Raw genomic sequence first — 127,089 nt, forward strand, 5'->3', positions numbered from 1 at the left:
CGAAATAGCTTATGTCTTTACACCTTACGTAATTGTAATATCCGTCTAGGCGCACTCGCCTACAAATGATTTAATTAAAGTATAGGTACCCGAGAGAAGAATGTATATATAGATCATAAATAATAATAGATCAGATGTAATAATGATGCAGTGACAAAGAAGTATGTACCGGAAACAAACTAGATTATCTACAATAATATGGCTATGATATGAAAACCGAAGAATTATTCATTTCGAAATAGGATTCTATTCGACACGCGCTCGATCTATTCCATAACATTAATATTCATAATTATTCCAACAACTTTTCATTTGCTCTCTCGATCTTGAATTTTCGTAGGCATGGAATCGAAACGCTGTTTTAGCTAGTCGCAAGTGAAGTATCTACGTTGGGTAGAGAGGCAGAATTGTTTTTCGAAAGGTGTTCAAATGGAAAAAAATTCGAAGTAACTGTAATACATCACGGATGCGCTAAGTTTGATTGAGATGGAATGGGATGCTCCGTATATGAGACAGTATTTAACGCAATGTCGTGATTTAAAGACCTAAAAGGGTGATTGTCGGCGATTTTTTTTTTTTTTTGATGGGGAGAGATGCAACGAAGCTTCTTAAAACTTCAAATGTATTTTAACACACATTTGAAAGGTAGGACCAAAGATTTTTATCATCTAACTGTCGCAGAACGGCAGCGTTATTAGCTGACCCGAAATGAAGAATATATCTTTAGTCAACGGCTGACCATCGAAGGGCCTAGTCGCTTGAGTCTGGATTCGGCAGAAAAGATAAGGTGCGTAGGTATGTCTTGACTCAAAAACTAAACTCATCATACATCATATCATATCATCATACATCATCATACATCATATATAGTATTAAAGTTCGAAACCAAAGTTTCGATGTGCGGATCTTCGAATGTTCAATAAGTGACGTCACTCAAAATTTTTTTTCTCCTGACGTCATCGATCTATGTACACGAAAATCAGCTCGCCGAATTCCTCAGTCTGGGAACAACCGCGCAGTAGAGAAGACGAATGAGAATCACGCTCCGCAGATTTCGAGTACCGAGTTCTCTACTTCCGTGGGTCCCGCACTTCGGGTCTGCTTCATGGTCCAACTCGAGTTCCAGGACAAGCGCTCCGCGGTTTCTATGCTCCAGGTTCGCTACCTGGTGAAACTCGACTTTCAGGTCAAGCGCTCCGTAGTTTCTATGCTCCAGGTCCGCTACCTGGTGAAACTCGACTTCCAGGACAAGCGCTCCGTAGTTCTGGCTGTCCTGGTCCTTGACCTGGTGACTTTTGACCTTCAGGACTACTTTTCCGTAGTTCTGGCTGTCCAGGTCCTCCACCTGGTGGATTTTGACATCCAGGAAAAGCGCTCCGTGGTCCAGGTTCTTGAACTGGTGACTTTTTACCCAGCGCTGCGTAGTTTCTGCACTCCAGGTTCGGTTCCTGTTGAAACTAGACTTCTAGGGCAAGCGCTCCGTAGTTTCTGCGGTCCAGGTCCACTACCCGGCGACACTCGACTTCAAGAAGAGGACGAGGAGGACGAGGCGGTGGAGGAAGACATGGAGATCAAAGAGGACGAGGTGGACGAGGAGGATTTTTCGCGCGAGCCCAACTTTAATAGCTATCAATCTGCTAATGAAATTTCTATAATTTTTTATAATTTTCTCATATTCTCCTTGGTCAAATCTGTCGATAAAAAAATTATACTGATCCTTGCACAATATTTTTGATGTGTTCTAATACTTAAAATATTTATCAGTATTCAAGGTGTAACCCGAGGTGGTTGGCGTTGGTCGTCGGAGGTGGTTGGCGGTGGTTGAAGGTGATCGAGGTGGACGGGGATTTTGAGGATTTGTGCACTGTGAGTATAACATTTGTATAATATTTAAGGGGAGAAATCCCTTTAGAATTTTCAAAAAATCGATTTTTTTTTACATATTTCGAAAGTATAATACCCAAAGAATGTACTGACCAAAGGAAAACCCGAAATAATCAATATTTGCGGAGTTATCGCATATAGTGTAGAGCGGAGCGACAGCGTGCGGTCAGGTAGCGAGTCGGGCGCTCGGACCATTAGAGGCGGAGCAACCTTCACATCACAATGCTCCCTTATCTACCTTTTTTTTTGACCAGGCGGATGTTTCGAGAAATTTTATAGAGGGGACATTATGGATATATCCATATTGCGTGAAACGGTAGGTATACGGAACGAAACGTCGCCCGAAAAACAGATTCAGTTTCGTTTGAAATTTTGTCACGAACGGCTGAGTTTACCAAAGTAAAATGCCAAACTATCCGAAAGGAACGCGAGGCAATATAGCCCGAAAATGTGGTTTTCGAGGAAGAAGAAGGTCTGCTGTACGCGCCTGGCATCGCTGATTAATCGGTAAGTCACTACAATCACTAGTTTTCACATGTTGAAACTTTGAACGCGATTATCTCGAACAACATTTTAAAAAACTACTCGTGTTGTAGCTCCAAAAGTTATCGACCGATTTCGATGAAGTTTTGGGAAATCACACTCAGTGATATTATCGGAAGGATGTACCTAAAGTTCGAAAGGTAGCGCGTAAATAAATACCTTTTTAGGGGTCGAGTATGTCGAAAAAAAGGTCGAAAATTCGACCCTTAGAATAAAAAGGCTCCCAAATTTTCAATTTTGAACTTTGTCATCATTTTTTAGGTACATCCTTCCCCTTAATATGTCAATAAACGAATAACGATAGTTAAATCTTTTTCAGATCAACAGCAAGAGAGTGACAACTGCAGCACTTTTCGATGTCACGGAAAACAGGCGTCCCAAGACCCTTCATAACGCCGCCATTTTGTGTATGATCGCAACAAAAAAAATTGTTTCTCACCTTGAAGGCCTCAATAAAATTATGTGAAAATTTGAAAATTATAAGATGATTTTTTCCCCTCTAAAAAAATTACCGAAAAATACCTATTTTTCACGCTTCCAAAGGGATATCTCCACTTAAGTCGAATCTGAAACCAAAAATTTTCGGCTCCAAAAATGAAAAAAAACGTAAGGCTAACCCCTTTGCATTTTTGGCGAAAATCTTGGCGATTTCGAAAAGTGCTGGAATCAAATCTTTCAGGCACTATTCCGACGTAATTTTGCGAGAAAAATCGATGGGGCACAGACCCAATACGCTGCGATCAACGCATCGAAAGTTACAGCCGAAAAACGAAAACCTGAATTTTCGACATTTTTCAACAGGTGCTTTTTCCTTCGTCATTTCTCTGCTGTTGATGCCACGCTCTTTTCGCTGCGTTTTCTGAGTTCCTAGGGGTTCAATTGGTCGGGCAAAAGTCATACGAATTAATTATGAGAGGAAAAATTTTTTGGTAAAAAAAAAAGGAAGGTTAACCCCTTTGTATTTTTGGCGAAAATTTTCGCGATTCTAAAAAGTGCTGGAATCAAATCTTTCAGGCACTATTTCGACGTAATTTTGCGAGAAAAATCGATTGGGCATAGACCCAATACGCTGCGATCAACGCATCGGAAGTTACAGCCAAAAAACGAAAACCTGAATTTTCGACATTTTTCAGCAGGTGCTTTTTCCTTCGTCATTTCTCTGCTGTTGATCCCACGCTCTTTTCGCTGCGTTTTCTGAGTTCCTAGGGGTTCAATTGGTCGGGCGAGAGTCATACGAATCAATTCTGAGAGGAAAAATTTTTTGGTAAAAAAAAAAAGGAAGGTTAACCCCTTCGTATTTTTGGCGAAAATTCTCGCGATTCTGAAAAGTGCTGGAATCAAATCTTTCAGGCACTATTCCGACGTAATTTTGCGAGAAAAATCGATTGGGCACAGTCCCAATACGCTGCGATCAACGCTTTGGAAGTTACAGCCCAAAAACGAAAACCTGAATTTCCGACATTTTTCAGCAGGTGCTTTTTCCTTCGTCATTTCTCTGCTGTTGATCCCACGCTCTTTTCGCTGCGTTTTCTGAGTTCCTTGGGCTCCAATTGGTCTGGCAAGAGTCATACGAATCAATTCTGAGAGGAAAAATTTTTTGATAAAAAAAAAAGGAAGGTTAACCCCTTTGTATTTTCGGCGAAAATTTTCGCGATTCTGAAAAGTGCTGGAATCAAATCTTTCAGGCACTATTTCGACGTAATTTTGCGAGAAAAATCGATTGGGCACAGACCCAATACGCTGCGATCAACGCATCGTAAGTTACAGCCAAAAAACGAAAACCTGAATTTTCGACATTTTTCAGCAGGTGCTTTTTCCTTCGTCATTTCTCTGCTGTTGATCCCACGCTCTTTTCGCTGCGTTTTCTGAGTTCCTAGGGGTCCAATTGGTCGGGCAAGAGTCATACGAATCAATTCTGAGAGGAAAAATTTTTTGGTAAAAAAAAAAGGAAGGTTAACCCCTTCGTATTTTTGGCGAAAATTTTCGCGATTCTGAAAAGTGCTGGAATCAAATCTTTCAGGCACTATTCCGACGTAATTTTGCGAGAAAAATCGATTGGGCACAGTCCCAATACGCTGCGATCAACGCTTTGGAAGTTACAGCCAAAAAACGAAAACCTGAATTTCCGACATTTTTCAGCAGGTGCTTTTTCCTTCGTCATTTCTCTGCTGTTGATCCCACGCTCTTTTCGCTGCGTTTTCTGAGTTCCTAGGGGTTCAATTGATCGGGCAAGAGTCATACGAATCAATTCTGAGAGGAAAAATTTTTTGGTAAAAAAAAAAGGAAGGTTAACCCCTTTGTATTTTTGGCGAAAATTTTCGCGATTCTAAAAAGTGCTGGAATCAAATCTTTCAGGCACTATTTCGACGTAATTTTGCGAGAAAAATCGATTGGGCACAGACCCAATACGCTGCGATCAACGCATCGGAAGTTACAGCCAAAAAACGAAAACCTGAATTTTCGACATTTTTCAGCAGGTGCTTTTTCCTTCGTCATTTCTCTGCTGTTGATCCCACGCTCTTTTCGCTGCGTTTTCTGAGTTCCTAGGGGTTCAATTGGTCAAGCAAGAGTCATACGAATCAATTATGAGAGGAAAAATTTTTTGGTAAAAAAAAAAGGAAGGTTAACCCCTTTGTATTTTTGGCGAAAATTTTCGCGATTCTGAAAAGTGCTGGAATCAAATCTTTCAGGCACTATTTCGACGTAATTTTGCGAGAAAAATCGATTGGGCACAGTCCCAATACGCTGCGATCAACGCTTTGGAAGTTACAGCCAATAAACGAAAACCTGAATTTCCGACATTTTTCAGCAGGTGCTTTTTCCTTCGTCATTTCTCTGCTGTTGATCCCACGCTCTTTTCGCTGCGTTTTCTGAGTTCCTAGGGGTTCAATTGATCGGGCAAGAGTCATACGAATCAATTCTGAGAGGAAAAATTTTTTGGTAAAAAAAAAAGGAAGGTTAACCCCTTCGTATTTTTGGCGAAAATTTTCGCGATTCTGAAAAGTGCTGGAATCAAATCTTTCAGGCACTATTCCGACGTAATTTTGCGAGAAAAATCGATTGGGCACGGTCCCAATACGCTGCGATCAACGCATCGTAAGTTACAGCCAAAAAACGAAAACCTGAATTTTCGACATTTTTCAGCAGGTGCTTTTTCCTTCGTCATTTCTCTGCTGTTGATCCCACGCTCTTTTCGCTGCGTTTTCTGAGTTCCTTGGGCTCCAATTGGTCTGGCAAGAGTCATACGAATCAATTCTGAGAGGAAAAATTTTTTGATAAAAAAAAAAGGAAGGTTAACCCCTTTGTATTTTCGGCGAAAATTTTCGCGATTCTGAAAAGTGCTGGAATCAAATCTTTCAGGCACTATTTCGACGTAATTTTGCGAGAAAAATCGATTGGGCACAGACCCAATACGCTGCGATCAACGCATCGTAAGTTACAGCCAAAAAACGAAAACCTGAATTTTCGACATTTTTCAGCAGGTGCTTTTTCCTTCGTCATTTCTCTGCTGTTGATCCCACGCTCTTTTCGCTGCGTTTTCTGAGTTCCTAGGGGTCCAATTGGTCGGGCAAGAGTCATACGAATCAATTCTGAGAGGAAAAATTTTTTGGTAAAAAAAAAAGGAAGGTTAACCCCTTCGTATTTTTGGCGAAAATTTTCGCGATTCTGAAAAGTGCTGGAATCAAATCTTTCAGGCACTATTCCGACGTAATTTTGCGAGAAAAATCGATTGGGCACAGTCCCAATACGCTGCGATCAACGCTTTGGAAGTTACAGCCAAAAAACGAAAACCTGAATTTCCGACATTTTTCAGCAGGTGCTTTTTCCTTCGTCATTTCTCTGCTGTTGATCCCACGCTCTTTTCGCTGCGTTTTCTGAGTTCCTAGGGGTCCAATTAGTCGGGCAAGAGTCATACGAATCAATTCTGAGAGGAAAAATTTTTTGGTAAAAAAAAAAGGAAGGTTAACCCCTTCGTATTTTTGGCGAAAATTTTCGCGATTCTGAAAAGTGCTGGAATCAAATCTTTCAGGCACTATTCCGACGTAATTTTGCGAGAAAAATCGATTGGGCACAGTCCCAATACGCTGCGATCAACGCTTTGGAAGTTACAGCCAAAAAACGAAAACCTGAATTTCCGACATTTTTCAGCAGGTGCTTTTTCCTTCGTCATTTCTCTGCTGTTGATCCCACGCTCTTTTCGCTGCGTTTTCTGAGTTCCTAGGGGTTCAATTGATCGGGCAAGAGTCATACGAATCAATTCTGAGAGGAAAAATTTTTTGGTAAAAAAAAAAGGAAGGTTAACCCCTTCGTATTTTTGGCGAAAATTTTCGCGATTCTGAAAAGTGCTGGAATCAAATCTTTCAGGCACTATTCCGACGTAATTTTGCGAGAAAAATCGATTGGGCACGGTCCCAATACGCTGCGATCAACGCATCGTAAGTTACAGCCAAAAAACGAAAACCTGAATTTTCGACATTTTTCAGCAGGTGCTTTTTCCTTCGTCATTTCTCTGCTGTTGATCCCACGCTCTTTTCGCTGCGTTTTCTGAGTTCCTAGGGGTTCAATTGATCGGGCAAGAGTCATACGAATCAATTCTGAGAGGAAAAATTTTTTGGTAAAAAAAAAAGGAAGGTTAACCCCTTTGTATTTTTGGCGAAAATTTTCGCGATTCTGAAAAGTGCTGGAATCAAATCTTTCAGGCACTATTTCGACGTAATTTTGCGAGAAAAATCGATTGGGCACAGACCCAATACGCTGCGATCAACGCATCGGAAGTTACAGCCAAAAAACGAAAACCTGAATTTTCGACATTTTTCAGCAGGTGCTTTTTCCTTCGTCATTTCTCTGCTGTTGATCCCACGCTCTTTTCGCTGCGTTTTCTGAGTTCCTAGGGGTTCAATTGGTCGGGCGAGAGTCATACGAATCAATTCTGAGAGGAAAAATTTTTTGGTAAAAAAAAAAAGGAAGGTTAACCCCTTCGTATTTTTGGCGAAAATTCTCGCGATTCTGAAAAGTGCTGGAATCAAATCTTTCAGGCACTATTCCGACGTAATTTTGCGAGAAAAATCGATTGGGCACAGACCCAATACGCTGCGATCAACGCATCGTAAGTTACAGCCAAAAAACGAAAACCTGAATTTTCGACATTTTTCAGCAGGTGCTTTTTCCTTCGTCATTTCTCTGCTGTTGATCCCACGCTCTTTTCGCTGCGTTTTCTGAGTTCCTAGGGGTCCAATTGGTCGGGCAAGAGTCATACGAATCAATTCTGAGAGGAAAAATTTTTTGGTAAAAAAAAAAGGAAGGTTAACCCCTTCGTATTTTTGGCGAAAATTTTCGCGATTCTGAAAAGTGCTGGAATCAAATCTTTCAGGCACTATTCCGACGTAATTTTGCGAGAAAAATCGATTGGGCACAGTCCCAATACGCTGCGATCAACGCTTTGGAAGTTACAGCCAAAAAACGAAAACCTGAATTTCCGACATTTTTCAGCAGGTGCTTTTTCCTTCGTCATTTCTCTGCTGTTGATCTCACGCTCTTTTCGCTGCGTTTTCTGAGTTCCTAGGGGTCCAATTAGTCGGGCAAGAGTCATACGAATCAATTCTGAGAGGAAAAATTTTTTGGTAAAAAAAAAAGGAAGGTTAACCCCTTCGTATTTTTGGCGAAAATTTTCGCGATTCTGAAAAGTGCTGGAATCAAATCTTTCAGGCACTATTCCGACGTAATTTTGCGAGAAAAATCGATTGGGCACAGTCCCAATACGCTGCGATCAACGCTTTGGAAGTTACAGCCAAAAAACGAAAACCTGAATTTCCGACATTTTTCAGCAGGTGCTTTTTCCTTCGTCATTTCTCTGCTGTTGATCCCACGCTCTTTTCGCTGCGTTTTCTGAGTTCCTAGGGGTTCAATTGATCGGGCAAGAGTCATACGAATCAATTCTGAGAGGAAAAATTTTTTGGTAAAAAAAAAAGGAAGGTTAACCCCTTCGTATTTTTGGCGAAAATTTTCGCGATTCTGAAAAGTGCTGGAATCAAATCTTTCAGGCACTATTCCGACGTAATTTTGCGAGAAAAATCGATTGGGCACGGTCCCAATACGCTGCGATCAACGCATCGTAAGTTACAGCCAAAAAACGAAAACCTGAATTTTCGACATTTTTCAGCAGGTGCTTTTTCCTTCGTCATTTCTCTGCTGTTGATCCCACGCTCTTTTCGCTGCGTTTTCTGAGTTCCTTGGGCTCCAATTGGTCTGGCAAGAGTCATACGAATCAATTCTGAGAGGAAAAATTTTTTGATAAAAAAAAAAGGAAGGTTTAACCCCTTTGTATTTTCGGCGAAAATTTTCGCGATTCTGAAAAGTGCTGGAATCAAATCTTTCAGGCACTATTTCGACGTAATTTTGCGAGAAAAATCGATTGGGCACAGACCCAATACGCTGCGATCAACGCATCGTAAGTTACAGCCAAAAAACGAAAACCTGAATTTCCGACATTTTTCAGCAGGTGCTTTTTCCTTCGTCATTTCTCTGCTGTTGATCCCACGCTCTTTTCGCTGCGTTTTCTGAGTTCCTAGGGGTTCAATTGATCGGGCAAGAGTCATACGAATCAATTCTGAGAGGAAAAATTTTTTGGTAAAAAAAAAAGGAAGGTTAACCCCTTCGTATTTTTGGCGAAAATTTTCGCGATTCTGAAAAGTGCTGGAATCAAATCTTTCAGGCACTATTCCGACGTAATTTTGCGAGAAAAATCGATTGGGCACGGTCCCAATACGCTGCGATCAACGCATCGTAAGTTACAGCCAAAAAACGAAAACCTGAATTTTCGACATTTTTCAGCAGGTGCTTTTTCCTTCGTCATTTCTCTGCTGTTGATCCCACGCTCTTTTCGCTGCGTTTTCTGAGTTCCTTGGGCTCCAATTGGTCTGGCAAGAGTCATACGAATCAATTCTGAGAGGAAAAATTTTTTGATAAAAAAAAAAGGAAGGTTTAACCCCTTTGTATTTTCGGCGAAAATTTTCGCGATTCTGAAAAGTGCTGGAATCAAATCTTTCAGGCACTATTTCGACGTAATTTTGCGAGAAAAATCGATTGGGCACAGACCCAATACGCTGCGATCAACGCATCGTAAGTTACAGCCAAAAAACGAAAACCTGAATTTTCGACATTTTTCAGCAGGTGCTTTTTCCTTCGTCATTTCTCTGCTGTTGATCCCACGCTCTTTTCGCTGCGTTTTCTGAGTTCCTAGGGGTCCAATTGGTCGGGCAAGAGTCATACGAATCAATTCTGAGAGGAAAAATTTTTTGGTAAAAAAAAAAGGAAGGTTAACCCCTTCGTATTTTTGGCGAAAATTTTCGCGATTCTGAAAAGTGCTGGAATCAAATCTTTCAGGCACTATTCCGACGTAATTTTGCGAGAAAAATCGATTGGGCACAGTCCCAATACGCTGCGATCAACGCTTTGGAAGTTACAGCCAAAAAACGAAAACCTGAATTTCCGACATTTTTCAGCAGGTGCTTTTTCCTTCGTCATTTCTCTGCTGTTGATCCCACGCTCTTTTCGCTGCGTTTTCTGAGTTCCTAGGGGTTCAATTGATCGGGCAAGAGTCATACGAATCAATTCTGAGAGGAAAAATTTTTTGGTAAAAAAAAAGGAAGGTTAACCCCTTCGTATTTTTGGCGAAAATTTTCGCGATTCTGAAAAGTGCTGGAATCAAATCTTTCAGGCACTATTCCGACGTAATTTTGCGAGAAAAATCGATTGGGCACGGTCCCAATACGCTGCGATCAACGCATCGGAAGTTACAGCCAAAAAACGAAAACCTGAATTTTCGACATTTTTCAGCAGGTGCTTTTTCCTTCGTCATTTCTCTGCTGTTGATCCCACGCTCTTTTCGCTGCGTTTTCTGAGTTCCTAGGGGTTCAATTGGTCGGGCAAGAGTCATACGAATCAATTCTGAGAGGAAAAATTTTTTGGTAAAAAAAAAAGGAAGGTTAACCCCTTTGTATTTTCGGCGAAAATTTTCGCGATTCTGAAAAGTGCTGGAATCAAATCTTTCAGGCACTATTCCGACGTAATTTTGCGAGAAAAATCGATTGGGCACAGTCCCAATACGCTGCGATCAACGCTTTGGAAGTTACAGCCCAAAAACGAAAACCTGAATTTTCGACATTTTTCAGCAGGTGCTTTTTCCTTCGTCATTTCTCTGCTGTTGATCCCACGCTCTTTTCGCTGCGTTTTCTGAGTTCCTAGGGGTCCAATTAGTCGGGCAAGAGTCATACGAATCAATTCTGAGAGGAAAAATTTTTTGGTAAAAAAAAAAGGAAGGTTAACGATTCTGAAAAGTGCTGGAATCAAATCTTTCAGGCACTATTCCGACGTAATTTTGCGAGAAAAATCGATTGGGCACAGTCCCAATACGCTGCGATCAGCGCATCGGAAGTTACAGCCAAAAAACGAAAACCTGAATTTTCGACATTTTTCAGCAGGTGCTTTTTCCTTCGTCATTTCTCTGCTGTTGATCCCACGCTCTTTTCGCTGCGTTTTCTGAGTTCCTTGGGGTCCAATTGTTTGGAAAGGGTCATACATGTCGAATCTGTGACCACAAATTTTTGGCTCCGAAAACGAAGAAAAAAGTACGGCTAACCCCTGTTACGTGCAGTCGATGATCTGAAGGATCTCGTTCCACGTGAATTAAAAAGAATATATATATATATTCTTTTCCCGAGCGGTTAGAAATAGATTACCTTGGGCTTCGTTTGTATAAAGTGTCAACACACCTGCTGTGATGAAATTCTAGTATTCTGGGTGACAGGATCTCAGTGGTATGGACAGGACGAATAGGTGGGAAACGTACAGTCCACAATGGTTTGTATTTTTTATTCTCAATTATATTAAGTACAGTATTGCAAATGACAAAGAGAGATTAAGAACTAGTAGTGTAATCAATTAAACTATTAAAATGTGAAAGAGCGAATGACTAGTATGACTAAGTACTACGTTACGGTTGAGAAAAAGGTGAGTCAAGGAGCGGGCCACCTTGGGTAGCGCGAGGGTGACTCTTAGGACGCACCACCGATTTGCCGAGTTGTTCCGTCAGGAATTCCTGAGTCTCCACGTTGCCTTTTCTGGGTGATGGAAGGTCCTTTCCAATGGCCGGTCCGACCGATGGGGTGCACCACTCACTCATCTCCAGGCTGAGATCTCAATGATCTCACACTCCTCAATTACGACTGACTTGATGGTGTCGATGGATTTACCGATTACAGCTCGATTTCGTCGGTGGTGGGGCGTTATTCTGCAGAGTAGCCATCGCGCCACATTCCGGTGTCGGTGCACTTCCTGACTCATCTGGTTGTGTGCGGGGCAGCGATTCTCGAAGGAATGCGCTGAGCAAGCAGCTTGACGCCTAGCGCGTGTCGCGAAAGTCAAAAGGGCCTTTCGTAACACCCCTTTCTATTCAACCCTCCGATTGGCTCCAGACAACTGCAAATAGCGATTTTCCCACTTCAAACCTGCGGGTTCCTGGGAACATTAATAAATATCGAATATTAATTAATATTTTCAGTATGAGAACACATCAAAATCTTTGTGTGAGGATTAATATAATATTTTCATCAACACATTGTAGCAAGAAGCTTCTGAGAAAATTATAATAAATTATTGGAATTTTATTAGCGCATTGATAACCACTGAAATTGGGGCTCCGCGAAAAATGAATGTAAATAATTTAGAGAAAAAAGTTTAGTCGAAAATTCCGGTCAGGTAAAGAGAAATTTTAACTGTTGGGAAAACGCAACATGTTTAACGTTTTCGACGTTTCGGCCGGGCCCTGCCGACCATCCTCAAGAAATTTCGACGACCTGTTCCTGCTTAGATGTTCTTAGTTCAGCATTTTGGACAGAAGTGACCGTTGTGTTTTCCCAATAATTAAAATTTCTATAAATATATATAAAAAAAAATATATATAATAAAAAAAATTGAAGATAAGATATAAGAACAATTGTCATTAAATATTATAAAAATGTTAGACTCACCGTGCACAAATCCTCGGTCTCCTCGTCCACCTCCTCGTCGACCTCGATCACCTGCAACCACCCGTCACCACAGCCAACCACCTCCAACCACCGCCAACTACCTCCAACGACCACCGCTAACCACCTCGGGTTATACCCCGAATCCTAATAAATATTTCCAGTAAAAATTAGAACACACCAACAAAATTGTGTAAGGATTAATTTAATTTTTTTATTGACACATTTTACCAAGAAGATTATGAGAAAATTATAAAGAATTATAGAAATTTTATCAGCGCATTGATAGCTACTGATTGGGGCTTCCGCGAAAAATGAATTGATATAATTTATTGTAAACATGATAAGCTTCAAAGATTTTAGGTAAAATATCATTGCAATTGCCATTAAATATTATAAAAATGTTGTACTCACTGTGCACAAATCCTCGGTCTCCTCGGCCTCCTCCTCGTCCACCTCGATCACCCGCAACCACCCCTAACCGTCTCCAACCACCGCCAACCATCTCTAACGACCACCGCTAACCACCTCGGGTTATACCTCGAATACTAATAAATATGTTTAGTATTAGAACACATCAAGAATATTGTGTAAGGATTAATATAATATTTTATTGACACGTTTTACCAAGCGGATAACGAGAAAATACGAGAAGTCAAGTTTTACCAGGTAGTGAACCTTCAGTGCATAAACTACGGAGCGCTTGTGCTGGAAGTCGAGTTTCACCAGGTAGCAGACCTGGAGCATAGAAACCACGGAGCGCTTGTCCTGGAACTCGAGTTGGACCATGAAGCGGACCCGGAGTGCGGGACCCACGGAAGTAGAGAACTCGGTACTCGAAATCTGCGGAGCGCGATTCTCATTCGTCTTCACTACTGCGCGGTTGTTCCCAGACTGAGGAATTCGGCGAGCTGATTTTCTTGTACATAGATCGATGACGTCAGGAGAAAAAAAATTTTGGGTGACGTCACTTATTGAACATTCGAAGATCCGCACATCGAAACTTTGGTTTCGAACTTTAATACTATGTATGATGTATGATGATGTATGATGATATGATATGATGTATAATGAGTTTAGTTTTTCAGTCAAGACATACCTACGCACTTTATCTTTTCTGCCGAATCCAGACTCAAGCGACTAGGCCCTTCGATGGTCAGCCGTTGACTAAAGATATATTCTTCATTTCGGGTCAGCTAATAACGCTGCCGTTCTGCGACAGTTAGATGATAAAAATCTTTGGTCCTACCTTTCAAATGTGTGTTAAAATACATTTGAAGTTTTAAGAAGCTTCGTTGCATCTCTCCCCATCAAAAAAAAAAAAAAATCGCCGACAATCACCCTTTTAGGTCTTTAAATCACGACATTGCGTTAAATACTGTCTCATATACGGAGCATCCCATTCCATCTCAATCAAACTTAGCGCATCCGTGATGTATTACAGTTACTTCGAATTTTTTTCCATTTGAACACCTTTCGAAAAACAATTCTGCCTCTCTACCCAACGTAGATACTTCACTTGCGACTAGCTAAAACAGCGTTTCGATTCCATGCCTACGAAAATTCAAGATCGAGAGAGCAAATGAAAAGTTGTTGGAATAATTATGAATAATAATATTATAGAATACATGGTAGAGCAGGGGGACGAAGAGGACGAAGGTGTTCGGAGGTGGTCGGAGGTGGTTGAAGGTGTTCGGAAATGGTAGGAGGTGGTAGGCTCTGGTAGGAGGCGGTAGGGGGTCGTAGAAGGTGGTCGGAGGTGGTCGGAGATGGTAGAAGGGTGTAGGAAGTATTTGGAGGCGTTTGGAAGATATTGGCGGTGGTTAAGGAGGACGCGGACGACTCGGACTTCGAGGGGTGCGGGGGAGGAGGAGGTTGACGGCGGTTGGCGGTGCTCGGAGGTTGTTGCGGCAGTTGGCGGTGGACATGGTTAGGCGTCTTCTCACGGGGATGATCGAGCTGATCGACATTTCTAACTGAGTCGCAGTTGACAAGTAGTCTTACGTACTCACTTTGTACCGACTCAATCTCAAGCTTCCATATCGACACTACTTAGGCTACGAATGCCGGTGCGAGCCCGTTAGGTGGAGTCGATTGAGCAGAAACCTCCTACGCCCCCAGGCCCACCTGGGCCCGCTTGTCCGCCGAAACCTGGTCACAAAAATTGACCCAGGGGTATCCATCTTTATGTTCTTCAGTCAACGCCTTAAACGAATCGTTGAATTAACTCCAATTTTCCAGTCGACGCTCAAATCTACAAAGATAAAATATGATAGGCCATGAAAATTCTTCACATGTTGGGCACGTCTTGTTTACTATTAACCGAATATTATTATATTTCAGAACGCATAGTTCCGTGATATTTTTACTTTTTGTATCACTGAAGTTGTAACTAGATACTTCTGCAGCGTTAGGTTGGTAGTCTTGCGAGATTGGCTGGGAGGGGCGGCCATTTAGATTTCAGCCAATTACAAGAGCTGGAAAAAGTTTTCAAACAAGTGGCGTCCGTAGCCGTTGAAATTCTTCGAGATCTGCTGGTCGTATGTATGGTTCATATAAAGAGAGCATTCGTAGTATCGCTATCCGTCAAAAGTTAGTTTTGATCGTTGTGATTGGAAACTTCACATCATTCAAGCTTTGATCATCAGAGAAACAGGCAAAATATTGAGACAGAAGAAGTGAGTATCGCTAATTTAGGTATTTCCATTTATAATGTACTCGATGTGTGAACCTTTTCCACTTATTCTGGCACTGGTGTAATGATCGGGGTTCGTGTTTCGAGGTCTTTAAAATTATATTTATAAACGTATAACTTTATCATTGAGGTCAAAATCATGATGAAGAACACTTTGTAGTATTTTAAATACCGAATCAGATTTTGTAATCAGCTACGTTTCATCTCATCGCGATAATCATGCTATTTACATAAACACGATTTGACTTCTCTGACTCTTTGCATTGTGTTACAATTTAATTGGAACACGACTAGAATTTATTGAGCATAGTTTTTTGCCAAGTCTCTAATTTAGTTCACTTTGACAAATGCCATTCAGTAAATATGATAAAGTTTAGCCATCTTCCAGATAAAATTTATCCTCCAAATAAACTACTTATTTGCTAATAAAATACCGAATGAAACACTTAACCGAAGGGGAAATTTTACTTCGAGGCAGAACAACCAACCCTGAGTACAAAAGCCAGATATTCATGAAGATTTCATGGAAATTGTGTTATAAATGCGTTTAATTACAAAATTGAAAAGGAGTAAAAAATTATTTTGGTTTTAGGAATCATCAATCTCTGTGGAAGATTTATTTCAAAGATTGCTTTGAAGAGAAGCATTCTATGGACGGCGTGTGGCATCTAAATGCTCCGCAGTGGACGGACTTTGCATCCAGTCCACAACCACTGGACGATGGTTATTTTGACCTGGAGCATGAGGAGCTAGAGCCTCAGCCAGTGGTAAAACAGTTCTCATGCACAGCTCCTAGTGCTGAACTGGAAGAGACAAAAGGAGATACAAAAGCTATAAACCGTATGTTGAAGGTTCCAGAATCAAATGACTCTTTGATACAAGACATAGAAGTAGCAAAGTTGACTCCTGTTAAAGTTGTACCCAAGTTGAGAAGTAAAAAAAATGCAACAATCAAAGAAACTACATATGATAATGTATTGACTGAAGCTATGGCCAGCCTTCAACTTTCGGCTAGAAAGAATGCAAGAAGGTCTCATAGCATTAGAAGTACACCATCAAAATTGACATCAACACCAATGACCACAGAATTGAAACCTCTGATCAAGTATAAAGCTATTCGTTCGACTCCAAGCAATCCAATTCCTGCGTGGATTAGAAGAGTACAACCATCCGAGAAGTTGAGAAAATGTGAGAAAAATATTGCAGTACCAACCATTGAACCATGTCCAACAATCGAGCATGTACAAACACTGGATAATCTATCCGTGCAGGATTCACAGCAGACAGAAAATGCCATAATTGATAACAATGTTTTAGTTGTGCAATCTGAAAAAAAGCCAGCTGATATAGATGATCCCTTAAATATGAAACATATTCCTGCGGACAGCAAGCCGAAAGCTACTGAAGAGGTGCCAAATACTGCTGAAGAGCCAAAAGATGTTGCAGATTTTCCTATAAATGATAAACTAAAAGTAATCAAAGATCCTGCTATTGGTGACAAGAAAAATGCTATTAAATTACTTCCTACTGAATTTGAGTCTCAAGCTGCCAACAACTTGCTGGTCAATGATGCCACTCTTGAAAATGCTCTGCCTGTTCCAGGTTGTAGTAAACGTGCTTCTAATATCTCGCAGCAATCTTGTTTCTCAAACAAGGGGCATCCGGCAAGATTTTCTACATGTCAACTTCGTAGGCAAAGTTTGATAAAATACAGAAGGAGGTCTAATAAATATGTGAGCATGGCTGAGGCAATATCCAAATTTCAAACTGGGACACCAAAAAGATTCAGATCAATAAGTTCAAAGAATGCAAAACTTGGACCTGTGCAGAAGGTACGACAGGTTAGTGTGTCTGCAACAGTACCAATTTCACCTGCTCTACGATGTAAATCAAGAACAAGACCTACAACCATCTTGAGTCACGAGGAACGTGAGCAGCAGGAGTTACAAGAGCTGCGAAAATATTCTGCTCGTGGAAATATGGCTAGAGCTAATTCTCTAAAAAGTCTGGCACAAAATCCTGCACCTAAAACTGTTATTAGGAATAGATCGGTGAGTTCTGCTCACCCTCCTGCTTCAACATCAACAAAAATATGTAAGTCAAACATGGAGGATAAAGTAAATCGAGAGGCAGTAAGAATAAAAGTAACTGTACCTACAGTTGTTTCTACCAAGGAAGGAGTAGCAGTTCAAGATGCTGAGATCTCGAACTTTGGAGTGCCAGATATAACAAGTGCTAAATCAACTACAACCAAGGTGATGCCATTCAGTTTTGAAATGCGAAACAAAGAGCTCCAAAAGAAAAAAGAAAAAAAGATTAAAGAACTGATGAATGAGGAACAGAATAAAACAAAAGGGACCTTTCATGCGCGGCCTGTTCCCATTTTCAAGAAGCCTATGCTCGCTGTTCCTAAAGAAACGAATACTGCTAAGCATAGTACTAAACCTTGTCCCTTCAGTTTTGAAAACAGAGATAAGAACTTGCTGAAAAAAAAGGAAAACTACATAAAGACTATTTTGGAAGAAGACAAGAAAGCTAGAATCTTTCAGGCCAAGCCAATTCCAGAATTTAAACCTGTTTTGGTGCGTGGAATATCAAAAGAGAATATAAGTTCAGGGAATAAAGCTTCAAACTCTGCTCCTTCACTTCCTCAAAAAACTCGCATTTCCACACTACCAATCTCAAAAACTGGTTCAAGAAATTGTTTGCTTACTAAGAACAATTGTTCCAATCAAGAAAATCAAAATCCATCTGTGAATTCTAATGCCCAATCTTCACAGAACTATAAATCGAAGGAAGATAAGAGCAAATATGAGCCAAAGCCTATAAAAGTATTATCTGATCACGAGTTTCAATTAAACACCGACAAAAGGGCAAAAGAGCGGAAAGAGTTTGATGAAAGGATCAAGCAAAAAGAACAGGAAATAGAAAAGCTAAAGAAAGAAGCGGAAGCGGAAAAACTAAAACGAATTGAGAGTGAAATAGCAGAACTCAGAAAAATGGCTGAGATTCAAGCAAGACCAATGCCAATTTACAAACCTCCAGTTGTCATTCGTTCCGAGAAACCACTCACCGAACCTCAAAGCCCTGGCTGGGCTTCAAAACCAAAGCGTTAACAGAGATGACTAATTTCGATTATTACGAATGATGGTATGAATAAACTAGTTTCGAAACGTGATTGCTGTATTAAATATTATTAATTTCCAAACTATTGTATCATTTGACATTATTGATGATTGTTATCTTTCAAGATTAGAATAAGCATATTATTGGATGATGCAAACTAACAAGTGATATCGATTCTGAGCATAAAAATATATTCAAAGGAATGATAAAAATGTTGTCTTAAAAACCACATAAATAATTATTTTCTTCTTAAAACTCAACTTTACCTTTATGAAATTGCACTTTCCACAGTACTGTGAACTATGTCTCATAGACTTTCGAAAATACGTAGAGAGCATGTTAGGGTGTAAGTAAGTCGGCTTGTACATCTTGTGTTGCCTTACGTTACCTGGATTCTTGTCTTTAAAATACCCTCAAGACAACACAGAATGTTTTTCTTTGTCATGATCGATGTGAGGATGTTTAAACATAGTGTGAAATTTAGATATATCTGGAAATAGATTTGCATAGAGTTAAAAATGAGTGAAAATCAGTAATCTGTGAAATAAGACACCTCAAAATTTGTCTAAATATTAATGTTGGATTTATGTATATCCAAATAGCACTCTTTTAGTTGAGATATAGAATCACATGACATCCTGCGGATAACTTCAATTTGTGAATAGATATAAAAAATATTGCAAACAAAAATATATTATCAAACTGTATTATAGCAATAATTACGCTTACTTTTTGTTTCAATTCGGACGTTATCAACGGAGCAGCTTATTATAACTAATGCCTATTAAAACACATCAAGATTAACTTTCTTCCGGTACAATAACATTGATTTTTGATAATAGATTTTTATAATGTAAGTATACGATAACCCTGAAGATTCACGAGTATTCACACACTATACTTCCTATCTTTTTACATTATGTTGTAAAACTATCACCTAGAAAAGATTTTTTGCAGTTAAAGCATAATAGCAATCTTGTCAAGATAGCCTGATATCGTATTGTTCATCCTGTGCTAGTTTTGCTTAGTTGTGCAGTACTCGCTTTGTGTAATAAGTTTTAATATAGGATTTCTTGTAGCACGACCTTACAATCATTTCAAATAAAACTTCATCAGTGAAAACAATCTGACATTGATAAATATTTTCTTTGACTTGAATTCATTTTTAAACCAACAATTAGAGACAAGTTTCTGTAATATATACGTGAATAATTTTCATAATTATAAGTTGCCGTATAAATGCGAATAATTTTGTTACCGACTTATAGTTTAATACTTGCGGCAAGAAAAACTACGATCGGTATTTTTAACAACTTGCATATTCTATTTTATTACCCAGACTCTTGCACAAAACCTTCATTTATGGGGGTTGTATATCTTGGAAGTATATTTTCTGTGAGATTTTCAAAATTTTATGCAGTTAATTCTAAGAGTGGATTTTCAATTGACGGAAAAGAATGATGGGTGAAGCTGGCATTACATGTAACAAACACTGTAATATAGATTAATCACTGTTGAATAAATAGTTTGATACTTCATTCTGAATTTGCCCCATATTTAAGACATAAAGCCATCTACATTTGTTCTTCGATGTAATACCACCTTGAGAAAGAGGTAGTTAAAAAAACAAAACCACTAATAATCGTTAAAATACGATGTCTTATATAAGTTAATAATTACAAAATATTAAATTAAACAATTCTTGTGTTTATATTAGCCGGAGCGTAGTATGGCATTCGCAAGGTTGGTGCAGATAACAAGTACCAAACAGCCAACCTTTGTTAGGGGAAAATAAAGCGTGATACTTTCATGAACCAGACCTGAATATTAATCAAATATGGCCATTGATTAAGATAAATTAGAGACAGATTCCAATGACTAATAGCCTTGGTAGTATTTCTTCTAAGTAGAATCGTCTTGTAATCATATTGCTTTAAAGCATTTAAAAATTGATTCTTTTTTCCCTTTTTCCAATCAAAGTCGAATCGTTCTGTAATCATATTGCTTTGGAGCATTTAAAAATTGATTCTTTTTTCCCTTTCTCCGATCAATCTGTTAAATATTTAGGCAATGTTAATTTTTATCATGACTCAGAAGACATCTTTTTTCATGTCTGAGAATTCAACGACATATGTTCTATGGAGAATAGATATATAATAATTGAACCCAAACTAACGGTAACATTAACGTGCGGGTCCAAGCAGATTTTCTTATCAAAGTTCTTTCAGAAGTGCAGATTTGGCGTTCTTAAGTTTATCTAGCCTACGTTGTAAATGAGAATTTGCGGTTTCAAGCTCCTCTACTCGGCCCTGTGATTCTCGTACCTAGAACAAATATTGTTTAGACATTATTCACTCCTCGTAATTAATTTTCCAGTCCATCAATGTTATTGGCCCAATAGAATTCATTATAATTCAACATGAAGAGGAAAAGGTGTTGGAATCCGAGGTAACATTATATTCAAATTAGGTGCCATTATTCGCTTCAAAATTAGTGGTTCGAAATCGAACTTCAGGTTTGGCTTTCAACTTTCACGTAAAAAACAAGTTGAAAAAAAAATTAAAGTAGTAGGTTATAAGGAATGGTGATGAAATAAAAGGGAACAGCTGGGACGCGCTCACCCATTTCTTTACTGGCAGTGACATTCGTCAAAATAATCAGATATCATCTGTAAAATGAAATGGCGTGTTTCAAAGCATTGCAGGAAGAAGTTAAAGCATTCTACTGACAGCTGGATATTTTAGTAATATTATATCACTTGATTACCTCTCGTTGTAGCTTTCGCTTTTCAACCTTTAATTCATCTTCTGCCTTTTCGGAAGCTTCTGCTGCAGATTTATATCGAATAACTTGACTCTCTAGCCTGGCGACTGTCGCTTGCAGTGTGGACATATCCTGTTCGGCTTTTTGCAGTTTGAATTTGTAATCTGATAAGTGCTTGTTTGCCTCTCGTTGAATGTCTTCAGAGTCTGATAAGTTTCCTAATTAACGGAACCAGGGCAAAATTAATTCATTGAATATTTCTCGAAATATGTTTTATCTGGCGTACCACTACACAATCGAATTTGTTTCAAGATTAATAATTCATGGAATCTTACCCAACATCGAACCTGGTAACCTCTCTGATCGAACACGATTCTTTGCATCTTCCAATTCCAGCCTTAAATGTCGAATTTCATCTTGCAATTCTTTCTTCTCAGATGCAAATCTTCTCAGTCGGACATCTGGTAAATTGAGAAAAGCATTGCAAATTGAATTTCTGCGAGTCCAACATGATAGATATTTATTACACCAACACAAACAAAAAACTTGTATGTATCACTATTTCATACCCAGTGATCCTTCTCCAGCATTTTGCAACAAATCCGCACTCTCTGTACTGACTAGTACTCTTTTTCTTGGATGTGGACCATTTTCTGGTATGTCAGCATCACTCTCCTCCCCCTCGTCTTCTACTATAACAAGACCATTTTCCTAGAACATGAAACATCCTATAAATTCTGTTCGGTTTTTTTTTTTTTTTTGATGAGTCAAGAATTTGGTTTGAGTATGAGATTGTCAAAATAATAGGATCCATACCTGGATAAGTGTGTCTCGTTCCAGTAGTTGCACCCTGCAAACATCCAAATCTTCTTTCAGGCGTTGACTTATACGCTTCAATTGTTCAGCTTCTCGATTTTTTTCTCTTAGCTCTCGGCGCAATTGAGCAGTTGTCTCCTCTAATTCTTCAAGTTTGTCTTTCAATAAATCTACTTGATACGAATAAGTTGACTTCTCATTATCCAATTGTGCATTAGTTATCATAGCTCTGCGGAATTTTTCCTCGAATTCCTTAAGTTCTAACTGAAATAAGTTTAAGGATTTAAGTACTTTGCAAATCTCAGCAGGTTTGTTTCAAAGTATATCTTGACCTTGGAAGGCATTTAAGAAATTCAGCAACCATTGTAAACCGACTAAAGTTTTAATGATATAATGCGTTTTTGAAGACTCGATTCATAACATATAAATGGCTGAAAAATTTATAATACTATTCCAACTGCCGTGTAAAGAATATTACGCATAGATGGGAATTATTCATAATTATCAATGCCACATAATAATAAGTTAACTTTCCTATCATTAAAAAAAAATTCTACTGAATATTCAGTGGTTAACCGATGAATACCTTTCTGTTCGGATTCTTATATCAAAATTCGTAAAATTGTTTGAAATATGTCAAAATCGTATAATTACCCTAAGATCTCTACTAAGGCCGGCATCTTCCAAGGAATCTTCGGACGACCTTCGACTTGACTGAAAGTTATTGGAATTTGTGAGAAGGCGAGATGTTCTCACAGGATCTGGTGTCACCCTCATCGTTCGGTTAGCATCAGCTGAAATTAGGTCTTTAAAAACTACCTGTACTTTTTTCTTTCGACAAATTAAGTTTATTCATTAAAAATGCGTATGTTTATTATTATTCACAGTATGAAATTTTCTTTGGTAATCAAGAATGTAAAATATGGCACTTGCTTACCAGTACACATATCGTAGACTCTATCTGCGTTCTCCTCAGCTTCTTTTTGCTGTCTCTCCAATTCTCGCATTCGGATCTCTCTAGCCTCTGCTCTAGCTTGTCTCCGAGCTGCTAATCGAGCTTCTGCCTAAAAGATTGTGTGAAATAAATTCATGATATTAAAATATTTAATCGGATACAACTGTGTTACTATTCAGATTTAACAGCTTTCACTGAAAAAGATATAATGTAAATATTGTGTGCAGCGATTGGATGGTATTTGAAGTTATTTTGCTAATGATTTCCCTGCATAAATCAACATACTTCGTCAGCATCCTTGACTAGGTCTTCGATATCATACACATCATCAGAATCCTCAATCTCTTGTTGATGTTTAAAAAAAATGTTGACATCATTTTCAGTTCTTTTATCAAGTTCAGCAGGATCCATTTTTATTATAACACTACTTAGCACTCTTAAGATAATTAGCGTGAAATCTATGAGATAACAGTTCTCCGTAGGATTATGAGTCTTAATCTGTGATGCATTCCTCACAAATGTACAGCTAAAGTTTTTTAAACGTTTAGTTGGAGCAGTAAAATGCTGCTTCTTGTTACACAAATACCAAACATCTCTCTATTGTACTGTATTGTACTGTGAACACAGTTTATTCTGTTAATAATTGTTCAATTTTCAAGGTTAAATAGATTATTGAATTTTACGATTTTAGGTAAGTACTCATAACACTTCAACATACAAATGTGGTACTAATATTCGATTACACCTGATTAAATATTTGAATTTTGTTTTTCGGCAGTTGAAACACCGCCTAATCTCACATGCTGAACGTTCAATCCTATAGTGCCAGAGCCTAACTCACAATCAGCTGAAGACCAATTGTTTTCTCTAACTGCTTGACATTTATCTGGGTCTGTATATTCATAAAATTTTTGCTATGAAAAGGTTAGTGTTTTAGTTTTTGCAGTTAAATGACTGAATTTTACAATTAAAATTGATCAACACTAAAAAAAATCTATTTCCCAAGATAGAAAATTTACCACTATCGGGTTAAACTTAGTTTGTAAAATTTCATAACTTTACAGAAAACAAAACATATAACTATTTTTAGATGCAACTAAATGGAATGTTAAATAAGCTCAGTACGTAAAGAAAAACGGTAAATGATTGTGTTTTATGCAAAGCACACCACTAACTGGACATTCTTGCCGAGCACTCAAGTTCCTCCCCACCAATACTATATTACATACTGAGTATCACTCTTATCTGAGTTACACACAACTCTGTTTCCCCTTCCGTAAACTTAAATTTGCACAACCACCTTGTATGATTCACTTTGTCAAGATAAAATTTTTCCTTTATGTAAACGAACAATATTACTACTTACTACTCAATGCAAACATATATTTTTTGTATAACAGACAGCTTCTAATTCATTAATCAATAACATTGGGCATTGACAATTTAGTTATTGAATAAGTAATTGATTTCACGTTTTCAAACTTATGATGAAAAATAATTAATAAACAGCGAGTTGAGAATAAAATTTTCCAACTCTTTATCTTTGAATATGAAATTAATTTCAAGGTTTTTCGAGATATGGTAAAGGTAAATCTATCGCCAGTAATTCATGTAAGAATTTTTTCCGCCTTTTTCCTAATGGTGTTGATGTAGTTATTTATTCTTCATGGTCAATAATCTAAGAATACTGATACGTGTATGGTTTTGGAATTAGCTTATCCAGACGCAGATCTTGTTCCACTTGAAATTCTAGCCAGATTTGAATTTATTGCGAACCATCGATGAATACCAAGCAATTGCAAATTTATCAAGGTGACGTAGTTTCGTATTTGAAAAACAATTTCTTTATAAAAGAAGGGAACCAAAAAACTGATAAACAAGCTTAGCATGAATGAGCATGAAAAATGATGCCATACCTCTTTTGCAATTTGATCAAGAGCTTGATCCTCGGCCGAATGCCTTGTGGTAGTTCGTCTCCGTCCTGCCACCAGTGGCTCCATTCTTTAGTATCAATGTAGTTTATTTTTGTTTTGGTTTACAGCCGATGATAAACGTATACACTTTTCTTTTATACAGGTAGACACGTTCCGTCACCTCACAGGGGTACGCCACTACGCTAGGAACATACACAAAACACAATCTAAGCCTGGGAAAACTTATCCAGCATCAGCAAAACATTTATTATTACACGTATAATAATTAATATATCGTTTGTATTTTTCAGGTTTAACTCCATTAAACTGCTCAATAAGAACTAAAAGAGAAAACAAGAATTACGTGTTGTAATCCTTTCTGAAATCACGTCAATAACAACATGAAAGGATAAAAAAAAAAAAAAGTATCAGAAAAACAATTTAAAGAACTGTTATAAGCGAGTCTCGCGACTTGTTAAAGTGAGTACGTATGTACGTATTTGCAAATTCATGACGTAGAAATTGAGGATTGGTGGGTGTAAGGAGGAAATATTTAGAAGCTGAAATTGAGACATGATAGTTGAAAAGGTGGGGTTTGTAATAACGAGGATCATTTGACAGTAATACGGAATTTTCGTTTAAATTTATAAAAGAAAAATATATACAGGAATAAGGTCTAAAACGATTAATAGGTTGCATTCCTTAGAGTCTCCCCACCCACACAGAACGGACAGGTATGCGTAACACGTCCACAAGCACTGTACATATAAAACAGTTTCAACGGATATAAATGGATTTCTATATAGTCCAATCAACTTACGAATGAGATATTATCCGTTCATCCGGCAGGCGGATGCATCGTTTTTTGTTTTTGTTTTGTTTGTTTTTTTTTTTTTGTACCAAAAACTCTTGACGTAAAAATAAATCTGGAAACTATAAATACAATCAATGGAAGTTGGATGACTTCTTCTCGATGACCATCTGTAGCTTCCGAACGATATTCCAATTTCGTTTAGCGATATTAAACCAATTTTCAAACACCGGGGTACAACAAGGTACCGCAATATTCACTATCTATCATCTAGGTCCCTCGGTTGATGATATAACTATGCGTTAATCGGGGCAAAAATTTCAGATCAAAATACATTTTCCGAGTACGTACATTGCTGAGTACCCGCACACAGTACCGAAAAACACACCTCACTTACGCGACCGCCTCTCCCTCGGCCATCCTGCTGCTGACATCTGGACGATCTATCGCGCAACACAATTCGCCGATCCATTCCTTGACTCGAACCGTGAAGGATGTAAGATTTAAAATTCTCACTGCTGCCCTTCATTTTTCTAAGATACGTTTTGAACGTAAAATTAAATTTCAACGAATAGAATATTTTTCAAACATAATTTATAGGGTATTGAATCAGGTGATCGTTTTACACATAAGTATAAAATTTTCGAAATTTTATTGTTCTCTATCAACTCTGTATACTCTTAGCATTATTACCAATGGTAAAACTGTCACAAATGTGAAGCTATTTTCTTACAGCTAAACTTAACATTGAATTAATTGCAGAATACATTCCAATGAAATTTATCGGGCTACAGTAACAAACTCAAGATTTATCAAGATATTTTACAGAGAAAACTTCATGTGTTCGGTACATTGCAGTCGAGATTTGTTACACGGTGCTTGAAATAAATATAATTTAAAACATGTAGTTCTCAGAGAGTCTGTGGTAATCGAAGCTGCTACTACTACTCTGCTTTCGATTTGACGTCTTCCTTGTAATGCAGGAAAACAAAGGAGAATAAAAATACGCCTCCCATCATAGAGAATGCGCTTACATAATAGGGGAATGCACTAGGTATGAATCGCTCATACTGCGTATGTTGTAGGGGGCGGACAGAGACCTGTGTTGTACTGTACAGGTGAGTTATCCCAATGCGGTTATAATCGACTTTGAACTGATAGACTCCATAGACGTCTGGAATCTTGAATCTCGCTTCGTAACGGCCATTATCCAGTTTCTGCAATTTTGTACGAACGAAAGGATCTATCCTGACAAATTCCAACTGCAAATCATCAGCTTCATACGGAATCCATTTGTCCCCAGCTAGTTGTTCTATTGTAATGGTATACACGACGTCGTCCATCACAGTGTAAGCTGCAGGTGGTTCTTTCTCACCTGACTTCTTATGACTTACAGAAGAGGCACGAATCACACCGCTCTCTTTAAACACCCATTTAGACATAGCTTTAGCAACTGCTTCGTTTCCAGATTTCTCGTACTTCTGACCTCCTGAAAAGAATAATGAACTTATAGAATCGTAATTAAAGCCATTAATACTTTATTAAATGTAGCAACTGTTTGGAATTATTCGATATTTGTTTATTGTATAATAACATTAAATATTCTTGAGTCTCTGATCAAATGAAACAAATGCATAAGTCATATGAAAAACTCAACCATATAACGGTAAAATTCAAGACAACGCATGTTTCTATTGCCAATTAAAATATCGAGCACAATAAAGAAATATTACACTGGCTGCCACTAGAACATGTAATATAACCTACCTTGAGCTTTTTGAACAGAGCTAGTGAAAGCTTCGTCACTAAAGAAGAAAAGTGATCCAGAGAATAACACTCTAGCATTATTTCGTGCCTGGAGAGCAGCAATTAAGAGAGTATTTTTTCCAACAGCATGAGGATATTCTTTGACCGGTTGATCTGGATTGTACGAATAAGCGGAACTAGACGCAGTCAGCAACTGGAGGACTAGCGGGTTTTCAGTATCAGCAACAAGTCCGGTTCCTTGGTAAAGTAGGGGAGGAATGTTTTTGTCTCCGATGATCACTGGAGCATTAATTAGGTTTTCTGTTTCCGCTACAATAGTTGTGTGCTGACCCAAATCAGATACATCATAGTTCATGTGGTCTATGACAGCAGCCCCCTCCTCATCTACTTCAAATCCGCATTCCGAGGCTAATTCGCGGAGTACGTCTCCTGACTGAGAAGAACCAGCGACTAGGACATTTCCTCCTCCATCAATGAACTCGGTCACAGCGTCAACACTGAGAGCTCCACCAAATTCTTCGACCGATGGTGCAAATATTATCAAATGCGAGTATAAATATTCACCATATTTTGATAAAACGAGGTTCGCATCATCGGCTAACTTGAATGTCAGTGTATAACCTCGTTCTGCAAAATAGAAAAATTTTATTACTTTAGTTTATTACGAACGGGTATAATTTTTGAAAGATGTATTGAGTGATTAAAGTTGGTGTGTTAATTTTAAATAGGGTTATTGATTGGGCGAAATGAGCTGTATGGTGATTAGAGTGAGTGTGCAAGTAAAGGTTTATTACAGACCTTGCAGGGATTTGAAGAACATTGAATGTGTCTCTCGGATGGCTAGATTATCCAGCAAGACTAATGTCTCGCCACCGGCATTCGCCGATGCCAAAAAGCAGAGAAAACCCAAAAACACACTGGTCAAAGACATTTTCAACATTTCGACCGCTGACTTTGTTGCCACGAAGCTCGACTGCAGTGAAACGGAAATGAGCTGTAGTGAATATACAGCCAACAACACGGTCAAAAATAACTATAGCATCGCAAAAAAGTTGAACTTGTAATGACTCGCTTTTTATTTGTCCGTTTAATTTTCAATGATGTTGATGAAATTGTTGACTAAATGCAGAGCTTTCGTTATTATACAGACACGGTAAATTATCAAGACGTTACATGCAATTCGTAAGTGAAGTTTTATTGGACACCCTGTAGAACACGGTTGTCGATTAGCGAAATAACGACTAGCAGAAGACAGTCGAGTCGTGCTAAAGAAAGCTGGGGAAGGAAGTCCCAAGATCCGTAAGATTCACAATTCGCGAAGAGGGTTGGAAATTGTTATCAGCCACCAACTTGCGGCGAGATGTGGGCCCGTGCCCGTGTCATAATTTACGCGTTATATTTCTTAGTTATTCAGGTGAAGTTGATAAATTCTCGCACATCCTGGCGACTGAACGCGGATAAGGTTGTTAAGGCAGTGTCGGAAATTTCATCTCATGAAGATGAAGACCCAATTTTTTATATCTTGGCGAGTACCATTAACCTGGGCAATGGTCAAGGGTGGAGCAAAACAGACTCCAAAAATGAAAACCAAAAGTTGGATTTATTTTGCAACGACTGCAAAAACTTTATTAGCGGGAGCTATGACCGGTAATTTATTAAAAATTCATTTATTATTACAACTTAGCGTACCCAAGGATGCAACCCGAACAACCTTCTGCAATATTATGCTGTTGCTCTCAAACGTCTATGTAGCGCTGTGCTTTAGCAAATCAATATGATTGTTTATAAATTTATTACTTCACTAAATTTCCGATGAAACAATGGTAATTTCAATATCACTCACTCTGTACAGCAAAACAAAGTCACACTTGTTTCCGCATTTTTTTTACAGCTATATCCCAAGGCACGTTAATATATATTGTTTATTTTCAATTTTTTACTTTGACCTTCTATTCTATGAATCCTCATTTTATGATTTATTTTTGGATATTCCGAGCATGTCCAACAATGTTATTGTCATTAAAATAAAAAGTATGAAATAGTACATAAAACAATCGATGTATGTACGTACATACTATGTAAGTTGATGCATTTTCAATGTGAATATTTCGTTAGTTTAGTATTGCTATTTTATTATTCTTTGTAAGTTTTCATGACATTATTTCCCTATAACATATATTTTTGTCGACTTATTCCCGATGATCGTAATTTGATATGCATTAACTATTTTTGGCTAATAAGCTGCGATGTAATACCCAATGTAGTGTTTTGTTTCACCCGTAGTTAGTGTTTGCGTGTGGGTTGACGTTCTTTCAGCTCTAAGAAAGCCTTAAATTTGGTCCCCTTGGCAGACGGCTATCGTCATTTGCTTTGATGGACACACCGAACGTGACGGAAACTTTTCCCTCTTCATCTCAAACGTCAACAGAAAAATTTAATTGCAATTTGGTCCAGCGATGCGAAGAGGGAATTCTTGACTGTGGAAAGCCAGTTAATTTTACATATTACGACAACTTAGTTGGGGTCATTAATAGAAATAAACATCCCCTTGTACCAGAACCTAATGTCGCACTTATGTTTAAAAAAAGAGGTGCTAAAGTCACGGACATCGACATTGATTTGTTGGAAAAACGTTTGAAGAAGGCAAAAAGAGAGGTATGACTGGTCTTGATTCGGTTCATGTAAATACTAGAATAATAAGTAGTAAAAAACCATAGTCATGTGCTTTTTATTTCTTCTTTCTAATTTATTTTCTTATTTTAGAAACCAAAGTCCGTTCAACTGTATAATCAAATTGGTAATTTTTGGCGCATAAAAGGAAATGCACAGCGTTCCATAGAATGCTTTAGAAGAGCATTGGCTGTTTCCCCGCACAATGCAGAGGTATTGTTAAATTTAGCAAGAGTTTTACTGGCTCTACAATATTTGGATGATGCCACTTACTTGGCTAGGCGGTCGTTGGAGCTGCAGCCACCAGATCGCAATGCGTGGGAACAGTATCTCACTTTAGGACAAATATTTAAGGTAAAAATTGAAATTTTAAAATGAAAAAGATGTGATTACATCTGAAAAATTGTGTCTAGGCTTACGGTCACTTCCAAGAGGCAGCTGTACATTTGCGACATGCTTTAGAGCTGAAACCAGATCTTATGGATGCAGCTGACGCTCTAAAAGAGGTCGAATCACTTCCAGCCGCGAGTGTGCATGCCTACACGCTATTGATTATTGTGTGCCTGGTGAGTGAACAATATTAATTATGAATTTGAAAAGCATAATTGATAATATTCAGCTTCTTCGCTATCGTTTTTTCGGGTTCAAACAGTGATAAGATTGATTAACTTTCAGGTTTTAGGAGTTCTTTTGGTAGTTCTGAGCAGCGTGGAATGTGACGAGGATTCCAGTCTAGCATCAGAGCAACCCCAGAGGTCGGCGCGTCATTTTAATCGTGCACTAGCTATGCGGAGCTTGCGGCTTGGTGTATCTAGAAATAAACGTTGCGGATAAGTTTCAAAGTGTTGTGACTATTATGGTAGAATACATGTTGCCAACCATAATAAGTGATGTAATTTAACTCCCTATTGAGTGGTATTTTAACACTATTTGTATCAATCACTGCAATATCGTACTAACTATGCATTTTATTATATCGACAGACATAAATATATATTATGTAATAGAATATAACAATATACGATTCTGCTATCAGTGCTTCACGCCGTAAATTGGACCCCAACACATAACTTGTCGGTACACATAAGTATAACAATAGACCATCTTGCGACGCACAGACTGTATAGTTGACATTTTTTTCTCTTTTGAAGTAAATATATTGTATACTATGGAATGGAACTTATTAATTTTTCTTCTTATTTCTGTTTCATATAACATGGCCCTATATGCTATATTCCAAGATATTATAATTATCTTTATTTTTTAAGAATATTTATGTATTATACGCGCATGTTATACGAAAAAAGAGATTACCTAACTGATAATATATTCATGCATATTGTGTCACAGGACAAACGTATTGCATGCTCGTTAATATCGCCTAAAGAAAAGTAATCAAATCTCTTTTGCCAATTTAAAATTCGTCTTCTTTTCGGGTGTTTGACAATTTCTATTTTTTTTCTGAAATAATTGGTTCCACTTATATATTAATGAAAAATGGATAATCGTTACATATTATGTACAGAAATTGCTTACATGCAATTCAGTTCACGAATAATCGAGTTTTAACACATTGGATATAATTTTTTTAGAGGGTATGAAAAACTGGTGGTAGCTGTGTAATGTATTTCGATGAATATGTTAAGTTTCAATGCATTGCTTGTACAACTTGCTACTAATTTCATAAGTATAAACCTAAATATTTTGAATGCTAAACAGTTTAGTTTTTTTTTCTTCAAGTTTTCGTTTTCAAGTCTGTTACTTAATTGAGAATGATAACGAACTATATAACTCTATAGTTATTCAATCACAAACTTAACTTATAGTTTTCAGTAACACCTAATCTTTGTAAGTCAAAAAATGTATAACTTAAAAATTATACTTGTCTTATTTCAAGCATGCCGCTGCTATCAATTGCAACTTCATATAATGTTTCAATCATCCGGTATTTTACCCCTTTAAATACTATAGCAACACAATTAAGTTATCTTGTTGTATATACGCATACCTACACACACATCTCTTATGAATACACATATGTATACCTTTTCTATTCATTGTGATTTATGTAGGTATGGGTATTGCACACATTCATCTATGTTAACAGGATTTTTTCAACTCTTTTAATATATACAAACATCAAAAGCTAGCAACAATTCAGGCCTTGTTTGTAACAGGATAAATTCGCAAAATGCGTTTAAAAATCCTTCCTACCGAGTGATTCCGAATTTGTGCATCGGGATGTTTTGCCAGTCGTTTGCCGTGAGGATCACGCGATTTTCTACTCTTTTGAAAAAACTCACAGCTACATATTAGACACAGAGACATCCTTCACCTGATGATTATAAAATATAAGTCACAAACAATACTTAGATAATAGATACAAAAAAATATATGATTCTAGGCTACATTAAAGACCAAATCACTATCGAGAACACATACTAGAAATCACCCTAAATACTGATATCAATTGGGTGGCACAAACCATCTATAGCGCAAAGTCAATAAATTTCTTTACTTTTTCAATGATTAATGCGTTACTTTTTTAATTCGAGTCCTTATATAATTCCAACAGTAGTCAAATTAGAAACTGAAATCAATCATGGAATCGATACCTGATGGACACAGAATTTCATACATAGAAATATGATAAAAGCAAAACCGAATACTGTGTATTGTCTGAAATCGAACTCATTGCCATGTAAAAACCAGTAACTATAGAAATATGCGTTAGATATCTCCGAATATGTTACATTGTAAACATTTCATTATTGAACTAGGCAATGTGATAAACAATAAGTATAGATATCCTAATCTATATCATATCTGAACCTCAAACTCTTACATCTTGATTAGAATTGTACCCAGCTGGCATTCGTTGCGGTTGCAACGGACCCAGAAGCCGGTGGTTGTTGAGTTGCACTTGCAAATTCTCCCCATTCAGAACCAGTCTGAGCAGGTTGATTTGGCTGCGTTTGGAACGATCTGTGAGCTGGTGAAGAGGTTGGGGTTCTCGCTGGAGGTGGGGCTATTTTTACGCCACCAGGGGGTGGAGGTAAACCAAGCGCTGCGTTTCCACGAGACTTGGATTTTGAGGAAACCTCGCTGCCATCTTTTTTCTTCAAGAGAAAGTGAAATTTTTTGTAAGGTGAAAACGTAGTGAATTAATAAAATAATAACAATAACATACAGTAATTTTCATGTTGATTTTTATCGTCTCTCCCTCTTTGAACCTAAGATCCAACTCCTGCTTTGGAACATCTTTTTCCTTTTCAATCTGATCTCGGTTCTTCAGCCACTTGAAGTGATCTTGAAGAGCAACGTTTAGATCAAAACTGTCCGATCTGTCTAGGAATCCAACTCCAATGAACGCGGATCTTCCGTTGTCGTCTTGTATTCTCAGTACAAAATATCTCGAAGAATCTGTAACTGGTTCAACCGCAATACCAGGATACGTATCGATTGGACATTTAGCAAACAGCTCTCCAGAAACTTTGTCTTCGAGTTTAATGGTAACGGCATCACCTTGCGATACCAGTCGCATTCGTCCTGTCCACGACGGCTCCTCAAGATTCCAATCAGCTGCTCTATTTGTGAATAATAAGGATTGTAATCAGAATGTTGTAAAATAAACTTTGATTTAGATGCGAATGAATAAATAAATATACTTTATATTTAGCGAATTCGCGAATTTTTATTAAATTTTGACGTATTAATAGAGATTGTGTTAGGCTGAACTTTCTTCCTACAAATAAGGGAAATGACAGACAGTAAAAAATTATTGCGTCAAATAGGTCAATTGCAATAGAAATTGGGTGTTAAAAATTTTGTCAATAAAAGCTGGTCTTACCGATAACCCCTATTCGTTGACCTTGGTGGAATTTTAAAGACGAATACTTCAGATTTAACAAGCAAAATACTCTCGTATGTTTCCATCACGAGCGAAATGTTTCAATAGTCAGGTTTCACCTAAATTTCAATCCAGACTTGACACGAGTACGTTTTGACAACTCGTTTACACACTGACAAATCTCCGGCGTGATGCGATTAACTTTATCTCGAGTCACGCCTCCTCCGCCCACGCACCTTCCGTTGTGTGTTTGGCTATAGCTGTAGCGTTCCGTTATAATTCCGTTGGACAACATAGACAGGAGATTGAAGATAATCAATGAGGCGTATGAGCTGTTTTCTGCTGTTTCGAAATTATACGTTTATAGGAAAGAAAATGATTTTTATCCATTATTAGTATGAAATTGTCGAGAAACCGTAAATTTCGATACACTAAAAGTAAAGGATCAATAAGCCTTCTATATTTAGATAATTTTTGTTTCACTTGACATCGCAACATAAATCTCGCTCACTGGGTAAATTCCAAAAATTCTTTTATATCTACTTATTACTAGTGCTAAATAACAAAGGTGACATACGTACGAATACAATAATATAATACTAAAGTCTGATTGTTTACATCATTTACATATAATATGGTTGGAGCCAGTAGCTTGGTGCGGCAAACTTTTCAGCTAAACTCACATGATATCATTCTAGGAACTTTTGTCTGACTTTTGTTCTTCCTGCATGCGCAGGAAGTTTAGTTACCTGGAATCAGAGTCAAATTGTGGTTAAATTCAATTTAACTAACCTCGACAAGTAGCATGGCCCAAGTAAGGTTAAGTTTTAACGAACAAATAACAGTGTGAGCCAACAGAATGGAAGGCACGGAAATGGTATGTGATACTAGTGTGGAGAAGATTGAATCGGCGGCTGATTTGAGCACCGAAATATCGAATTCTGATAAAGTTGACGCCGACGACAAAGTCGCGCTAAATTTATTGAGCAAGAGTCAATTGAAAAAGATTAAAAAGAAGGAGAAATGGCTTGAAAGAAAAGTTGAAAAAAGGTGTAGTAATTTGTGGAATATAGGTGACATCAGTACTAAATACTATATTAATTGCCAACTTACACTTTCTCTACATATTCAGGCAGAATGAACGAGCCAAGGCGAAGAAGAGGCGTGCGATTGCACGGGCCAATAATATAGATTTGGGCCCATCGCGTAAAGCATTGAAGAAGTCTACGATGGCTGACAGCAGTTGCAAACTTACAGTGACTATAGACTTGTCATTTGATGAATTAATGATAGACAAAGATATTGCCAAACTTATTAAACAAATATTAAGGTGCTATACACTAAACAGGCGAGCGTCAGCTCCGATGCAATTTTCATTGACTAGTTTCAATGGGAAATCAAAACAAGAAATGGCCAAACATAATGGATACGAACATTGGGATGTGAGCGAGATGAGATATTTCCTTAATAAAAATAATATTCACACTAACATTAACCAATTGTCTTCAACTATTGCAGGTTCAATTTTACTCCGAGTCATATTTGAACAAGTATCCAAAAGACAAGATAATTTACCTCACTAGTGAATCAGAAAATGTTATTGAATGCTTGGACTTTGACTGCATCTATGTTATTGGTGGCCTTGTAGACCATAACTCTCAAAAGGTGCTGTTCAGATCTTTAAATTTGACATATCAAATTGACATAACAATTTAGGGAATAAATTTATTTTGGATATGAGGATTAATTAATACAGACCACCGAATAAAAGTATTAACTCTTTTGTTGCGATAAATATGTGGTAAATCTTGTGTGTCACTTTTGTTGCTTTTCTGAGAGTCATAGAGATATTACAAACTCTGCAATCGATAATTTTTTTTCTTATTATGACTTTACCACATATTTCAAATACTCCATGCAGGGATATTGTTACAACCTTGCTGTAAAAAAGGGAATAAGACACGGGCAGCTGCCATTAGCAAAATTCTTACAAATGAAAGCTAGAAAAGTTTTAACTGTTGATCATGGTAAGTGAGATGGATAATTATTTAAGTCAAATTATTAGGTTTCTATTTGGCCAGCGCACATTACTAACAAATGATTATTATTTTCAGTTTTTGAAATACTGCTCAGAGTCACTGAAGGTAAAACTTGGCAGGAAGCGTTTTTGCAAGTATTACCGGAGCGAAAAAATGCCCAACCTGTATCAAAGGGTTCAAGTGATGCTTTAGAAATTATGAAAGATATCATTAAAAGTGACTTAGAAGAGAGCAGTGATCGCTATACAAGTGAACAACTCAAAGATTCTGCGTGACAAACGTTCATCGAAAGCTAAATGAAAACTTAAATCTGAGGCCGTCGAAGTAAATAGAGATGCAATACTTATGAAATATCACTGAGTTTAAAAATAAAACACCGTTGGAAATACTGCATATGATACAAATTAAATGCATCATGATGACTCTAGTCCGAGGATGACAGCAAGAAAACAAATAAATTATTCAAGGTATGCAATTTAAGATTCTTTACTTGAAATGTGATTGAGGCAGTTAGTTTGTAGATGAATTTTTCCTGATTATCACATATGGCAAGTAACGGTTTTGGAATATAATATTATTAAGATATGTATTTATTATTTCAAAATTACGAGAATCATACATAAAGCAAATTCGTTTTGTTTAGTGTAGTTATGATTCACTGCTTATCATAATAAGTACATATGTGGGTAAATAAATAAATTTCGGCTATTTATGTACTAATTGTACAGACTCAACCGAACAAAATTGTTCAATAAGATCATTACTTGTTTTGTTCAGCCTGTACTATTGTAAACATTCTTTTCTCGCGTTTATTGATTTTTTTTTCATGAAGTCATAAGATGATAAAACCACTTATGATATCACGATTCTCAATACCATCCATTTACGAAAATCTAATAGGTTTTGTCAGAGAAAACTTAGTTCAACTGTAATATTTGAGTGTGGATAATTTATGCACGCTACAGAGGTTCTCAAATATATGATACGTAAGTATGTATGGCTCTTGTACACAAGTTTTTCTTGTTGAATTAATTACTATTTAAAACGGTCACTATTACCATAGTCGCCGTCTGTGAATTGATATCAATAACCTGTTTCAGTTTTGAAATATATTTCTATTCGGTCACAGTTGTCGAAAAATTTAGTTGAGTCTCATTAAGATGTCTGCAGTAGACCTGCTGTACTCCAAAATTTCAGAAATAGTCTATCTTTCCTTGTTTTTGATCCACTTCTATTCTCACAATTTTGTTCAAGTTGAGTGGTTGACATAAATTATTAGATAAAATAATTGCGATTTCTTGCATCACAAAACCCATGTCCACATCTATACTTTGAGAATAAAATTGCCATTGATGTACATTATAATCAAGATCTGAAAATATCTGTAATATCATATAATAATTAAGGAACCCAATTCATTGCTAAATTTTATTGCAAATTTTCGAAACAAGCATGACACATATCTGAGTCTTGCCTGTTATATTTGTAATAATAATTATATCAAAATTATTATATCCACCTGTTAAAATCTACCTTCTTGTGTCTAAGAATAATCACACCACTTTGATATTACCAAGAACCAGTTAACCGTATCCCAACCAATATCTGTAATCACATCTTTTACATTGAACAAAGTAATTCAAGAATTATATACCCGTATATTTGGTTATAATATTCATTATTTTGAATTCAAAATTAATCTTTTTTTACGTACTGTGTATTATAAATTGAAGTAAAATCCAGCATTCATCATTTTTACTTACTGTGTATCGTAAATTCAAGTAAAAGCCAACATTCATCATTTTCACAGCCAAATCAGGTAAATGGTGTGATTGATTCAGATGCGAGATATTATCAATTGTTATATATTACACAAAATTTATGTCAAACCTCTAAACGTTCTTGACATTTACAACTTCACGAGTGTCAATTATTTCAAATTCGCTGTCGCTGTCGTCGCTATGTTGAGAAATTTTCTGTGGCTGAAGTTCGGCTTCTTCCTCAGATGATGATCCTCTTTCAAAATGACCACTTTGGAACTTAATGCCATCAACTTCAACATCGTCGGTACTTAATTCCAATTCGGACAGTTCCAAACCGTCCGTGCTACCGTCTTCATGGGAAGGCATTCTTAGACCAACCAATTCTTTGTCATTAAGAGGATCTGTGAGTGAAATTACTATATAAGATACTAGAAAACTATCTCTGAGTTAAAGTATCAGTAATGTGAAAAAATGACTTCAACCCTCAGCGGTGTTGCTATTGTTACAAATCAAAGTGTGAAAACTGTACCAATTTGATTTTCCACTGACAAACTAGTCGGTGTAAGACTTTGATCCCCACTTTCTCCTGCTCGCTTTAACACTTGTAAGTTATCTTCTGTAACCGCAGGCAGAAACTCTTCTATTTCGCTATCCCATTCTGTAAGAATAATTCTTCAGATTAATGCTTGGTAAATACAGAGTTGGTTCTTCAAAAATTTTAACACTCTATCCAAAACAGCTGCAATTTATCTTGATCAAGTCTCACTTGTCATTCACCTTTAGACGTCATAACTTTGCACGGTATATGCAAAAGAATCCCAGGTCCTACTAAGATACTCATTAAAATTGTGTAAGCTAAAAGTGTCCCAGAAATTGCTCGTCCTGTCAGCCAGAGACCCAACGAAACTGCACAAGTAGAAGCGCAGAACTGAAGGGAAAAGGAAAGGCCATAATAGAAAATACTTATTTTTATATCATTCAACAGCTATAGATAAGATTAAAATAAATTTGGCATGTGAATTGAAGGAACGCGATTAAACTCAAATAAGTAAAAATAATGATGTAATATTTATTAAATGAAAACATCCTACCACTCCTGGCTGTTGTTTGCGCAATTGCTTGAGGTTGTCAACACCAGACTTTAGCTGACGAACTATTTTGTTCAGCTGCTCTGACTTGACATGTGGGCTGTAAACACATGATTTGTTATCTGGGTTATTTATCATTATCGAATAACCAAAAATATTACATTGAAGAAAATCTCTTACCGATGAATCAATGCAAATGTGAAATGTCAAAAGCAATAACTTACGTCGCTACAGTTGGTGATTTATTATCCTTTTGGGCCTGTGTCTCAAGGGTGCTGTAGCAGAGGACCACGACTAGCGCAGCACTGCTGGCTGCTGCAAAACCGCGAACCTCCAATACGACAATTCCCCTGAAAAAATTGAGATAAAAAAATGTATAACTGTTCGTAGTTATGCTAAAATATTGAAGATCATAGTTTTTTGATTATTATGTTCGGTAACAGGTAAAAATTTGTAATTAGACTTATAAAGAGTCAAAGGTTCAATAAAATGTTCTATCAATTGAAAAAAACAAGTTTGTGTATCACCACTACAGATAAGATCTGATTTATCTTCCAGCGTCACTTCCTGAATACTGGTCGCACAGAATTGAGTACAATCGTGTGTTCATATCAATAAAAAAAAAAACAGATTATACATATTCAAGGCTGAATAATACATTGCAATAGTATCTCATTAAAGTTTATATACAAATTCACACTGTCTTCCGATAGCTTGTTGTGAATATCTACGCTGTGAACAGCTGATAATTAATACATTACATTCTACGGAATTAGACTGTATAGGTAAAGTTCATTTGCTCATATGTACACATACGACGTTGAAACAAATTTACGGCAATAGCTATGTTTCACCATCAAATTTCAATACCTCTACTTTACCATGTTACAAAATCAATTTTTAGTTAAGAAGAAAGACGCCAGCAGACCGAGAGTTATGATTTATTTTCATATGAGAAAAATAAATTTTTTACTCTTACAATATTCGATTCATTAACTTGTATGATTTTATATGATTCTGCAAATTTTAAATTCCCATTGTTATCGCTAGAAACATTTTTAGAGGTATAAACAGAAAATGTTGAAAAAGGTGGCACGACGTGTTCGCCTCTTTTGTGATCATATAAATTGCAAATCAATTTTTATGAGAGTATGGTAAATTTAGTATGCGATAAAAAGAAAAAGAGAAAAAATGTTCAGCCAACGGGTAATATCGTGCAACTTACCAGAACAATAAATTGAAGACAATGACGACGGAGATACTATTCACTGAATTCTCCCAGAGCAAAATGCTTTCCAGAATTGTTAAAAATCTGTTGGACGTGTTAAAGTTGTACTTAACGTCTCCGGGACGATTATTTTCGGACGTACATTCGTCGTATTTTTCGGGGACATTTTCCTTCTCCCGAAGCCTCCAACGAAAATAATACGCGATGTTAGTTAATTTCTCCATGACTTGATGAAAAAAAAACCTCCTAAATGATTTATCAGTTATTGTTTTTAACCAGCATGGCACTGTTAAAAACTCGTCTCCGTATTATTTTTAGCGCGTGACAACGAAATTTTGCGACAGTCAGGCACACACCCCCACTTTGTTGTGTTCTACCTTCGATCTATTCGGTAGAAATTTTCTTCGTCTTTTATTCTATTTTATTCCTAACACACGAGACTTTGTCCCCGTCGACAACCGCAACAGTAAGATCTCCGATAATCGCTGCGCAATAGAAGCTCACGTCAAGCCCTAAACGCGCAATAGTATCTTCGCAATCCTTAGGACTGCGTAGGTCTCAACTACGTTTTCGCACTAATGGTTCGTGAAAATTGCGATGTTTGCCTACAGCGAAACTGATGTTGGGAACCATGTGGTTCACCCCCACCACCTCACAACGTTCAACCGTCCTTCTCCGACCTGGATATTCCCCATGCTGTTCTCTCCGTCCGGTGCATTCGCGTACCTTCCTTTCTCTGCTGGAGCGCTTTAAATATATCTATCCTTTTTAAATTACGTAAACCGTATTTATCACATTTCTTCTCTTTGTTCCCAACTATGTACATTTACATCCAAATCTCAACCCGATCCAGGCCAAATAACGGAGCTTCTATACCGTACGAATCAATACGGTACATCGATTATAAATTTTAATTTTATTCACAGTTTTCAATTGACGTTTTACCAAAATTTGTTAAGTCATTAGCGTTATTCTGCACATTTGTGCGTACCTATACGTACATATTGGGAACGTAAGTTGCCTGTCCTTCCGCTCATGCGTCCCGCGCGCATTAACCCATGATTCTTTTATCAATACGATACCTCGACATTCCATCGACTATCGACCTAAAACTAGGCATCTGGACTATCGATATCTAGCTGCGTGTCGAGAGCGTTACGTTCGGTTTTGTAACGAAGCGGCATAACCTCCAAAATTGAACGAGACACATAACCTGTGATTTTCTATGTTGTTCGGTAAAAATGGTTAGCGAAATATTTAAAAACGTCTTTGTATATTCTATACAGTTGAGGGGTTATAATATTGGTCTTATTTCTTCTCTTTTACAGTTATTCTACTCGTTTTTCAAATCTTTGGTCGGGAAGGACGTCGTAGTGGAGTTGAAAAATGACCTGAGGTAACGTAAATATGCAACAATAAATCGTAAACATTCTCCGCATAATCTGCCGTGCTTAAATATACTTCCATTCAGTATTCGAGATTCGGAAGATACGGAGAAATTCAACAACGTCAATGGTCCACATACATGTACTTGAATAAATATGAATACAAATTCCGGGTTTGCAGATAGTCAGTGTTCTCAGTTTGTTGTCACTCGGTTCTCAAACTTGTCATTTGAGCTTTATTCGTTTTATTTGAGTTGTGAGAGTTATTTCTATTGTTGTTATCATACGATATGTTTGAAAGCTCCAATTACAATTTTCAAATGTTACAAGTTTTTTTTCTGTATCCATTCTAAGTTAACAAGCAATCCTGTTCACTTTTCTGACCGATTGTAACTCAGTCCATTTTTTCATTTCTGTCTGCAATCTAAATATTGATCAAACTTGCATTATGTATTATTCTTAGTCAGCTTTTGCAAATACCAATTACTCACCGTTGTTATTATTATATTTTCAGTATTTGTGGTACCTTACACTCTGTGGACCAGTATCTGAACATCAAGCTCACAGACATCAGTGTGACGGATCCAGATAAATATCCTCACATGGTTTGTAAAGTTACCACATGTTGATCAGTGATGTATGTTATAAGAAACTATAATCCGGCGAAGCCAGTACACAATAACACGTATTAAACATTTACTTGAATTATTCTATGTCTGGAGATATCCTACTTTCCTTAATTTTGTAATTCGGCAGTACAGAATTACTTGATCCAATTTTTGGTCGTCTGTTACAGTTGTCAGTGAAAAACTGTTTCATCCGTGGTTCTGTAGTGAGGTACGTTCAACTTCCTGGAGACGAGGTTGATACACAGCTTTTGCAAGATGCTGCACGGAAAGAGGCCGCTGTACAAACCCGATAACAAATCAGTACCAGTAATGCTTACATGTATATTACGATTTACAATAAGACGTATTATAGACCGTTATGTTCAGTACGGTTTGATTGATAAAGTTTAATTTATTTAAATTTAATTTACGAAACGGGTGTTTATTCACGTTTGTAACAAATCACTGAATCTGTTGTCAACGGTTTGGCGAAAGTTCAAAGCAACATGATTGTAAGAAACTACAAATAAAACTTATTTTGTACGAATAGCAGATGTCAATTTTTTTGCGAATTCTTGGATCTTGAATAACGTGAGAAATTGAACGATTATTTTGTGTAATTATTTATCCCATACGTGCTTGAGGTACAGTGTTATGTCATTTTATTCGGGATTTGTTGCCAAGAGAATTTTTGAATTTACGTATCTATTGCTAATCAGGTCGGGTTGAAAATAATTATTTTTTATATCATTACTTCTGTCCAAAACCAAATAGAATCCTCCCATATTACAGTTTTTCGGTAACGATATTTGGTTTAGCAACTTTTTATTATTATAATATATTAAAGTACACTTATTATTAAACGTAAATACAAATATTCTTCTACATCTCTTTTATTTGGTATCAATCTTCATATTTAAAACTGAAAATCGATGTTTCAACGAAGTATATATATACGGTAAAACTAAAGCAACGGATTATTCTTTGGATTTAGCTATATACGATGAAATAAATACACGTAACTGGGTGATTAATTTTTTTTTTTTCAATAAATTAAAATATATATAAGTAATCATAGTATTGGTTGATCAAAATAATCGGTATCTCAGAAGGAAGTAAGTTTAAAAATCAACAACTCGAACGACAGCAATAATAGTTTACCAATTCTACGGGTCATCGAAGAAAACCTGACTAGAACAATATTACACAGCAGGTCGTTGAATCTCTACTCGTAAAAGGTACATCTACATACATGCGCGTACTTTGTTCGTTTCGTTTGAAAAATAATCTTCGAGTGAAATTCATTACGCGTAAGTTTCAGTTTAAGCTTGATCAAGCCCCAGCCTCCAAGGCTCAAACCCCTACGCGTGTTCGCCGCTAAAATAACTGCTTTGCATCATGAAGAGTTTGTCTATCGGATTATGCATCGCGGCGTGTAGGCTCTGGGAAAGTGTCGGCGCTTCGTGCGGGGGAGGTCCGTGATGGGAATGAGGCCCACCAGGATGACTCCCATCCGGGCCCCCGTTATCCCCATCCCCGATATCGAACCCGGCCTCGGTACCGTCCAGAGAAAGGTCACTGCTGCAGAAACTCTCGCCGGAATGTCCCGCGTATGTGTCTGAAACGCAGATGAGGAAAATATGCAAAATCGAAAACATCAGAGTATCTTGGTTGGTATTTAAAATCAGTCAACTGTAAGACAAGGTTCGATTTATTCGAGGTACTTCGCAGTGCGCTCATCCTCAGTGAATTAACCCACAAAAAATAAACTGAGCCAACGATGCAAAGTGTATATCGAATAAAATAGTCTTCTCGAAGAAGGAAATGGGGAAGGAATTGAGAGTGAAGTTCGAGGATCGCGAGCGTCTGCACTAACGATGAGTGACATTTCCAGTCGTGTTTACTGCACGGTGCAATTTTTTATCGTTATCAGAAAAAATATATTTCAGAGTCAAAGATAAAAATGAGTTTTATAGCTGTAATCTGTAAATCTAGTATGGTATATATATGCATGTGTTAATATTCTCTTTGATCATGGTCCTTGTACCATATTGTCTTGTAACTATTGCGATAAATTGATGTTGTTGCAACAATAAATTGTTGTCAAGGCCTTGTTTAGCTGAAAAATGAAGGGAAATAAACAAACAGATTCAATGTTGGAATAGTCAGAAAATGTAGTACTGGCAATTACAATCCGCGCTCTCAATAGTAATACCAGTATTATACTAACAACAGTAATTTCCGCAGTATCGAAACTGTTTCTGTGACGATATGTTTCTTGGTAGAATTTTCCATTAACTGCAAAAAATGAAGTTATTCTCGGCGCATGGACATTTCACATGTGAACGAAAGCTCGTGTCAGATCTGGTTGGGCAAAATTTGGGAAACGAAAGCGGCGGCGACGGTGAAGCGTCAACAACTTACCGTCGGGTGAGTAAGGGTTGTTGGGGTTGAGCGGCTGCGTGGCCGAAGGGAAGCTGGAAGAATCCCCGTCGCGCATGCTCAGCGCGTTCAAGTAATGACCTGTGAACGAGACGGCATAGAAGAAAGGTGACAAACCCACACTACGGAAGAGAGAGAGAGTGAGAGAGAGAGAGAGAGAGAGAGAGAGAGAGAGAGAGAGAGAGAGAGAGAGAGAGAGACTCGGTGCCACGGAGCCCCTCCTTATATTCTTTAACTTATAAAACTGACGGGGTAAAAGACCTCCCTTATGCCTCTGGGCGACACAAGACTTCGCGGGGTCGTCTTCCCAGGAATTTAACGCCCGTCACCCGGTGACACATGCCTCGCAATATCCGTTCCGCAGTTAGGCGGGGGCTCTGCTCTTTAAGATTTACGTTTTCGCATGTCGACTGACAGACTGAGAAACATGAAAGGAAGAAAGAAAGTGGAGAGGAGCAAATAACGCGAGCATTTATTCTCGATCGCTGTTGGCGAAGTTTGCGACGTAGGTGCACATAAGTGGTCAATCGTGATCGGAGAGGGGATCGTGAGGCTCGGTATTAATTACAGAGAGTTCCGCGCAAAGTTTAAAACTCACTGTGATCGCTGTGAGGACTTTCCCCGGCGCGTTCCTCCTTCGGTTCCTTTTCGGCGCCAGGTTCCGCCTTCGCTTTTCTCTGAAGTTTCTTCATCTTCGCCCTCTGATTTTGGAACCAGACTTGCACGACCCGAACACTGAGACCAGTGTCTTTGGCGAGAGCCTCGCGCACTTTTCTGCAAGGCTTAGGCGACACTTCGAAGGACGCTTTGAACTGGCGTCTCTGAGCGGAAGTCAGAATAGTGCGGGGCCTTTTGGGACCGCGACGCCCGTCCGGAGGTCGACTTTCGTCCAGGAGGTCGTCGTCTGGAAACATTCGACGCCAAGTAGTACTTTTAGTTGCATCGTTATGCTCACGCGCTCATGATTGCAGGGGTAAAATATTTCGAAACGCATACCTTGAGGACTGTGAACGTAACGCTCGTGCTCGAAGTCTCTTCTACATATGGGTTGCCCCTGTCTCAGGATGAAATGAGCCCCTCGAGGAAGGCTCTGTCCGCACATGCAGCAGGCGAAACATTCGACGTGAAAGAAGAGGCCGGCCACCCGCATCACGAGATCCGAACATCGAATCTTTTCCATGCATCGGCTGCACTTCACCGCGAATATGCGCTCGTAGTCCACCCTGCAGTAGAGCTTGTGATCCCGGGTGAAACAGGTGTGAACCAAGGGAGACGCGCATGCAGCGCAAGAGAGGCAATCCTCGTGGTAACTTTTCTCTCCTACTCGCATTACGTATCTGTCCGCAATGCCTCGACCGCAAGCTGCGCAAATCGCCTCTAGGAGTCCCGCCTCCGTCTTCACCGACACCGTTGGTTCTTTAACAATAACAATTGTACAATGAGCAGGGTTGTTGTGATGCTGAAAAACTGGAACAAGTCCCGGTGTTTGGTTAAAAATATAAATATCGGAATTAGTTATTGACATTCGAAGAAAAATAATTGTCCAACTATTGCGTTATATGATTAAAATTAGCAGATCATTATTAAACTCGATGTGATAACAATCACCGGAAAGTTCGGAAAATTACTTATAAACCAATTCAAATTTGTAGGGAAAAAGTAACGTATACTTATTCCACGACATCTGGAAAATTCGGAGATATTAGAAAATAAACGAATACTATGTTAGATATATACTATCACTGTGGTTCCATAATAATCAACCTTGACTCTGTTTACATCTATACAATTTAAGATCAAACTATTTTCCCTGTATTGTTTGCGAACGTTGCGTACAAACAAATGACCAGTTTCACTGATCATCATTAAAAGGTATATTTTGCTGAGCAAATAATATCGTTTGACCTGTAGTTCGTCGTTGGTTACAGTGATTCCCATGTGATTTTATTAAAATTCTTTTGATTATTTTTACGTCAGCGAGAGCACCGGACGATTTAAAAATTAAAAGCTGATCGGATGGCTCGGCGGGAGTCTGGTGCAGCTACTGCGAGAGCTGATCGACATCTGTTGCAGCGCCCGGAGTTGAACCACGGGGAGGAATTCAAGTATTTGACGAGAGATACGTCATTCAAACGCCACTTCGAGTGCCAATAAAGGCACTCTGCACATACGCATAGCTTTGTGCAAATACATACCCGCGTATTATATTCTATATCCACGTCCTAAGCACGTATAGTACAAGCTATGACCTGCGGTGTTATTGCGTTTGCTCCGCGCTTTCGTGCTTCTTCTGGATCCGCGCGGAACACATCGATATAATATCACGGACGGATTAGTCGGGAACGTAAATTGGCTGTCGCATTAGCCGAGATGTCAGTCTGAACGCATCGAATTTAGGAAAGTGCAATTCGTTCGATACTGTAACGAAACGCGACCGGATCATTTCTCGCCTGTTTAAACCAACTCGATCGCTGAACACTGATATTTACACTTCACTCGAAGCTTTTTAGACTGTGCAAACGAATGATTGCAGGTGGTATAACGCAACACGGGATGGGTCGATTCGTGTAATGGATCAGACTTTTTTTTAACGTTCTCACCAGAGTTATTGTTGTTCATTCCTGGAGGGAAAGACATTGTTGGTGTCGGTAGCAATGGTTGGCCCGGTTCTCCAGGGTGGTTGTTTGGCCCTGGGGCCGACGGGTAGAATTCCAGCATGTTCGTACGCCTTAAGGATATCGTGGCTGAAGAATTTCGTCGCAACACTCGCAACGAGTCCCAGCCGCGGCTGACCAAGACGAGAATCTACTACTCGAACGGCGCAGATACCGCGGTCAGGATTGATCCTCAATTGGGTGCAGTGAGATTATTACAGCGGCGTATAAAAATCTCGATAAGAAAAGAAAGACACGTCCACACACATAACATTCACTGTAATAAAATTCAGTCCTTCGATGCCTCGCGTGCACAAATCTTTCATCCACTTGTCTGTAATATACATAAACTTGTGCACTTTCACAGTCCGTGATTAATTGTAAGTAGATTTGTTATTCTTCCTCAGAATCGCAACTTCTTGAGCTTCTCGCGAAGTTTTTTTTTGTTTCGACCTCTTCGCACGTGGCTCTAGACACCAGCGCGAAGTTTCGAGTTCCGTGTCTCGATAACTCTCAAAGAAAAATTCGTGCAGTTGTAAAAGGGTTTTCATCCGATGTTGCCAATCGATCCTCCGATGCCAAGGACACGTTGATCCGCAAACAGTGACCGTCGTCGTCGTCGTCGACGCCGTCGTCGTTGTCCAGCTGGTGTCTTCCTCGTCGTGCACCGTCGGCGTGGCGACTTCGCTGCGCGATGACAATTTTTTGACAGACGGGAGCATGTGCGTCCTGCGTCTGCCGGACAGGAAAATCATCCCCAACCCCCGAGAGGCGCCAAGCTGGGCGTAGCCTCAGCAAAAGCTCAAAGGCTTTACGCCGATTGGTCGTAGCCAGGGACTGCCTCCTCGTTTGCTCAGGCGGGGGTGGACGCCGGTGGTTCTCAAACCGGCACTTTCACCTCGGATCAATATATTCAACGGGCCACGAGTACGAGGCATAATGAATACGATTCGCGAATGGTTTAGTGCCTGCAAACTCGGTATTGGAACTCTCCAAGGCTCGTATAGATTACTGTCACGTACGTCAACGAATTTCTCTCTTGAAGCGAGCTTTTCCCTTTGTCAGTTCGGAAAATGCAAGTTCTATTTGATCGCAAAGGAGTGGAAAAAAATAAAAATAAAAACAAATTGTTCGTTTAATGTGACGAGTAGAAATTATATATAAATTATACTTGTCGAAGGGATTGCGATACTTTGTCATAAGATTGCAGAGCTCGTAATTTACTCAGGATCGAAGTGTACTCTAAATAATTCCGTAGGTGTGCTTTCCGTATGATCTTTGAAAATTATGCGAATATTTTTTGCAGAGTAAAATAATTTGAGTGTCCGTCTATCTTGTTGCTTCTTGATCATAGAAATCACATGAAACACATTCGAAGTTCCGTTTATGAAAAAATTGATCCTGTAGTTTTTTCCTCTGTCCAATCGTAAGTCGGATGTTTTTGAAATGTATGATATAATATGTGGGTTTTACGGGTCAAGCTTGCGATTTTTGAATGGAATATTCTGAAAATTACCACTTACTGCATCATTATCCCACGATTCAGCGATCAGATTTTTTCAAGTTTTATTTATCCAAACGGCGTGCAGAAATGAAAAGACCGTTTCTTAATCCTTACATCGAGTGAAAGATAGTTCCAGATTTAAGGTTAATTATGAGAACCTTTTATGAAGTATTGCTTAAAAAAAATATCACCATTTATCAAGACAGGGCCGAAGATTTCAGAGACACATGATGCTGAAACTTGAACGCAATCTCGCACTTAGTATTCAGTAAAAGTTCTTTTATCATTGAGGTCAATTTCAATGTGATGAAAAATGATATTACGTGTTATACAACTCTTTGGGTTTCTTGATCGTTGATTAATACACGTTGGGTGAGATTCGCCCTAAATATGCCCGAGGGATCGCATCGAATTAACGAGCTTGACTAAGCAGGCGTAGCATGTCAGTCCTGCATAGTTGGAGCCCCTCTGCCGTCGGTGCATAGAGACAAGCACGTGTTCCCCCTGAATACCTTACTTGCGCAAGAGAGAGAGAGCGGGGGCTGCAACCCCCTGCGAGCCAAACCCTGCTGTAGGTCATTGCCAAAGTTTCATGCCCAACTAGCCGTGTCATTGAGGGAACGAGCCGAGGGCGAATATGGTTTTGTTTGGTAAACAACGGAGACGAAGGATTCGCACAATAAGGGCATAACCGATTTTGCATTCTATGATTTTCAAAGTTACGGATACCAAAGCTCATCTCGTGTCTGCTATATGTGTCGTATTCGGTGAATTATTCAGCTTGAAATGGAAAGCTTGCAGTTTGTTTCATTCCTTATTTTTACCCCCTGAAATCGTGTGCTTCAACCTATGGTAGCTGAAAAAAAGCAAAGCCTTCTTCATTTTTCAACTTGCAATTTAATTAGACTGAATTTGAATAGTTGTATGAAATTTTCAAGGTTAGTCAGCTCGTTCAATTTTTCATCTTAGATTAAATTCCGTAGAAGAGATGAAAAAATCCACATTATCCGTAATTATTTTTATTCTACAATTTTTCGGTATTCAATGAATCAAATTTCCGTAAAAGCTAAGGCTTATGCTGATTTTTAACTCTTTTTAACAAATTTTCCTTCCCTCTTGCTTGTGTTCAAACCATACACCATGCAGTCGTGTAATAATACGAAGCTGTATCGTAAAACGAAAAAATATCGCACTGTCTACAAGTTCCGTAGTTTCGTTTTCGATGATAAATAATGTCAGAGCGAAAAAACATCAGCAGACTCGTCGCGTTTGAAGTTGCAGGTGGATAATTTTTCGCCAGCTCAATCCGCTGATAATATGAAATCCGGTAACTCAGTGGCGGCCCAAGAACCGGGCAATTAGTAAATTATCGGATTACACAGGGAAAAGAAAAAGGCCTGCACCCCAGTTCGGCCACCCTTAAATACGGGGACGCGTAAACACCGGCTTTCATACATTATACAAGCGACGAGCGCGACCGATGGACGGACGGCCGAATGGGCGAATGGTCGGATGGATAAAATATGGTCGGATGCTGCAGGTGCTCGCGTGGGGTGCAGCAGCCTCGTGAATGACGCCTTACCCGAGACGTGACGCTGATTTCGTCCGTGTAATTATGTCTCGTATATCGAACAACGTGCGGCAACTCCCGGTTACACCCTTTGGTCACGCTTCGAGGGGAATGTCCTGCGGGATGCGTGACGTCGAAGGCCGAATCCCGCGTCGAGACTGCAGGAGCACCTGATTTCACTCATTGTCGGATAGGAAAAACTCGACCGAAAGTTTTGTCCATAGCAAACACAGGCCTTGCGTATAAGGTATTCGGAGCAGAGGGGATCACGCTCGCTGCGCGTCGCCTCGATGGATGTGAATTTGATACGTCGATCACGCCCCGTGTGGGTTCCACGGCCTCTGCTTTATTACATCATGCAGGCAATCGGTATACACAAAGTTGCGGAAAACGCGACGGAGCGCAACCAATGGATAGGTTTTCGGAGGAAGCTGGATATCGAGGAAAACAGGCATGATTTCTTGCTTCCTGCATTCCCGACAAAGGGGCGAAAAATACATGGTAAAAGACGGTCGATTTGCATCTTGTATTGGAATCCGAGGTGGATGAACGCAGAAAGGAGTGTAGGTGGAGTTGGGATTATTCGAATTTCCAGGTGTAGCTTCTGGTTCAAAAACTCATTTCATAGCTCATTTAGGGTACCGAGTGCGCACGGTGCAAGCCACCAAACCACCGATGTTTTCAGGGTAATTATCAGATTTTTCAAATCCCCATTCGATCCTCAACCAAAAAGCAGCTTTAGACTTACCATGAGTCAGTCCTTGAACTTCCCGTTCTTACACTACAGGTTCCAAATTTATAGAGAAAAAAAAGAATTATATTCCATTCGAATTTCGAACTATAAATTTAGATTCCTGATTAATGCTTTTAAAGGACCTGGACCTGGACAGCCAGAACTACGGAGCGCTTGTCCTGGAGGTCAAGATCCACCAGGTGGAGGACCTGGACAGCCAGAACTACGGAAAATTAGTCCTGAAGATCAAAAGTCACTAGGTAGTGTACCTAGAGCGCAGAAACTACGGAGCGCTTGTTCTGGAAGTCGAGTTTCACCAGGTAGCGTACCTGGAGCGCAGAAACTACGGAGCGCTTGTTCTGGAGGTCGAGTTTCACCAGGTAGAGGACCTAGAACGCAGGAACCAGGAGCTAGAGAACCGGGTACTCGAAATTTGCGGAGCGCGATTCTCATACGTCCGCTCTACTGCGCGGTTGTTTCCAGACTGCGAAATTCGGCTAGCTGATTTTCGGCTATATAGATCGATGACGTAAACAGAAAAAAAATTTTGGGTGACGTCACCTTCTGAATATCCGAACATTGTGATTCGGGAGTCTTGAAATAAGAGAAATTTCAATATGTAGTACATCATCTCCGGTTACAAAGTACGCATCATGCACCTTATACTAAATGTAAGTCGCAAGCACTGACAACAAGCCTGTACATGTTATCATTGCGTGCCACGGTGGATTCATTCAACTTAAACCTATCGCATAATTGAACGCTCAGAAGTTAACAAGACGTAAAAATTCCTGCCGATCTACAGAGCGGAAGTTTTCCCCGTAGTTCGTTCCGTTCGCCGATCTTCCTCAGAGTTGCGAAGCGCCTATACCTACGTATATCGCGTCTTACGCAGGGAGCTTTCGATGGCGTTTAAACGCGCCTACGGGTTCAGCGTCAGGACGACGGTGTTTGAGGGAAAAAGAGGGCGCCGATTCGGCCCCAATGGAGGTACGATCCTGGCTGGAATTCCACGACCCAGGGGGCGGTTCCACCCCGATGCTCGACGCAGCGCTGCATTCCCGACAAAGTAGTCATCACGCATTCCTGGGGCGCAATCGACGTCCTCTTTCGCGCAACCCCGCGCCTCCTCGTCCTCGTTATCCTAGTCTTTATACGCGGCGAAAGGGCGAGGAGAGCGAACTGGCTCGTAGTCGCGATTCCTGAGAGCCTCTCCGTGCAGGTTCGAGGAGAGAGAGAACGTGTTATTGCCTTTTACGCTCGTCCCCGTTGCACCATCACAAAGGAAACGGCGCGAAACGGCCGAACGGTGACAACGGTGACAACGGAGGAAAGAGATATTATATTCAAGAAACGCGAAACTTATTGGCAGTTCATTGTTCCGCCGAACCGAGGAACACTCTAGCGGAAATATTTCCTCCTCAGACATCGACGACCACCACGTACCTTATAGTCGAGGAAAATTCAGAACGTCGTAAATTCTCTTCGCCACTTTTCACCCCTTCTTTCCCAACCTCTAGCCACGATCCTAAGGTTCTTCGATCTTCACTCTCTCTCGAAATTTTCCGACCAGAATTTTCATCTCTGTGGGCAGACCGTAGAAACGCGATTAAGGGCATGTCTCAACGGACTATGGTTTTTCAAAAACGCGGTATGGTTGTGGATGAAAGAAATTATTGGGCGATCGACATCCCAACATGGGTGATATGCCAATTAGAGAATCAAACTTGATCGAATTTGTTATTGTTTCGGCAAAGTATCGAATAGTTAAATGTGTGTCTCACGACACTCAAAATCGTCCTCATGCATGGACGTACACTCGCCGCTTGCCCGTGTCGCGACTCAAAACCTATCAGCTGTATCTCATGTATTGTCTACTGTCCCAAAATCATGTATGTGTGTAATCTATGTGTTCTCTCGCTCTGTAAATCATCACTCTCTGTAACGTTCTCTTGCGATACGGTCTGTATCGCCGCATCAGAATCAATAAAATAGTCGGTTACTGTTAATCATCATCTCTCTCCATCTCAACATCATTTCGTTTCATTTACACTCGTCCTCAATCACTAGTTCGCTGCATCCTACGTCGATGATCCATATCCTTTTGCCTTCTTTCTAAACAGTTATATACATACGATAATTGAGATGAGGAAGATGTGTTGGCTTCGTAATACAAAGTACCCAAAGTTCGATTTATTTGTAAAAATCGTATAAATTACGCACTGCTTTACTGTTTCTGCCTTTGATGGTCAATTAAACTGCTTCAGTCCCTACTCAATTACAAGGTCACTAGGCTAATTGAGTTACGCATTGGACAGTAGACATTGCTTCGTATAATCGTAATTATTTTGATCGACCGACTCGATTCGTAATGAGTGGATTGAGAAGCTTTTACTCCCACCTACTTGAATCTCGACAAAAAACAAAAAAAAAAATAAACACCAAGGAATCAATTGCTAAATCCAGATCAGGATTTCATTCAGAGATTCGATATTATTTTCCTTCAGCTGCAGTGCGTGTGCATGTTGAGTTCAACTGGATGAGTTAGAATTTAATAATCTGTTCATGTAATTTGAGTAATGATCGTATTAATTAATTATCGTAAATCAGAATTATGATCAATCAGCGCTAATTGTCTATGATGCATTGAAATAGACAGAACCAAGAGTTGGGGCGGGCAGTATATTTGTTTTATCCGAAACATCGGAAAGAAACAAAAACTAATAAAAGGTCATGAGGTTTGATCCTGATATCCCAATAATTGCATTCTCAGCAAAAGTATGAATGTCAGTGGAGTGATAACGTTGTTTTGCAAGAACTTGCAAGCACAGATACGCGAAAAAATAATCTGCAATGACGATGAGCAGAATTTTAAGCTGCACTTAACCAAATCCTCGGTCATTTGTTGTTGGACCTTGTTTTCGCTCAATTCGATTCTCACCGGCGGGATATCAGCTTGACAATAGGTGAAACATCGATAAGGGAGTACAGACTGTAGGCTTTGCGCACTGGCCATGGGGCATTCGCGTATATGGAGCGGTGGATACGCGCTGGTGTCGCCTTCGGATCAACGGTGAATTCAGCAGACTTCAAAGAGCGATTTTCCACCCGCTTAAACTCGGCGGCACGTGTCGTCGCGTGGCATCACTTGATTGTTCGCGGCAACTTCGGCCATAGACTTCGTGTTGCCCCGCCACGCGGAGGTGGGAATGGAAATTGAAACACGACGTCCCGAACGCTGACCCCCTTCACCGTAGGTGGAGTTCATCCTGATCTACGCGAAACGATCGACGTCCCTCTAAATGATGCTCCCCAGGAGGCCGATCTTACTCCACAGATTACGCCCTCCAATGATCTTATCAGGGATAAAATTATGTCACGTATTATGCGCGACGTTGCAGGATAATTTAAAACTTTATAGCCTGGAGCGCTCTGACCCACTTGGACTAACTTTCCTCAACTTGTTTCGAAAGTTTTATCACAAGTTTTTTTTTTCCTACGAGTATTGGTGTCTTCGATCGGTGAGAAAAAGGGCGATCATATTGCGAAAATATTCCGAAAAGTCAAGCAGTCATGTTCTGCTGGCCCTTGTCACATACGCGCAGATCCTTCCGCCGCGCAGTTTCGGTCCGTGTTTCTAATATTTACCGGAGCGTCGATCATCCGGCGAGAATGGAGGTTGAAGATTCGGTCCACACCCCCGGGGTACAATAAACCAGGAGCGTGCTCTTCGGCAAACGCCTTCAGGGTATCAGGAACGCTGGGGAATGGTGAACGGCGAAGGACTGGTGGTTGATTCTTCACGCAGCTCAAGGATTCGGGAGTTTCGTAGGTGAGCTTTTCGTCCGATAATTCCAAGTTTTCGGAGCTTCTGAGACAACTCAACAGACGCATCGATCTACACGGTTGTAGAATAACGCGATACACAGCTCTGTTTACTCTGCGAGGCGTTCCCAGGCTTTTCCTTGCGTATTGCAGCGAGGTTCGCGGCTTTGTTTCGTTGACGCCGATTCTCAGTATCCGGAAATTCAGTCGTTTGGTAAATATTGTACCGCGGACCATGGCCTGCCACCAGTTCCAACTCGTCGGCGTAGGCATCAGCCACTCCAGTCACACAAACGCTGCTCGGACCCACCACCACTACCACCACTACGATCGTCGTAGGGTGCAGGGTGCAGGGCTGCTAGCATATTGACAGAGGCCACGTGGCGCCTGCGGAGGCCCGACGTCGGCGCGAATCCCGCCTGGGAAAACTGCGAATCGAGCTGCAACATACGTTGGCAACAAAAGCCCGAACGGCATCCATGATGCAGTATCTCGGTACCGGCGTTTAGGTGGTCGATCAAAGGGAACGAACGATTTCGGACCGTCGCCGAATGAGCATCCAGTATTTTGTTTAACTCTGGGCACGTTTCTGTGCAGTCGTCATTGGGACCCGATAAGTTTCGGAACGGTCCTTTTGGTCTTTCGTGCCTCGAGGCTTGCCTAACAGCCGTGAAAAATAAGCATGGTTGTAGTATATATGGCAGTAGATTGGACTTTGGACGTTTGCGAACAGCGCGTAACGGGAAAACCACAGCCGGAAATCGCGTTGAACTTCGTGTTGCACAGTTTTTCAGGTTCTAGAATTGGTAATGTTTTCAAAGCTTCAATTGTTCGAAACCATCAAAATCTCTGAACGATACATTGGAACTCATACTACGACTTTGAAATTTCGTGTTTCTTCAGGAGAGATTCTCCGATTCTAGTCTTTTGAACAAAAACTTTGAGAGGTGAGCAGGTATGAGATTTGCACAAACATAATTAATGCGCGTTCTAGCAGCTTTCATGCTTTCCTTGGCACGCGACTAGAGGCAGTCACGCCTTCCCTTGCCCGCATAAATAATTAAGGGCTATTTAGGCCCGAGCTCGGGTTATAAATGCGTGGCAGTCGGTGCTTCGCAGGGCCCTGCCAGTTAGAGAATTCGCTTGCGCGAATATACCGGTGGGAACTCCTATTATGTCCAAGTCCGTATCGGAGTGACTGAACGAGGAATGAAAATGGGCGTTGTCCGCGTGCTGCAGTTTCACTTCATGAAATATACGTCCGCCTGCCTTCGGTCGTTTGACATAATGGAGCAGCCATGCTTGCGCGCACCGCACGAATGTCATATAAGTTATATCTTTATTTGTTTGAGGCCGGATTTGGCCGCGTGTCGTGGTCTGCGGTCTCCCGCACAACCCGGCTTCCTGTATATCGCTATTACTGATTTTAATACCATTAGAGTCGCCGGTTAACGAGGCCCCGAATTAAACGTGCTCATTGCTAGTCAGGATCGAATCCCTGAATGACGGTATAAATGTTTTTTAATGCAAATATGTTCAACACAGGGTCGAAGTTTGCGAATTACTCCCCGCGTATATTATACGTATTAAACGATCGAGCTTCCATTTGCTTTAACTCGCGAAAATTTTCGCTATTGCGAACAACCATGACTCTCCAAGTTGTCTTACACGTTCCAGCTGCTGCTCCTCGTAGGTACTATAAAATTTTTCGAAGTATTAGCGAATCTTTTTTCAACTCTCTTTGCGTGACTTCCAAGGTTGTTTACCACCTTGATCCTGGCAATTAAGTAAAGCCGATAGTATTTATGAACTAAAGTTTATAAATATCTCGGACGGGGATTTTGATAGTCTGGGGACGCGTGCCTCCGTGTGTACCCCATGCAGCGGGAGGAATCGGTCGGCCCAGAAGGATGCGGAGGTCGCGTGCTGGTCGCGTGTCGGAGATTACTAATTGTGACCCGCCCCGGTACCGATCATAATATCCAGAACCCACTGGCTACTGCATATACGTAGATAGATACAGTTAATATCTTGCTCGGCAAACATCACCAGATTCGCAGCTTACCCCGTATGAATAAGTTACGTTCTACGTAGGCGGATAGGGCGCTGCAATGCTGCACCACCTATTTGATTTTCACACATTTTCTCCGAGGACCACTGAATATTAACCAAATCCTGCATCTCTGTAATGCTTCAGTGGGGGTCGATTGTTTGTGGGCTGTATCTTCTGAAAATGTGATTACAGTGAAATTCAGCCACGCGCAATCGTTTTCTAACCAAGAACTACGTCTGTACGCAGTTAGAAAATGAAAAATACCCTGAGGGGTTAGACTTGGTTTTTATTGGATCTCTGGGTTCAAAAATTTTTCGTCTCAAAACCGATTTGTATGAGCGTTTTTTCATTAATTGGACTTTCAGAAAGTGAGAATAAGACCATCAAGAACATCGTGTAATCAATGGCTAAAAAAATCAATTGAGCTATCTTATTTTTTTGATTGTAATTTTTCAAAAAAGTGTAGCAATGACTTGGAACTGGTGGCATTTTATTTTCTCTGGAAAAATACGCTTATACATTCAACATTTATGTCATGCGGATTATTCATAAAATTGTGAAATGAGAGATATTGCGTTAATTCCTTGCAAATGTTGTATTTGAGCGCGCTTTCGAAACTCTCTTTTGAACACGCGTAATATACAGTATTTAGTTGTTTGCAAACCAGCCGGATGGGAAATTCGTGCAATAAATGAAACGAAGCTCGAAGAATTGTTTTTTGGTCGAGAATTCCGCGGGAATATTGTAGCGCGATATACCGTTACCGGTATATCCATACTTTTCGATATTTATTCGCGTTGAAAAGGGGGAGCAGCGAAAGCTCTCAACGGGGCTCCACCGCTAATTGGAAACATATTTTTTCTATTTCCTGGTAAAACTTCCCCCCTTCGGTCCCCGGTGTCGAAGCCGAAGTCGTATCATAACGGCCTCCCCATAAACACCCACCCCTTAATCGTATTTCGATCCGCGAAATGGTCCGCAATATCGGAGGCCAACGCGCCCGAGTTGTAAATATGAAGAAAAATAAATAAAAATGATAAACCTGAACTGCGTACCGCACCCTTAAAATTTGTACTTTTGTGCTTGCGGGTGGTCGGAGTCCGCTTTATATATTTTACCCCACGTGTCGTTGTGGATCCTTTCTTTCATGCACCGTACACGCGATTACAACAACCTTTGCTTAGCCGGCTTTTGCATTTTCAAATGAACGAACGAAAAGGCTCATCTTTTGTTTCACGTTCAGAGGCCGTCCATTCGCTTGCCTAATTGACCGCTTTACATGTGCTTAGTAATAAGGGGAGATTTCGCCTACGTATCACGCGCGGTTAATAAGCGCTCTGTTTCCAAGTTTAGTCCGGCTAAAATAATGAAAATTACAATCGCGTCTTTTGCGAGGGAAGAAGATCGCACGTCTTATCCTCGATTTGGTCAATTGTGTATAGGAAACGTGTTTTTGGACAGATTTTCGGTGCGAAGTACAACCGCACCTGACTAATTAGCTGCCCGATGTTACGATATCTGGAAAGTGACGAATACTGACACGCGGAGATAAGGGAATAGCGTAAATACAGGCTTAGGTTCTCAGGGAATGAAATAAAACAATATCACTCGTTATCACCTCCGACTCCAGCATATGTTCCTAGGGGCCAATATCGTTCAAGATTAATAAAACATTAATGAAAAATTTCAAGAGGCTGCTGTACAAGCTAGGCAACAGCTACGCAAATATACAAATAGATTTGTACTATCAAATTGTGATAACGTGTGAGAATTGAAACGTGGAACTGAGACCATGGAATTACGATTCTTCGAACAAGCGCGTTCAATGCGAAAAATGAAATATAAAAATCAGAAAATGAAGCGGTATCATATATTATAATTATAAAAGCGTTACAACAACCGGCGCGCCAGCTTTTTTCACCGATAATTATTTTACGACTCATTGCCGGTATTATTATTTGTTGATTGTATTATAATTGTATTTTTGATTATTGTTTGGATACACGTTGCATCGGTTTAGGTTTCTCAATTGTCACCATACCAGCAAAATATTTTCTTTCAACCGAACAACCGCGGTACTAATTTTCAATAAATTACTGCGAAGTCATCGACCTCCGCTGTTATATAGACGCTGAATTCTCTCCACAGATATTCTTACTTGCAATTTCCATGAAAAGTTGATTAAGCCAGTTCGGTGATATCGACTTAATTACTCCTCTTCGAAGAATAATATAAAAATTTTGCAAATACATTTATCGTACGCTAATAACAGACTTTGCAATAAGAAGCCCCGCACCTGGCACAAAGATTTTTGAATTCATGTATTTCATACCCACATTTAATTAACAACAAACAACTTTCCTAAAGTAAAGAAAGTTCAAATCTACTATTGAAAATATTGCCGAATACAATTTTAATCAAGACAAAAAAATATTTCCCAAATTTTCTCCTAATCTTTCCAACCAGCATGTCTCCTTTTTAATCAATTCTCACACGTGGATCGTATAATAAGTATCGTCAGTGTACTCTTGCAGTATAGGAATCTCGCACTTTTGTAACGCGAAGAAGTCCTCACTTACACACGTTCGGTAACTCCCAGCCTGTATGGTATATACCCTCTTCGTATATACGAACATAAATACATACATACACGCAGTACACGCACGCGACGTTTAATACCAGAGCTTGACTGCTTCGCTCTGCAGGGGTAGGTATATTGGCACCCTCCGCTAAGCCCATGTTGATCCCTGCGCCGCGATGGGGTCTATATATGCGCAGAGACGATCTTGGGCTTGTCTCTTTTTGGAAGGGGTATATAATGCAGCTTTTTCGACCGTAGTGAATTTAACCCGAAAAAAGCTATGTGTCGTTGAAAGAATTAATGCTGGAAAGAAAGACGGCGATATTATTTGTCGCCTTTATCTTTCCCTTTGCATCAATGAGCTCGATACCCGGTTGATATCCCGATGTAAAACTGTCGGCTTAATTAAATCTTTAATAATCGGCGTAAATCTTCTGCACTGGATAATCTCATTTTTAGCAATGCAAATATCTATACCGCGATGATTATATACAGGGACAATCTCTCTTTATTTCAGATTCGCGGAATTAACCACCGCGGACTAATTGCTCGCTGCAGTAGAAGTTACGCGGATCTCTGAGTCGAAGTCTATAAACCGTGAACTTAATTCTGGGCACAATTTTCCCGTGCGAATAACTGCATACCTCATCAAGATGTGACGAAAATCGCAACATCGTTCATTAATTTTCGGATCGTGCGTGAATAAAATCGGCGTCGAAGGTTGTTGCAGAGCTTGCAGGTCGAGCCCGGCATCACAAACCGTCGAATGAAAGCTCTGGCATGGGGTGAGTTTTCGGGATACTATATAGATATCGGCGATAGTTGATGAACTAAACTCCCCTCGTCAGCCATCTTGGAAGGTAAGTTTTCGCCTCCGCGCGATCTCTCCTTGTGCAGAGGCCTCCTCGCCTCGCCTCGCTGTAGCACCGCGGGAGCACGAGGCCCTCATACTACGGAAAAGCCCCTCTTCTACCCCCCGGCTATTGACGGGAGTTTTAATAAAACTTCCCCCACCATGGCGACCGTCCGTCGCCAAGAGGGAGCGACGGGGATGGGCCTCCGAAGATATTGGCCGAAGCAAAGATCCTGGGGGTGAAAGGCACCGCGTGGCCGGAGCATGAAAGGATTCTATCAGAGGCGGTCGGTCCGGAGTCGAGATTCGGACGAGGCAAATCGCCCTGCCTTCATCTCGTATCCCGGAAGGCAGATCTATCCTCGGGACGCGGAGGTCTCGAAATTTCCTTCGTCCGACGAAGCTCAGAGCTTTTAATGAAAAACCTGCGGGCATTTTCGTTGATTCGTCCATATGAATTATCAATAATCTCGAATCAGGGTAAGTTGGACATTAATGAAACGGTGTCGGGATCTGCAGTGGTGTGAAGTTGGCTGGACAGTCCGTTAATCTTTATATTACGACCATGAGATTCTTGAGGTGAAACTGTACCGTCATCGAGTTACTTGCAGATTGTTCCTCACTGTGGAAAAAAGTATAAAAGTGAATGGAAGTTAAGATCCACTCGTGCCCATCTGCGGGCACCCGTTCAGATTTATTTTTCTATCTCTTTTTTTTTTTATTGTTCTTTCAATCCTTATCCTCTCTGTCTCCCTACGAGCAATATCCAACGATCCGAGAACACAAATAACAGCAATAGACGGATTAAAACGGTTTGTGGTCAAATATAGAGGCGGCCGCAATCGACAATCGAATGCTAGAAATGGCAGATCACTCGTGTATGCAAACACTTTGTGTTCGGGACTACTTCAGAACCCATCGCACTCTGCCCTTCACCGCTCCGTCCTCGTCCCGTAGGGTGGCTAGGTAGGATAGGTACTCGTTGTCTGTAAGGGATCAACCACGCGTCTAATTCCTGCCTTCGGTAGCTCTACACAATGTTCCCGTGCGGTGGTGATGCGCCTCAGCGGATGATCTTAAATCGTGAGGTGCGTTTTACCATGAATGAGGAATGGGTTGGGACCCCCAAAGCTCCTTCTTCTATCAAAACTCACATCTTCTAGTGTTCAAAAGATCTTGATGTACGAGGCTGGGTTTTCCCCAACCACAGTTTTATTTATAAGTAATATGCGGTAAGATTACGCGATAGAAATTTGAAGAAGATGCTGAAGATGCAGAACGATGTCACGACTGATCGGCGACATAGAAACGAAACAAGTTTTCCTGTTCATCAGAGATTCACAAGACACACGTTTCTTTCCTCTTCAGAAAGTCGCTCGAATTGCGTTACTTTTATTTATTCCTTGCATACCTACTACACGAAACTCTCACCTTAAAATGTATGAGAAATTCCGTGTAGGCTTTTTTTTTCTTCTTCGTCTCAGCTGAACCGAAGCAGCATCAGGTTCTTGGCAGTCGTCCAGGATCCCCGTAGCTGATTAAGCTTGTAAACTTTTTATTGCCGTTGTACAAATTTATTCCCGCCTGTATACGATATGAGTAAAGAATAAAATTGCGTTGGAAGATGATGAAAAACAATTTTGCAATCAACTTTGTCATACACTGCAGGTGAATAAAATTCCAAACATTTTTTCATTTCATCCACGTATTAACGTACTTCAATCGAAAGTCCTCTCGCACTGTCTCCGACTCTCTTTGTCTTCTCTTTAGCCATTCCGCTTCCCTCAGACCCAGTTGTATAAAAACTGACCCCAAGTCGCGGTCCCGAGTTTCTCGAACCCTTATTATAAATATCCCGCGGAATCTTATGCGGATTCTTGGATTCTCGGCTATTTCACCCTGCAACCTCCCGGACCGCACGGAAATCCCGCACCTACGCGTGTCCGTATCTTTACACACAGGCGCAGATAGTTCCTACGCTCTTCTCCCAGCATCGCTCGGTCTGGGTATATTGCCTGCAGAGGTGGCCTCGCAATATCGGCTGAGCGAGGGTAGGCCGACACAATGGGTGATGCCAGCCAGGATCGCGAGTCAGAATCGTCCTTCGGGGAGGCCTGCTGTCTCCGGTACATGCTCGGTATACGTTAACCCATGTGCTCCGAGTACATGGGCGCATTCCGCACATAGGCGTCCATCTATATATCTATAGATAGCCGTGCAAAATGTATCCCAGCGCCATGTGTGGGGGTGGAAACTGCACCAATACCGGGTTTACGAGTTGGATGTATAACCTGGAGCTCGATGCAGTCGGGATTTGAATGATCTGCTTGCACTGTCGGCAAGAAATTCGTCCCGTAACGACCGCTCGTTCCCGTTGTTTGTCTCCGGGGGTGAAGTCGATCATTGTCGCCTTGTCCCTTTATCGTCGATTCGAACAACAAGATTGGCGGCTACGCGTTGACCGTACGAGCTTGTGTTATTCGGGGCATCGAGTTTTGAGTTTGAAGGCTTAGGTTCGGGACTATCGGCAAGAGGGAGGAGATATGGGGTGTTGCCGGAGAAAGGAAACGTTTATCTAAAAACAATATCCCCCATTGTTCTCGACTTCGCTATTAAATGTCTCACAAAGCTTCAAAGTTTAAAACCGATGGAGCCTTTCGCTATACCGGAATATCGGTTTTGACTGCTGCTTTAATGGTCTTGGTCACAGGTGGAATTATAGTATAGACTTTACGGTTAACGGTTTTTTTTATTCAAATTCAACATTGCATCCGAATAATTATGCAGGATCGGCAATTGGCGAGATTCGTCATTTTTTGCATTATATAAAGGTGAACGAATTGCGCGTCATATATTCAAGTTGGTATAACATTGGACGGCGATATTGCTGCTCGGGATAATTTTAATATTTAACTTGAAAAATTTATTCAGTGTAAATAACTCTGGTAATGGCATATTAAGTATTTGGATTTGAAAGTAACGTTTTACAGATTCAAAAGAGATTACAACTCTTGCCCGAGGCACCGTTGATATAAATTTGCATAAAGGAAGGGTGTAGCCGAAATATTCGCGATTCTTTAAATCTTGGAGAATAATTTAACTTTTTCAACGTTTAAATACTAATTCGATGCAATATAAGTTATTACCAAATATAAATTTTAAAGCTGTAGAATACCTTGACAAGTAACCAATGCCAAACAATACTAGTTCACTTCCGTAGCTACTGCACTAACTATGTCGTAAGAGAAAGTAACAAAATCCAATCAACATTTCTAAAAAACGTCAACGATCCGAATTCGCGTTCATATCAAGCGATGAAACGAAACCCACGTTATTACAACGATTTGCACATTTGCAATACAAGCGTTCGTTGATATTCAATATCTGCATACATAATGTTCACAAAAAATGAAAATAAAAAAAATCCCGAGTAAGGGACGAAGCTCCAAAGCGTCAGAGTATTCGAAAAAATGGTTGATAACTTATATTTCGTATCGAAACTACTTAAAGATACGAAAGCAAAGGCGAGTTTCACGCTCGCTAAGTTATCATAACTGCGACGATATCCGTGGAGGATCGCGAGGCGAGTATCAGGCTTCTTCATCGGCGGTTTGAGAACCCCTCGATAAGTCGGCAGGGCGCCTGTCCGCGAATCGAGGGTGGCTTTGGAGGCGGAGCCGAGCCGCGTCTCGCATGGCTCCGTCGGCGACCTCTCCTCCTGGAACAATAACCCAGGGCCAAGCCTAGCTCGCCTCTGCCCTGCCGCGGTGTCCGCGACTTCAGGATAGTGGAGAAATCCCATAACCCAACCAGTTCTAAGCCTTCTTATACCGAAAATAGCCCTCGGCCTTACCTGTGGCCTGCAATATTCCGACCTACACGCGCCTCGTACCCGCGGTTATACCCCCGAACAGTTTTTGCCCGCGAATCCAGTCACGTCGTCTCAGAGTCGCGGCTCCACTTCGCGCCTCCAGGACGACAGCGATTTTGTGGAATCATAAGGAATCCTCGCCCGTCCGATTGGTTCGCCGTCTGTGATCGCCGCTTTGGATAAACTGTCGCAAGGTAATTGACCGCACGATTAGTTTTACTTCTCAATTTTATGCATGGTACGATAATCCTGTCGTAACAATTTGCGTATGGTGAAATAAGGGAGAGGCAAGAAGGTCCAAGTTTAGCCGTTCGATTCGAGACAGATTTCAAAGACAGTAATTCGTGCAGGGACGTCCCTTCCTCGAGAAGGATGGTCGGGCGACTGGTGAAAGGCGTCGAAACAGAAAAGTGTAATTCGTGTTTCAATCACCGATACGTCATCAGTCCATAAATTTCTGGTCCCCTGAGGCCTCCGTGTTTCCACCACAAGAAGGGAGTAAGCAGAGAGCGGGTTGTGGGTCCACCCTCCACCCCGACTCGTGTCCCGTTTCCTTCCAGCCTTCACGACCTGCCGACGGACGCTGTTGTAACAACTGCGGCGTCTTCCTAGGTCGCCTGCATTCCCCAGGTCTTGGTTTTCAAAAATAGTCACATCGTTTTACACAAATTCATTCGTTAGCACGAACCCGCGTTTCCCTCCGTGTCTGACGACCAGCTTTCCTTCCTGATCGAACTTTTTCCAATTTTGTTCTCATTTGTTACACGTTTCGTTTCTCTATTGCCGTCGGAAGCTTGATGCGAATTGTTTCTTTCTAATATCGTATTAGGAATTTTCTTGATACCGGTACCTGAATTGAATTGTCGGAATATGTGAGAGATATGTAAAGAAATTACTCTACTTGTACAAAATTGTCGAACGGTGTACGTAATTTTTTTGTAAAATGGAATGCAAGTGGAAATTTGTAAACTTGGATTAGAATGCCGGAATGTTGCACTGAAATTTTCAAAAAGTTACGCGTACATACTTTTGTTATTCTCTGTTCATATAACGCATGAAAGAATTCAAGTGACAGAAGAACGTAAGATTTTTTCGGTGCGATTCTATTTTTCAAACCTGCATGATTATTAAATATTTACTGCTGTAGTCATGTACACTATTTTAAAATAACACTTAAATGTCATCTCAATCAAGCACCACACCGCCATGTTTTCGTTAGAGGATATTTTTCAATACACTTTTCGTATTTATTAAATTTCCCTGACATTTGTCGTGAGCTACTCTGAAAAAAGAACATCTTTGACGAATTTGAGGTATTTTATTTGAATTATTTTTTGAAATTTTTGTTCGTTGATTCGATACTTCTGAAAATTTCATAATTATAATTTCTCTACTTTTGTTTTTTCTCGTTTTTATAACACTACCGTATACCTGGTTCTTAGCTATAGGGTTTCCCTCTCGGTGAAGTAAATAAACAATAACACGGTATCACCGTTATTCATTAAAATTTTTCCCATGCAATTAAGTAAGATAAGACAATACTGCCCATAAAAAAGTTCCACGTAAAAAATAACAAATGATCAAAACACCTGTTGGAAATTTTCAATGCAGTGTCAATCAATAGAAGGATAAATCTTAGATCATTCAGAGTTATCGATTACCAGATTAGAAATCAAAATAGTTTAAAAGAATAACACCGATTCGTAATGGAAAATTGTATAACATTGTAAAATGGTACAATTCCGATCAACAGTGAAGTAAAACACACGAAATGATATAATATATATAATAATGATGTCGGATGACCGAAGTCAACGAAAAGAATCATCTCACGTAGAAAGTGTTTCACACTTAGCATACTTAGTTTATATCATCAGACAATTTTCACCTCACACCGTACAACAAGTGTGAGTGAAAACGGCGCGTCATAGAATTACTCCGCACATACCTGACGCACCCTGAGCCCCGAGGTCACCCGCGTAATCGGGATTGAGATCAACCTGTTACGCTGAGGGAGGATCGATAACCGGGTGATTTAAGAGCGGAGATATCGTAGGCATAGGTACGGGCGAGTAGAATAGGCGACACCGACACCGACGGCAAGGGCGAGCGACACCCCGTCCGGGTGTAAAATCCGGTCCGATCTCGATTTCATAATCGGTCCATGTAATCGGCTTTGAATGCCACCCAAACAAGATCAGCCCTCGGCAGCGCCGGGATCAGGGTGCGGAACAATTAATCTAGGCGACGACTTCGCGTCCTCCGTTCCCCGGGCCCTTCCTGGGGGTTCGCCTCGCGGCACTCGGGGTTGTTGGGGTCGTCAGGGCGATCGGGGAGGTCGGGCAGCTGCCGGCGGACACCGGCTGCTGGCACAATAACGCTTCTATGCACCGACCAGGGGAGCTTTGCCTCCAAGATGACGACCCACGGTCTTCGCTCTCCTCGCGGTGAGGCGTCAGCTTGTCGCGATCATGAGGGAGAACGGGGGAGAGCACGTCCAAATGGAACATCCCGTTTTTACACTTTTCCCCAGATCCGACTGCCCGAAATTCACCGGAATTGTTTTCATTCTTACGTATATACAGAATTCTCTAGTGTTTTAGTTACATGCGCATATTTCAAGCAACAGTTTAGACACTTTTCAAAATTCGACACCGGTTATACCCAGGAATGATGTTTACCCTTTTGCATCGGTAAAAGATATTGTTATTATCGGTGCAACGTGTTGAGCATCGCTTCATTAAAAAGTTTATAACTTTTACGACAAGCATGGTTGATCAAGCTGGACCAGATCTTAGCTGAAAGATCACAAACGAATTGGCACAATCGAAAAGTGAGCCTTGACCGAACTACGATCATTTGAGTAAGATTGAAAAATTGGATTTTACAGGACGCGGTTGAGCGGGGGTTGGTTCGAAGGGCATAAGGAAGTGGATGGCCCTGCTTGATCCCGCGAGTCTAGGTATGGGAGCGATGGCGATTTGCGCGGCCTGCGGTCGTGGGATTGCTGACAGGTACGTGATGAGAGTAATCGAGAGGAGTTACCACGAGGACTGCCTTTCCTGCGCAGCCTGCGCCTCGCCCTTGGCTCACTCCTGCTTCACCCGCGACCACAAGCTCTACTGCAGGGCGGATTACGACAGGTACAACATATGGATAGCAATGTTCCTCGACGTTGAAGAGAGTAAGGTGGCGTTAAATTTCGTACAGGCCTTACGATTTTTCGGACAAGGGATAAAAAGAGGGAGGGAGAGACTGGGGAGATGAGCGGGGAAAGATGCGAATCATGAAGTGCGTGCGGAGATTTTCTCGCGCTGTGCGTGTATAGAAATCGCATTGGCAGGAAATCCGGAAAATCGTTTTCCGATACCGACAAATTCTCATGGTATCGTTTCTCTGGAATACGGGCTTCTCGCCACCGCACTACCGCCGCAACTCTCCACGGGAGTTGGAACGCGCGGAAGCCTAATGTCCAATAAATTGATATAAATACGACACCCCTTATAAGGGGTTTCACCGTCGGCAGGATATTGGGGTGGGGAATATATTAATACATTACTCTAGGGCTCGAAGCACGTGCGACTCCCGCTTCTCTTCTCCTCCTCTCTCTCTCTCTTTCTCTGTCTCCTCTTGGCATTTTCGAGCAGCTAGAAAGGGAGCCTTGCCCACCCATCGACTCACCCTTATACTATCGGACGTCTCAAAGCTCGGGATTCATCCGAAAATATGCTTTATCAATATAGCCACGATCTCTTGAAATAAAAACAAAAAAGATTACTCGATCGGACGACGGCATGAATTTGAATAATCTGGACCAATTTATTTAAAATCAAACTTGAAACTAAACGTTCTGAGATTCCTGTACGAAATATCTTTAACTTTACGATTTTGTGAAAAAATTCTAGTAATATGCTCATGGAATATTTTTCTCCTCCAGTTTTCAATTTATTTTACAGGGATTTTGATCTTCTGAATTCATTTGCTCGTAACGTTATTCTTTGCTTCCATGTACCCGGACTACGTTAAAACGTGCTGAATTAAAAATAAAATATGATGATTAGCTTGTCGGAACTTTTGTTTCCAGAGAATTATAAGTTTTTCTTAAATTCCGTCGTAATTTTGCGCAAAGTTCTGAACCAAATGGACCCGGCAATTATTATTATTCGTTTTGACGACGAATAGTACAGGGAATAAAAATCGCAAGGTGGGTAAAGAAGATTTCTTGCCGGTAGATCAACCTTTAAAACACCCCGTACGGGCGACCGCGCGTACAGGGGTTCAGGGGGTGGTTTTTGCCGAGGAGCGTAGACCTCCACCCTGCGATATATTTCGGGCATATTTTCGGTGGTATGCGCCCAGGCGAGCCCCCCTCTGGTTCGACACGTGCATCTTGCTTATTAGACGGGGGTAGACGGCCCCCTTTGTTTGACCGACACCCCAGTTTAGTCGGTCGACGTGTCATCGATACAAAGTCCTTTATATTGAATCCGACAAACGGGGAGCTGAGCTGTACTTTTGACTGACAAACATCGCGTCGGTGTGAGTGCGCATTTCTCCGTTTTCATGTACCATGCGGACAGAGACGACGCCACGAAGCGTTTATCTCTCTCTATGATATAACAACATCGGTGGTGGATGAGAGGGCTACAGGTGTCCGGCGTTATCGCCGATTCAGATAACCCGATAGCACCGAGTCGAATAAAAGTAGCATTCCTCTTATCGTTCGTATTACACCGTGTTTGTCTGGTATTTAAGCTTGCTTCGGCACCCTTATCTCTGTCCCTCTATGGTCTCGCGACATCTATAAGCCACCGATAAAAAAACACGCAGTTCATTGGCTCCAGCGTGAACTGCGAATTGAAAATCGTCAGCCAACTCCTGTCGCAAGTTCCTTCGGTTATTTAAGCCTACCAGCCGCGATATCACGAGATTCAGCTCATGAGGCGATCGAGGCTTTCGTGTAACAAGGATGTTTCAATTCCGACAGAATTTATGGTCACAAATGTCTGGGTTGTGGTCTCACAGTGGCTGCCGAAGAATTGGTCATGAGGGCTGGCGAGGAGGGCGCCTTTCACCTAAGATGTTTCGTCTGCGTTGTCTGCGGCTCCCGCCTTCAAAAAGGCGACCAATTTGTCCTGAAACAAGGCCAGTTATTCTGTAGAGCTGACTACGAAAAGGAAGTTGAGATGATGCAGGGTTACACGCAGCGTAAGTTTTTATACTGATCGTTCAAGCACGCAGCATATCTTTCTAGTATGTATGGATATTGGAATCTAGAAAAAGAATCTAAGCTTTCAATCCTGAATTTTCAGTCGGGGATTTCGGCTCTGACGAACTCGCGACGATCGCCAAATCCCAGGATGGAAGACGAGGACCGAAACGACCACGCACTATCCTCACCACGCAGCAGAGAAGAGCGTTCAAGGCCTCCTTCGAAGTCAGTCCGAAGCCCTGTCGCAAGGTGCGCGAAAACCTTGCCAAGGAAACTGGGCTCAGCGTGAGAATAGTCCAGGTGAGGAATCGATGCCATTGATGACGGTTTGTTTCCTCAATTATCTCCATGATTGAGGTATCAGCATGCATGTGTTACGAATACGAATACACAGGCGAGCAGTAACGGATTCAATCAATTAACGCATGGTCAAGGTATGGTTCCAAAATCAGAGGGCAAAGATCAAAAAGATCCAGAAGAAGCAGAGACAGGAGGGTAAGACGGACAAGGAAATGGATGCGGCTAACAAGAAGATATCGAAGGAAGAAGAGCACAGTAAGTTCTTGCTCCGTGAAATCTTTGCCTAAATTAAACTTCAACAAACTCACATATTTACATCGTCACTTCAGACAGCTGCAGCGACGTGGAGACCGGCACAGCCGAGTACCTTAGATCCGCCGAGGATCACTTTTTGCCCGTCAAAGAAGAAGTTGACCCCGACGACGTCTTCTTCAACCAGCAACATCACTCCGAGTATCCAGGTGAGGATTCTTCTCTGCAGTAAAAGGTATCCAATTAAGCCTAGACGTTTCAATATTTCCGTAACGATAAACGATGAATGCCTGAGAAGAGTGTCACAGAATTTTTTTCACTGTCACCTGGGATGTGAACCGAAGTACGTTATTCGGCGGATTCTGCTTTCTGATACGATGATCCGGTTTTTCAGGGGCGGATGAGAAGATCAACCACCTGAGGCTCATGCCGTACCCAACGCTGCCTCCGTATCATCCTAGCGGAGCACCTGAACGAAGTTTGTCATATTCATCACCGCTGCAAGGTGGTCCAGGTATTGGTCTCAACCCCATCGACAGGCTGTACTCGATGCACACGAGCTACTTTTGCGAAGAAGATAACGGTATTACGGAATGAACGTGAGTTGGTTGCAGTGAACTGACGAACGATCGTACATTACGGTTTCGTAACTATAAATGGAAAACGTGACAAATTTTGATTATACGCTTTGTATGGAGTATTACATTATATATGTAGAAATATATTTTATTGTTTTTCGTCACGACTTTAAACTCATTTACCCGCTGAAAATATGCGTCCCTTATCAACTAAGTCGGTGTTGGTAGCAGCAACTTTCGAAGCTGCAATCGTTAAGTTTTATGTAGCTCGTTTCGTTATGAGAATGAAAAACTGTCGTCTCAATTCGGAATAAATCGATTCATTGAAATTTTCTAACAATAAAATGTATAAAAGTGATCAAAGTATAGAGGATTAAAACATTTCAAGAGTGTTAAATTCTTACAAAGGCGAATAGCACTTGCATCGTAATTTTTTCGCGTCTGTACATTGAACTTTATCTTGAAACAATTAGCTCTTTCGATACATACTTGTAACTATCAACAAAATATTATACCAAAATTAATATTCAGCACTTACGATTATGGCGATATTAAAAATTGGCTATTTTTAAGCAGCATGTAACTAATCGATGGTAGTGTCTGACGGTATATTGAATTTACTACTGGAACTGAGTTATCGTCAGCTGTTTTAAGCACGCGACTGGTTGAACCCCAATTGTCGGTAAGTTAGGCTTAGGGGTAGTTTTATGGAATGTCGATAAAGGGCAAAGCGGAATATTCAAGGCCATTCGATGGTATATTTTGCTATTTATTTACTGCTGGCAGTTTGATATGTACTGAACGAGATCTTCAATAAGCAACGCAGCTGATTGGCATTTATCGACAATAGTACTCTACATTAACTAGTTTCTAAATTGCCAAATTAACTTTTTTTCGCATTTTTACGAAAACGGATTGTCGTTTGAAAATTTTTATGTTTTAAATGGCAATGATATCTTAAAGTTTCGTTATACTTCCGTTACTGCAATAGCATGTATAGAACTTCGCCTTGATAATTAGTTAGGCATGAAAGCAAATTATAATGATAATCGTATTTCAAAAGTTTTACGGTAAATCGAATTATTTACTTCTCACGAACTTGTTGATTAATTTAGAAACTTGCAATTTATAAGCACCGTATTACGTATCGTGAGAGTTTTTCACGTTTAATCTCGACATTTTTGGCAAAGTGAACAGCGAGTAGGGGTTGCAAAATTACTTGGAGATTCTATGAATTTGAACGAAAAAATACAGCGTTTGAAATTCGTGCAGAAGACGCGAAGAAACAAACAAGTAATAAATTGTGCTTGCATTAGAAGATATTTTGAAGTGGCGAATATTTGACACTGAAAACAGCTTTTTATTTATACAACAATACATCGATATATAAACTAAAATTTTGTTCCAAGATGAATTACCTTAACATACGTAATGATGTATATATAAATTAGTATTTTTTATACGATTTATAAATTTTTTTTTTTTTGGTACTTTCGGAGTTTCATCGCTTCGTCAATTCTCTTAGTTATTTACCTAAATTTAAATTGTAGTGATAAAAACTGCATTCATTAACCAGTCCGCCGAGCAGGTAAAGCTTTCCCTGCACTTTTTGTAGACCGTTTAAGTGCATACTCGATTCTTCATAAGTTTTAAAATTTACGAGTAAACAAATCTCAGCCTATCTACTATCCGCCACACCATATCGTAGTGTATAAAATACACTGTACCGGCAGTCAGTTTCACCTAAATCTCAGCTCCCTCACCCTCCATAAAATCGATTCATATAATATTATTATACCCTAAGTATCGTGAATTCCCTACACGATACGAAGTTTCATCGTCATTTCCAAGTAGAAAACAATTAAGGCATTCATTCGTAACAGTACGGAATGTACGGCATTTGTAACACTTTAGCAAACAATCATTACGATTTAACGAGTTCAGAAGTGCACCATGTACTTTGTACATGAGTGTTACGTATCTATATCTCAATCTAATAAGTATAATGTAAAAATTGACCTACATTATTAAATATAGTCTGAATAAATGTTCGAAAACAAAATAGTTTTCTTTTTCCTTTTTCAATCTTTTCATGTATAAAAATCACGACTGGCACTTGAGTTGCACAAGCAAATTCGAAAGGGATAAATGCAGTTGGTCTATATAGTGAATGAATTGAAATATGGCAATACATCAAACAAGTGTACTAAAATTATCTGTTATCGATATCACAACATTCAATTCGCGCCTGTGTTACGCACGGACTATATTCTTTGCGCCCCTGAAATTGAATTCGTAATTAAGCACCGTAAATACTGTTTCTTGTTAGCGCATATCAAAGTAGGCGAATTTATATACCCACACATCAAAACCCTCAAAGGGCGACAAGGTTTGACCTCCGGAAAATACTCTACGGTAACGATCCTCTGTTAAAGCTCACGGCACTTCGGAGTTTTCTGTTATTCCTTGGAAAATTCCATTTGTTGTTCATCTTTAGTACAAGTCTCAATTCACCAGGAGACACACCCTCGTCCACGTCGTCAGCCTCGGTTTTTATCTCCATTTTCTGAAGTGGAATAACAAGGGATGGTGCAAAATATTGTTCTGGGTTCAGCTACATTCATACTTTTCACCCTGAGATTTTAGAGCTTTAATCATTGATTATGAAATCGGAGATCGCGATGATTACCTGTACTATCAGACGCAATAGCTGGTGTTGCGATTCCAACGACAGAGTGATTTCTTTGAGTCGCCGTTTTTGTTTCTCCAATTCCTGAGTTACGTAATCTTCATTATTTTCTAGCACCATGTCTGTACCTAAGCGAAATAAAGCATAAAATAACTGCAATTGGCTTTTCCTTTTTCTCATTGCCCTTAGAATTGGTTATCCCGTAATCGAAATGCAAGTGTACGTTTATCGAGTATATAAGTCTTATGACGTGGCAGACAATTAGATAATCTTTTACATCCATATGATACCATTTATATAATGTGACACAATATTGTTAAACATGACAAATTGTGTTGATTGTGTAAAAGTGCAAAAGTTTCCAAAATAAATATACAGTATCCAAATACTAATTGTGCACATGCGTTACCGTGAGCTCGGTTGGCAGCTGGAAATCCTGGTTGATTTTCTACCGCTACTCTGCGCGCATCGTCTGTAACACAGCCTCCTTCTGCTTAAGACACTATTACCAAACGGTGGAAAAAACTGACCACTGCAGTGTATCATTTTTTTCTCTCGATATCTCGATGCTCTTGTACTAATGACCGTATTTCATCAGAACGACTTTCGAAAATATCATTATATCCAAACTATGTTTATGGAGCTTACAAGTGAAATATGAATGCAAGAATTTCTACGTGTCAAATGGCAGTACTAAGCATTCAATAACGATCAGTTTATACTTTGAGAAGAATTATCAAGCTTGACAACAATGTATCATCATTTTGTGAATCTACATTAACAACCATTCATGCAGCGTAGAGCATTCCAAGTGGAAGCAAACAGAGATGAAAAAATTTATTAAGATTTTGTAAAACAGTTATTGCATGAAAAATTCCATTTTGACGCAAGGCAGTCGCAGAAAGATCGATCGGTTATACGGTTCTTTATTTTAACAATTTTGAACGAAACTTTGTAGAATTTGAACACGATCGCTTTTGCGTGCCCTCCGTAAAAAATGTGGAACCTTGTGTTTTGCATTTTTACCCACCGTCATCTGAAAATGGATTACAGAACCATTTCTTCAGCACGAAGTCAAGAAAACCAAGCTTGCATTTCATTTCGTTTGGGTAGACTTTCAGTTCTTTTTTGTCAACTTTTCTCAGTAACATTTGGGGTAGTTTCCTCTCGAGTTCGGTGTGCAAGACAACCTGAAGATGCGAAGACAGGAATTCAATCGAAGCCGCGGCTCCAGTCGCTGTTGATACTTGTGGATCAAAATACTTAAGTGTTGATTCTCATGAGTAATCAAATACAGAAGGGATGCGTACCTGCATGGCCAATCTCTTCAATTGAGCATTCCTGCGGACGGATTCTATATCACCAATTGCTAGACCGTTGAGCAAGTTCATGAGTAAGATCGGCATAAGAACCATGAATAGACCGAGTATGATGAAGGCTGGTAGTGGAAAGGGTAGACCTTTAGTATCCTCAGGACGGCACTTGGTGCAGCGATGGTAATAAGGCTCGACGTAGGTTCCGTGAAAGTCTATTTCCCCCAGCATCATGGCGAACGTTGTCATAAGTGACATCGGTACGCTGTTGAACGAGATGTGGTTGCCCTGGATTAAAGTGCCAAGATTTTTTATGGTTCAACAATATCGGCGAAAATATTGGACATTATTTAAGTCATTTGATACTCACCTTCGACAGGAGAATGTAGAAGGAGAGACCGAATGCGATAATGAGGATGGAAAATACGAGAAACACTTTGATCAACGTCTGCAGTATTTCGAGGAACATGACGACGTATATCCCGACCTGATCGAATCTGGAAAACAGGGTTTGAAAACGAGGAATTAGATCTCTCATCGACATTGTTTTATCACTAAAAATTTTTCTCACCTTTGCAACAGTAATAGCAAATTAAACCAGCTAAGAAAAACGGTGATCGATGCGCAAGAAAACTGTATCTCGTCGAGTCTACCGATGAAAATTGGCACGACCATTATACTAGAAGATATGTATAAGAGCCAAGAGACCAGATTCGTCGGGTCAAGTAGATACTTCCACCTTTGCTGGTATAGCTGAAGTAATTCGCGGAAAACGCTCAGTGTTACGTATATCATCGTCACCGTTGCGCTGACTGACATTGCCGTGGTTGTTTTGAAGTCATCGGTTGTCGAGAGACGCTGTCGAATCTGCGGAGAGGTTTGAAATTTTTATCTATTCTTTTTAATGGCGGAAGACGAACGGCTGCAATTGCTGCAACGAGTTTCTTTGACCTTACTTCTTCGTTCATGGTTACGTTAGATCCGTTCATATTGTTCATGTCGATTAGCATCCTGTTCCCACTAGTCATGTTCATCAGCTGCGACGAGAAGAGAGTGACGAAGGTGAGGAAAATCGTGTAGAAGAGAAGGTTGGCTATGTGAAAATATTTCCCGTAAGAATTCCATTTCATTTGTAGGTATTTTTGGCTGAGGGGATGTGCCAGAAGCTCCACTCTGCCGTGAATTACCATGGCCTGAAATATCCACAAATAGTTGGTACCTTACAGGAACCGGTACGCGTTAAACGACGACCCAATATTCTGTACACTATGTGAATTTACTTTAGATGTTAGGATGACAATTTGAAGTGAGACTTACATTGAGAGCCGGGAGGGGAACAGGTGCGGCTGCTACTAAAGTTTCACCAAATTTATCATCCTGGGTCGGGCACTCGAGGCAGGCGAAGGAATATTTGATCTGTAAAGAAAGAGTGAAGAAACATTTACTGAAAACCTGAATCCAACTAACAATGAGATTGTTGGAAAAGCAATTATCAGCACTGGTGCAGCTATGAATATTATTTCATATAAAAATTGAATCTCACGAACGTAAAAGCATTTCGAGTCCTTTTTGCAGTTCGCTTTCGTAATACACTTGTCCTGGACGGCTTCGAACACCCGTGGCATGGATGCGATCAGGGCGAGAGTCACGCAGGGATGCTTGTCCGACTTCATAGCCATGATTTTTTGGGCCCTAAACGCGTAAGCACGAATGTCACAGATTTAAATAATCAGTAAGCAGTCCGCGAGAGAATTTTCAAGATTCGGAACTCACCTCTCCTCGTGAGTAACCATTGCCAACGCCGCTTCAGGGAATTTGTAATATATGGCATAATCGATCGCACTCATATCCATAAAATTGTAGAGCAGCTTGCAGCCCATTGATAGTAATAGGGATATGGCGTTGGGTTTGTTCTCCATAGTAGCCAGGTGCAATGCCGTGTTGCCATCCTTGTCTATTTGGTCCAGCAGTTGCGAGTGGACGCTGTGGAGAAGCTCCATGGTCTGAGTGTAGCCGCTCATTGCTGCTAGGTGTAGAGGATTCCGCCCGTTGTGATCTCGATGAAGAAGGGCACCTCTGTCCAAAAGTAGCTGAACAACTCGCATATGTCCTAAGAGGAGGAGTCGGCCTTTAGCGAGAGCTAATGTATCTTCTAAGATCATACACCGTCAGATACGCGGGGTTTGGTATAATGTTATTCGTTGATTCATGGTGATGAAAAATGTAGCGAAATTGTCAAACTGCAGGTTAAATACTTGACGAACTTATTGAAAAAAGGGGAATTCGAACGATTCCTCACTAATTGTAAGAGTGTATTCTCCATTTTCAGTACGGCGAACCCTTCGGCGAAGCATAGAACTTCCGAAAGAGACAACCTCACAACATACCTTGCTGAGAGGCGATGTGCAGTGGCGTCAAGCCTTCCCCGTCGCTTTCGTTTATTATGAATGTTCCCTTCTCCGAGTCGAGAAGCTGCCGCGCGGTGTTGTATCTCCCGTACCTTAATACAGAGGCAGGTTAATTACTCGTCAGTTGTTTTATTATTCACATCAAAGTCTCGCGAAGCAGCGATCAGTTACCTACCTTGCTGCAAAATGAAGAGGACTTTCTTTGTTGTTGTTCTTCAGATTGATGCAAGCTCCAAGACGTATGAGGTTCTCCAGACTCCGTATGTGACCCTCGCGACTGGCGTAGTGGAGAGGTGAGCATCCGGTGTCGTCTTTTTCGTTCAACAACTGGAGCAGGCTCACGTTGGACTGCGAAGTGATGGATTAGCTCCCGCGATTATTTCGACGATGACGAAGGGATTGGATAACTGGAACAACTTAGGTACCTTGCTTACTTCTTCCGCGAACTCCTCCAGCCTTCCGCCGTTCATGACGACCAGGTGCAAAACGTTCCTGTGGTTAACGTCCTTCAGGTATATATCCGCACCGAGGCGAATCAGGCTGTGAACCGTTCTCCAAGCGCCCCTAGCAGAAGCCAAGAGCAACGGAGACCGTTTTTCCTTGTCCAGTGCGTTTATGTCGGCTCCTACGCTCGTGGGAATGAGAAACGAAGCACGGGTTAAGTCGGAGTCAAAATTCGCGCCAGATTCTCCACAACGTCAGTAATCCTTACCCTCGAGGATCAGGTACTCAGCTATCTCCGGATGGTCGAACATCGCGGCACAGTGGAGAGGCGTCATTTTCTGTACGTCGCATGACGTCAAACATGCGTATTTCTCCGATGGCTGGAGGGCAAACATAAGTTTCACAATATCGATGGCACCCTGAGCGCAGGCCAGATGCACGGGGGTAGAATAGTCTTGCTGTTGGGTTGATATTTTCGCTCCTGATTTCAAACAAAGTTCGACAGCCTGAAAACGGCAAACAGGAAGTGATGGACAGACGTGAAGATTGTACACATTTTAATTGTTGGAGATGTGGAATCAGTGTTTCATTCACCTTGATGTCTCCGCCGTGAACAGCCGAGTGCAGGGGTGCGTTGCCTTCGGCGTCGTGGAAGCAGATCATGTCTTCTCGCGTGCAGCCCTTGGACTCACCCCATTGCAGAAACACCTCCATTGTTCTTGACGACGCGTTCTTTGCAGCCTCGTGAATCGGGTAGTATCCGTTGTTGCAGGGTTTTCTTGGCGAAGCTTGGAAATCGGTGATCTGTGGCGAACGATGATAAATTTTATACTAGTAGAAAAAGATTGGCCGTTGATTAGAGGGTTCGATCGAAATGCTCGTCGACGGCGTAAGCACGGAATGAACCGGTTGTGTGGTCGCTTGTTCTCACCAAATCGTGTCGTTTTAATTTTGGTATAGTTTAATTACTGCGCTCCGGTGGCTTAGCGTCAGTATCAGCCAATCTTCACTGTTAGATTTATGGGAAATTCTGTGGCATTTACGTAAAATTTGATTGAGTTTATCATTTCAAAATATATACATGCGCAGCAAGTTTTTCTTGCGCGCACCCGGTTACGTGCCTAATCATTATTCAGCGTATTTGTGTTTGATCAAGGTGAGGGTTGTTTGGGGTTGTTTATTATTTGCATTATTTTCAATTTACCAGGAAATTCACACGTGTTCGAGCAAATTGATTTCTATATTTATTGCTAATATCAAAGCTTCACTTATGAGGTTTCCGTACGAGAAATGCGAATGCTGCCACTTTGGCATTCGTTAGAATTGTATATAAAAATATACATTTATGTTGTGTTTTCATTCACACTATCTCGTAACAAGAACCACAGAACTCAGATATTTTTGATTCGAATCTCCAAGTTTAATTGTTTCTGTATTCTTGCATCAAGGAAAGGAATATTGAATTATAACAATTTTCCAAGAGTCAAGGACACTCACGATAAAAAAGAATTATGACATTTAAATTCAGTAAACACAAAAACTTGGCGCAGAATACTTTCGTCATGAATGCGCCAGGGTGGAATAAAGGCAGGGAGCTGCTGTGAAAAAAAAACATAGTTGCTACCGTAAATTTAGTGAATTATAAAAAAATTTTAAATCCAATCACTCATGCGGTAAGAAAGTTCAATATTTGTTCTTTGTCAGAGTTAGGAGTTTACTCGTGTCTTTTTAACTGATTTGCATGATTTGCACCCACCTAGTGGGTGAATTGCAATTATTAAAATTTACTTCACTCACCAATATCCTGGCGCATTCGTCATGGTCATAGATGGCAGCGAGATGCAACGCCGTCCTCCCATGTTCGCCACCCTGTTGTACGTCGATTTTGTCTCGGTACTTTAACATCGTACTAAGTACATCCACTTTGTTCAATTCAGTCGCCATGTGAATTGGGGCCTGCTTCTTCTCGTTCAGAATTGAAGTATCGACGTTGCTACAATTAAGGCGTAGGCAGTAGCAGCAAGTGCAGGATCATACTTTGATTAATCATTAATGAACGGCGAGACGATGGTGCCTTTCAAATTAAGGGTTTATTTAATTAATAGTATGGTACAGACGAATTTGAGCTTAATGCCTATTAAGCATTCCCGGTCGACTGGCAACAAATTGACTCGACCAGTTCCGTAGAAGACTTTTCAATGAATGTGACCGCGGATTGAATAAATGTTTGAATTTTGTCGGAGGATTATTTTTCAAACTACCGGGTACTCGAACTCGAACCCATTAAAAGATAGAAACTTTCAATTCAAATTAACTAGTTACCAATAAATGGGCTTTTGAACGGAAATCACATTTGTTTAATTGTTGGTAACATGGTAAAGCTTATATTATGGCAATGAAATTCTTATCTGGGTAGAAGTTCACCTAAGTAATGATTGTCGGGCTCGGTTACAGGACGCGGTTCTTGGGAATAACTTCATCCATCTGAAGGAACTGCAGGTAAACTTATCGATGGGAGATTCCGGTTGGCAAAGATATTAGTTTTGAATTGACTTACTTGAGGAGGAGGAAGTCGATAGCTTCAAGACAAACGTTTTCGATGGCTACGTGAAGTGGGGTATTTCCGACATTATCTTGTAAGTTCATATCTGGAACAGATTACCCATATTGAGTTCATTCAGTCTGAAAAGAAGATAACGCGATCGCTTCATATTTCGCCGTAAGATCGAGACGTTATATTCGAAAAATGAGACTTAACGTAACCCCCATGACAATTATAGGACGTCGTTGTTTTCGTATTTTCCATCGGTCGTAACGATTTTTCTTTCATCGCGACAAAGGGTAAGACTTTTTCTGTAAACGTGATAAGAGACAAGTAAAAAGAACAGTGACTGAATTTTAGATGGTTCTCTTCAAAGAGAAACTTTTTTCAATGTTCGATCGAGTGGATTATTTTTACCAATTCTTTGAAAAACTACGGCTTTATAGGCGTATAAAGTACTTGGAAATATCATTATCGGAGGAGAGATATTCCAAAGAATTTCTGGGGTTCATTAATCGGCTTTGCAACGACGATCGTATAGCAAAACGAACGACATTTCATTCACTGATGTTTTTATCGATTCTAGACATTTCCAAAGTCAAGGCCACCCTTTCGTGACATTTCCCGCGGTTGTATATATAACCACGAACATTTTCGAGAAGCTGCCTGGAATCGATGGAAGCAGGAGAAACTTTAACGCGGGAAGATTGCTTTTAACCCTAATTGGTCGCACCTCAGTAGAATCGCATAACGGTCACACTGGGTGAAATTCACCCCAGCTGCAAAAAATTGATATCCCGCTTCGGGAATGAGTTTTAAAAGTCTAAAAAATAATATCTATGTATTGTTTAAGGGTTGCAGAAAAAGTTTTCTTAGTTTTCCTAATCAAAATTGAATATTTAAATATTGTAAAACATTGGCAAAGTTAAGTTTCGAGTAAAAAATTCGAGTAGAAAAAACTATGAAAGTCTATTTCTGAACTCTATGAGCAGTTTGAAAAATATTTGGGGTGAAATTTATCCAGAGTGACCAATTAGGGTTAAACAGATGTTCAAGTCATCTTTCACGAACGACTAGGGAAGCGGAACTCTACGGTCAATGGAATTACGATGTCGCGATCAGAATCGACCCCTCACTGCTACTTTTGCATACGGCTAAGTACATCGTCGAAGTGTTGAAATTACAGTCAAAGACTCGTTTGATTGCGAACTAGTTACGGTAGTTACATCATGCGGTTTCACTGCTTCCAGTTTTCCGCCCGAATGCGTGAGAACCAGTAGTGTAAACAAGCTGCAGCACTCTGAGGAAATGAGATTGAAGACCGTTGAAGAAGAGCTGGAGGAAAAAAGGAAGAAGCAAACTCTGTAGCGCGGCAGGATAGCACATAGTTTAATATCTCCTGGGCATCCTAATTACTTTGGTCCTGCACGTGAGTGTAGCTCAGGTGCTCCATTGACTGTTCATTTTAACGAAGAGTTACACCCGTTCAAGTTTTTTCACAGTTATCTCATACTCTTGGCTGCCCGCCAGTCCGCGTAACGATCCGACCACCGCGATCTTAAAGCTGGTACACTCCTTTGCGCAGACGAAGAACTGTGCCAAATCAACATGGAGAATCGTAAAACTGAGATGCATGAATCGATACGCTTTTATTAGAGTCAGCAAGGCACAAGTGGAGGAAGGTCAAGAACTCGAGCTTTCAATTTCTCTATTCTGGAAGACCTACCCCTACTTTTAAGATGAAGTGGCAGAACCGTCCGAATTAAAGAATTGGAGAAGAGGGAAAATCTGATTAAAAGCCACCCGCAATGTCATTTGCGGCAATGTTAGTGGACACGAGTGAAACAAAAGTTCTATTAGGTATGTATAGATGAAACTGAGAAAATGCGAATAACGCAAATTAAGGTATCAGTAATTCTAGAAAAGGTTTTAGAGTTATAGCGTGTTCAAAATTTGCTGGGATGTGGTCAGTGGGTAAAATCCGCGGAAAACATTAGAATAACATGAAAAACATTAGCCTTAAACTATTTCGACAATTTTTTTTCAAATTCATTTCGTATTGCAGGGATATTGATTCGCTTACACCGTTAGTGGATATTTTATCTTGTTAATTATTATATTTTTTTTATCTAGGCGGCTGATTTATCTTTATGGTTGGCGTTTGCCCTTTTCACTCTGCAATTCAATGTCTACTTACTTCCGCCGTTGGTGTGAATAAACTGGAGAATGTTGACTCTGTTTCTGGCCGCGGCTTGATGCACCGCGGCCCTACCTCGGCCATCCTGGATGTTCAGACGACCAGGTTCGTTCCGGTAAAGACGTGTGAATTCTTCGAGACTTCCGCTCTCGGCTGCCTGGAATAGCAAAGCAGACGAACGATGGGATTAGCGCAACCGTTCGTTATGCCAGTCAGTATAGCGACTCTCGTTGTCAGTCTTACAAGACTCGCAGGGATTAAAGGCAAGAACGAAAGTGGATGTCAAGGGTTAGAGGGTGAATAATGGGGTGGCTTAAATATGTATCGCATCAGCGCCAAAAGAGATAAGGCACGGAGGATTAGTTCAAGCCGATAACTATGCAGCAAGACGCTTCAGACATTCTTTCTCTTCTTGTCGATTATCACAGTTTACATATTTCAGTGGACGGAAATGGGTAAATTGTTCTGTGTATACTTGCTGCGTTTTGGTATGAAGACTTAGCAAAAATTCCAGTCACAATTGGAAATGGTAAAGACATTAAACTTCGCAATGCTTTAGTTGGAATACGGAATGAGAATGAAAAGTTTCTAACCACCTATGTAGGGTTGGACCGAGAAGATTCTGTTCTAGTTTTTTAAGCTCGGTTACAAATTTGGAGTGCTGGAGGTCACCATCGAGCAGATGTTCACGCGAACCGCATGAGGATTATTGAATAATCGGCTTTACAGTTTTTCACAGACTTGCAATATTGCAGTTTGATGTTTGCAATTTACTCTACGTCGAGTACTTGGTAAGCTGCGCGTTTTTTACGCTACCTATGGAAATTAACAATTTGAATCAAGCTCTCATTGCAACGATTAGTTTTTTTGTCTTACAAGAAAAAAGAAATAAGAAAAACTATTTCACCCGTTTTGCAGGATTGGGCTAAGTAGGTTAAGAATGTGATGGCCATAAAACCATGTGTAATAAGATACTGTTTTAATATACCCTGCAACTTGAGACAAAATTAGGTTGTCAATAAAATGTGATAGGTTAGATAATTATAATAAGACTAGCCTGTTATCGATTGTAAACTTCGTTGAATTTCTTTGACGATATTTGGCCGTTTCCAAGTTTTAGACATTTTCTCCATAATAATTGAATTGCGAATACATATATATCAATGCTTAACGTAATCATCCGAACAAAGTTGTAAGGACCATGGACGTTTCTTTATTCTCAGCAATTATTGATCAATCAATAAAATCTAAGTGAATCACGAGATGGTAGAAGTAAAATCGTGCAAAATCCACGTACCCGTACATTTTTGCCTTGAATTATAACCCCATAGATATAATCCGAAAAGTAAAAATTTTTTACGCGTTTAATTCACGATCCTTAAACGCAGGGCCAAATAAGTGTTGCATTAATACTGTAACTTAATGTAACCAAAAAATATACTTTCTGTGAAAGCAGTTGAGAATAGACGCGTTAGAAAGATTTTCCCATAATTTTGTCGTTCTTTAAATCTACATTTAAATATTAGCCTGTCTATTGAAAAATTTTCAATACTCTCGCAGGTCAAATTGTGGAACTGCGAGAAAAATCGTGATTTATATCGTAAAATTGAGGTAGCGAATTCCAACGTAATTTCGCCATGCGGATGGAAGGGGCGGGATTATTTGACTAATGTTTGAAGCGAGAGAAGATGATGTGAAATACAAGTACCTTTATCAATTCGTCAGGAGACAATTTCCTCAAGGATTTAAAACCGATAAAGACGGTTCTCCATCGGCGAGCCATCTTCTGCCAGTTTCCACGTTTATTTACGGCTGTCATACACTGTTGAAAATGTTTTTTTCGTAAACTTTCTGGTCATGATTCGAAACTCCATTCCCATGTACAAAATAGTAAATTCACCATACGGATATAGTACATTTACCACTCGAGTTCATTGAATTTCATGTGCAATTAACAGTAAGAACAGATACGAAAGAATATACATTTACTACACAAGTTTGGTGCGTTTGATAAATTATAGTCAAGCAAAAGCATTTTCTATCAAAGCTTAGTTTATGAAAAAGAAATTCCCAAATCGAAAAATAACTATGATGCTGCGAAAATAAAAACAGTATTGTTTAATTCCTTTTACTGTGCGAAAGGCGTTTGTGTAGCGAATGTATCATGAATTGACAAACATTTTTAACAGTGTAATACATCCTGGAATCGGGCACTATAGCCGAAATGTTCATTTGTTATCGCTATATTTCAACGTTTCAAATAACTTCAGATTATAATTGTATTTTATTTAGTTCACAGTCAGAACTAATGATTAATTAACGGATCAAAATAAATTATCAGAGTCTTCATCCAATTTTGATGAATCGCGAGTACGCCCAAAAATGCTCTCTATCGATTTTTCTATATGTTTTCTTTTTTTTTGATGTTTTATTTACAGTAAACAGTTCATATCAACAAATTTAGCGCACTTGACGAATGTCTTCTTTTTTCAAAATTATTTTACCATTAATACCGAATCCTTGGAAGCAAACAACTTATAGTATTTAAAATTTGACTGTTCAAACAAAGTATCACTAGTAACAGATATTGAGAGCACAAGTTGATATCACTGATCGTCAGTGATTTATTCTATTAGACTGGCCTTCAGGTTTTTACCGCGATGCTGGTACCTAAGCGTTTTCACAATCACTTCGTAGGAAGGAAATGTTTTTCAAACAATCGATGCTCACTTATATTGGCACTTTATTAAAAATTGCCGAATGATATTCGGTTGCTCGAAATCAGTGAGTGGTAAAAAATTGTCGAACGATTGGGCGGGAGATCGTATTCGAACGAATCAACTACTCGGCCGAAGCTTGCAGGACGCATGACATATCGCCACGGAGTGTTAAGGCAGTTCTGGAGAGAAAGCTGGGACACCGAACGTCGCCGCGTTGCTTTCGGCTGCGCGTGAAAATTTTCAAGGACAGGTAACCGCCCGGAAAGTGGAAAAGCGCGTGGGTTCGAACACCTCGAAATAAATGATGCCTCTGGCGAAATTATAAGGAAACTCATTCGCGTGTAGGCGGGTACTACAAAAAATTAAAACAACCCTTTGAAATACCAATTAAAATTTCATATGCAAAAATACAATGATAATTTTATACCACAACGAATGCCAGGCTCATATTGCAAGCTCGAAAAATCAACTCTCCACTGTTTCATCTATGTTATACACTAACGATCAGTAAAAGCTGCTGATATTCCTCGGTGAACTCGGTTGAACAACTGACAATGAGCACTAACACCGTCCTCGACTTTGGTTCTGTTTTCTTGGTCTTCAAAATGTTCGCTAATTATAATCGAGTTACGTAATGCCTGCTATGTTAGAGGTGCAGTTCACGTGTTTGGATTATGGAGCAGGGATGAGTAAACTTTTAAGTAATCCCCAAGTTCAACCAGGTATACTTCTCGCGGGCAGATACTCCAGGATCCACGACGGCCAAACAGTGTTGAGTTTTCGGGTAAAAGCTTGAGTACATGTATACTCTACAGTTTAACCTGCGCGTCGAACGTGCACAGTTGCGTAATTGGTGATTCCAATTTTCAAGGGTTTGAGATTTGATCGATACACTAATTCCACCGGCTCCGCAGTCGCGTAATTAACATGGGACTTTCATCGGCGAGGTTCGTTCGATTACAGAGTTTGGTAACCACCAGGCAAAGACCCAAGGGGTCGTTCTTCGCTAGAAGACGACTCGCAATCAAGAACCTTCTGCAAAATTGTTTATCAAGAATTGCGCAATAGATTCTGGCACGGTTTCTCTTCGGTCATAATCAAGTCCGCATCTAGTTTGCACGTTAAAATCAAGTTAGCAACATTAATATAATTACTTACCACGTCGATACTAAATCACACTGTGCGTTCATAAATGCAAATTAACAAGAAACTACAATATGCTTCTCAAGTTCAGTAGTACAATGAAGATATAAGATACCCCGTAAATTTGTGCGCTTCAGAAGCTCATGCGGTCTGATCGATATTTGTTTTCATCTTTATCTACCAATTTAATGTATAGAAACATGTAATCCACTTTCCGAAATGTACCCTTGTCTAGAGTTTGGGGAAGGGATAATATTTTTTCTCATACCTATATTAACGATAACTGTACATTACTCTTACGCTGTATCAACAATATCCACGTTTGCGCACAAACTATATGCTATGTTGCTTTATATGTATAGAACGGTAAATGAGTTTAAGTTTGGTCGTGAGTGCAGCCGAGCCAGCAGCGCCAGTGGCATTATTATAGTTCAGTGCTGCACAATCGAATGGCTAAGTACACTTTTGTAAATAGGATCCCTCCAAAAAGCACCTTCGATGATTCACAATAAAGGCGTGATTGAAATTTAACCCTTTGCTTCCACATCTCTCTGGAATCACACTGGTGCCATACTGGGGTCAGATAGACCCTAAACTTATCAAACTTAAAATGATCAAGTATGAATAACAAAATATGAATAACAAAATAATTCATACATTGATGATAATCTGGCAAAAAAAAAAAATTAATTTACATTAGGTATATGAAACCACGAATAGGGTTTAAGTAAATATTTGCTAACCTTATTAGCTTGCATTGTGTAGCACAAAAGTTTACAACCCATATAATGATAAATGAATAACACGGCTAGATGTCATACTTGGTTGTCAATCGGTAAGCCAGGTCGAGGTACACATGTGTGTCTGAAAGCTGATTTGAGGGAAAATTACATACAATTGTACGATATCTCGTCGATATTATATACTGTCTTCCAAGCATCACTCTCATCACCGAGTTAGATTTCACAACCGTGCCAAACGACAGTCAGGCAGTGAAATACATTCGCCACATGATATGCGTATCTGATTACGGTATCATCAATATCATACCAGTGTGGTCATATTCTGTACATTTAACACGTTGTTCTAAACTAATGTCTATGACGTTAAACACTTCATCAAAACTATAGTCCGAGGAAGTTGTCGAATTTACCACACTTTGAAGAATTAGAATATTTTTATTACTGCTCTCTGAATATATTCACAACTAAGTACGAAGGTTAAGTCGATGTAATAAAATTTCTTTTTGAACGGCATGCAGCTTTTATTCTGTTACGTGTATCAGCATAGTTTTCGTTCGAATTGTTCGTATCTTACCTCTTATCGTCGTCGCATTGCATATCATTTCGTGACTGACGAAATGAAAATGTATCCCACGAAACATGCCGTTCTGCGTCATTCAAATTTGCTCACGTCAAGCTCAAAATTATCGCCATGCGATCAGACTCGTTAGTAGAATAGTTTTTTGATTAGTATCTGACAGGAAATTCTACTTTCGTGTAAAATATAGCTTGTGAATTTGTCACACGTTCGTTTTAGAGCACGTTCAAAATGCTTCCTTATTCATTATCCCGACTATTTCAACAACAATGCTCTCATAACCCTAAGCGAAGGTAACTTCGCAACTGATCTTTTGCTCATTGCACAAAAGGGAAATATATCCACTACCTACATCAAGTCACATTACACATTTCAATTATCACTAGTCAAGGTATTCGAGTTTGAATTATAAGCAATAGGTATGTGGCATATGCAAAGAGCAATGTAATCATTGTAGACCCCGCGAATAATTAGCGATATTTTTTTAATGTATTTCCGTTGTTGAAATTTCGAAGCGACGAGCAGCAAAGTGGCTTTTAATCTTACAGCCAAGTGCCATATGCTGTCTTTTAGCCGTTACCAGGTGATACGGATAATGGGTGAAAAGAATCGGCGATTATTTCATGTATACATGCACTCATGTGGCGGGAGATCATCGAAGGTATTTTACTCGCCATAACATTGTACCGGCATGCGTGAGCTTCGATGTTACGCGACAGCCAAACACGCATACACACCACTCATGTCACGACGTACGATTTAGAGCGCATCCGTTCACCCTTTGATCAACTTCGGTCGGGTGAATGAAAAGCTTTGGCGTATTGCTTTAGGTGTATGATCTGTTGGCACTGACTGGTGGAAATGTAAAAAACAGTGAAAGAAAGAAAATATTGCTGGATCACCGGCACTAAGGAAACTGTAAAAAATCAGTGCGCGTTGCAATCGGGAAATATGTTTAGATTCCCTGCATCCCCATAGCTAACTGAAATCCTCCGCAGGGTCTTTGACTGGGACTCAACGAATGTTCGCGGAGAAAAGACTGCTGATAAAGTATGAGCAGCGGACTTACCCTTAGAATACGGTAGGGGCTGTGGCTGAGGAGACAGACTTCGGCCAATTTTTCTACTTGTGGTTCCTCGCGAGATTTTCCCCGTGAAATCCGGTTGCCAGACTTCGGTATCATCGTTTGTAGTTCTGCTTTCTGTGTTGTATTTTTTTCCCCGTTTCCGATCCCACGTTTTTTCATCCAGCGCTGCGAAAAGCAAAGGGGGATTAAAAGTGAAAAACAATACGTGTGTGAGCGTTTCGGAACTAAAGCTAACATTGTTATTTTTCCATAAAATAAAATCGGACCGTGTTGAGATTTTATACCGCTTTGAATCAAAATAGAATTTAATCATCTCGTTTTACAAATACCAGCTTATGGTGTTACAATGGCAGAGGACTTCAATGGAATTTGTTCAATTGAATTAAATTTGATTGACACTATAGCTCACACCTGTTTATTTGTCAGGGATTCTCGATATTTCATTTGACTGATTAATTAATTAGTTGCCTATTCTCATTTGCCAAGTGAGAGGAACGCTCGTTAAATCAGCGTTCCTTGTATTAAACCTTTTCGTTTGTTCACTGGTACCACTCAATTTCCTAATTTCTGGTAGTATACCACTGAATTATCTGTTTATTTTGTTTTCAAATAAAATCATTGCCTTATAGACCTTAGCGAACTTGTCTTTTCACCACTAGGACAATTTGTTTTATTACAAGGATCGTATAAAAAAATTTCCCCCCTACAGCATGAAAATCATCATTTGGGGCCGCTCCTAATTGTTGAAAGTGACTTTGGATCAGAAGAGAAGTATTACGGTACAAGCATTGGACCGATCTTGATTCAGAATACACGCAACAGAAGAATAATGACGTTCAAAGAGAATCTAATTAAAAGAATAATTAAATATAAAAATGTGTCAAAGTAAGAGAAAAAAAGGAGAAAAAAAGGAAAGATACATTTTCAATATCTTACCGCGCTAAGACGAAGATTTTCTTGGAAATGATTATCGCGGAGTCACTAATCAACGATGTAAAATTGCACGTGGAACGAGAGATAAAGCGAGACGAAATGTGGACGAGGGTGCGTTAGAATAGGACGACTGATTCAGCTGGGGGTGCTCACCCTACTGAAAGCCTTAGTGCGAGCAACTGTCGTCTGTGGCGCTAACACGGACTACACGGTCCTTTAACGCTTGAAAAATTTCAAGAGTGTATACAGTATTTTGTTTGCTCGTTTGTTTGGCAAAGATAGCGACCATAATATTGTCCAAGTGTTATGATAACAATCGAATTAGGTACTATACGCACGACTTGATATTCGCATTTTTCATTTCATTTATTTCTTTTCGCTCCATTTCATTAATTATTTTTTCCTTAGGATGGGACGTGGTCTCTATCAACCATGTTTCGTCGCTCTAATGGATGGAAATTTATGTCAAGCTCTCTGGCGTTAAAACCGTTTTTATATTTTAACTTATTTCATTTACTTCGTAGCCGCTAACCCTTGTTACATCTGATAAACAACAGTTCGCGGAACGGAAATAACCACGTCTAATTGTATAAAACTTTGAACTGTTTGCAACGGATAATCATCTCATTTTCTGCAACTTTGTAATCGCTTAATTATTTACATGATTTAGATGCAAAGGAACCGATGGTGACAAAATTAGATACACCGTTTGCTTTGGCAATGAAAAATATTTTTTCGCGAAATCATCATTCTATTATCTATAGAGTTGAAAAAATTTGCCCGATAGATAATGTTTGTTATTAGCACCAAAGCAGTCCGTGGTAACAGTTTTATGATTTTCTGTTATTTTTAATCCGGTCACACGGTTGATTTAGAATTTTTCTACTTGTCTAACGCTACCTGCGGCTATTTACCCTCGATCAATATGGCGATTCTGAATCTAGGATCGCAATTGAGATCGATCTCACCTGTTTCAATATAATTAACGGGGTCAGCAAAACCAAAAGCTGAAAGGTAGTTAGAGTATGTAATCGAATTGCAGCCGCAAAGATTTAATATCAACCCAAGTTACACGTTGATTATAAGAAACGCGAGTGTACCATCGCAATTTGATCTTGACAACAATAAGATCGATAGTCAAGATGAACGCGAGGAGCGTTTTATACGTGACTCTTCTGCTACTTGATAATTCTTCTGCTGTTCATTCCTGCGCTGTGTATTATCGTATTACACGTTCAATTTGTTCGTTCAAACGAAAAACACTCGATTGAGAATATAATTCTCATTCAGTTTACGCCGAAGACATCGCTTCAGATTGTTAATTAAAAACGAAACTGGGTGGCACTCGCCCATGATTTTGATGTTGTACCAATTACTCAGTCATAAAATACGTCAAGAACAGAAATAATCCGATCACTTACTCATTTACAAAATTACCATTACGACGTTCTCGTACCGCTTTCCAACAACCATGCGATTATATTCGAACAACTAATATATTGTGCAAATACTTGTCTCGGATGTCTTTCAGCAATGCCTTTCAAAACGAGCACTGATCGGTCGTAAAAACGAATAATGCTTGGTTTTCTGCCTGCCAGTTCGTGGGCGATAAAATGACCACTTGAATATTTAGTAAACAATAGGGTTCTCGCGATAGACATATATTCTTGGCCAAAAACGACAAGTCTCCTTATTAACGAAGGTACATACAACGTATCTGTACCCGGATCTAGTGAACGCGTTTGAAAAATACATAATAGGTGCAAGTTATTTTCCGTGGGGAATAGAATTGCTCTGCGTTCTATTCCCTCGTCCTGAAATTTACATATTTTTGGCGACACTCCAACGTCTCCGCAGGATGATTCTCGAGTGCGACGCGGTTGCGGAATCCTTACTCTGATAAAAAGGGTCATAAATCCAACAGATATTTCGAACCTGCTTGCGATATTACCTCAGATGTGCCTCCGCGCCGCTGGGACAGTCGGAAAATATCTTGCGCGAGCGATATATCAAAATGATTTGGCTACTGTTTTCGTGTAAAAATATCGTCGGACCGTTTTATCGTAACGCACTACTTCCTGTACCGCAGTGATGTATTTATCGATAAATCGTTAATTACAAATAGAAATACCCGAAATGACAATTTTTCACTATTTCGAACACCTTCTTATACGCGTCTTGAAGTTTGATTCTCTTCCCTGTTAATCTAATTTCAGGAAACCAGTGTTTTTTTCATAACGCGTTTTAGAGGGTTGACGTTTCGTGGCATATCATTTTGGTCTCGAGGGTTTCAGTCTCGCCAGACGACAGTTTACGCTTATCTCACAGGTCAAGAGGCTACGTAAAGTCTCAAAATTTGAACGTACCTCCCAAGTAGAGAGAGTGCTCTCGTGCCTGCCAACATCGATGACAACGGGCCCGGGAGGGTCGTCGTTTCCAAAATGAACGAGATCATTTCCGGTTGTCGGAGGGTCACTGTTACTGTTATTGTTGATAGTATTCTCCTCGCTCGAAGCCCCTGCGCCTTTGAAGGCCCGAACGTTTTGCAAAAAGTACAACGGGTTCGGCATTTCGGTAATTAAACGATATCTGGAACGGCAAATTAATTGCTCAGCGAGATTCTAATCGACTTTGGTTTTGAGATTACACAGTGAAAAGTTTCGATGCAATATTGGTTGCTTCGTGATGTACAGTTTTGTACTGGCTTTTACAGTTTGTTAATGTTATTTTTGGCAGAATACAAATTTTTCAGGCATAAAATCGAGGTGATTCAGGCGGAAGAACAGTATAACACTATATTGAATTGACGTTTTATCGAATTAAGATTTAAAGAAATGTTGAATTTGAATTTGTTACGTATCGAATAGGATGGACTATTGCATGAACAAAATTCGAATGATGGTGGATTTAGAGAAAAAATTTTTGTCACTTGGCAATGCGGGTGAGGCTAATACGAAAGTTGTTCGGAGCTCTTTTTTTTACTACTTTCCCAAACTTCTCATTTCGCGATTTGCGTAATCCATTTTAACTCCACTTGAATGGATATACGTTCATGTATGGAATATTTCAGCTCAATTCGACCATGCCTCACTTGAAGTCTCACCGACTTTCTTGATTTGTTTCAGAAAAACAGTTTCTTGGAGAACTGGATCAAAAATGAAGACTTTCACGTCCTTTTCAAATACGTTGTTTTACAAATACTTATTGAAATATCAAGTGACTTCGTATTTAAGTAATTCTCGGCTGAATAATTCTCGATAATTTCTACTGCGAATTTTTATAGTCGCATAGTCTGGGATTCAGAGAGAAGAAATTATTCCCGAAAAATATATCAAAATAGAAAGTATAATCAATTGAGATAAGTTTGTAATAATTTATTATTTTGAACACTGCTTAGAAGAAAAAAACAAATAAACAGTACGTAAGCGTTCAAGTTTAAAAATTTTTTACACAGTATGCAACTGGAAAAAGGTTCTCCGCCTGTACCTTATACTGAACTACAAGTCAAATGGAACAGAAAAATTAGAATTTGGGTAAAATTGATCCTATCAAAAAATCACATCTCTTCTAAAATTCATGATTTGACCGGCTGCGTTGAGTTTTTGCTAAAATTTCGACCGCTCCTAATAAGAAAGACGTTATATCTTCTGTATATAGACATAAGAGATATGTTTTTTTTTTATCGTGACGATGTGAGATACCTGTTTCTTATCATAGTAAGTCATCGATTCCAGAAACCAAGCGACGCGGCTAATTGATCGCGGGTCAACTTACGTGGAAGTCTTCCACGAGCAGTAAAAACAAATATACTGATATCAACGATACCGGGAAAAACGAAAATTTACCTTGTTGAAAATTAGTCTGAAAATTACAAATCTAAACAATCTGAATTCCGTTCAGATGAAAGCAACTGGACATATTTCGAAAATGATCAGGCAATTAATTCGCTACGATCGCCAACAGTATTCTACCGACCAACGTCGAACATGTCGAATAATAAATATCGTCGAAGAGGGATGAGTTCTTTAACATGTCGCAGGAACGCATCGCGTGATGGATTTTGTAAGGTAGTGAATAAATAATGCGACTTTGTTTAACACACGTCATCGGGAACCTGAGTAAACGTATACTTTCACTGAAATAATGATGGTTTAGATAAATTTTCTGATGTACGTGATCCGGGTTCTCAGTGTCCCAAGGGGGTGCGAAATTCAAGCTGAGACAACCGCGTGCGTCGGAATACGCAGCGCGCATACTCCTCTGCACTCAGCCGTCATTTCCTGTCGGTGATGTCTAGCGGTCACAGGAATCAGATAACGGCTTGAAATAGAAGCGTTGAGCCCCGACAGGTATACAATGTAAAATTAGCAAACACCGATAGAAATCTGTTTACTTGATCATATCGACAGGAACTCACAACGCGGTAAAACTCTTGCGATCCCCGGAGTTAACGATATTATTCTTATAGATATAATTTCTTCACCAAACGCAGAACTGCACCGCACTAAATTTTACAAAGGCACGATTTGAGCCTAAAGATCCGATACGAGTCACGGCACACGCGACTAAGAACGTGCAACGCCGATCAAACCATCCTCCGGAGATTGGCTTCCGTATTTCGGCCCTCGCAACTCGACTATGCCGACTGATGATTATACGGGCGAAACGTTATACAACGCGTGAATAAAATCGATGAAGGAATTTGGCAGAAGGTGTGATTCGCACGAACGATCCTCAGACACCCCTGAAAATTTTTCGAATCACTGATACCGCTCCGTCTCAAACGTCACGCGACGAAAGCTGCCCTCCTCGAACGTACGTGCGAACAGCCCGGCCACTCCCGTTCGCCAATTGACACAAGCGAAGTAGAGCGACGATTCGCGAATCCGCGTGTTATACCAACTCGTACGCGTACGGGACATGAATACGCACGCCTGATGCCGCGCCGCGAGTGAAAACCGCTCTGGGTATCGGGCCGTTAATTACGTCAGCGTTCGGAACGGCGGCTCGACGAGGCGGACGCAATCGAATTGCAAAAAATTTCTGGCACCGAAACGCACCGCGAAGCACGAGCACAGCTGGGAAAAGGGTGCGGAAGGGCGAGGGGATGACCAACCTCAATCAAGACACATCCTTCGTGCTTTCAAGTCGCACCCACGTTGAGTTACTCACTCACTCGCTGACTCGAGATTGCTTCGAGCTACGGGGTTTCCGGCGCGGGGCTTCTTCGTCTTGAAAAATAAACACCTCTGTTCGACGTGTAGCTACGTATTTTGCGACTAACTCACTTCTACGCGGGAGCAGCTATCGCATTTTCCACATCTGCCCTCCTCGCGTCGCGATTTCGTTTTCGAACAATCGCGTGCCTGCTTTTCTAACAAGGAGGAAAACTTTCCGGTCTCGTACTCACGATCAGCCCGCAACGGGTTCGGGGAGTGTCCTTTCCTACGTGTTTTTTTTTTTTTTGTTTTTTACAATTCTCTTGCACTGCGGATGGAAATTCCGGAAGCAGCAGCGGTTGAATGGTATTTATTTAATGTTCTTTGGAATTCTTAAGATCGACAGCGATGAAGTGGACCTTTTATCTTCCCTGATCTATACATATACACATGATTTGTACAATATGAAAAACATAATCGAACGATATCAGTGGTTGAGATCGGTGTTCGGCTATCCACCTGGAGAAATATAGCTGCCTGCAATGTTGAATCGAAAGCGAGCCAGCAGTGAAGATAAGAGGAACTCGTTGGTAAAGCGACAGGATGAATAATGACCGTAGTTTTTTCGCGCATAGACGAATACTTACTGCTGTTATATTTTACAAACTGACCACGAGGGGTTTGAAATGCGAAAACAATTAATAAGCGACGCAGTAAGAATTCTATGCCTACAACATCATGAAAAATGTTTGAAATAATGATTCGTCAACGACGACTCATCGCCGAGATGAAAGTTGTGAGACCTAATAGAAATCGATTTTCCGCAGCATTCTATTCGTACGCAGATGCCCAGAATTTTCCGTCAACTTATTCTACCTTCGTTTCTACGTGTCCCTTTTTCGCGAAGAGTAAAAGGTACCCTCCTAATGCACGAGAAGTGTCACTTTTACGTCGCAGAACTTTACGCCCCTCTTTTTGGCCTCCGCACGCGGCTGGTAATGTATTTGTCCAAGGCGCGGCGATACTTGAGTAAACAGCATACGTGTTCAATGCTATTTTTCATTTTGCACTCTAGAGTGCTACAAAAGAGAATAGGTAGTTAGCGAAAAAGCAGCGTTAGCCACGTGCAAAACCCCGCAGGATTCAAACAGCAGCGGAGCAAATTCTTTCAGGTAAATTGTTTCGGTTATATTGGCCAGGCTTTCATCGCGAGGTTACAAAGGGTTGCCGGGTAATATTACCTAGTTCAGAAAGAACGGGAGAAAAAGGCTGGGGCTTACTTTCAGGTCAACTTGCAAATCTAATTCTCGACCAAACCTGCCCTCGGCCGTGGCTCAAATTGCGGCTGGATTTAACACACCCACGCCTCGGAATCTTCTGCTTTTCGACGATATCAAGGCGGTGCTTATCCGATTAATGAACGTTGTATATTGCGCTACGGTCAGCACGGACACCCCCGAGATATATTAGAAAAGCTGCGAAATACACGCCTGCGTTTCCAGTTGGATTATCTGACTCTATTTTTTACTGTCCTTCATCACCTATCCCCTCCTTCTATACCTATATTCCTTTTTCAACATGCGACACTACCTCGGGGTTTTTTGCCGTTCGTTGAAAGATAGCTATCGACACCGCAAGGGGTAGATATGTGGTACATTTTTATTTTATTCATTTATTTCTAGGCCTTGCGGTATTTATGCACGCGTACTTTAGACTAATTAATGAACTCTGATACATGGAAATGTACAGCTGTAACGTACAGTAAACGTGAAAACTAGGCGTGGTTTGGAATTGCGTAAATGCACCCGTGAAACTGAAATATTATATGATTTTCGCACGATTATATAACCATTGTAAAGCAAGATAGTGTAAAAAAAGAATCTGTATTATTTTCAAGTCCTCCTCTGCGCTGAGTGAATTATCATAAAATAGGTACTCTTTGTAAACGAAAAATTATTCTGAGCTGACGAGTTGTCATCCCTCACGGGCTTTGCAGAGATGTATCGTACGTACAAGCGTGACGTTAAATAAGTCCCTAAAACTTATCAAACTCAAACCGTATAAAGAGGTTTCCTCTGTTTGCTTACACGTGTGAAGTTATATACGCGGTCTGATCCGCCAGAGATAATTGACCACGATTATGTGAGCCAATAACGAATCACAAAGACATCGGATTATCAGTTATAGTTGCTCAACCAGTTCTTTGTTCCCGAGCAGCTTACCTTTCGGCGATTACGCATGACGAAATTGAATTTACGCACTGCTTTTTCCACTCGGAGCCGCAAGTCTCTATTCAAAAGAGACACGCATGCGCTCTTTATTTCCGAGTTATAACACAACTAGTGCGAGCGTGAAACGTGTCGGGCTTCACGTGTGCTCCCCGCACACTGGATCAGGAGCCGATGATGTGAAAGAAGCTTCATCACCGCACATGTCACCCACACGTTGTATGCTACTCGACTTTTTCCCTCCACATTCGATCTTTCAATATTACGTTATACTCAACGTGGATAAATGAACTTTTACCAGACTTTTCAACGCGGTGTTCACACGTCAATTCATTGGACCTGCCACGGGTACATTTTGCCGTTAAATAATTAATTTTTTGTCGTGATATTGAATTTTTTTTTTTTTGTATCACTGTTGTTCGTCAAAATTGTCGACTGAAATACCGATAAAACAAAAAAAAAAAAAATATCGAAATACATTCTGCAGAGACTGCAGAATATATCACATACTTTTCTCTCATCCAAATCGGTTGCTTAATCAGGGACAAAATTTATTAACTATTGAACACCGAAGTGTATAATTTCAGAGTTGAACGCGTAAATACATACCCTTTTTATCAGCACGTGAAATCGTCTTTCTAAATTTTCTGCAGACGAATTTTCTACAGCCACAGAAAAAAGAATCGTAAATGCTCCTTGACCTCGGTATTAGGTGTACGTACATAAATCTTATCTTTACCACTCCGTCAACCACACACTCGTGTGTTATTGAAATGAGGTTTGTTGATCGGACATTCTTGCAGGATACCGCCGACAGGGTTATTTGCACAGTATAAAGTAAGCCTCTTGAGTTGCGTTGATGGGCGTTGCGCACGGTAAACTGACCCTCAGGGCGCCTGGCAACTTCTTCTACGATCCTTGCCTCCTTCCAATCGAAGGAGACGCAGTGATCTGGCCAACCGACGGAAGCTAGGCTCTTTTCTTTCTCTTTTGGGGTTTTCATTTGAATGCGAGAGGACAGAAGATAATACAAGCTGGTGAAAAAATTGCAGCAAATGGTTACCTTGATTGATTAATTTTCTGAACTAAAATTTAAGACACATATTACTTACTGTAATTGTACGTTTCACCGTGATAAGTAAAATTTCCTTGATTTGTTCTTCGATAAAGATGGTCGACATAAAAATCCGTGCAATATTGCGAGTAATAAGCTGCTTATTCAGTTTTTATAAATATAGAATTTTTTTAAATGATGCGTTATTTTCATTCTTCGAAAATTCATTACAAAAATGATGGAAAAAATCAACGTCACTAATGCGTGCTGAAGCCCAGGCAACATGTCGATTGATTCGACTCTCAGGCTCCCAGAATCCGTTTGACAAAATATCCAGGAAACGCGTAAATTCCACAGCCAATGAGTACTGTCAGCAACATCATGCAGAGGGCAAAAATAATCTTCCACTTGTAGTATCGGCATACTATGAAACGGCACGCTTTCCAGGGATTGCGAAACCAGGAGAACGAAGTATCGGGTCGGCTGTCGGATAGAGAAAAAAATTAACCATATAATTAATGAAGTACTGCGTTAAAACGCCGCGGTTTTTGTTTGCACTGGTATAGAAGTCATAACGTCCTAGCTCATCTTCTTCACTTGTGATTTGCGCACAATTATTCCTAACTTCTTGACGAATTCCGACAAAGAGCTCCCTCTCTCCATTAGTACAAACGGGAACAAAGCTAACTCCAACAAAAGTTTGCCAATTGATTATATCTACACAAAGGGAAGCCAATAAACAGACGTCGGTAGAATGGGTGAAACTCAAAGTAGAATCAAGAGATGAGTGAGATGAGTTGGGGTCGAAGCTGAGGTCGTTGGTTAGTGGTATCTTGTAGCAAGGACGATGAACTGATCAATACCGTGTTGGACAAACTCGAGGGTAACACGTATTTACCAGTAATTACAGGTATTTACGGTTGAAAGTCGCTGCGTAAGAATTTCTTCTTCTTAAAAATTATAAAAATGCATTATGCACTGCTGACATGTTTACCAATTAGTTTTTTAGAGAAAGTTATTTTTCTGTGTATCTAAAACTTCCTAACTTGAAAGTTCTATTGGCTTTCTGAGTGGTGTATAAAAATTTGATCGAATATTCCATATTTATAGACTATTATACAAGTTCTATATCCGTTGCGGAATCAAGGATCACAGGAATTCTATTGCTGAATAATCACGACTTAGCAATTTCCGCTGTATTCGATATCACGGTATTCCATTTCTTGCGGTTTTCCAATTTGGTTGTAGTTCGCGTGGCTTCTTCGATATTCACTCAGAGGTTTTAATCAACATCGTTGTTTTTCAATCCAATTCTAGAGATATGATTACGAAGAAATCTTCATCACCCTCTTTGGCGAGAACATTTCTTTTATATTTATTCAGAAGAAGTCAAAAAGATTCCGGCGATTTCATCTGAATTGAGTGAACGCATACACCTATATCACACTTTATATATTATGCATGCGGAAAGTTTTGAAGGTGGCGTTGAAATATTCGGTCCAAACGAACAGTTCATAATAAATTAGCCTTTGGACCGTTTCAAATTCTTAGTACTTTTTTTTCTTAAGGCTAATTTATTACCGAGTTACGAGTGGTTTTACGGTCAACTGTACACGCGTGGCGTTGGCTTTCTTAACGCTTCTTGGGTTATCCAATCAGAATAATGAGAAATTCGAGTGAGTTGGAACTAAATCAATTCTTTACTCGCACCAGACCATCTTGCGATTGCGTGATACCAAATACGGTTAAAGAATGTTTCTACATTAACGAAAGACTCACTTTGGCGGTGCCATTGGCTCTGGAGGATGTCTGCCGAGTCCAACGGGATTCTCGTCAGCTTCTTCGATTGGGACTAAAATCAGCTCCATTTCGACCTTTCCCTAGAATCGGAGAGAACAAAGCGCGTCATATTTGTTAGAAGGTATATACGTAAGAAGTAATATACGTTGGGAAAATTTCCGTCTGATTTATAAAATATCCGGTGACAATGGATTCGAGTGCAATTGATTTACACGCCATTTTTGGAAAATCGAACGTGATTTAATTTATTTTTTCTTCATTTAATGGTAAGACTGCGTTACTTTCTCCAGAATTGATTAATTCGTAAATTGAAGCACACGATTACGTTCGAGCAGATAAGAAAATTGCACTACCTGTGTTTGCTTAAAGGAAGAATCAGAACTCGTAGCTTCAGGCTATTCTAGCCTTTGCCAATCACGCGCGTAATTTGTCTTGTCTTTTCCACGTCGAATACTATCCAGTAGCTATCTTTTTAATTCCCTTACCGCTTGTACGTGTTTTTCATTTTCCAATCGAACGAATGGCCACCACGCTTTAATTCGCATTGCTTTGAAGAGGTTTATCGTTGGTGCATCAGGTTCCATCAGCTTTAACGTACAGTTCTTCGAGTTCGTACTTCCCTTCGGTATCTTGGGCAGATCAATGGTCAACGAACCTGGAATTCAAATCCTTGATAAAAAAAAAACGCATATCAAACCTGTGATGGAATCGAAAAAACGATATACCGAGGAAGTCATCCGGTGAAAAGTGGTCATTGTCCCAGACTTGGAGGTTCAGTCTGCAGGGAAATCTCTGCGCTGTTGCGTCCTTCGCGAATACCGAGAGCTTCTTTTTGACGAGCATCATCTGTTCCGCCTTTAGATATGTCAGCCGGAAAACGAACCTCCAATTGAAGTTCCCTTCTCCGGTCAGCGAGTTGTAATGGACGTCGGTTTTCTGATGATCGTCGTAGGTCAGCCACCTGGTAAACAGAAAAGAGTCGCCTCGTCACCGGCCTTAATACCTTTCGAACCGATCTCACCAAAATACGAACGATAATGAAAAGCACCCTTTGACGTAGATATCTGAGCATTTTTCACCAGTAAGAAACTGATTGTCGACCAGCGGAATGTCCTCGGTATTCCACACGATGACACGGAGTTCGTAATCCTCTGGTGGCTTCGGTTTAATGTCAATAGCTGGCCTCGGAGGGAGGTCACTTACGCCGAACATGTCGATCCAGAGCTCCAGTTTACCCTGCGGATCAGTGCGGACGTACCACCGCTTTGATAAAGTCACCATGTAATTTTGCAATTAGTGATACTCTCGAACCTGCTCCAGACCCGGCATCGAACTGTTGAACAGGGGACGTTGCTCCACGTGCTCGGGAACCAGGGTCGTACCGCATATTGGAAACTCGTGCCAGTGGTGAAGTACGTTCAAGGCCATACACTCCTTCGAATCTGCATACGAATATGAAAAGTTTTATATTTCGCGAAACTTTTCTGTTCGATGTTGGAATTCGACTTCTCAAAGCCTCTTATATAAGTATACGAATAGCTTGCCTAGGTTTGCGTTCCCCTCGATTTTACAGGTGAACGGAAATCTTTGGCTTCCGATTTTCACTTCTGTTTCAAGAAACTCGGGATAGGGAAGGTTGTTCTTTGTGCAGAGGTAGTTGAGAATGTCAATCGGGCTTTCCCGATCCCGCCACGCGTTGTATCCATCCACAGTATAGACCCGAGATATTCCGCAGTGTGGTCGGTGCCTGCTATAGTATCGATTTTCGATGTCGATCTTCGTCTCACCGATCAAGTCATCGGAGGAAGTCGCGTCGTAGTCCCAGACTTGGATAGTCAACAGATAGTCCTTTGGAAACATCGCGTCAATTTCGAAAACTCTGCGTTCGAAAGCCACGGTGCAATATTAAGGATTTTTTTCGGGCGCTAGAGTTTCGCTTTTGGTGTGAAAGACCATTTATCGAAGGTTCATACTTTCCAAATATTGGATTTAGCTCATTGGCAATGTACATCTTTTTCTCATCGAATATTGTCTTTCCCAGTTGTACGCGAAGGTAAGGGTCAGATTTTCCGGTCAAAGGATCTCTCGGATGAAGATTGATACCTTGAATAAATTGAGAGACTAAAAATAGTGCTATTCTCGTTTCGCCTTGGGTATAAAAAAGCTGAGTAACTTTATCACTTTGCATTTTACGATCACTGCCACACGAGATCATAAAGATATTTTTTTTTTTTTTGCTACTATCCTTCGCTATGCAGCCAGCATACCTACCTCGTATTACGTATATTCTAACCAGGACTTTCAAAGGCTCCGGTGAGGGATAATCATCGCAAATCCCTAACGCTGCATCGTTTCCGATGCGCGTTCTGCACGCAGTTCCCGAGGGATGAGGCCAGCGGTAAATCGCAATATGCCCCTATCGATAAGAAACTAAGTTTCCTCTCTTTTTAATATTAGATGAGATGTTGACAAAGGACTTTGCTAAGGCGGTGACACGGTTCACTTGCACGTACATGTTATATTCACCTTGAAAATCCCAACTTTATTTTTGTCATCTTCGACAACGTTGCCAGTAACCTTCCCCTTCAACAATTGGAACGCAGTGAATCTGTCTTCGAAGCTCTCAAATTCCGGAACCATTTCCAGCTCTGTAGTATAAATCTATTTGACTGGTTAAATTCCACCGCTAATATTTCTTGATCATACTTCGTCATACCTTGAACGTGGCTATTGGCTTTTTGTCATAGAGGTACTTGGCCGTTTGTCCCATTTCGGCATTTCTTTCCTCCTAAATTTCGAGCACGTATTATTCAACGTTCGATCGCGTAATGGTAATTCAGTGTAAATTATACCTGTACGGATGCGTAGTACTTGCTCCACCAGTCATAGGACTCATCCTCGTCTGTACCGTAAACGATATCATCCTTTGAATGCTTTTTTCGTTTCCACTTGAAAATGTTTTTCATTCCTCCCACAAAGGCTGCAAAGCGAGATGTTCCCTGCTTGCTCGTCATCTGCTTGTAACTGATCAATCTTTCAGTCTCAGGTGGGTCAGGATCGAAGTCATTCGAAAGCGGCACTGTGTAGACATAAGAAAAACGAAGGACGTCATCAACTGCATCTTTTCGAAACATGTGTATCGATTCTATTCTCCGCGTGTCAGTTCATTCTTACATATATTTTTTTCTACAGCACTATTCGTACGATGTGACTCGTCGTTGTCGATAATTTTTTCGAAATACTCATCTTCAGATACGAGTTGTCCGATGAACCCGTAGATGGTTGGGATTATAGTGACTCCTAGGTACGTTAAGCATCCAAAACTGCGTGAATCGTATGCTTTGATGGTCAGAGAAGGATAGTAGATGTCCTGCTCTGGGAGATCCTATGAAATTCATCGAGAAAAAAGTCTCAATTGGAAAGTTATCCACCTCAGCACTTAAGGAATTTGTTTCTCACAATGTCAATCATCATGTGTGATTCTTCGAAATTACTGAAACTTTTACAGTTCCTCATGATCTCGGATTTGACGAGATGTCCGTTGCACTCCACCGATATTATCGGATTGTTTGCTGTTATGTAGTGGACCTTCTTCAGGGCTCTGACTCCCCAAAAAATTACCTCCAAACGGTGGCTGGACATGACCGGCCTGATATCGTCCGGTAAATTGTAGATCCTGCTATCAGTAGACTCGTTTATCGGTACATCTGCAATATCATCTTCACCTGTCTACATATATTTACTAAGTCACTGGTCCGTCAAGGAGGTGACGTCACGGTCACGAAATGGGTTTTCCTTCTCAAAAATGCAGATTTACGTTTTGTCTTTCACCTCTATAAGTTCAAAAGCTGCCAAAGCAGCTCCGTTCTCTCCTTTTTGGTTGTGAAATAAGAACCACTTGAGCTGAGGTGGAAATTCGGGTGGCGAATACGTTTCCGTGTTCAATTTTACGACGGGAGTAGCGATGCATCTGCCATTAAATTCAAGACTTCCCTGTACAGATTACAGCAAGAAATTCGACAAATGATGATTCCATTCAACGAACGTAAAGCTAACATTTCATGGTCTACCAGAGACTCACGCATAAGTCCTCGTCAAACGCTTCCATTATCACTTTAGGTGGGTACATTTTGATATGTTCCCGGACTCCATAAACGATGATTGGTTTGAATATCAACGTTTGATCCCAGAGTGGAGCCAGAGTTTCACGTATCACCTGAAAAAAAATTCCCGGGTAAAGACCGTTGTGCCATTAATTTAAGTTACTCACTCTCGTCGCCAACGTGTGTCCGTTAAATATGACTCGGATCAAAGGATCTGAGAGGCCCGAGGAATCCATCCCAGGGTCGAATCTTCCTTGAAATATATGAGCCCGGAGTTGGAATGTCTAGAAAGTTCGAGCACTCAGTGTCAGAGGGAAGACCCCGGATTTTTATACTCTGAAGACAGCTTGTTACGGATAAATGATAATTCTCACTGCAGATTTGGTGAATTTCAACGTGGAAGGAAAGGCGTCCAACTCGGCGTCGTGGTCCACTTCATAACCCGGTGGAATCATACTCCAGCAGGCATTGACGTGTTTCGTAGTTCCGAGCCATATGAATATTTCAGCACTACAGGCACTCCGGTCCATGGCTCGGGTGTCGTCGAGGGGGTCCTTGAAGAAAAGACTGATGCGTTCCCCGGAGTACTTTCCGCGAAATTCTTCATTCTCTTGATACGTTAAAAGAAACGCAGGTAATTTCGTGTAAGCGACTCTCTTGGACCCGGTGATCATCCAGATATACACGTCAGGAAGAGCGTCTTGAGGCTGAAAATACAAATGGCACTCTATGCTCTCCTCGAATTCTCGCAAGAGAAATGTTGGATCTTTACCGACTTACATCTTCCATAATATCTTCCAGAGAGCGCAAATACTTGTGCGCATGAATCATTGCGATCCTGACGTAGTTGTTGTCCGGTAGAGTACCGTTGATCTTTATGGCCTGCAGGATGTCCTCAACGGCCATATGACAAACGTTGAATCTATGTTTGTCCAGTTTTGTTGTCCCCCCAATTTCATCGAGCTTACAGCCATCCAGCATCTTCAGATACCTCTTGCAACGATGGCACAGCTCGTTTATCATGTCATTGTAGTATTTATACGTTATTGACTGTTGAACGATCATCAACTTCTCCATGCTTCCCAGTTTCTTTCTCTAGTTTCAATAAGCTTATTACTTTTTTAATTGTAATATATCAATTTTTTTTCTTATCGTCATCTTACAAGGAAGCGAGCAATCGAAGCCAGCCCGTTTCTGTTGAAGATTCTCCACTCCAGGTTGGGCCACCAGGACTTAACGTACATGCACGGTTTTTTTTCCGCATACGGTAGGTAGTCGTACTTCCGGTCCATGGTAGCCGTAGCTGTTGGTACCGTTGTGCTCTCAAAGTCTGGGCTTTTTTCTGCAGTCACTCTTTCTACGATGCGTTAGCAAACGGCACGATATGATTGGAAGTGAATTTGATACTTTATCGTTATCTTACCGAGTAGCCCGTCGCCGCTGCTCTCGACGCATTGGCTGTAAGAAAGCATCTTGTTACCAGCGTTGCCAAGACTTATTTCAAAGCTGATCTTCTTTCCCGAGTATTTTCTACGGTCTATCATCGAGACGTCGAAAACGATGCCCACCAGAAGATACTCCTCAGTCTCCCAAAAGCTCCTCTGCCATTCGGAGAAATGATTTTTGCAATCAACCGTAAGCTGGATTTACTTCGTCAATGAATTCTGCACGAAATCAAACCTCTATGACCGGTATACAAGGCTCGACTTCAACAAAAGGGGTCGAAGGGGCCTCGGGGTCGTCGATTTCGGTTTTCAGAGCGAGCAATACACGGCCTCTGTGCGCCGGCAGGGTAGCAACGCATTTTCCAATACAGTTGCATTCCCGAGTGCTTCCGCTTCCGTAGAAATGGACAAAGGTCGGTCCGAACGTGGGTAAAAATGCTGTGTAAAATTCACGAAATCAGGTTTACAGAAAGGGTCGATCGTTCCGAAGACCTTGATCAATCTCACCGTATTCGCCGAAGCTTGAGATTTTCTTGAGGTTTAAAATGTGATACGCCACGACGCTGTTTCTGCACCCGCTGCAGCCCTTATCTTTTATGGCTATCCTGACCCGGTGACACAGCGGAGGAAACATCTCCCTAAATATTATTCGCTCGTTGAATTGTGGTGCGAAACTGTTATGTTCAGTGCTCGTTCTGCCCTGTAGAAAATTGGCATAACGGCATTGATTTTTATAGGTCATGATCTCGTGAGATAGTACAAGTTTGATCACTTGCCATCTCTTTCACGGAACACTATGCGCGAACACGTACAAACAATTTTGTCAACGTCGTACCGCAAGCGAGACCAATTTGTGGAGCTATTTTTCAGCTCACCCTTTTCAAGAATTTTCTGGGTGTACTTATAAGGAAACGGTGGCAATTTATTTGCAAGCATCAACTGCTTGAATCGATCGTCCCGGTACTATTTTTTGCTAGGATGTATGGAAAGGTCACCGACGCGTTGGGACAGTTTTTCGTTAATTTGATACCGCGTAATGAAAACAGTCACGATACGGAGATCGTGATTGACCAAGATATGGCCTCGCTCCCTCGCGGGATATTGTCATTACGTGACTACCGTTGATGCTGATGAAATAATTTTTTATGCATAATGTGCGGTAATTTATCATATTAGAGGGCTGATGAGAAATGAGATAAGGCCGCAAGAGAGACGTTACGAAACATTCGGTAATCATAGACGAAGGTATCGATCGACAAACGGTTGTGTCTAACCAGTTTCCACGCGGTTAGCGATCTGTCTCGTGTAAATTATTTTTATACCTATCAGCAGGAGTCGACAAGGTTAATCTTACGATCGCTATTGTACAAGGGATTCAAAGCTGCCCGGAGGTCCAATCATTTTATCGATGATTGGATGGATCGAAGAAGGAAACGCAATACCTTACTCGAGGAAAACGATATCTGGATGTAGGGATTGATATTTTCCGAGTGATTTTGACAGCGGAGAAACCCGTCCATCCCGGGAAGGCCGTCGGCACGATATATCGAGAAGACAAATCGAGCTCGGCGTCTGTTCCCTACCCCCTCAATTGGCAGAAGTAAATTGCTGCGAACAGACGAGTAGATTTCGATGACGTCTCAGAGAGGGACGTGATCCGTCTACACGGAGCGTGGCCTTTTGTACAAATCATCTATTCTCTATTTGAATAAGTAATCTCTTGTCCCCGAAAAGCAACCAGAGTTCAATCAATAATTCAAGGCACCGTCACTTATCGGCGTCACGGTTAAACTGGTTTTCCTTTTGACCTTGCCAATATTGCGTTAGCATCCTAATTTTCTCAGCAGATCTAGATCATTGAGGCATTTATGAGCTGAGAAAATTTTACTCACAGTACTTCTACGACAAAAAATCAAGCATACCCTTCGATGTCTTCTTCTCCGTCTGTCTCCGGATGAGATTTGAACATCTGGCCCTTCGCGTTTACGGTAATGTTGCATTTGATGTAGCCTTTAGGTCCGGATGCCATGTCCTTGGGATTCACCAGCATGGCCCATTTGTGGTAGTATTGATGGTCTATAAAAGAGGAGGTAGAGATATTAATTACTGCATATTTACTGATCTGGGAATTAGATCGATAGAATTTTACGGAAAACATTATTCTCATACTACCGACGCGTCTTGCTCATTTCGTAAAATTATTCTCAAACCTACCAGGCTGATCCCAAACAGTAGCGACTTCGAACACGATTGTCGCGTGGAATTTCAAGTGCCTCAAACAATTCTGCATGTATACCGATATCGTGATTTTTTTACGGAGAAGCGTTTCGAGGTCGCAGGCAAAGTCGAAGACAAAGTACTGAAACAGATTGTATACATGTAAGTATCCTGAAAAATTGTCCACTGAGCTACAAGTCGATGAATGATTACCGCTGGCTTTAAATAGCATAAAACTGGAAATATTTTGCTACTTTAAAGAAAAAGGTCGTTTTAAGAAATTCTTTCCTACCTCATTGTAGTACGGAGTATCCGTTCTATTGCATACGCGCGTCTTCTTCTTGTGGTGACCAACCTTAACAACAACAAGAGGATTGCCATTTTGCGGCAAGTATTTACCCTCCAATATCGTCACGCAGACTTCAAATTCGCCATATTTTGGCCGGCAACATTTGCAAGCCATCTTAATCGGGTACCGTCAAAATTTGAAATTGAAAAGCTCGATGATACTTAATTCTGTCACTTCCACGTGCCCGGAAGACAACGATTTGACTAATTGATCGATTACCGCTCACGGTAAAACAATCGGTGCCGGTCTCTTTCGAATTTCGAATGTTTTCACGTAGCGACAATCTCGAACGACTATCGACAATCGATGTTTGACCAAGTGATGCACGCATTGCCAACAGTCTTATCCTCGTTTTACGTATCGTGCAGGCGGGTTATTGGCCGTCGACGTTCGCGCCAGTGAAACGCGTTATCGACTGGCTCATCTCAACTGTAGGTAACGTTCCAGTCTCTAACCGTTTCGCCGGGAGAAGCTTGTGGCTGAAACCTTCGGATATCGCTACATTGACCGAAATGACCCTTTCCTCAGTGCGAAACGATGAGGAATGGACGAAATAATCAACGATTCGATCTATATTTCTAGAATAATTTCGTGCTGATGATGGTGTGTTGGAGAAAAAATGTTATACCGTATTTCACGTTTAACTTGGATGATGGCCTTTCAATTATTTTATCCTCTTTTCTCAATTTCTGCACCACGCGACAGGGGGGGGGGTCCCTCTGGTCGTAAGGCATAAACAGGAAATGGTTAATTCACCTGACGTCAATTACTCCCGTCGACGTTACCCTAGGTATAATAACATCCTAAGCGATCAACTCAATTAGCTAGACCAGCGAGCGAAAAATATATGCACAAATCAGGCGTCGAAGTTTGTTAACCCTTGCGAGGTGTAAAAAAAAAAAAAACTGAACAACAAAATCCGCGAACGGCGAGAAGCCGCAAACATGCAGGAGGAGATTCTCCCTTCTGACTACCGAACTAATTTGCCACTTGGTAAATTGGCCTCCATGGCTACAGCGAAATCCCGCTCACGTCGAGAGTCGATAGATGGAAAAGAAGTGATCGGTGTGTTAGCGGGGCCCAACGAGTTCCCCGGTAGTTCCGAGGGCCTTGAGTCGCAAGCCAAGGGCCAAAGTAACGCCATCGAGTCCGCAAATTGAATTTATTTCCCCAATTTGTTGAGACATCCGCAGGACCAACGGCAGCAGCTCGACATCAGCAGCAGCAGCAGCAGCTGCGCCCGCGCTGACTTCGCTTTGCCACCGATCGATTTCGAAGGTATTTCTAAATTGGTCCCTGGCACTTCGGTCCACGTTTCTCGGCCCCAGGAGAACCGAAAGAGGAGGATCCAAAACAACCGCCACCGGATCTAGATTCTGGGTATACAGAATTTTGGTCAACGCGCGGTGGGAACTTCGTCGACAAACTTTAAGGTCCTCGCTATTTTAATAGGCCGTTTCTTTCCGATGAACTGGCGTGAGTTATGACCGGGTCTTCTATGATTTACCGGATCTACGTCACTCCTCGCGTTCTCCTGCCGAAATACCGATTCAGCTGTCAAGTTGCCACTCCACGCGGATATCTTGAAGAAAAAAGGAGACGTTCTTATCAGACTTGGACAGTTTGGAAATAATGTGACCGCAATCGAACTACCTTGCGGTTTTCTTTTCGAAATACCGTATTGGCTGATTCGAGAGGCATCGATGATGTCCGAGTTACGTTGCCGCCGAAATATTTTCCCAATATCATTCGAAACGTTTATTTTTGTAGCGTGGCTCTCCAGACGATTGATCGATGCCGTGCGTGTGGATAGGGATCAAAGGACTTCCGATACTCACCATTCAGGTCCACCGCACCTAATTAGGGAATTCTACATCCAAGAATACGCTGTAGATCAGCCTGTAGAGTTAAGCTGTTTCTGTACGGAAATATAGGAAGCAAGAAGTCTCGCATTGTCAAATTATCGATTTCATTTCAATGCCGAAGGAATTCCGCGTATAACTGACAATTAAGCATAGTATGAGTAATCGTTTTATAACAGGCGCAATAAATAATTTTAAAGTATTCGGACCCGATGAAATTATCCAAAAAGATGTAATATCAGTGATCCGGAAAAAAGTTGCGCATCGTCGTTGCCTGTGTGACATCGGCTTAAAGAAGAGTCCCTGCGGCAAGGTGGCGAAGTTCGATAAGGTCGGGGATGTCGGCAGTGATGCTGCTAGGGCTGGTTTAAAAGTAGCGCGAGACTACCGGCGCATTCTTTGTTCGCTAACGACATCTTTTTTATTTCGATACGCCAGCTTTTCTTCGGTTTTTTACGTCACACAAATTGGTTTCTCGGAGGCGATTGTCTCCGTAGATTAGAGCGCCTTGGTATATCTCCGAGATGTGAGGACTGTTTGACCGCCACGCGGGGCAGTTTAGATATGCTTCTTCGTCCCCCTCGAGCTCCGCTACTGCTTTCATCTCCCGAAGATTTGGGGCGGGGGGGGGGGGGGGGGGGAGAGATTCCCGGGGGAGAACCCGGGCTACTCGAGATCACTTTTCAATTGACGATAACGATCCACGCCAGGAGCCCACCGGTCGACTTCGAAGGCTCAACCCAGCCTGACCGAACCCGACTCAAGGTTCGCCGTCCTTACCTGTAAGAAGAAGAGAGAAAGAAGATGGAGAGACTGATTGGGCCAGGTAGTCGACCCATTCTCGCTGAATGAATGAAGTTGCTTCACGTAAGATCTTTCTCATATATAGTGAGCATTATTGTCTAGTTCGGAAAAATGTCTCCTTCAATATGTTCAGAGGGGGTGCAAAGCAAAAGACAGTACTAACTACAATTTTTACATCGATCCGAAAGGGTGCGACAACCGAGGGTTGTTGGAAGGTTTATAGAAATGTTTTTGTAGTTCGAGGTTGACTGGTCGACTATTGTAATACTCGCGCATCGACGGAGTCAAAATATGAACGTACGTTACGAAGGGTGAAGTGACCTGCAAGCAAGTGTCAGTTTGAACAAGGGTTTCACGAGAGTTCTAGAGGCAGGGGGGAAACTGACAGCCACAAATGTCAGCTTCACATGTCAATCGTCCCAGGTAGTGAGCAAACAAAAACATACTTTCGATGTCACGCGTCTCTGACGCAGGTATCTGTGGTGCGAATCAGCCCTCGGGATGGAGGAGTGAAACAGGGTTACAAACAGACGTAGACAATCCAAATATACCAGATATTCTACCTTCATTTATGTTTCAGCGGTCAGCACTCCGTTAAATTTTTTAGACTTCTCGACCTAGTAAAAGGATAGACTTGAGGGGATTTTGAACGGTATGTTTTCTCAACGCGTCGATCTGCTGCTAATTGTAGAACATCGAAGACATATATTCTATCGGGGTTTCATAAAGGCGTTATCACTTATCATATCTGTCTTTCTAGAGTGAGCAAGGGACAGACAAGGGATGTGAGAATAGCCGCCTGTCACCTCTTAAACGCGTCAATGTCATTGTTGGTTCGTCGTACACGTAGGTTTGACTGTGTGGAGTGCTTTCGTCACTTTCGTGTAGCGGCAGGAACCCCTCGAAGTTGTTTGGTTTCTGACGTGGTTCTTGTCCAGCGAATTGCCGTGGAGAGGAAACTAATTATCGGGATTTTAATAGTCGCGTTTGTATTTAAATCGCGGTTGAAATTAGCAACTGAAAACATTCGGCAAAGCGTCCCGCTCAGTCGGCACAAATGGCGAAGTAAATGATCCTATATTAATCGATCGGACTTTGAAGAATACACGGCAAGGAAGCGGCTCAAATCATCCAAGGCTTGAGGTAATGCGCCGATTAATTAAAAGCCGGAATGGCGCTACCGACCTTAGCGGCGGCCGCATTCTTCGAGCATCTTGAATGACCTGTGCACCCTTTTTTAGCCAGAGGTTTCGCATTTTTTTTCTTCACTCGCTTTTTTTTTCCATCCTTTTAATCAATTTTTATCCTTTTTGCAAACTCGACTGTATACGCCTCGGGATTATCGTTGATGCGGGGTCGAGCTATTAATGAAGCGATAGAATTTTATGGCGGACGTTACTTACGTGACAGATATAAATTACACCTAGTAATGTCGGGGTATTAATATGGAACTAGACGCCGATCGCGGCGAGGTCTAATGGCCCGAGGAGATCAGCATTACCACTGCAAATTCCGGCAGCGCTGAAAGAGAAACCGATATTCATAAACCACACAGACAGCATGCTCTCAAGTTTCCTGCCAAACTGCTCAAGAATGGATATTCATTTGAAGAGAAACAACCGTTCTAGGTCGTTAACGCAATATCCTCAGAAATTTTGCGGCAGGTACTTTGACGGCCACAAGCTTTGATTCGGTTTGTAGCTTTTCATTGTATTTTCCTATTCTGAATCGAAACTGATACGGTATCTAGTTTGAAACCGATCACAACGCTTTGGGGTTCCGTACATTTTTCCTGCTATCCTCTCAAGTTCTTTAATCTAGGGAACAACTCTTAGCCGGAGGTAAGTTCGAATCCTTGCACCCTGCTGTTAGTACTAGAGTGAACAGTTCGATCTTGCCTACCGAGTCGGAGTGAGCGGTTAGCCCGGGCAAAATGTTGTTTTTTTTTTTTTTTTGTTGTACTCCAGTCGTTCCCAGTGGCGGCTGGCCATGGCTGCAGGGGGGCGAAGAGGATCGGGGGAGGAGGTAATATAGACGAAGTTGATTATTTTCGGGCTGTATCTTTCCCGAAGTTGAGAATGATAATCGGTTATACAAGAGGCGATCGTAAACCTCTCATTAATTTCGATATTTTACGAGAACCGAGCCGAGCCGTAATCGGTATACACGCCTTATAACCGCGAAGTGCGGCGAGGCGGGTGAAGTGGCGGAGGTAAGCGTGGCTGGACCATAAAAGGTGGAACGTATCTATAAGGCCCGACCGCGCATTCGTACCGCGGCCGAGAGCTACGGTGGGGCTAAACGCTCTCGCGAGATTTCCATAGAAATGGATGCCATTGCAGACATCAAACGCTCGGACGCCGTGCCACGGACCCGATACCCAGGTAAGTCCCATAAATCCTCCGGTTTAGAGCTCGCGTTCATCCACGCCTTACGACACCTACGTGTCTCCGATATATTTTCAGTGCGGCAGAATTACGATAACGGGATTGTCGGCGAGAGACGCTCCACACAAACAAGTATTATAGAGAAAACATTAACCACTGGGGCAAACGAGTCTTGTTTCACGATTTTTTCTCAGTGTTAAAAAGAAGAAAAGAATACCACGTACCCATCTACGCATGTAAAGTAAGTGCGTATTGAAATGGAATTGAAATTTGGCCCGATCGAAAGTTTGAATCATTTTCAAATTCAATTCGAATTTCAATCCAACTGAATCAATTCACAATCCGATCTCATGATATCTACTTGAAAAGAATCGTCGAGGTGGGGAAATTCTTTGAGATCCACAATGGCCCTGGTTCTGCTTTTATTTTCGCACTTGAATTTTGGCGGATCAAGGATTCATCCAGGTTTCCTTATTCTTCACCAGGTGCACACAAGCGCGTGTCTTGCGGGGCCCTGATGCGCAAAGCGTTGAATGGATGATCGACGAAGCGCGCGTTGGCTTGTGGATGCAACAGCCGGTGATCGCGGCGTTTTCCAAAGAGATCGGAAAGACAATTTGTGCGCAACGGGGGGCAGGGGGTGCCCGAAACTTCTAAATAACGACGCAGAATGGGCCCTGCAGGTTCGGGCCCTACTCGCGTGACCTGGTAATAGCTTTACAGGCGCGTTATTTTGTGGTTTATGGCCAAATATAAGGCTCCGTGAAAGCCGTGGAAAACTTAATGTGTATATATATATATATATATATATATATATATATATATATATAATATATAGTATACGTTCTTATCCATAGATACAGGATCACATAAGCCCGGCCTCGAAATGTAAAAAGTATTGGAAACTTGTTTCACTCTACGGTAAGGATCTGAGGCGCTGCAGCTTGTTTTCGTGTTATATATAGGTATAAAAGCCGATGAGAAAAATGTTGTTCCTGTTCTGCCGTGCAGGTTGATACGAGTAACGCGTTGCGGCGTTAGAATCCGCGGATTGTCGCATTCGATTTCGAGTTTCGGTATGAAAGCTCAGGCGTGGTGGGAATCGATCGATGACCGATGAATCGTGGGTACGTACGTAGCTCGAGTTTTTTCGTCCAGTCTCTCTTATGCTCTTTTTTTCCCGAACGGTACTTGGCTTTTTGCTTCCCGCGCCGCGGCAGCAGCAGCAGAAACGTTGTAAAGAGGCGGCGAGCGAGAAACACAGATATCAATGCGGCATGCGTCGTTAACGCAGCCTTCTGCTAAATGTCACGTTTCGCATTGTGCCTCTGGTATACAACCGTCGAGGGATCGACTAGAATAGCCTTCAAAGGGGGTTTCATGGAGTCAAATCTATAGCCAGTGGTTCGCTGCTGGCCACGTGCTTCTACAAGTGTTAAATTGCCATCATTTGTCGCCACGAAAATGTTTGTCATAGCTTCAACACGTCTCGTTTCCTCCCCTTGGCTGCACGACTCTCACTGCACGAATTTCGCCCTCCCGCTGCGCAAAAGCGTGAAAATTTTTCCGATATTACGCGATAACTTTTCGAACGTTTCCTCGCAGAATATCGAAGGGGACCGAGCGGAAGAAGCAGAGATTCAATGACGTTTCCTGATTTCTTGGAGGTCCTCTCACTTCCTAATAACAAAAAAGGTCCCTCGCTCCGTGAAACAATACATAGGTGTATCCGGAATAAAAAAATGATTCACCTACCCAAATCGCATCGCGATTTTTCCCACGTCACCGAGCGTCGTTTCTACAATAATACCTACCGGCGACTCTTGAGCCGGCGGGCTTTTCATACCTAGAACTGCGGCGCATTGTCTCAAAGCATATAATGCTGATTGTGAATTGGTTCCGGCGACAAGTGTGTGAAACCAGTCCTGGTCTGGGGGTCCTCGATGACGGGGCGAGGGGGCGGAAAATACACAAACAAGAGCGGATTGTAATAATAGCGGCGCGGGCGGCGAGGGTTGCGGGGGTGTTGTACAAATACGCGTATCGCCGTCCAGCGGGTATCCTCGTTGTTTTTTCCAACCCCTGGAGCACCGCCGATGATTCTCCGGTCTCGGGCACGTGGCCGTATCAGTCCCTTTCAAGCCCCCCTGAAAGCTCTTCGGGTGCGTGCTGCACAGGGGCGTAACGAGGCCCCCCGCGGACCCTGAAGGGTAGATGCGTGACGTGACCGTAGCCGATCGGGGGTTAACTTAACAGCTTACCCCGCGCTGCAACGGCAGCCCCGCTTGTAATGGATTTTTTTACAAGCGTTCATATTTCACTCGAACTCCGATTCCTTGCCCGTCAACTCGGTCGTCCATTCACTAACATTCCCTTCTTTTGACTAGAGCTGATTCAGCGTTGTCTTGGTGTGGACATTTCATCCTACCCTGAATACCATGAAACAGACTAACCAGTCAATAAAACGGCAGTTGGTTTTTATTTGTTGTTGGATTTTTGTAAAACTGTGCGAGGAAGATGAAAAGTTTGCATACACCTGCACATTTCTTCGAGCGAACAATGCATCTTGCATGTTAGTTCTGGAGAATATCCTTGCTTCGAAGAATGCAATGACAGATGAGACGTTTGGTGAGTTAACTCTGACATCGGCGCCTCCGGATGAGTCGGTTCGTTACCTCGCGATATTTCGCTGAATAAAAGAAAGGAAGTTGGCGCCAGGATCAGGGCGCGTATATAGCGTCTCAAGAAAGACAGCGAAGTATCGGAATCGGCATTGTTTAGAAAATTGCGAAAGAGGAAAGAAAGACAACAATGGGAAAAAAGAAATTGGCTCGTCCCGGCTCTGACTCTGTACCACTGAAAAGAATGAGAAAAGAGAAAAGAAAGGAAAAGAAAACACAGAAAAAGAATCGCTGCTTTGCCGCTTTTCTCCGAGAAACTACAGTCTCGGATGGGGATTTGAAACGTTGAATAGACGATGACTTCGAGTATCTGAAGAGGTCCTTCGTTCGCCGGGGCGTCGAGACGTCGGGACGAGACTGGGACAAGCCTTCAACCGCGAATCATACCCGACAACTAAATTATAGGGGACCTCTTCAAATACAGATTCGCACCGCGGTCAAGCCTTGGTTCCCTCATATAAAACGGGACTGGCTTTCTCGATCGCGTCGAAAGAGTCCAACGTCGCATTCGGGAATTAAGTAAGGATTAACCGGACTCACAGGAGTTTTAATACTTTAGTCAGTTAGCGGAAGAACCGATAGAACAGAGGCTGCATTTACGCGAATTCGACTAATCGTAGCGCAGGAATTTGGAGGACTTTCGCCCCGTCGGCGAAAGGGGTCGAAACAATGGTTTTTCGGGGCGCGAAAGGCTTTTATCGCAAAGAGAACGCCCTCTCCTCAGAAATCGTGGGAGGATGCCCGCGTGGGAACGGCGCGTCGTCTTCTCGGGTCCACCTCGCTCGCTGATGCTTGCTGAGTCATACAGACTCACCCGAGTCCTTGGGAGAGCCGAGATCCCAAGGACCCGAGTCCGAGACTTGATTTGAGTCATTAGACGGAGCCGCGTTCACCAAAGTACCGCGGGTGCAGCCAGCGAGACTGCAGTGTCGAATTCAGGCTGGGAAATCATCGAAAGAAGCCCGCCACGGTATGAATACCGATTTCTTTTCTCGAGGTTTCTCGATTTCTCATTTAGACTTTTTATACTGCCAGGTATTTTATTATCAGATATATTTCGATCTGAGGCGTTATCTCGGCTGGTGGAGTTTAAATTTTTGGATTTTGTTTGTATTTTATCGTACGGTTGGGGTTTTATTTTACGTTCTTTTTGCAGCTTTTCATTATTTGAATACTTCAATACGGCTATAAAATAGAATAAATTTTTTTGTTTTTTACTATTATTCATAGCGCATCGGCGCAAGGAATGTAAATGTGTTTATGACATCATGGTTTTCACCTTTTCAACCTTCGGCTTTATTAGTGACTACAAACCATGAAGAAATGAACCGGTTCTATTGTACGGTAACAAACCCAGTTGCAATCAACGATTATTTAGCAGTCTTTGAGCTGTCGTAGTCTACCGATCGGTCAGTTTCGGACTTTGTCGAAATCTTGATCCACGCATCGAGTGCAGCCAAAGTGTTTTATTTACTTTCATGAAAAGAAGGAGGACGTCTCTTTCCTCTTACCGTCTTTAAAAACGATACTGGTACAAAAGAACTGCGAAAAAAAGGAGCCAACAAAATATATACCTAGATCAGCTTCACCTTCTATACTTGAAGCGGTTATCGGAATAAATTTTTGAACGGAACCACGCAGCCTGTAAACCAGCTGTTTGAAAAATCTGCGGCATAGCTGGGCGTCCAGCGTGATGCTATGACAAATGATCGGTGTCAGCGAAGCGTGGTGCGAAAATATAAAAGTGAAATCTTCGCTTGAAATTAGTATCGGAGATTGCGCGAAGGCTGTTGCATAAGGTCCCGAGTTTGACAAGACGCCTCCAGGACGTCCTACAAAGTCTACCTCTCGACAGGACGACCGGGACACCGCAGGTATCAGGGTACGCCGATCGCGGCGCCGGTTGAGCGCTCCGGTTCGACGTTGTCCGTCCGTCTCGCGGGCGATGTCCGGCTAACAGGGCGACCTGTGGCCCCTCGAGTGTGGTCGACCGCGGGCGGTCCCGGGGGACCCGGGGGTCCCGGTCACGCGCCGATCGGCCCTTGCCGCGCGCCGATCGCCGCCCGGACACGCCTGCGCCGCAGTCCGTCATCCCATCATCCGAGCATCCGACCTGGACACGACACCGGGAGAGGACGCCGCGAGCGATGCGGTACCGTAACCCATTTACAAGCTATTTACTCGGAAATTCAACTCTCTCGCTCGCTAAGGACGAGCCACCCATGGCGGGATATCTCCGTGTCGTTTTATGGAAGGTATATATCGACGTCCAGCCGGGAACACGCGGTGCTGATCGACGACGATTAATCATCGACCGCGAGGTCGAACGGAGGCGCGGCTTCCTGGACGAGGATACCGTTCCTGGCTCTGTCGTCTCTTCCGCAATTCCTCGGCGCCGTGGTCGACGAAACTGACCCACCGGCTAGCTCCAGCCTGTGCAATTCGGAACCCCGCGGAGGTCGGTTTTTGCCGCCTTTGCTGCGGAATCGGGAAACGCTCGGCGGGGGGAGTATTTGCCAATTAAAAGCCCTGAAACGGTCGCCCCGGTAACCTGATTTCTTTGGCGCGAGCGGAATCCGATCCCAGCGAGATCCGCGGCCCTTCGTTCAGCTCCGGCCGCAAGAAGGCAGGCAGGCAGGCGAGCTGGCAGGCGGCGACGCCCTCTCCAACGGAGCCGAGGAGCCGGTGGACTAAAAAAAGGTCAAACTCGTTTTCGATTTCGTCGCTAATTAGACTCGTTAACCGCGGCGGCGTGGAAGGCCGGCGTGGCCATAACCGGGCAACCGGCGGAGACCGACGCCGGCAAGCCGGAACGCGAACCGACGCTTCGAGCTAGTTTGTCCCCGTCGTCCAGTCCTCCAGGGTGCGTTTCTCGCTCGCGGTCTCCGTCGTCGTTTTCGTGCCCGCGATACCGTGTCGTCGGCGCCGTTTCGACAAAGTGGAACAAAAATCGCGGCGAACCGCGCGTGACGCGAACGGAAGTTGACGCCGATCAGGGATAAAGGTGACTCGGCATTTGCCGCGGCTGAAAACCGTCACGGGTACGCGTCTCCGCTACCACGGAGCGGGAGGGTCGCGATCGGAAAACAAGAGTCATCTCTTCGGGGTAGAAAACGCCTCTTCATACCTGTCGAGATTGAGACGCACCGCGGTGTGGGACAGATCGCTGATACGAGATGACAAAATGAACACCGATGCCCGGGAGCCGCGAGACAAGGATCATTTTTCAACGCACGCGGAACGGCCTCCTCCTCGCCCCTCGAACATTACACGACTCGGACATGTGGGTGAAACACACGTGCCTGTATACCAGACGCGAGAAGGACGCTCGTTGCAGGTGAAGAAATTAATATTCCCGGCTGTGCCGCGATAGCATAATTTCCGCAGCCCGAGACTCGAGAGTCGCGAGAGCTGAGCGAACGCTCGGACGGTCGGAGTCTAAAACACTGTGGGCGGCCATGTTGGATCGTGATATGGACTCGCGCAATTAAGCTCGGGTAGGCCACCCGGGCGAGCTCGTGCGATAAGGTGAGTCCGCCGGACCTCCTCATGCTCATCCTCGTCCTCGTCCTCGTCCTCGTCCTCCGGGCCCGCTTCGCCCGACTCGACTCGATCTCATCCTCGCGGGGTTCGACTTGACCCCGAACCCTCCTCGCTCTCGACTTTGCCCCTCACGTTGGGTCACGATTAAATACTGATTCATCTACAGCCTGGACCAGCCTAACCGTCGTCTTCCAACTCTTCTTCTTATTTGTTATACGGCAAACCCGGCCGGTCGGCGCCCCGCGATTCACCCGACTCAACCTGGCCTTGCCAAGGCAATCTTTATCGGCTCATTGTCTGCGGCTGCTCGGACCGATCTTCGTTAAAAAACCGTTTCGGTTAGCGCCGAATGATCATTTTCTTTTGTTTTTTTTATTACCGATCAAACTGACCAGAAAATTGGAAAGATCGTAGACCCGTTGACGGGAATTGCACATCGGAGTAGGTACGATAAAGACCGCGGTAGCCGAGGTAAATAATCGGCGGATAAAGAAGGAGGAATTTAATGGCATTTTCAAGTTGTTTGACCATAGCCCAACAAGTGAGCAAGGTATTATATACCCTCACCTGTTGTCGCTGTTCGATCAGATAACCTCCCGAGGTATGCAAATCCTAAGCGAACTAATGAAGATTAAGAATGTTCGATTAACAAAAAAAAATAAAAGTAAAAAATAAACAGGGTCTCGTCCGCTTGGCTCCCACTCGTTCCTTCTCGGACATCTTCCTAACGACTATCGATGCCTAGAATTCTTGCAAAACTTATACGCGATATATTCTCCCACCATTGTTACCGGCTCACGAACACGAGTGTCAAGAGACGCTCGGACCTCCTAGAGAGAAGTTCGGATCTCATACTAACTGCTGAATAAATCAACCCTCGAGTCATTGCGCGCGGGAAAGAATTCTACGGTAGCCGAGCGATCCTATCGGCCACCTTCTGGGGCGACGATTCCCTCGGGGACTCGGGTCATCCCGGGCACGCTGGGTCCAGACCCCGGTCTTAATTATGAAATTTCTTTCGTCGCCGAAATCCGACCGGCGGACGTTTCACCGGCGTTTCGTTATTCTCTTTCACTCCCGTCTGACTTTGTTTTTTTTTTTTTTTTTCTTTTGGCTTTTTTTTTTAATACTTCAATCTGCGTAAGAATCCTTCGATTCCGGTCCACCCGTCCCAATTAGACATAGAATTCGTCCCTAGTGTGGGAACGACGGGCAATTTCGATCGAATTAAGCAAAGTTTCGCTAAGTTGAGAATATCCGGTTTGCTATCTCGACGGCACGATAACGACGTCCTGTCGCGATCGGGTCTTTTGGTCGCAATTCAACGGTGAAGACACAATCCTCCGTAGAGTGGCAATAGATCTCGCCGAGTCGGGTAGGGCCCTCCTGAATCCGATAAGATATGGGGATATATACACAAATATATATATATGGATGCGGCGCAGCATCATTATCCGAGTTATTTATTGCTCCGCGTCTTCATGCAAAATTGTCCTTTCCGATCTCCCATGCAGCGTTTGTATAACCGGGCGCTAAGGAAGGAACTACAAAGCGGTTGCTTCGGTACTTGAAGATTTTCGCGCGATATTGCAGGCGTGAGTTGAAATTGAGAAAGTAAATTAAATTTGAAAAAAATCAATTTTTTTTTCACTCTCACAATTTACGACTCGCGCTTTCCGTCCTCGAAGCACCCGATCAAGCGGGCGCGTCATGGACGCCACATTGAAAACCGGCCGCGATTGTCGGCGATTGTTCTTTACCATTGAGGTCAACGAAACCGTGCAGCGTGTATAATTCGCTATTAAAGAACCGTTTAGAGACCGAGATATAAATAAGACTCCTCGACGCTGCGCAGTCTCGATCAATTACTCCGATATTTATTGGTCAGGGGGAAAAAACCGATTTTGTAATAGCCGCAAGAGCCGATCGGTTGTTCTTCTCGTTCGTTCTTCACCGCTCGGCTAGTCTCCACGTCACGTCGTTACCGCCGAACTTCGTGTGATATTTATTTATCGATCGATTTAGTCGTTGGCTCTTCGGGTAATTCCTATACATAATACATCTAATTAGGTGACACTTTAGTGTGGCGATGTAAATGAACACACGAGCTTGAATTGTTTTTTATTTTTATTTTTTTGTCTACGAACCCTGGGATTACCCAATCTATATATCTATATGTATATTGTAATAGCGAAAGAAGCTCCGTAAAAGCGAACCGCAAGCTCCGCTGAAACTAAAGCTTTGAATTCAGAGTAAAATTTCATCTCCAAGTAAATCTCGATTTATGGCGGAGTCTATAAGGTACAAGTCAGAGCTTTCGATCTTGGCAAGAACTGCGGTACTGTAAGCTTGCTCCGGCAGTGAGGAAATGTGTGCAGCGAGTTACGGATATCGCCAGCGGGCTCAAAGCCAGCCGCTGCAAACACCCCCACACGAGAGAGATCCGCGGCTCTCTCGCGACTCTCTCCCTCCTTCTCTCATCCTCTCTTCCTCTCTTCCGCCCCTCCGCTTCGCCTTGTCTCGTCTCCTTCGGCCGCAGGGCTTCCAGCCTCACTCACTTGCTCCTCGGCTCTCTCTCCACGCGAGGCGATAAATCACAGCCCCATAAACAACCAATATCTCTCTTCGAATGTTTACTGAGCGCGCTTTAAATGCTTGTTAAAACAAACCTACGCCTGCGCACGCAAGCCAGCCCTCGGCTCGCCCCCTTCTTCTTCCGTTCGCGTTATCCTCCTTTTTTCACCTCGGCTCATACGCGGCTTGCAGGCTGACGTGCGGGCGAAACGCGCCCGCCTGCCACCCTCGAACCCCGGATCCTTTAGTCGCCGCAAATTACCTGCAGGACGTCGGGCTCTCCTCTCCGTACTCCGTACAGCTCTACGGCGACGTTTTTCACCACCGACAAAATTACCGAGTCAGATCTTTTAACGCCTCGAGGTTGGAGGAAAAATTATTACATTTTATCCTTTTTTTTCCTCCTTCTTCGTCGCTCAAGCCCGAGCTCCAGAATATTCCATTCTTCGTATCTCCAGCGTGGAGGAGAGAAAGAGATGGGGAGCGGGGGAGGGGGAAGGAAAAATTTAGAAAAAGAGAGAGGCTGAATATACGAAGAACCGATAACAGGGTCTCATCTTGGAACTCATCACCTCCGGAGGAATCATTGATCGGTTTTAATGCATCGATTACTATTCATAACGCGGGGATCATCGATGGTCTGCAGCAGGTAATATTCATATCCTGCACGCTCGTCCCGTAAAAGCTGTGAGAGGATCCTCGGCTCGGTTACGTCCGTTGGTCCGTCCGAGAAGATATAGGGAAAGGCGTGGAGTAGGCGGGCTCCGTAGCTCATCACCAGATTGAGTTATAGCGTCCTAAACTAAAGGGAGGCTAACTAAAACGGCTAGCGGGTGTGAGAGAGAGCTAGCCGGCGGGGGGGAAGGGCCGAGGGAGAGAGCGAAGAAGGAAAAGGAGCCAGAGAGCGAGAGAGCGAGAGAGCGAGAAGCGTCGACGATGAGATAGGTAATGGATAGCTCTGAATCAATTACTTCGGGATTTTTAAACGGTTCGTATAGTCGATACCGCGTTAAGAGGGGTTAACCGTTTTGATTTATAGTAAAAATAATTTCAAATCTTAAATTCGAGCTTTCTTTCTCTGTTGTAGCCCAACCCGTCGACAATTCGGAGTTTTGATTCCTGCTCATTTCCTTTCGGCTTATTTTTCCGTATCAGTTTCTTTTTAACTTTCGTAATTCGATGATAATTATTCATTTATACTTATTTTACATATGTTTTAAGTATACAGCGTTAGATCGTGGAGGGAGACAAGAATTTACCACCCTGAAAAAAACAATAGCGGCAATCAACGTGCTAAGACAAATTCCGTATCCATTGGTGAAAATTTTACAAATGTAGGTATAATTAATGTTTTTATGCTAACCGAATCGGTCAGTAATAGCTGTCTTAAATTGGCAAACTAGAAAATTCATACATCTCATTTCCACGCGATTTCGTACAATAAATCGAAAATTAAAACGCGAGGTTTTCATTTATCTCGCATCAAAAATTCCAAAAGAATGAGTATCCGATAAACGAGTAAACAGGCTTGATATTCATTGAACACCACTATAATCGGCAATTTCACATAAACGCGGAAGTCAAAGCGTAGAAAATAATCGCACGGGTATTTACAGACGATGCAACAACGGTAAAAGCATAAAAATAAAAAAGGGGTTCAGGATGAAATAAAAAAAAAAAAAAAAATAAAAAAAAAATAAGTAAACTAGGTGCAGTTTTCTCCCGATAAAAGAGAAGAAGACCGTATAGTGCATAGCGTGGTATAATTGGCCAGAATATCGGCCGGTGAAGCGGCGGCAAAAGAGCTGCTGGCCCTTTGCTCGGCTAATGGAAAGATTACGAATAAGAGAGGGTTAAATGCAGGTAGACGTGGCGTGGCTATCGATGACACTCGGGATCGGCAGGCGTCCCGCGGGTCCGACTTTCAGGATAAGGAATAGCGTTGGAAATTTGTCCAGTAATCGGCGGTCCGTTATCTGATGTATTATATATAACAGGATTGGTGAAGTTATAACAGCCGAGGGAGGCGAATCACGTTATCGGTTGTAGCCGAACGAAGGGTGGCCGAAGATCCGGGAATATCCTGCGATTATTTGCGTTCGCTTACGTCACAGCGTTGCGCAGGTGGGAAATTAATAATACAACGTACTTTTTCGGCACCCCGATATCTCGCATTCGAGTCACGCTGCAAGCCGCGCGGCGATAGCAAAACCGTCGCTGCACATCCGCACGCGCGGCGGCGTTTTGCCGGCTTCGTTTTTACGCCGTGTCCCAATTAGCCGATCGCCTAATTGTCGCCTCTCTCTCTCTGTCGTCCGTAATTATAACGTAAACGGAGAGCCAAAGAGAGAGAGAGAGAGAGAGAGGGAGGGAGGGAGGAAGGGAGAGAGTGCGAAAGAGAGAGAGAGAGAGAGGGAGCGAGGAGGGGGGGCAGAGCTAGGGCGCGGGAGGCGGCCAAGATTCTTATCTTTATTAGCGGATTGGATAATCCCTGAAATGAGCGGTAACTCGGTTCACGCCTCGAGCCCCGCACAACACACAACGCGTCCGACAGCAATTTGCGAGCCCCCTAAAACAACACAATTATTCTAATGGCTCCTCCGCGCTGCACCCTGAGTTGCGATGCGCCGCAGATGCATCTGTTCCCCGGCAATGGGCGGTCTTGAAACCGCAAATTGGACGGGAGCGCGTCTAAAGATCTTTTATCTTTTGTGTCCTGAAATTATGAGGAAGATTCCAGGGTATTATTTTAATCAGGCAACAAGGCGGTTGGTTCTAGGCGCTGCAGGAAGTGAGACTGCAAAATTCCCGCAGCGTCCTCGATCCCGTTTCCTCGAGGATTGTGACTGTGAGCTTTTCTCTCGCAGGATATAATCCGGTGTCGGGGCGTATTTTCAGGGGCGTCGAGAACGGACAAAGCTGAAGAGTGAGGAATTAAAAGATGCGCAATCTGCGGATGGTGAAATATCGCGGCACGGGATATGGCGTTATAAGGTGTAGAAGCCAGGAACATGGCCACCGCGTTCAGCTATCGTTCGATCGGCCGCTGCAGCGGGGCCCAAAGAGACCCACCCGTTCGACAGCCCCGGGACCAAATTAACTTCGAAATAACTCGAGCCTCCTAGGAACTAATAAATTTACCTTACCGAGGAATAAATCTGTCGGATCAGTATTTCATTTAATTGAAAGAACGAGCGTTGCCCGGTTTGTTATCGAGCCTCGCTTTCGCTGCTTCGAGGCGAAATCTGCAGGAGCATTTTTACACGGAGTTGCAGGTGCGCTGTTGTTATAAGCGTGAAAATAATCAATATAAATGAAGAATACTATCGGCGCCGAATCGGGTATCCGCAAATATTTATACACGCAAAGAGGAACACAAGTGTGGTATTTGAATAAACGAATATACTTGAATCGTTGGGGCGTCGCCGAAAGAGAGAGAGACATATGAGAGGGCGAATGGGGGGCTAGACGAAACTTTTACAATGGGTCAAAAATTGGCTTCAAGATTTCGTTGGTGTGCGCGAGAAAGTAGGTGGCCCTGGTTGTAGGTGTGTCAGCCGGATCTGTGTACCTGCGGCACGAGTATATTATGCGCTCGTATAAGATAAGCTGCTGCGGAGGCATAGATATAAACCGAGCGCAATTTGCATATATTGCCTTTCCCCTGCAGCTTCCAGAGTCCCCTTGAATTCGCTCTGCACGACGACCTTTGTCCAGGGTACGTGCCACAATGGCTACTCTCGGGTCCCTCTTCTCGTTCCTCTTACACCCTCCGCCATTCTTCCTCCTGCACGGCTCCTGCGCCAGGGAGAATCGATCGCAAACAAAGAATCTCCGCGCGGCGCGAGCTTCGCTGCTGCTGCAGCGGGTTGAAAGAGAGAAAGAACGAAAAAAGTATTTGAAAAAAAAAAGAAAAAAAAAAAAAAACTGCACATAAAACAAATATAAAAAGCGTCGCGAGAAGGAGAGAGGTGGAGAGAAAAAAATAAATCGAAAAAGAGAAAGAAAATCAAACAGAAAATAAGAATAACCCAAAGGCAAGAAAGTCGATACACGAATAACTGATGCGCCGCTGGATAATCTGCTGCTTCTGCCGTTGCTGCCGCAGCTTCGGTCGGTGGGGAGGGGGGTGGAGGGAGGTTGAACATAAAAATAACCGAACCAACAAAATCCCGACGAATAACAAGAGAAAAGGAACGTTGAAAATAAATCGATAAAAATAGGAGGTAAAAAAATTCATCAAATTCAAGAACAACTACGGGGCATCCTGCTGCAATTACCTGCATTGCGGTATGGCCCTGCGATTCTTCGCGATCTGTCTCGCACGCATCACAGTTTGAATGTACTTTTCCACGGATCCTGTTATCGCATTAATTTGGAAAAGCTAATGCGAAATGTACAACATAATTAATTACCAAAAATCATACATATCACCAGATGTAATACGCTGTATAATAAAGACAAGGTAGTCTATTTGAATATTTTTAATTGCATTCCGATGAATGACGTTCGTACGATTTTAGAAACTTGCAATAGTTTTCTGTTTTAACGAGTTTTGCAAGCACCAACGAGAATGGTCAAATTTTCATTTCAATAATTTGATCAGTAATTTTTGTTCTTGTCTTTTGAACAGTTCAAAATACGAAACTGTATTTTGAGTTAAATGCGTCTCCCATCCAATCACGCCAAAAAATCGCGACGAACATATAAAATCGGAATTTTTGATATGGAAGCAAACGACGCGAACAGTCTTAGCGTAAGATCGATAATAGTTACAGTGGCTTATAGACATACAATGGAAGAAATAATTTTGCTCGAAGCTAGGATATAATCTCCGGGGGCAAAAAGCGCGCGAGGAGCTTGTGAAAAATAAGAAACTAAACGAAAAGAAAAGCAAGAAGGGAAAAAAATAAAAAAATAAAAAATAAAAAAAAATAAAGAATGAACAAAAGGTCGAAAAAGAAGGCGATTCTCCCGACATAGCCAATGGAATCGAAGAACTAAAGGGCATCGAGGCCGAATCAGCGGAGCGGCCTACGTGCGACAGGTTCTGCCGGGCCCCGAGGCCCCGGGGCCCGGGTCCTCTTCTCGCGTTCGCCTGGGCCTCGCCGAGTAGGAGACATTATTTACAACGGAGCCGCGAGAGGACAATGTCGGGGACCAGTCCTCGCAGCCTTCCACCATCTTACCTTCCTTTTCTGTTCTCCATATGCAACAGCATCTACCGACCGCGATGCTGTGCAGCGGGCTTCCAGACCTAGCCGCAAGCTCGAGTCTAACTTCCATCGCATTTCAGGTCTGTTCTGCAAGCTTCGCCAGATCCTTCGAGGCTATCCGTCTGCTCGTGCTTCTCGCCTTCTCCTTCTCCTTCGCGTGGGACCAGTACCTTATCCTTTTCCTTATACTCGTCTTGAATCGACACGTTCGACCCGCGGAGCACAGCATCGGCTGAATCAGCGCTGTCGTAAACCGTTTGTGATAACTTGTGGGAACACTCGAACGCGTTATAAGAGAAGTTTTTCAGTTTTCCTTTTTTCTTTATTTACCTGGACGATGGATAAAAATTGACGTCCAGTTGTTTTACAGCGAGATTCAGGCACGAAGAATTAGACCCAAAGGACTTTCTTGGTTCCACGGAGTTTTTCTAACCGATTCGTACTTTCCAAGGCACCAAGGTCGCCTCGCGTTCCTTGAACAGTAGCGCAGATTTTTTACCCCTCAAGAATGAAG

At 41.5% G+C, this 127,089-nt stretch overlaps 12 protein-coding genes and 1 long non-coding RNA gene across 22 annotated transcripts; 5 read left to right on the plus strand and 8 right to left on the minus strand.

The window, feature by feature from the left end:
- Positions 1-11,324: 11,324 nt before the first annotated feature.
- Positions 11,325-12,930, minus strand: LOC124297256 (uncharacterized). The gene is made up of 3 exons (XR_006906562.1): positions 12,867-12,930; positions 12,456-12,599; positions 11,325-11,943 (listed from the first exon to the last, which is right to left on the minus strand). It is a non-coding gene; the product is annotated as an uncharacterized LOC124297256 (long non-coding RNA).
- Positions 12,931-14,906: 1,976 nt separating this feature from the next.
- Positions 14,907-19,811, plus strand: LOC124298698 (targeting protein for Xklp2 homolog). The gene is made up of 2 exons (XM_046751062.1): positions 14,907-15,130; positions 15,740-19,811. Exon 2 carries the CDS (start codon positions 15,798-15,800, stop codon positions 18,261-18,263), a length of 2,466 nt encoding a protein of 821 aa, XP_046607018.1. The 5' UTR covers positions 14,907-15,130; positions 15,740-15,797; the 3' UTR covers positions 18,264-19,811.
- A 101-nt stretch (positions 19,812-19,912) lies between these two features.
- LOC124298700 (leucine-rich repeat flightless-interacting protein 2) lies at positions 19,913-25,914 on the minus strand. 6 transcript variants are annotated; one of them, XM_046751066.1, is made up of 9 exons: positions 25,541-25,914; positions 24,724-24,923; positions 22,790-22,916; positions 22,507-22,658; positions 21,853-22,116; positions 21,606-21,747; positions 21,372-21,497; positions 21,040-21,254; positions 19,913-20,597 (listed from the first exon to the last, which is right to left on the minus strand). In XM_046751066.1, the coding sequence occupies exons 2-9, from the start codon at positions 24,805-24,807 to the stop codon at positions 20,487-20,489; spliced, it is 1,221 nt and encodes a 406-aa protein (XP_046607022.1). In that variant the 5' UTR covers positions 24,808-24,923; positions 25,541-25,914; the 3' UTR covers positions 19,913-20,486. The 6 variants fall into 6 exon arrangements, with proteins under 6 accessions (XP_046607022.1, XP_046607023.1, XP_046607024.1 ...); XM_046751067.1 differs by having other exon boundaries at positions 22,507-22,646; positions 25,541-25,913; XM_046751068.1 differs by lacking the exons at positions 24,724-24,923; positions 25,541-25,914 and adding exons at positions 20,895-20,941; positions 23,093-23,389.
- A 252-nt stretch (positions 25,915-26,166) lies between these two features.
- LOC124298699 (dolichyl-diphosphooligosaccharide--protein glycosyltransferase 48 kDa subunit) lies at positions 26,167-28,274 on the minus strand. Its single transcript, XM_046751063.1, has 3 exons — positions 28,097-28,274; positions 27,299-27,925; positions 26,167-27,020 (listed from the first exon to the last, which is right to left on the minus strand). Exons 1-3 carry the CDS (start codon positions 28,236-28,238, stop codon positions 26,476-26,478), a joined length of 1,314 nt encoding a protein of 437 aa, XP_046607019.1. The 5' UTR covers positions 28,239-28,274; the 3' UTR covers positions 26,167-26,475.
- Positions 28,275-28,367: 93 nt separating this feature from the next.
- LOC124298702 (uncharacterized) lies at positions 28,368-32,252 on the plus strand. Its single transcript, XM_046751072.1, has 5 exons — positions 28,368-28,945; positions 29,650-29,953; positions 30,062-30,322; positions 30,382-30,534; positions 30,644-32,252. Exons 1-5 carry the CDS (start codon positions 28,659-28,661, stop codon positions 30,800-30,802), a joined length of 1,164 nt encoding a protein of 387 aa, XP_046607028.1. The 5' UTR covers positions 28,368-28,658; the 3' UTR covers positions 30,803-32,252.
- On the minus strand, positions 30,917-34,495 carry LOC124298705 (NECAP-like protein CG9132). 3 transcript variants are annotated; one of them, XM_046751075.1, is made up of 4 exons: positions 34,400-34,495; positions 33,819-34,078; positions 33,159-33,555; positions 30,917-33,087 (listed from the first exon to the last, which is right to left on the minus strand). In XM_046751075.1, the coding sequence occupies exons 2-4, from the start codon at positions 33,902-33,904 to the stop codon at positions 32,821-32,823; spliced, it is 750 nt and encodes a 249-aa protein (XP_046607031.1). In that variant the 5' UTR covers positions 33,905-34,078; positions 34,400-34,495; the 3' UTR covers positions 30,917-32,820. The 3 variants fall into 3 exon arrangements, with proteins under 3 accessions (XP_046607031.1, XP_046607032.1, XP_046607033.1); XM_046751076.1 differs by having other exon boundaries at positions 33,819-34,072; positions 34,400-34,494; XM_046751077.1 differs by lacking the exon at positions 34,400-34,495 and having other exon boundaries at positions 30,917-32,303; positions 32,814-33,087; positions 33,819-34,076.
- LOC124298704 (tRNA methyltransferase 10 homolog A) lies at positions 34,222-36,821 on the plus strand. The gene is made up of 6 exons (XM_046751074.1): positions 34,222-34,332; positions 34,517-34,868; positions 34,951-35,260; positions 35,337-35,483; positions 35,740-35,845; positions 35,933-36,821. Exons 2-6 carry the CDS (start codon positions 34,678-34,680, stop codon positions 36,130-36,132), a joined length of 954 nt encoding a protein of 317 aa, XP_046607030.1. The 5' UTR covers positions 34,222-34,332; positions 34,517-34,677; the 3' UTR covers positions 36,133-36,821.
- An 885-nt stretch (positions 36,822-37,706) lies between these two features.
- On the minus strand, positions 37,707-40,511 carry LOC124298703 (reticulophagy regulator 3-like). The gene is made up of 6 exons (XM_046751073.1): positions 39,934-40,511; positions 38,933-39,058; positions 38,712-38,808; positions 38,398-38,548; positions 38,150-38,278; positions 37,707-38,021 (listed from the first exon to the last, which is right to left on the minus strand). Exons 1-6 carry the CDS (start codon positions 40,158-40,160, stop codon positions 37,750-37,752), a joined length of 1,002 nt encoding a protein of 333 aa, XP_046607029.1. The 5' UTR covers positions 40,161-40,511; the 3' UTR covers positions 37,707-37,749.
- A 417-nt stretch (positions 40,512-40,928) lies between these two features.
- Positions 40,929-42,478, plus strand: LOC124298707 (U6 snRNA-associated Sm-like protein LSm2). The gene is made up of 4 exons (XM_046751078.1): positions 40,929-41,180; positions 41,265-41,332; positions 41,836-41,926; positions 42,118-42,478. The coding sequence occupies exons 1-4, from the start codon at positions 41,178-41,180 to the stop codon at positions 42,241-42,243; spliced, it is 288 nt and encodes a 95-aa protein (XP_046607034.1). The 5' UTR covers positions 40,929-41,177; the 3' UTR covers positions 42,244-42,478.
- A 270-nt stretch (positions 42,479-42,748) lies between these two features.
- On the minus strand, positions 42,749-47,706 carry LOC124298701 (LIM homeobox transcription factor 1-beta). 2 transcript variants are annotated; one of them, XM_046751070.1, is made up of 5 exons: positions 46,972-47,706; positions 45,368-45,787; positions 44,970-45,275; positions 44,354-44,452; positions 42,749-43,547 (listed from the first exon to the last, which is right to left on the minus strand). In XM_046751070.1, the coding sequence occupies exons 1-5, from the start codon at positions 47,087-47,089 to the stop codon at positions 43,291-43,293; spliced, it is 1,200 nt and encodes a 399-aa protein (XP_046607026.1). In that variant the 5' UTR covers positions 47,090-47,706; the 3' UTR covers positions 42,749-43,290. The 2 variants fall into 2 exon arrangements, with proteins under 2 accessions (XP_046607026.1, XP_046607027.1); XM_046751071.1 differs by lacking the exon at positions 44,354-44,452.
- Positions 47,707-63,880: 16,174 nt separating this feature from the next.
- LOC124297137 (LIM homeobox transcription factor 1-alpha) lies at positions 63,881-70,470 on the plus strand. Of its 2 annotated transcripts, none has more exons than XM_046747810.1 (7): positions 63,881-64,209; positions 66,906-67,158; positions 69,003-69,223; positions 69,328-69,527; positions 69,662-69,782; positions 69,857-69,988; positions 70,174-70,470. In XM_046747810.1, the coding sequence occupies exons 2-7, from the start codon at positions 66,950-66,952 to the stop codon at positions 70,374-70,376; spliced, it is 1,086 nt and encodes a 361-aa protein (XP_046603766.1). In that variant the 5' UTR covers positions 63,881-64,209; positions 66,906-66,949; the 3' UTR covers positions 70,377-70,470. The 2 variants fall into 2 exon arrangements, with proteins under 2 accessions (XP_046603766.1, XP_046603767.1); XM_046747811.1 differs by having other exon boundaries at positions 69,041-69,223.
- A 1,226-nt stretch (positions 70,471-71,696) lies between these two features.
- Positions 71,697-93,792, minus strand: LOC124298072 (transient receptor potential cation channel subfamily A member 1). Its single transcript, XM_046749644.1, has 22 exons — positions 93,547-93,792; positions 91,520-91,742; positions 88,203-88,385; positions 81,951-82,107; positions 79,769-79,859; positions 79,009-79,204; positions 77,806-78,015; positions 77,480-77,717; positions 77,193-77,392; positions 76,943-77,115; positions 76,747-76,859; positions 76,133-76,469; positions 75,907-76,051; positions 75,677-75,775; positions 75,316-75,552; positions 74,931-75,226; positions 74,730-74,856; positions 74,357-74,647; positions 74,077-74,236; positions 73,456-73,518; positions 73,047-73,174; positions 71,697-72,923 (listed from the first exon to the last, which is right to left on the minus strand). Exons 1-22 carry the CDS (start codon positions 93,552-93,554, stop codon positions 72,768-72,770), a joined length of 3,831 nt encoding a protein of 1,276 aa, XP_046605600.1. The 5' UTR covers positions 93,555-93,792; the 3' UTR covers positions 71,697-72,767.
- Positions 93,793-102,104: 8,312 nt separating this feature from the next.
- On the minus strand, positions 102,105-105,576 carry LOC124297809 (otoferlin-like). The gene is made up of 13 exons (XM_046749126.1): positions 105,450-105,576; positions 105,178-105,380; positions 104,921-105,098; positions 104,661-104,854; positions 104,278-104,592; positions 103,872-104,204; positions 103,665-103,781; positions 103,476-103,610; positions 103,226-103,387; positions 102,854-103,123; positions 102,599-102,779; positions 102,247-102,473; positions 102,105-102,182 (listed from the first exon to the last, which is right to left on the minus strand). The coding sequence occupies exons 1-13, from the start codon at positions 105,574-105,576 to the stop codon at positions 102,105-102,107; spliced, it is 2,520 nt and encodes an 839-aa protein (XP_046605082.1).
- Between the last annotated feature and the right edge of the window lie 21,513 nt (positions 105,577-127,089).

Source organism: Neodiprion virginianus, chromosome 2 (assembly GCF_021901495.1).
Source record: "Neodiprion virginianus isolate iyNeoVirg1 chromosome 2, iyNeoVirg1.1, whole genome shotgun sequence".
NCBI classification, from domain to species: domain Eukaryota; kingdom Metazoa; phylum Arthropoda; class Insecta; order Hymenoptera; family Diprionidae; genus Neodiprion; species Neodiprion virginianus.

Coding starts and splice junctions, on each gene's coding strand:
- LOC124298699 (XM_046751063.1), bottom strand. CDS start 28,238: ATGTTGAAAATGTCTTTGACCAGTGTGTTTTTGGGTTTTCTCTGCTTT. Junction 27,926..28,096: donor GTTCTTCAAATCCCTGCAAG/GTCTGTAATAAA, acceptor TCTATTTTGCAG/AACGAGGTTATACACTGACA. Junction 27,021..27,298: donor CTCTGTTCAAAAAGCTCAAG/GTAGGTTATATT, acceptor TATTCTTTTCAG/GAGGTCAGAAGTACGAGAAA.
- LOC124298698 (XM_046751062.1), top strand. CDS start 15,798: ATGGACGGCGTGTGGCATCTAAATGCTCCGCAGTGGACGGACTTTGCA.
- LOC124298707 (XM_046751078.1), top strand. Junction 41,333..41,835: donor GAGTTGAAAAATGACCTGAG/GTAACGTAAATA, acceptor TTATATTTTCAG/TATTTGTGGTACCTTACACT. Junction 41,927..42,117: donor CAGATAAATATCCTCACATG/GTTTGTAAAGTT, acceptor CGTCTGTTACAG/TTGTCAGTGAAAAACTGTTT.
- LOC124298703 (XM_046751073.1), bottom strand. CDS start 40,160: ATGGAGAAATTAACTAACATCGCGTATTATTTTCGTTGGAGGCTTCGG. Junction 39,059..39,933: donor GTCTTCAATTTATTGTTCTG/GTAAGTTGCACG, acceptor CAATTTTTTCAG/GGGAATTGTCGTATTGGAGG. Junction 38,809..38,932: donor AAATCACCAACTGTAGCGAC/GTAAGTTATTGC, acceptor ATGTGTTTACAG/CCCACATGTCAAGTCAGAGC.
- LOC124298700 (XM_046751064.1), bottom strand. CDS start 23,218: ATGGATCCTGCTGAACTTGATAAAAGAACTGAAAATGATGTCAACATT. Junction 22,117..22,506: donor GCCTTAGTAGAGATCTTAGG/GTAATTATACGA, acceptor AACTTATTTCAG/TTAGAACTTAAGGAATTCGA. Junction 20,598..21,039: donor AGCGAAAGCTACAACGAGAG/GTAATCAAGTGA, acceptor TATTTGTTCTAG/GTACGAGAATCACAGGGCCG.
- LOC124298705 (XM_046751075.1), bottom strand. CDS start 33,904: ATGGAAACATACGAGAGTATTTTGCTTGTTAAATCTGAAGTATTCGTC. Junction 33,556..33,818: donor TCAACGAATAGGGGTTATCG/GTAAGACCAGCT, acceptor ATTCACAAATAG/AGCAGCTGATTGGAATCTTG. Junction 33,088..33,158: donor AAATCAACATGAAAATTACT/GTATGTTATTGT, acceptor TTTCTCTTGAAG/AAAAAAGATGGCAGCGAGGT.
- LOC124298702 (XM_046751072.1), top strand. CDS start 28,659: ATGTGGGCCCGTGCCCGTGTCATAATTTACGCGTTATATTTCTTAGTT. Junction 29,954..30,061: donor TGAAGAAGGCAAAAAGAGAG/GTATGACTGGTC, acceptor TTCTTATTTTAG/AAACCAAAGTCCGTTCAACT. Junction 30,535..30,643: donor TATTGATTATTGTGTGCCTG/GTGAGTGAACAA, acceptor ATTAACTTTCAG/GTTTTAGGAGTTCTTTTGGT.
- LOC124298072 (XM_046749644.1), bottom strand. Junction 76,470..76,746: donor GCACATCGCCTCTCAGCAAG/GTATGTTGTGAG, acceptor TCCTCCTCTTAG/GACATATGCGAGTTGTTCAG. Junction 76,052..76,132: donor ATGGTTACTCACGAGGAGAG/GTGAGTTCCGAA, acceptor TTACGCGTTTAG/GGCCCAAAAAATCATGGCTA.
- LOC124298701 (XM_046751070.1), bottom strand. CDS start 47,089: ATGCTGGAATTCTACCCGTCGGCCCCAGGGCCAAACAACCACCCTGGA. Junction 45,276..45,367: donor TTACGTTCACAGTCCTCAAG/GTATGCGTTTCG, acceptor GAATGTTTCCAG/ACGACGACCTCCTGGACGAA. Junction 43,548..44,353: donor CAACCCTTACTCACCCGACG/GTAAGTTGTTGA, acceptor TCTGCGTTTCAG/ACACATACGCGGGACATTCC.
- LOC124297137 (XM_046747810.1), top strand. CDS start 66,950: ATGGCCCTGCTTGATCCCGCGAGTCTAGGTATGGGAGCGATGGCGATT. Junction 67,159..69,002: donor TGCAGGGCGGATTACGACAG/GTACAACATATG, acceptor CAATTCCGACAG/AATTTATGGTCACAAATGTC. Junction 69,528..69,661: donor TCAGCGTGAGAATAGTCCAG/GTGAGGAATCGA, acceptor CGCATGGTCAAG/GTATGGTTCCAAAATCAGAG.
- LOC124297809 (XM_046749126.1), bottom strand. CDS start 105,576: ATGTTTCCTCCGCTGTGTCACCGGGTCAGGATAGCCATAAAAGATAAG. Junction 104,205..104,277: donor TGGAAGATATTATGGAAGAT/GTAAGTCGGTAA, acceptor TTGTATTTTCAG/CCTCAAGACGCTCTTCCTGA. Junction 103,388..103,475: donor CGTTTGACGAGGACTTATGC/GTGAGTCTCTGG, acceptor TAATCTGTACAG/GGAAGTCTTGAATTTAATGG.
- LOC124298704 (XM_046751074.1), top strand. CDS start 34,678: ATGGAAGGCACGGAAATGGTATGTGATACTAGTGTGGAGAAGATTGAA. Junction 34,869..34,950: donor GAAAGAAAAGTTGAAAAAAG/GTGTAGTAATTT, acceptor CTACATATTCAG/GCAGAATGAACGAGCCAAGG. Junction 35,484..35,739: donor TAGACCATAACTCTCAAAAG/GTGCTGTTCAGA, acceptor TACTCCATGCAG/GGATATTGTTACAACCTTGC.